This window comes from Pelobates fuscus, chromosome 13 (assembly GCF_036172605.1).
Source record: "Pelobates fuscus isolate aPelFus1 chromosome 13, aPelFus1.pri, whole genome shotgun sequence".
NCBI lineage: Eukaryota > Metazoa > Chordata > Amphibia > Anura > Pelobatidae > Pelobates > Pelobates fuscus.
The window spans coordinates 3,045,490-3,189,668 of record NC_086329.1 but is presented as its reverse complement, the minus strand read 5'-3'; the positions used below and the strand labels follow the sequence as shown (position 1 = coordinate 3,189,668).

Sequence of the window (144,179 nt, the reverse complement as noted above, 5' to 3'; positions counted from 1 at the left end):
CGATCATTGCATTCATTTAAATCCTTAATGATTAACTCTTTAACCTCCATCAGCCAGGTTTAGGTTAGGAAGAGGTTTTCATCCTGTCTGTGTGTTGCATGTTTTGTGTTCCATGTGGCGGTATCACGGACTGTGTCCAGGGTTGATATGATCCACGTCGGGGAGTGGGGGCATGTATTGTTTAATATTAAAGGCCGTGGTCCCGGCCGTGCATGCTCAGACTATTATTATTATAATAGAGATTTATGTGGACATTTCACTATGGTGTCAGTGTAACATTTATAGCATAGTCACATTGATCACAATCATTTTATGAAAAATGAACCCTGAGATTGAGCATATCTGTTTTCAGTAGTCTTTTTCGATGGTGTTAGGGCTATTTCTTTATCCCAGAGGGTTTTACGGCTGCAGCTTCCATAGCCAAGACCTCTGATCCACTAGCCTCAGTAGAGCCCGGATTGCTGATTCAGACACACGGGGTGAGGTTAGAATCAACCCTAGTTTATTTTAGTTCTGTTGGTGTATTTATTAGCTATGGTCTATAAGCTGTACTGTTTGCCCTAAGACAGATACAGAGAATTAGAGCAATTTACTGACACTAGGTCAGGTGATGTACAGTTGCAAGAAAAAGTATGTGAACCCTTTGGAATGATATGGATTTCTGCACAAATTGGTCATAAAATGTGATCTGATCATCATCAAAGTCACAACAATAGACAACCACAGTCTGCTTAAACTAATAACACACAAAGAATGAAATGTTGACATGTTTTTATTGAACACACCATGTAAACATTCACAGTGCAGGTGGAAAAAGTATGTGAACCCTTGGATTTAATAACTGGTTGAACCTCCTTTGGCAGCAATAACTTCAACCAAACGTTTCCTGTAGTTGCAGATCAGACGTGCACAACGGTCAGGAGTAATTCTTGACCATTCCTCTTTACAGAACTGTTTCAGTTCAGCAATATTCTTGGGATGTCTGGTGTGAATCGCTTTCTTGAGGTCATGCCACAGCATCTCAATTGGGTTGAGGTCAGGATTCTGACTGGGCCACTTCAGAATGCGTATTTTCTTCTGTTTAAGCCATTCTGTTGTTGATTTACTTCTATGCTTTGGGTCATTGTCCTGTTGCAACACCCATCTTCTGTTGAGCTTCAGCTGGTAGACAGATGGCCTTAAGTTCTCCTGCAAAATGTCTTGATAAACTTGGGAATTCATTTTTCCTTCGATGATAGCAGCAAAGCAGCCCCAAACCACAGTTGGGATGAGGTTTTGATGTGCCTCTTTTTCACCACACATAGTGTTGTGTGTTTCTTCCAAACAACTCAACTTTGGTTTCATCTGTCCACAGAATATTTTGCCAGTACTGCTGTGGAACATCCAGGTGCTCTTGTGCAAACTGTAAACGTGCAGCAATGTTTTGTTTAGACAGCAGTGGCTTCCTCTGTGGTATCCTCCCATGAAATCCATTCTTGTTAAGTGTTTAACTTATTGTAGATTCGCTAACAGGGATGTTAGCATTTGCCAGTGACTTTTGTAAGTCTTTAGCTGACACTCTAGGATTCTTCTTCAGCTCATTGAGCAGTCTGCACTGTGCTCTTGCTGTAGTCTTTACAGGATGGCCACTCCTAGGGAGAGTAGTAGCAGTGCTGAACTTTCTCCATTTATAGACAATTTGTCTTACCGGGGACTGATGAACAGCAAGGCTTTTGGAGATACTTTTATAACCCTTTCCAGCTTTATGCAAGTCAACAATTCTTAATCGTAGGTCTTCTGAGAGCTCTTTTGTGCGAGGCATCATTCACATCAGGCAATGCTTCTTGTGAAAAGCAAACCCAGAACTGGTGTGTGTTTTTTATAGGGCAGGGCAGCTGTAACCAACACCTCCAATCTCATCTCATTGATTGGACTCCAGTTGGCTGACATCTCACTCCAATTAGCTCTTGGAGATGTCATTAGTCTAGGGGTTCACATACTTTTTCCACCTGCACTGTGAATGTTTACATGGTGTGCTCAATAAAAACATGGCAACATTTCATTCTTTGTGTGTTATTAGTTTAAGCAGACTGTGGTTGTCTATTGTTGTGACTTTGATGATGATCAGATCACATTTTATGACCAATTTGTGCAGAAATCCATATCATTCCAAAGGGTTCACATACTTTTTCTTGCAACAGTATACATAACCTTTACTATGATTGGGTTGGAACTCAACTGTAAATATGGTGCAGACATTGAGGTCACCCTCTGATATATAACCTCCAAAGCATGATCAAAAAACAAACATTTTCTATGGTGACGTCGCCATGTCCTCCCGTGGTCACCTCCGGGGGTGTGACACGTCAATCTAAATTGGTGAGCACCACACCGAACCGGATATAAATACCTGTATGTTTTTATTTTCAAACCAGGGCCTCCGAAGGGACAGTTAGGTCCAGAGCGCATGACCAGTGGACCTCCGGACCTTTTCCTTTCCTGTACACAGAACCTGTGGTGAGACCCAACCATTATTTCTCATGAAATACACGTCTCCTCTAACACAGTACTTTGTGGACTATACTACAAGTTTTTTTTCCTTTTTCAATTGTTTTGTTCTGACCTTTTTTTGATACACATTACCGGCTGAGTATATGTTTTGCACATGTCTAAATGCAGTCCATAAGGAGGTTGTTGTGTAATGTGTATATATTATATGCAGTTTTTTTTTTTTGCACAGTAGATCATTTGTACGGGTATTTTTATCTTTGTAAATGGTGGCATAAACCTAGTTTTGAATTGATAAATGTGTGATGCCTACTACCATCTCTTTTAATATAGGAGTGTGTCTTTTTCATTAACTTTATCAGTATTTTTCCGATTAATTAAACCCTGCAAAGCACGCCAAACTCGTCAGTGTCCCAAAAGTGTCCACACCAACATTAGGGACCCTCACAACGGCCCCTGTTGCAAACTGTCTCCGTTCGCGGGGTCCCTGTGTGGGAACCAGGCAAGGGAAGCATCTCCTTTCGGGATACGAATTAATTACTTCCCTTGCGGTTTCACACTTATGTTGCGAGTGTGAACGTTCTAATTGATTGGCGCGAACATTCTAATGGGGCACTGGGGAGGTCCTCGTTTGGGAAACAAACAAGTCAGGAAACAATCAACGAACCGTACGAATGGCAGCCAGCTGGAGGAGTGCTCATTAATTGTTTCCCTTGCGGTTTGACACTATGTCACGAGGTGTGAAGGTTCTAAGCCAACATTCTTAATGGGGTATCGGGGTGGTCCCCTTTCGGGAGGCGTATTAATTTACTTTGTGGAAGCACTCCCGAATGGGGACTTTGGCCTAAAACGTAAAATTCACTTTAATTCACAATTTAAAGCTAAACTTGTTAAAGCAAATGTCAAATGGTTGTAATTGTTGTAATTACATTAAACACCTTAAGAACCAATAACGTATTATTTGTGTGTCACAGCCTGTCTGTGTGTCTGCTGGTGACAGAATACCAAACTTCTAATGGCTACTTACTGACTGCAGAATATACCACGTCACAAAACATACAAAACATGGTTAATAAAATAAATCTCGATACGAGAATAAAATGTTATTTAATTACACATTAGTGTGTTTATAGTGATTGTTAAACATATCATACAGACACAAAATATCCCAGAATTGATCATACTCAGTGTTAGGGACATTATATGTACATAATGCTGTCACCATTTATCGGGCCCCGACCTGGGCTATTTATTACGAAGCTCGGCTAGTCAGTGTTAGGGACATTATATGTACATAATGCCGTCACCATTTATCGGGCCCCGACCTGGGCTATTTATTACGAAGCTCGGCTAGTCAGTGTTAGGGACATTATATGTACATAATGCCGTCACCATTTATCGGGCCCCGACCTGGGCTATTTATTACGAAGCTCGGCTAGTCAGTGTTAGGGACATTATATGTTCATAATGCTGTCACCATTTATCGAGCCCCGACCTGGGCTATTTATTACGAAGCTCGGCTAGTCAGTGTTAGGGACATTATATGTACATAATGCCGTCACCATTTATCGGGCCCCGACCTGGGCTATTTATTACGAAGCACGGCTAGTCAGTGTTAGGGACATTATATGTTCATAATGCTGTCACCATTTATCGGGCCCCGACCTGGGCTATTTATTACGAAGCTCGGCTAGTCAGTGTTAGGGACATTATATGTTCATAATGCTGTCACCATTTATCGAGCCCCAACCTGGGCTATTTATTACGAAGCTCGGCTAGTCAGTGTTAGAGACATTATATGTACATAATGCCGTCACCATTTATCGAGCCCCGACCTGGGCTATTTATTACGAAGCTCGGCTAGTCAGTGTTAGAGACATTATATGTACATAATGCCGTCACCATTTATTGAGCCCCAACCTGGGCTATTTATTACGAAGCTCGGCTAGTCAGTGTTAGGGACATTATATGTACATAATGCCGTCACCATTTATTGAGCCCCAACCTGGGCTATTTATTACGAAGCTCGGCTAGTCAGTGTTAGGGACATTATATGTACATAATGCCGTCACCATTTATTGAGTCCCAACCTGGGCTATTTATTACGAAGCTCGGCTAGTCAGTGTTAGGGACATTATATGTACATAATGCCGTCACCATTTATCGGGCCCCGACCTGGGCTATTTATTACGAAGCTCGGCTAGTCAGTGTTAGGGACATTATATGTACATAATGCTGTCACCATTTATCGAGCCCCAACCTGGGCTATTTATTACGAAGCTCGGCTAGTCAGTGTTAGGGACATTATATGTACATAATGCTGTCACCATTTATCGGGCCCCGACCTGGGCTATTTATTACGAAGCACGGCTAGTCAGTGTTAGGGACATTATATGTACATAATGCCGTCACCATTTATTGGCCCCGACCTGGGCTATTTATTACGAAGCTCGGCTAGTCAGTGTTAGGGACATTATATGTACATAATGCCATCACCATTTATCGGGCCCCGACCTGGGCTATTTATTATGAAGCTCGGCTAGTCAGTGTTAGGGACATTATATGTACATAATGCCATCACCATTTATCGGGCCCCAACCTGGGCTATTTATTACGAAGCTCGGCTAGTCAGTGTTAGAGACATTATATGTACATAATGCCGTCACCATTTATCGAGCCCCAACCTGGGCTATTTATTACGAAGCTCGGCTAGTCAGTGTTAGAGACATTATATGTACATAATGCTGTCACCATTTATCGGGCCCCGACCTGGGCTATTTATTACGAAGCTTGGCTAGTCAGTGTTAGGGACATTATATGTACATAATGCTGTCACCATTTATCGAGCCCCGACCTGGGCTATTTATTACGAAGCTCGGCTAGTCAGTGTTAGGGACTGTGACGAACCCTGCTACATAGACCTGTATTGCTGGTTCGTCTGTTTGCATTGGATTCGTGGATTTCCTGTCCGTATGCTTTTGTTCGTACGTTTCCTAAAGTACCGATTGAAACTACCGAACATCGGCCACCCAGGAGAGGAGTGTGCGGCTCATTAACACCTTGACCACAAATTAGAACGTTGTGGTTAACCGCAAACACCTCTCCATTCCATTCGTACGGGTGGTCGTCGTTCGTATGCCGAACACGAGGCGGCGGCCATTTTGGACACGAGGCGAATCAGCGGTGTTCGGTGCAAAACCCATGGATCTAAAAATGGACTCTTTATCTACCGAACACCGCTGGAGACGGCCGTCTCCCCTTCTATTCCCTTGGAGGCATACGAACACTGGTCCGTTCGGGAGTTTCTTTCATTCGTATGGACTTACCCAGATAGCCGGCCCATGGAGTCATTCGTATACCGAAGGACTTATGAGAGACTTTGACTCCATGGCGATTGGACTGTGTACATCGGACCTGAGCGCTATTCGGTAGGAATATGCCCTCAGATCCAGGCTATCTGGGGATACGTTGCACGAATACTATATATTCGGTACTTCTGATTTTATGTATTTTATTGCATTTCTTGTATTTGATTTTAAAATGGCGATGGTTCCTATCCTCGGAGTTAATTAGGTTTCTCCCTAATTATCTCCGGGATAGGAAAAGATGTATTATGGGTAAAATGGGAAGGGCTTGTGTTATAGCCACTGTGATTGGCTACTGTCTAAAATGTTTTCCAGTCTTCCACCAGGTCCCCTAGGGGAGTGTCTACCTGGTGGAGACCTGCATAAATACTGGGCAGGTAGCCCCCATTAAACACATTACTGCTTGACCTTCAAAACGGAGCTTTGTCTCGTTTGTGGAGGGATTGACTATTGGGACAGCGCTTTCGTTTATTTCTAGCTGTGGAAGGATTTCGGATGGATTGCTGATCGGGAGTTACCGCATTCGTATGCTCCGTTCGGGAGTTTTATGATCGGTTATACTGAAATTGCATTTCTGGAGAAAGGGGATTATCGACTAAACGGCGGCTTCATTCCCCAGGCGGTGAGTGTCGTAACAATTGGTGGCAAGCGACGGCATGAATCCCACCGCCCTGAAGGCCAGCTACACACCCCGGATTGGAAATGCAATATGAGGAATTAAGGCGTGCTACCCTTAAAGACATTTTGGAGCGCAGAGGACGATCAGCGAGCAATCTCAAGAAAAGAGAGATTATTGCTATATTGGTAGAGATGGATACAGCACAGGGAATGGAGATAGCTAATGTGCCTGGCCTGCTGGATTTAACACCCGAGGAGATAGCGTTTAACTGGGCAGTCCAGATAAGGCTGGCACACTTTGGCCCCAACCCTGCAGCGGATATTGTGGTGCAAGTACAAGCCGCAGTGACAGCACAACAGGCGCTCCAGAGGAGAGGAGCTGCAGCAGCAGAGGTGCACCATAATAATAATGGAAAGAAAAAGGTACCATTTGCTGCTTTTAGAAGTTTTATTGAGACTGAAGGAGAGATAGACGGGTTCCTGGCGGACTTTGAACGACAGTGTGCTTTACACCAGGTGCCCACAGAAGAATGGGTTCCTATCCTCTCTGGGAAATTATCCGGCCGGGCCAGTGAAGCTTTTCGGGCCATCCCAGAGGAGGAACTCACTAGCTACCGGGCAGTAAAAGATGCCCTTTTGGCCCGGTACGCTGTTACGCCTGAGGCGTACCGGAGGCGATTCCGGGACACTAACAAACAGGCTGGTGATTCCTATGTGGAATGGGCATGCCGGGTACACCGCACGGCAGCCCACTGGATGACAGGGTGCCAAGCGGTAACTGGGGAAGAGGTGCTGCAAGTGTTCCTGCTAGAACACTGCTTTGACAGGTTACCTGCAGGAGTTTGTGAGTGGGTCAGGGACCGTAAACCCGCTACCTTTCATGAAGCTGCTCATCTGGCTGACGAATACACTGATGCACGTAAGCTAGATCAGACAGCAGCCAAGGTCCCTGCCCGAGTGGAGTACAAACCGGCAGCACCTCCAACCACCAATGTATATCACCCCCCAGCACAACGTACCCCCACTATGCCGCCAGCAACCAACTATGGGCAGTCAGCCCGATTCAACAACCGGGGTTACTCGAACCAGATCCAGTGCTATGGATGCAAGCAGATGGGGCATAAAAGACCAGAATGCCCCTTAAACAATGCCAGCCAAGCACAGTCCTGGAGAAAACCAGCCGGCGGAGCCCAGCAGCCACCTCAGCCTTCTGCTCACTGCCTTGAGCAGGAGGAGTTTTGGGGTATCCTACACGAAGCAGACCCAGTACAAGCAGCTCAGCAGGACGACCGCCAACACCACAGGCAGAACGTTAAGCTGAATGGGAAAGTGGTCACTGGTCTGAGGGACACCGGAGCTACTATGACCCTGCTCCAAAAGAACCTGGTTTCGGAACAACAACATACTGGGGATACTGTAGCAGTAAGGGTGGCAGAAGGCGCCGTGTTCCGCCTGCCTGTTGCCCGGGTTCATTTGGACTGGGGAGTGGGAGCCGGACATGTGAATGTGGGGGTTATGAAGGACTTGCCTGCTGATGTTTTGCTGGGAAATGATTTGGCCCCTCTGATTTCTGCCTATGCTGCTATGGGACCTGCCGAAGCCAACCCAGTGACTACCCGTGCTCAGACCCATGCTGCTGGAACCGGCCCACCTGCTGCTGAGACCCAGGTAAGAACCGATTCCCCGACTGACACCCCAGGGCAGACTTTAGCTAGTTGGGATTCCCCAGAGGAGTTCGGGAGGGAAACCCAGACAGATCCATCTCTCCAGAGATATAGGGGCAGAGCAGATACTGGAGAAGAAGGAGCAGAGGGGGGAGCGGTATGAGTGGGTGGGGGACAGGTTATATCGGATCCCTAAGCCGTCCCAGAAAAGTGTTGCCCCTCCGCCGAATCGACAGTTGGTAGTGCCCGCAAAATACCGGCGGGAGATTCTGCGGATAGGGCATGATGTTCCGCTAGCCGGACATCTAGGGTCCCGCCGCACAGGCCATAGGATTATGCAGATTTTTTTTTGGCCAGGGATTAACCAGGCTGTGCGGATATATTGTAGCACGTGTGACACTTGTCAACGGGTAGGGAAGCGGGGGGACCACCCAAAAGTTAGGCTTATGTCCATGCCTATTATTGGGGAGCCCTTTGCCCGCATAGCCGTTGATATTGTGGGTCCACTGGCCAGGGCTAGTCCATCTGGTAAGAAATACATTCTCACCGTGGTGGACTATGCCACTCGCTACCCAGAGGCAGTAGCGCTGTCTAACATAGAGGCAGAGACAGTTGCTGATGCCCTGGTTAGAATTTTTACCAGGGTTGGGTTCCCTAAAGAGATCCTCTCTGACCAGGGAACCCAATTTACCGCTGTGCTCACCCAGCAGCTGTGGAGGGTATGCGGCATTAAACCGATACTTAGTTCCCCATACCATCCACAGACTAACGGTCTCTGCGAGCGATTTAATGGCACCCTCAAACAGATGCTGAGGACCTTTTCTGACACTTGCCGAGACTGGGAGCGATTCCTGCCTCATCTGTTGTTTGCCTACAGAGAGGTGCCCCAGGAATCTACTGGGTTCTCCCCCTTTGAGCTGCTTTATGGGAGAAGGGTCCGCGGACCCCTAGATCTCATTAGAGGCCACTGGGAGGGGGAGACGGAGCAGGAAGGGACCCCCATAGTACCGTATGTTCTGGAACTTCGGGACCGCATGGAGAAACTGTCTCTGATGGTAAGAGAGAACCTCCAGGCGGCCCAGGGGAGACAGAGGGAATGGTACGATCGGGGTGCCCGGCAGCGAGTCTTCCAGGTTGGGCAGAAGGTGCTAGTGCTCAAACCTGTGAAGGCGAACAAGATGCAGGCATCTTGGCAGGGCCCGTATAAGGTGTTAGCTCAGGTGTGTGATACTACCTACCTTATAGCCAGCTGTTCAGATGACAGGATCCAGCGATCCTTTCATGTGAACATGCTAAAGGAGTATCAGGAACGACCCGAGAATGTAGCTGCAGTATGTGCCCCGGCTGCAGACGATACCGAAAGTTTACCCTTACCCGACTTATTAGCAAAAGGTTCCCAGACGGATCTGACTGACCTCGTACAGCTAGGGGACAGGCTAAGCCCCGCGGAGAAAGGACAGGCGAAACAGCTTCTGTGGGAGAAGCAGGCGACATTCTCCCAAGAGCCCGGCTACACTACCCTAGCTGTACATAAGGTAGAGACCCCTGGACAGAACCCCTTACGACAGCCCCCTTACCGTATCCCTGAAGCAGTCCGAGAAGGAATGCGGAAGGAGATAGAAGAGATGACCCAGCTTGGGGTCATCGAGCACTCCGATAGCCCTTGGGCCTCCCCTGTAGTCCTGGTACCTAAGAAAGATGGGACCACCCGGTTCTGTGTGGACTACAGGAGGCTCAACGAGCGGACCACCACTGACGCCTACCCGATGCCCCGGGTAGACGAATTGTTAGACCGCATTGCCAGGGGACGCTATCTGACCACCATAGACCTGTGTAAGGGCTACTGGCAGATTCCCCTGGCCAAGGACGCTATCCCCAAGTCGGCCTTCGTCACCCCATTTGGCTTATACCAATTTAAGGTTATGCCATTTGGGATGAAGAATGCCCCAGCTACCTTCCAACGTATGGTGGACAGGCTCCTTGATGGATTCCAGGAATTTGCTTGTGCATACCTGGATGATATTGCGATCTACAGTGGGTCCTGGGAGGAACACCTGGTGCATGTAGGGGTAGTACTGGATAAAATTCGGGCCGCTGGCCTGACATTGAAGCCAGAGAAGTGTCATCTAGGCATGGCTGAGGTACAATACTTGGGTCACAGAGTGGGGTGTGGGAGCCAGAGACCAGAGCCAGCCAAGATAGAGGCAGTAGCGAACTGGCCCACACCTATCACTAAGACCCAGGTATTGGCCTTCCTAGGGACAGCAGGGTATTACAGACGCTTTGTCCCCGACTACAGCTCTATAGCTAAACCCCTGACGGACCTGACTAAGAAAAACCTCCCTAAGCAGGTCCTGTGGTCTCCAGCTTGTGAAGCTGCGTTTTAAGCACTTAAGCAGGCTCTCGTGAATGCCCCTGTCCTGGCTGCCCCAGTTCCTAACAAATGTTTTCTCGTCCATACAGATGCTTCCATGTATGGACTGGGGGCTGTGCTAAGCCAGGTCGGGGAAGATGGAGGAGAACACCCTGTCGCATACCTCAGTCGAAAGCTGTTACCCCGAGAAGTGAGTTATGCGGCAGTGGAGAAAGAATGTTTGGCCCTGGTCTGGGCATTGAAAAAATTGAGTCCCTATTTGTATGGACAGGAATTTTCCCTTATCACGGACCACAATCCCCTTGTCTGGCTTAACCGGGTCTCAGGAGACAATGGTAGACTGCTGCGGTGGAGTTTAGCATTACAACCATATAACTTCACCATCAGCTACCGACCCGGTAAGCAGAATGGGAATGCAGACGGATTATCACGGCAAACCGACGTTCTTGCTACCTCCTAGTCCGGTCATCCCCAAGTTGACCCGCTAAAGGGCCAAGCCGGGTCTGCCGGAGTGTTCCACAAGGGGGGAGCCGTGTGACGAACCCTGCTACATAGACCTGTATTGCTGGTTCGTCTGTTTGCATTGGATTCGTGGATTTCCTGTCCGTATGCTTTTGTTCGTACGTTTCCTAAAGTACCGATTGAAACTACTACTAACATCGGCCACCCAGGAGAGGAGTGTGCGGCTCATTAACACCTTGACCACAAATTAGAACATTGTGGTTAACCGCAAACACCTCTCCATTCCATTCGTACGGGTGGTCGTCGTTCGTATGCCGAACACGAGGCGGCGGCCATTTTGGACACGAGGCGAATCAGCGGTGTTCGGTGCAAAACCCATGGATCTAAAAACTGACTCTTTATCTACCGAACACCGCTGGAGACGGCCGTCTCCCCTTCTATTCCTTTGGAGGCATACGAACACTGGTCCGTTCGGGAGTTTCTTTCATTCGTATGGACTTACCCAGATAGCCGGCCCATGGAGTCATTCGTATACCGAAGGACTTATGAGAGACTTTGACTCCATGGCGATTGGACTGTGTACATCGGACCTGAGCGCTATTCGGTAGGAATATGCCCTCAGATCCAGGCTATCTGGGGATACGTTGCACGAATACTATATATTCGGTACTTCTGATTTTATGTATTTTATTGCATTTCTTGTATTTGATTTTAAAATGGCGATGGTTCCTATCCTCGGAGTTAATTAGGTTTCTCCCTAATTATCTCCGGGATAGGAAAAGATGTATTATGGGTAAAATGGGAAGGGCTTGTGTTATAGCCACTGTGATTGGCTACTGTCTAAAATGTTTTCCAGTCTTCCACCAGGTCCCCTAGGGGAGTGTCTACCTGGTGGAGACCTGCATAAATACTGGGCAGGTAGCCCCCATTAAACACATTACTGCTTGACCTTCAAAACGGAGCTTTGTCTCGTTTGTGGAGGGATTGACTATTGGGACAGCGCTTTCGTTTATTTCTAGCTGTGGAAGGATTTCGGATGGATTGCTGATCGGGAGTTACCGCATTCGTATGCTCCGTTCGGGAGTTTTATGATCGGTTATACTGAAATTGCATTTCTGGAGAAAGGGGATTATCGACTAAACGGCGGCTTCATTCCCCAGGCGGTGAGTGTCGTAACAGGGACATTATATGTACATAATGCCGTCACCATTTATCGAGCCCCAACCTGGGCTATTTATTACGAAGCTCGGCTAGTCAGTGTTAGAGACATTATATGTACATAATGCCGTCACCATTTATCGGGCCCCGACCTGGGCTATTTATTACGAAGCTCGGCTAGTCAGTGTTAGGGACATTATATGTACATAATGCCGTCACCATTTATCGAGCCCCGACCTGGGCTATTTATTACGAAGCTCGGCTAGTCAGTGTTAGGGACATTATATGTACATAATGCCGTCACCATTTATCGGGCCCCGACCTGGGCTATTTATTACGAAGCACGGCTAGTCAGTGTTAGGGACATTATATGTACATAATGCTGTCACCATTTATCGGGCCCCAACCTGGGCTATTTATTACGAAGCTCGGCTAGTCAGTGTTAGGGACATTATATGTACATAATGCCGTCACCATTTATCGAGCCCCAACCTGGGCTATTTATTACGAAGCTCGGCTAGTCAGTGTTAGGGACATTATATGTACATAATGCCGTCACCATTTATCGAGCCCCAACCTGGGCTATTTATTACGAAGCACGGCTAGTCAGTGTTAGGGACATTATATGTACATAATGCCGTCACCATTTATCGGGCCCCGACCTGGGCTATTTATTACGAAGCTCGGCTAGTCAGTGTTAGGGACATTATATGTACATAATACTGTCACCATTTATCGGGCCCCGACCTGGGCTATTTATTACGAAGCTCGGCTAGTCAGTGTTAGGGACATTATATGTACATAATGCCGTCACCATTTATCGGGCCCCGACCTGGGCTATTTATTACGAAGCTCGGCTAGTCAGTGTTAGAGACATTATATGTACATAATGCCGTCACCATTTATCGGGCCCCGACCTGGGCTATTTATTATGAAGCACGGCTAGTCAGTGTTAGAGACATTATATGTACATAATGCCGTCACCATTTATCGGGCCCCGACCTGGGCTATTTATTACGAAGCTCGGCTAGTCAGTGTTAGGGACATTATATGTACATAATACTGTCACCATTTATCGGGCCCCGACCTGGGCTATTTATTACGAAGCTCGGCTAGTCAGTGTTAGGGACATTATATGTACATAATGCCGTCACCATTTATCGGGCCCCGACCTGGGCTATTTATTACGAAGCTCGGCTAGTCAGTGTTAGAGACATTATATGTACATAATGCCGTCACCATATATCGGGCCCCAACCTGGGCTATTTATTACGAAGCATGGCTAGTCAGTGTTAGGGACATTATATGTACATAATGCCGTCACCATTTATCGGGCCCCGACCTGGGCTATTTATTACGAAGCACGGCTAGTCAGTGTTAGGGACATTATATGTACATAATGCTGTCACCATTTATTGAGCCCCGACCTGGGCTATTTATTACGAAGCTCGGCTAGTCAGTGTTAGGGACATTATATGTACATAATGCTGTCACCATTTATCGGGCCCCGACCTGGGCTATTTATTACGAAGCTCGGCTAGTCAGTGTTAGGGACATTATATGTACATAATGCCGTCACCATTTATCGGGCCCCGACCTGGGCTATTTATTACGAAGCACGGCTAGTCAGTGTTAGGGACATTATATGTACATAATACTGTCACCATTTATCGGGCCCCGACCTGGGCTATTTATTACGAAGCTCGGCTAGTCAGTGTTAGGGACATTATATGTACATAATGCCGTCACCATTTATCGGGCCCCGACCTGGGCTATTTATTACGAAGCACGGCTAGTCAGTGTTAGAGACATTATATGTACATAATGCCGTCACCATTTATCGGACCCCAACCTGGGCTATTTATTACGAAGCTCGGCTAGTCAGTGTTAGGGACATTATATGTACATAATGCCGTCACCATTTATCGGGCCCCGACCTGGGCTATTTATTACGAAGCACGGCTAGTCAGTGTTAGAGACATTATATGTACATAATGCCGTCACCATTTATCGGGCCCCGACCTGGGCTATTTATTACGAAGCTCGGCTAGTCAGTGTTAGGGACATTATATGTACATAATTCCATCACCATTTATCGAGCCCCGACCTGGGCTATTTATTACGAAGCTCGGCTAGTCAGTGTTAGGGACATTATATGTACATAATGCCGTCACCATTTATCGGACCCCAACCCGGGCTATTTATTACGAAGCACGGCTAGTCAGTGTTAGGGACATTATATGTACATAATGCCGTCACCATTTATCGGGCCCCGACCTGGGCTATTTATTACGAAGCTCGGCTAGTCAGTGTTAGAGACATTATATGTACATAATGCCGTCACCATTTATCGGGCCCCGACCTGGGCTATTTATTACGAAGCTCGGCTAGTCAGTGTTAGGGACATTATATGTACATAATGCCGTCACCATTTATCGGGCCCCAACCTGGGCTATTTATTACGAAGCACGGCTAGTCAGTGTTAGAGACATTATATGTACATAATGCCGTCACCATTTATCGGACCCCAACCTGGGCTATTTATTACGAAGCTCGGCTAGTCAGTGTTAGGGACATTATATGTACATAATGCCGTCACCATTTATCGGGCCCCGACCTGGGCTATTTATTACGAAGCACGGCTAGTCAGTGTTAGAGACATTATATGTACATAATGCCGTCACCATTTATCGGGCCCCGACCTGGGCTATTTATTACGAAGCTCGGCTAGTCAGTGTTAGGGACATTATATGTACATAATTCCATCACCATTTATCGAGCCCCGACCTGGGCTATTTATTACGAAGCTCGGCTAGTCAGTGTTAGGGACATTATATGTACATAATTCCATCACCATTTATCGAGCCCCGACCTGGGCTATTTATTACGAAGCTCGGCTAGTCAGTGTTAGGGACATTATATGTACATAATGCCGTCACCATTTATCGGACCCCAACCCGGGCTATTTATTACGAAGCTCGGCTAGTCAGTGTTAGGGACATTATATGTACATAATGCCGTCACCATTTATCGGGCCCCGACCTGGGCTATGTATTACGAAGCTCGGCTAGTCAGTGTTAGAACCCCTCGCTCTGTCAGTGCAGCCTCAGGATGTAGAAATCACAATGTGAATGGGAGGCTGGAGAAGAAAATTTCTTTATTGTGAGATTGCATGCCCTGGAAAAGCAATTTCCAAAAACATTGAAATAAAAATATCAATTTGAAATGAAGAGTCCTTTTGATAAACGAAACTAATCGGAATAAATCCTTTGTATCAAGGAATAAGCAGATTGTGTCCGTCCTCTTTGTTGCTGATCTCTTGAGCTTTCCTGGACCTAATTAGTATTCGATCTCATAGAATTCTGTCTTATCCCCAGAGGCTAGAAACAAAATACACGTCTTTCGGTAAAACGGAACAACACGGAGAATAATTCATCATAGAGAGTGGAGCCTATAGGATAATTGAGAGACACACTAATGGTAGTACCAAAAATACGGGGGATAACCCCTAAGTTGTTAACTAGGAATGAGAAAGGAAAAGAAAAGAAAAAGAAAAAAACAAAATCTACCAACAGACGTGTCTCTAACTAAGAGAGTTTTGAATTAGTGCTGGAGTTATTATTATTATTATTTTTATTATTATGTTATTATTTATATAGCGATAGAAAAGTGCTGGTGCGCAGATCTCATCAAGGAATCACCCCTGGTGCATAATCCACAAACATTTAAAGGATAACAATATTCTATCACTCCTGTGTGTATAGGGAGTAAATAAAATCAATTAGAATGTGATATATCACAAACTGCAATGTGGTTACAATGTAACAATGCTTAATGCTTAATTCATACAAGCTCATAGACAGTACCCAAAAAGGAGACAAGAAAGGTATACACTGCACTGCTAGTGCAATATGGTTAAAACGTTTTAAAAAATTACAAATAAATAAAAACTCTTCTGAATGTTTCCCTCACAAGTCAGGAGTGGTAAAAGCCCCACTCCAAGCCAAACGCCCTCGGAGGATCAGCCCTTGGAGCTCGTGGGATCCAAATCACACTCTTAGGTAAGTTAACAACTTTTATTGTGAATCCATAAAAACCATATGTAAAAATGTCTGAGCGTCCAAAATCACCAGTCCTTAACGTCTGCAGGGTGTTTGGTAAGAGAATCACCTCTTCCACTCTGTAGCTGGCTGGTCTCGTCGATCTGGATGCAACCAAAGTACTTCTGCGTTCCTGGGTCACGTGACGCGTTTCGCCCCTTCCCTAGGGGCTTCCTCAAACGTGTATGATATGTCCCATTCCTGTGTGTCTTTATATATGCCGAGGTATAGCCGTGATCCAATCGGCTATTCTTAGTATTAATGATCAGTCCATATGAAAGTCTTATGGCTATTTCACATATACTTAATATATATATATAAAACGGTTTTGTTAAAAACCACAGCAGTCATATTTAAAGTGCATATAAATATTCAGAAGAGAAAGATAATGAGTAAAACTATACCAAATATATTAAATGGCAATAAAAAGATATCTGTATAGCATGTCTACACCATAGATGTGTGGAGAGATCTTAAAAAAAGGGGGGGGGGGGGTGGGGGGGAGATCGTCTAAACCAAATTTCTACCATACAAGTACACATATAATCCCCAAAATATCAAATTTATAAAATAGAAAATGTTAAAATAAGGTGGGGAAGTATAAAAGATTATTATCTCCATGTCTATATAGAAAAACATATAAAAAAAGCATAAAAATACAAAAAATACGGGAATGTAGAAATATGAAAAGAGTGAAAACCCCTCTAATTACATACTTTTACCATACCGTGGGAATCTGTAGATAAAAACAGGTGTCCAATTTTTAAGTCGCCCGATTGGCTTTCACAAATGTAAAACGTGCTACGCCTGTAGAAACACGCAGCATTCTTTGGTCAGTGCCGTTTCCACAGAGTGTTAAGCAGCGGAAACCAGACTGAAGTGGGTCGAGCACAGAAATGGACTCGAGGAAGTCTGTCAATCAAAAAAAAAAAAAAAGAAAGAGTGTGGTTATGAGGGTATTGAAGTAATTAACTTTCGCAGAGGAAAGAGCCAAGCTATATGAGCTCAGCATAAATTTATAATGGAGAAAGTCAGACGCACAGTGAGACTTTCTCCGACAGCGTTCAGCAGTTCTGGATAATATGGCATCCTATGACTGGACGCTCAGTCCTTGTCACCATCCTGTAATAAACTTGTAGCAGCAGTGGTTGGCTTAGTGTCAGAGAAGGCTTTTTAAGGGGTGCCCACGAAGGCACATTAGACTCTCACCGTAATAGAAGCCAGTTTAGCAGCACCTCTCTTCTCCCTCTCTTCTCCCTCTCTTCTCCCTCTCTTCTCCCTTCCTCTTTGCTCTGTGACTACAGTGAAACTGTGTCCGTTTTATTATATTAGTTTGTTCATTATTATTTTGGTAATATTCACTGTTACTTTATTGCCACACTACCCAGTACTAGATTATACAGGAAGGACTGTACGTCTAGTTTGATTTTGATTTCATATCGGATTTATTTTTAGATTTTAATGATATTAAAAGTTAAGTTTTAACTCCAGCACTAATTCAAAACTCTCTTAGTTAGACACCCATCAGAGAACTCTTCTTATCGGTGGATTATTTGCTACAGGACTTCTGTCTAATCAATAATACAAAATAATCTGAAGTAAATCATTTGTTACCGCGGTGCAGTTTTGGAATAGATACATTTCCTGTGATTTAATGCTGGGGAGTCGTAAGATTCATGTCATTCCGTTCATGTATGTTTAATGTAGAAAGATACTAAATCCCCCCCAAACACCGCCTAAATACCTCGACTTGTTTAGATATCTGCCTGGCCTTATGTTATCTGGTAAAAAGAAAGATTATGAAAATAGACGTTATATTCCCAAACGCATGAGGTTTGGTAAAGGGAAAAATATAGCATATTGCGCCTCGTATTTTAAATTCAAGGGTTTTTTTTTAAAATAGAGTTTAGCTTCTGATTTAAAAAAATGGTTATGTTTTATTTTGATTAATAATAAATTGTGTTTTTTTTATACCTGAGCGTTTACAATTGAATACTTTTTCGCTGGATTTAGGCCCAGAGGGGTTTAGCGCTGTGAGTGCCAAGAATGTTGTACATGAGATTTTTGCTTCCTGACCATTTACATATCGCTAAAAGTATTCACGGAACGGCGTGCTGACAGAGACGATGATTCTTCTACGAATTTTAAAGAATGAGTCAGAGAAAATAAACGTAAGAACAAAATAAATGTACTGAGCAGTGAAATGAAACGGTGAGTATCTTAGCTGTTAGAAATCGATGGAGCAGAAATGAAATGCTGTTTCGAATGATCTGCGACAACACTAAGGATAATGGATTAAAAAAAACCTACTTTTTAAAATACTGTATTTTCGAGTGAAAATAATGTAGTTTCGAGCTGAACAAATACTAGATGAGATTAGTAAAATATATAAAAAAAACAAAATAAATGTAAAACACAAATACTCTGCGGTCCTTTCTACAAAAAATATAATCTGAAAAAATAAATGATTTAATCCTTTCCATTAATGCCATTGAGAAATGGTAATAAACGGCTTCAGCTGAGAATGTTTTATTTAAAACAATTCTTTCAACTAATTCTCTTGGGAAGCTATAGAGCGAGCTATCTTTTATTGACCTTTAACCTCTGATTTTAAAGTGGCTCTGCCCCCCGCCCCCTGAAAATATAATATGGAGACAGCATCGTTATGAAATGCTCATATACACTGTGAGGTAATGTCACTGACATTCCAACTCAATAAAAATATATCAAATAACAATTATCTTATGTATTACACGGACGACTGACAAAGCCTGCACTAGGGAGAGCTGCCTTCTGACAAAACTTGTCATAGAAACATAGAAACATAGAATGTAACCGATAAAGAACACAGAGCTGGTATGGAATGTAACATAGAAACATAGAATGTGACGGCAGATAAGAACCATTCGGCCCATCTAGTCTGCCCAATTTTCTAAATACTTTCATTAATCTCTGGCCTTATCTTATAGTTAGGATAGCCTTATACCTATCCCATGCATGCTTAAACTCCTTTACTGTGTTAACCTCTACCACTTCAGCTGGAAGGCTATTCCATGCATCCACTACCCTCTCAGTAAAGTAATACTTCCTGATATTATTTTTAACCTAAAATAGGCTGTCTTTATGGCTGATCCTGTGGTCTGGATCCAGCATAGCTATCAATGTTGTGCGCAAGTCCTGTGCTGACATCATCTCATGGCAGATGAAGCACCAAGAGGGGCGGCCATGAGAGACAAGTTCAGGTTAGTAACAACTACCTTTCCCTGCACCCCAGGGCTACCAGATGCAAGCAGAGCAGACCCCAGAAGGTACAGATATTGTATTTCCTTGTTTGGTGCCATTAACGATCGCCCTCGCTGACTTTGGGGTAGCTTGATAAATTCCATTGCAGATGGTGGTGGCAGGTGTGGGGGATAATGTCAATATATTACAATGGTTTCAGCATCATTCTAAGATTAATGCCAATCTCCCATCCTTTAATGCCACGGACTGTGCTCTGTGATTCTCGGAATGTCTAATGTTATCTGAATGAGGCTGGATCCAACTACTGGCATGACAGATGAGATCCCTGTCTTAATGTGTCTCATTCTGTGAACAGGCCTCGCGGTCAAATAAATATCCTAAAGCGTTAACAGTAATTTAAAGTGTGATCCCTTGAAAATGCATGTGCGTCACTTAGTCTATAAGAAACCTCCATTCTTACTTCTTGTAAATGTATAAACTCTAAAATATTCTCTATAGCGCTCAGGCAATCTGATCGGTAATAATTAATGATTAATATCCCAATACTTAGCAAGACAATAAATGCTGAATGATTTTATGGGCGTGAGATCTGCATCTCAGCCATCTAAAAAGTTAATCAATTTAGCAATAAAAGTAAAAACACAGAAACCACACAGATTGAATACGAATACAACACGAATAGTCACTATTTTAATATATCAATTTGTACAAAGTTTTGATGAATCGATAATCAATACATTTGTTTATAAGAAGGCATTTTTTGTAATAATGAAGCATGATTCCTGAATTACAGAGTTTAAGTAGATCCCGCGTTCTGAATGTTTTGACGTATTATTTTCTAGAGATCGCTGGAGATATCTAACTGTTGTTTCTAACCAACAGGAACGTGATTTAAAAAAAAAAAATCATTATTTTTGTAGAGCATAGGTAAGTTAACAGACTTACATTGACATTTTGAAATGCATAAAGACCGTGAGGTTAAAAGCTAGATTGTCGGAAAATGTCAGATATACAGCACCTCTTTTTTTTTTTTTTAAAGTAACAGTAAAAATAACGATGAAAAATATACACCATGCGTAGGGCTGGTATGGAAAGAGGTCATAATAAAGCGATTACATTTCATAGGCACTGATATAGCTTGAGTATATGTCATAAAAGGTTGAAGTGTCCAGTAGTAGTCTGGCACCTTCTCATTTGGCATGGTTGCATGTTTCGGCAGGCATTTGGGGTATTCTGTGCAGTGTTGCAGGAGCTCAGCAGTATGGCACCTGCTCCGTTCCACGGTCCAGCTCCGTCCCCAGGAACATGACTTTTTAAATACATTATTTTTATATTTACAAACTGACAAGCCATAACCTGTGGGGTTTGTCTCCCTTTAACTATCCAAGTGTGATATTTCTCACCCAGTAGGAAAGAATGAGCTCAGCTGGTTAATAGTACCTGCTCAAACCTCAAGGTTGTAGGTTAGATTCCTGGCAGGATCACGTCAGCCTATTATCCTTTTCAGATCAATTAAACAAGGGAAAAAATAGTATTTATTTATCAGCTATCAACGCAGTTTATGCACTTACAGAAAATTATTCAAATTACAATTTTTGGGAATAAAACACTATATAATGTGTATAATTACTGGTATACGCCTGTCTCAGGCCAACATAAGCCTTAAAGCCTTATATTACCGGGAAGATTTAGCAATAAATTAATTGTTTAGCGCGTGCCTTTTTTTTAATACGCTGAAAACATAACATGATTGTTTTAATGTCACCATGATAATGTTTCAGACGTTACGGATTTCGTAAAATATCACAGTAATATAACTAATCAATCATTTATCCCTTTCAATAAGGCAGCTTAACGTTGACATCTTCATCGGATCTCGTGCCCCAGCTGGAATTGTGTCTCCTCTCACTAGGAGAACGTTAAACATGCGTTTTAAGCTAACGCCGTCTGTTTATATGTTGCCTCCTGCCCGCAAAACATCAGCATGGACTAAAATCTTCCATTCATAAACATTTGCACCTGACGGCACTTCACCTGAACAACATGTTCTGCAAGTAAATCTGGGCACGTCGTTACAATAAAATCACAAGTGCTGGTAGTGGGTAGGATTTGTTCAGGTAAATCAATGTTGTATTTATATATTATCCAGTCTGAGCTGAACACTTTGGTATAAGGCCGGATACCCCATGAATTCTCTTCCAATAGAGATTTACAATCTAAATTTAGCACAAAATCTCTTCTGAAGGGCACTAGATGTGCGAGTTATTTAAACCCGAAGCACAGTTAATTTGTAAAGTAATACTTTCATACTGTGTTTCATTTATTCAACCTTTAAGTCTTCCATTCGAACCACACGCAGCTACCAGGGACATTATCTAAACTATGAATTTTAACAAAATTAAATTAGGAGAAATTTGAGAAATTATAGAACTCTGCAACGCCTTGTTGAACGCCATGCTGTGAGAACGACTCGCTGGCTGATCTCTCCAGTCAGCGTGGAAGCAATGTCTGGACTCCATGTGAATAGCTAGTGGAGGGATTTTTAGGATCAAGTCCCATGACTGGTGCCAGATCAACCACTAATGGTTGGTAAGTCAGCGTTCCCTAAACAATGTTCTCCGTAATGGCCAAGCAGCAAACAGTGAATGTATTGACGTTCTGATGTCAGGCTGTCATTGCGCAGTACTGACATCATCGCATCGCTACATTTGTGTCATTGCAAGACTGTGTAACACAAAGGTTGGGGGAAGCTGGAACTTGGAGACGAGGAACAAATTTGAGAGACATGAGAAGATCCATAGGATTGGCAGCTTTGTTTAGTGGATCTCATCTCATTCCTCTACGCAAACCAATGGTTTTGTCAGAAAACGCAATGGAACAGAACTGCAAAATCAAAAATCAATTACTTCTGTTGTGTCTAAGGACTGGGGTGGGGACCACTGGCATGTAAGGGGTGGCTGAACCATTGACATAAGGATGAGAGATAGATCGGTAATGGGACACATTGCCCCACAGCTGAGAGATTTATGAGTAGCGGGACACATTGAATGAGAGATAGATGGATAACGGGAAACATTGAATGAGAGATAGATGGGTAACGGGACACATTGACTGAGAGATAGATGGGTAGCGTGACACATTGAATGAGGGATAGATGGATAACGAGAAACATTGAATGAGAGATAGATGGGTAACGGGACACATTGAATGAGAGATAGATGGGTAACGGGACACATTGAATGAGGGATAGATGGGTAACGGGACACATTGAATGAGGGATAGATGGGTAATGGGACACATTGACTGAGAGATAGATTGGTAGCGTGACACATTGAATGAGGGATAGATGGGTAACGGGACACATTAGCTGAGAGATAGATGGGTAATGACACATTGAATGAGAGATAGATGGATAGCGTGACACATTGAATGAGGGATAGATGGCTAACGGGACACATTGCCGCACAGCTGAGAGATAGATGGGTAACAGGACACATTGCCACACGGCTGAGAGATAGATGGGTAACGGGACACATTGCCACACGGCTGAGAGATAGATGGGTAACGGGACACATTGGCTGAGAGATAGATCGGTAACGAGACACATTGGCTGAGAGATAGATGGGTAACGAAACACATTGGCTGAGAGATAGATGGGTAACGAGACACATTGGCTGAGAGATAGATGGGTAACGAGACACGTTGGCTGAGAGATAGATGGGTAACGAGACACATTGGCTGAGAGATAGATGGGTATCAGAACACTTTGGCTGAGAGATAGATGGGTAACGAGACACATTGGCTGAGAGATAGATGGGTAACGAGACACATTGGCTGAGAGATAGATGGGTATCAGAACACATTGGCTGAGAGATAGATGGGTAACGAGACACATTGGCTGAGAGATAGATGGGTAACGAGACACATTGGCTGAGAGATAGATGGGTAACGAGACACATTGGCTGAGAGATAGATGGGTAACGAGACACATTGGCTGAGAGATAGATGGGTAATGTGACACATTGGCTGAGAGATAGATGGGTAACGAGACACATTCTCTGAGAGATAGATGGGTAACGAGACACATTCTCTGAGAGATAGATGGGGACACATTGGCTGAGAGATAGATGGGGACACATTGGCTGAGAGATAGATGGGTAATGGGACACATTGGCTGAGAGAGAGATCGGTAACGAGACACGTTGGCTGAGAGATAGATGGGTAATGGGATACATTGGCTGAGAGATAGATGGGTAATGGGACACCTTGACTGAGAGATAGATGGGTAACGGGACACATTGCCTCACGGCTGAGAGATAGATGGGTAACGAGACACATTGGCTGAGAGATAGATGGGTAACGAGACACATTGGCTGAGAGATAGATGGGTAACGAGACACATTGGCTGAGAGATAGATGGGTAACGAGACACATTCTCTGAGAGATAGATGGGTAATGAGACACATTCTCTGAGAGATAGATGGGGACACATTGGCTGAGAGATAGATGGGGACACATTGGCTGAGAGATAGATGGGTAATGGGACACATTGGCTGAGAGAGAGATCGGTAACGAGACACGTTGGCTGAGAGATAGATGGGTAATGGGATACATTGGCTGAGAGATAGATGGGTAATGGGACACCTTGACTGAGAGATAGATGGGTAACGGGACACATTGCCTCACGGCTGAGAGATAGATGGGTAACGAGACACATTGGCTGAGAGATAGATGGGTAATGGGACACATTGGCTAAGAGATAGATGGGTAACGAGACACATTGGCTGAGAGATAGATGGGTAACGAGACACATTCTCTGAGAGATAGATGGGTAATGGGACACATTGGCTGAGAGATAGATCGGTAACGAGACACATTGGCTGAGAGATAGATGGGTAACGAGACACGTTGGCTGAGAGATAGATGGGTAATGGGACACCTTGACTGAGAGATAGATGGGTAACGGTACACATTGCCACATGGCTGAGAGATAGATGGGTAACAGGACACATTCTCTGAGAGATAGATGGGTAATGGGACACATTGGCTAAGAGATAGATGGGTAACGGGACGCGTTCGGGACTGAAATATAAAGATTCCACAACAGCGATACATAGTGTTTTACATTAAAATCACCTTTAACATGTGCAATGAAGTGAACTATGTTGCCTTTGGTGACAAACCTTTGAGGAGACCATGTGACTGAGTTCATCTGATACGACATTTAACCATGTGGCTTATTGTTATCTAGTAATTTATTCTATTGTTTGAGCATATAAAAGGTGCATTTAATGTGTGCTACGCCATGTTTGGTTTCTCTGTTTTTGCTTGGCCCCTTCTCTTTATCCTATTTTGGATTACCCAACGTAACACAGGACGGGTGCGACTCAAGATATTAAAACCATTTTGCCAATTAATATCACGATTATTGTTTGATAGGATTCTGCATAATGAGTTCATTTCGAGATCACAGAATTACATTTTCTCTCTTAGATGTGAGCTAAGTCATTTCGTATCGGCAACCACACTAAAAGTGAGATACAGTTTCAGGGTTTTTCCAGGAAGAAAACATTAAGAATTCTCTAGAATTCACATATGAGCTGTCAGAATATAATCATTGCTTATTTTGATTGTCAAATGCAAATATCTGTCCACTGTGAGAATGTGTGTCTGTGTGTATACTATATATATGTGTCTGTATTTATAGAATGTATTCCTGGCTGTCTATGTATGTATACTATAATATACTATATATATGTGTCTGTATTTAACATAGAAACATAGAAACATAGAAACATAGAATGTGACGGCAGATAAGAACCATTCGGCCCATCTAGTCTGCCCAGTTTTCTAAATACTTTCATTAGCCCCTGGCCTTATCTTATAGTTAGGATAGCCTTATGCCTATCCCACACATGCTTAAACTCCCTCACTGTGTTAACCTCTATCACTTCAGCTGGAAGGCTATTCCATGCATCCACTACCCTCCCAGTAAAGTAATAATACTTCCTGATATTATTTTTAAACCTTTGTCCCTCTAATTTTAGACTATGTCCTCTGGTTGTGGTAGTTTTTCTTCTTTTAAATATAGTCTCCTCCGTTACTGTGTTGATTCCCTTTATGTATTTAAATGTTTCTATCATATCCCCCCTGTCTCGTCTTTCCACCAAGCTATACATATTAAGATCCTTTAACCTTTCCTGGTAAGTTTTATAGAATGTATTCCTGGCTGTCTATGTATGTATACTATAATATACTATATATGGCTCTGCTTATTGTACAATTCGCTTTATTTTAACAGAATGTTTGTCACCACTAAAATGACCAAGTATTTCCCTGTGAAATATCGCCCCGTGTCGCAGTGCTCGTTCTCCTGTACAAACATTGGACAACGAACAACAATACAAATTATAAAATGTAAAATACTCAACACAAACATCGATTCCCTGCCATATCCACGCACACAAAACCAACAAAATGTAACTTGAGAAGAAAGGTTTTTACTTTTATAACAGATATAACTCTATATATTTCATAACAGGTATTCGGCGGCGTGAGGAAGGCGAGGAAGGTAGATATACCACCACATCGTTTACCTATTACCTGCACCAAGCATTTAGAATCCAGTCTAGCCGCCCATAACACCAGTGCAAGAGGGGTGCGATATTTTACTCGACTAACTAGGTTGGTTCCTATTAGTGAGATTTCCTTTTCGTAGTAGTTAATAGAGAGGCTATCTTGATCTTTCAGCCTGAATTGCTGAAATGTTTTTAGAAATGTGCTGTCTTCTTCTGGTCAGTTGAATTCCAGAACAATTAGAGCCCCGAAGTTAAACAGTTTTCTCTGTATACGTGTATTTTGGACAGCGTAGAAGGAGCAGAGATACGTTTCTCCTGGGCTGATACAATGTCTCTGGTCTTGAATTTCACAGGAATATTGATAGAGCCACAAGAACACATGAAGAGGCACAAACTTACTATTTCACGATTTAATCTGCGATGAGCTTTGTGCTTTTATTCTTCAGTTTATGAAGAACTCCTTATTCTGTAAAAATATACATTTATATCTGTAAAAACCAGGGTCTAATTGAAGGAAAATCTGCCCTGCAGAGTTATCTTGTCTGAAAGGACCACCGGAACATCAGCCAATGTGGAACAGGTGTTGAGTCTGGAATTCTTGCTAGACATCATGCCAGCTCGTTTCTTGTGGTAGAAGTAGTTTCTCAGGTGGAAGCGGAACTTGTCGTGGAGCGAAGCATAGATGAAAGGGTTATAGCATGCAGAGCTCATGGCAAATAGGTGGCATGTCACCTGGATGACATTGATATAGTATTTATCCAGAATGGTAAAATCTTCATCAACATCACGGATTAGATTGACCACCTGAAGAGGAAGCCAGCAGATGGCAAAAGCCATGACCGAGATTATGAGCATGCGGAACGTTTTCTGCTTTTTCTTAAACCATTTGTCTTGGTTGTGAGACGCCGCGCCAGGAACGTTTCTTTTCCTCAGGTGGAAAGCGATGGCACAGTAAGATATGGTGACCGCAGATAGTGGGAGCATATAGGACAAGAGGAGCATGGTGCAAGAGTACAACAGCCGCTCCTTCTCATGGTGCGTCCAAAATTCCTCACAAACAACCATATCGTGGCCAATTTTCTTGAGATCAAGATAATGAGTGCGGATGGACGTTGGCATAGAGACTCCGATGGACACCAGCCAGATCACCATGACAATATAGACACACGATTTACAGTCTATTCTTCTTCTGATTGGGTAGACAACTACGACATATCGATCTACTGCAATAGCGGTCAACGACAGGACGGAAACAAAGACAGTAGCCGCCTGCATTAATGTGACAAAATGGCACATGAATTTCCCAAAAAGCCAGCCACGGACCTCAAATGCATAGGAAGCAGTTAGTGGGACACAAAATATGCACATCACCAAATCAGCAGCAGCTAGGTTCCCAATCAGGAAATTCGTGGTGTTGTGAAGCTTTTTAGTAAATGCAATAAGTAAGATTAGGACAGAGTTGCCCAGACAGGCCACAGTCACCAGTAGTGCGTAGAGAGGGATGAAGAGGGGCTTCAGAAGAAATAGAAGGTCCAGACCAGAAAATACGTGGGTGGCATTCGTTACAGACTCGTTAAATGTGTTCTCTGACATCATGGTGACTCCAGTTTCCACAGTGTCTCATCTCTGAAACAAAAACAGTAGATTTGAGAATTACGGAAAGCTGTCTTAAAATGTATGAAATTTCTATTTTTTTTAAATTTATTAAAAAGTTATGCAACATTATTCTGTTATATTTTACTAAATCATCTTAACATATTAAACAACTTCAGAGCCAAAATTCACGGTGCAAAGTTTAACCCCTTAAGGACACATGGCATGTGTGACATGTCATGATTCCCTTTTATTACAGAAGTTTGGTCCTTAAGGGGTTAAAACAACAAATTTATTCCACAATGGGCAATTTCAAAAATATCCCAAACTCTCCAAAATGCGAAAAAATATCATCAAAAAATGTCAGTAGGTTTTTGCGTTTGACTCCCTGGAGCTTATCTAGTGATTGTTAACGCATTAATAGGCAATATAAACATTTATTATTGTGAGACGAGCTGTGGATTTGCCTGATATTATTCTGTTTGTTCTCGAACTTCTCCTGTTGTTATTCTTCTATAAAGGTGATTGCTACATCCATTAGTTATAGCCATCATAATGTTCCCAGAGAGCACTCAATAAATGTTAATTAAACATCCAACACGTTTGTGTAAATAAAATAAAATCAGACTCGGTTAATTTGTTATGAAGGAAATCATTTTAGGCACATGGCCAGTCATACAGCGTGAATGTTAGTTACAACGCTGAACGTTAATTACGCCATTCACAATAGTATCAGATTGGAGTGCAGAACCATCGCATTGTATTTCCTTTGTTATCCGGAAATTAAAATACAAACAGAACTTCCATTTAGCTGACCTCTTTCACTTCCAGAGTTCCAATAAAAATGGCAGAGATAGCAGAAGCCCAATACAATAGAATCATTTCCTTTAAATGAAGCCAGATCTGACAGTTATACACAACACTCCGTTTTATTAAGAGCAAGAAAATGGACGTTTTTGAAAAATACTCTTCCTGGCAAATGAAATGATGTAACTTCTTTTAAGAATATTCTACAAAAAAGTAATTAATCGTGACTGATTGTTCCTTGGAAGAACACGCTCAATGCGTACGATAACTCGTTTTTAAACATTAAAGCATTATCTAAGTCACGTTCTGGGGTTTACAGTTTAAGAGCCAAAACATTATGTGTCTTTAAAGTGAAATTATATATCTTGGCTCCTTTTATAGCGTCTTTCATTCTGCATGGACTGGCGCCTAGCGATGCTTTTCAGCAGGAAATTGGGAAATATTGAAAATTCTGTAAGAATAACCAGGAACATTATCTATGGAAGCAAATGAGAAAAGGACACCGGACAGATGATATCGGAGGAATTATACAATGGCCCTGCTCAAACATATGTTTACCACTTATGTGATGGCCCGTCTGGCACCCCAACTGGGTGCCTCCGCCAATCAATGCTTGCTAGCTGACGCTGAGGACCATAAGCACCGCACCGGACACCATCAGCACCGTAGGCCCCTAGCTGACACAGCTTGGCTGGGGTCTCTCTGTCCTCCATCCACCTTAGACCTAAGACAAGGATCCAACTTCCAGTGGGTGGACCTCTCCTCCTCCAGAGAGTACAGCAGTTCTGGCTGTGTAGCTCTTAAAAGAGCGAGTGATTATAGCCAGTATAGTAATACAAAGAGCAATGCCAGGAGCAGGGATTATAGCTGGTATATATAGCAGTTCCCTACAACAAGAGACAAAACTCAGTGTTGAGGGTAAAAAGTAAGACTGGTTTAATGGTAGCCACACTGGCCTTTTATGCAAGTCCCCATGCAAGGGTTACACCCACATGGACCTTGTTGGGGACTGTGATACAAACTTACAAACCAATAAAGACAGAGTTACAATGTAAGACACTCCCACACACAGCACACAATCCCTCCCCTCTGCCTGGGAGATAATTGGCTCAGTAACTGTACTAATTCCAATCCAATTATCTCCAAGCACAGAAAAAACACACTTTTTTTTTTTTAAACACCCCAAAAGTACCCTAAAAATACATAAATCCCCTGATAGCCCTGATCTGGGTAACCAACATATTCAAAAATCACCCAGATCAGTTCAGGGGTTCAGGAATTTCCTGGAAGTATTTTTGACCAGCCGTGCACATGGTCCCATGCCCAAAACAGGTCCAGGGAATTAGGGCTAACGGTCGGTCTCTCTGTCTGGAGTACAAAAGTACATAAATCACATGAACAGGGCCTTTTCAAGTGCATTGGGCAAGGTATATTGCAGGGACCATACTCCTGAGGCAAGAGGCGGGCCAGCAGGCCCCTCCAAGAACCTGTCACGAGGTTCAGTTCGTCACAACTTATATTTAACAAATTACATTTATTTAAAATTAAAAATGAAATCTTAAAAATCCGCTCTGTTGTAATTAGCTCTACCCTAGTAAATGGCTCCTCCATCTTGGATCCCTGTCAGTCACGGATATAAGCTCTAAGCTCCCTTCTCTTCCTGATGTAGAAAAAACAAACCCAATTCAGCATTGCGATCTTCCAACAACCTGCGTCAAACATCTTCCTGGAGGCGGAGATAATCAATGGCCAATGGGAACACAGTAACAGAAACAAACTCTCTATCTCTCCTCCTACAAAGCAATGTGTGCCATGCGTGTGCCAGGAAGCAGCTGGACTGTGACGGCATGCCGAAATCTTTAATAAACGAAACTTACCATCAAATGAAAACAAGTTGGAAGTGATTTATTTGTCCTTTTTAATGGAATAAAATAAGAGAGGATTACGTTTTTTTCTCCTCACACCTGAGATCAGAACAATTGAGCCACTTCTAGAATTGTGATTATTTGGCATTTAATCTCATCTGATTAGGATTTTGCAAGTTTTGCCAAAGGCAGGATTTATTCAGTTACAGAATGAAAACATAATGACTTTATCGAACATAAACGGTTCACTCAACACGTGGATTCTACATACTGACACATGTCTGACAAGCGCTGTCACCGGGTTAACCGTTTACGGACTCATTTACTAAACCTGCTCTAGGATTGAGATCCAGAACAATTAACAGATTGTCTGAAATTAAGGTAATTTAAACCTGAAATCATTTAGGTTCGGCACACAGAATCCGTTATTAGTTCTGATATTGTATGTCCTGCTTTGAGAAAGTTCCGTCCTTTCTAAATACTGAATTGAAACTGAATTAAGTAATCCTCAAATAATATTGAAATTATTCACTACCCAGAATATTGGGAAGGTTGAGCATTAATGCGTTTGTAGGTTTTCTTTGCAAAATGTCAAATATAATAAAGTGGAGGATGAAATGTTAAAGACTAACGTGGAGAGCGTTTATTCTCTAAGTATGCTTTTTTACACTTGAACAAGGTGTTATTAAGTCCATTATCTGCCTGTCTCGCAGTTTGACAGCTCCTACTCTGGGTCACTGTCTCTTTTCTCATCTGGTGTTACTGTATTATTTCCATTAGACGTCTCAACCTCCAAATCCTTCCACTTGGCAAGCATCCACTCACCGTCTTCTAACACAAAGTGCGCTAAACTCATGTTCATGATTTGCCCAATGATTACATTGACTCACTCGCGCCCTCATTAACCCTTACATTTCATAACGAATGCTACCAGGTGTGACTTCATTACCAGCCGCGGTTCATGCACCACACTGCTTTGTCAATCGATAGAGCAGCCTTCTAATAAATTAGAACTAGATTATAAATATTGTTCCATACAACAATCTCCATAACGTTCTTCTAACAAATAATAAATGATAAAGAACATTATTTAGAATCGGACATAGCTCCCGGCTATCAGGACCTCGCTCCCACACTCACCTACCTTGCAGACGTGGCTGAAAGGCTAAATTCCCTAATGAGAGAAGTGACCAACCTGATTACAAGCAGTCCAAAAATTTAAAACATAAACACGGATACCTCTGCCTGCTGTAGCTGCCAACCTAGTATCCCTTGCAGAAGGAAGGCACTTGAACCACAGATCCCCATGCCTAAAAATTTTACAGGTGATCGTTTGAAGTACCCATCCTTTATCATGTCCTGTTGCTGTTCGATTTACAACCACGCACGTACCACTCTGATTCCGTCAAAGTACGTACTTTGATATCCCTCTTTTCTGGTCCTCCGCAAGAATGGGCCCATGAATTGCTACGGGATAATGATTCTACTGTTCAACACTGGGACTCCTTTATAGCACTTATGTCCTTCATGTACGACATCCCCAACAGGCAAGATACTGCCCAAACAGTCATCAGAGCCCTGCAACAAGGACGCCCAACAGTAGACGAGTACATAACCGATTTGAAACGTTATGTTAAAGATACCCAGTGGACTGAAATCGGACTTATCAACTAGTTGGGCCTCTCAGATCCTCTTAAGGACGATTTCGCTCAATTTTGTGTTCCTGATTCACTGGAAAATTGTATGCAACAAGCAATCCAGCTGGACAGGCGTTTACGTGAGAGGCGTCATGAGAAAGCAAACTCTCTCTCTCTCTCTCTACCTGTAAGGGCACTTGCTCCTCCTCTCAGGTCCCAGTCCCTTTTTATCCACCTGTGACAGAGAAACCAATACAAATGGGACTGGCTCAAGGTCGTCTACCCTCTACTTCGAATACAACAACTCCTCCCTTATCAATCTCCCTCTCCTTACAGTGGAGCACGACAAAACATAAATGCCAGGCATTAATCGACTCAAGAGCAAGTGGATGCTTCCTTGATTCCTCCTTGGCTGCTACCTTACAAATCCCAGTGATCAATAAGGACATTCAATTAAAAATACAAGTGGTAGATGGGTCCTTTCTAAAATCAGGTCCCTTACTGAAAGAAACCAAACCTATTGTTGTCTCTATATGGGAAACATCAAGAATACATTGTATTTGATCTCATCCCCTCACCTCTATTCCCGGTAATTCTCAGAATTCCCTGGTTACGCAAGCAAGATCCAACTATCAAGTGGGCCTTAGGGAGCTTATTCTTCTCCTCCACTCTCTGCCTCCATAAAAAAATAAACTCACCACAGACTACATACACTCCATCCTGGATATTGATATGAAGAAAGGCCGAGGTGTATCACGATGACGCTGATGTTTTCGACAAAATAGGGGTTGATACTTTACCTCCAAGAAGGGAATACAATTGCCTCATTGACTTCTTACCTGGGACTCCCATACCATTTGGTAGAATATAAATAACTTCTCATCTCAAAGAGTACATCAACGAAAATTTGGCAAAAGGATTTATCCGACCTTCCACTTCCCCAGCAGGGGCCGGAATCTTTTTGTGGGGAAAAGCGCGGCCAGTTTAATCACCCACGCCAACCACTCACATTCATGGGAACAGCACCTCTGTTCGCATAAATGCCACTTAACCGATGCAGAAGGAAGAACTCCATGTGTACGAACACCACCTCTGTTCATGCGAATGCTACTTACATATACTGCAGCCAGAACTTCGTTCGTATGGACGCCGGCTCCCGAACACAGCAAGAACAGAAGTCTGTTCTGGAGAACTCCACTGCTTCCACGTGCGACCACACAGAAAGTAAAACTTCAGGAGAATCAAAGGGCACGCGCACCGACACAGAGCCTATTAAAGGTAAAGGAGGTGGAGACCAGGGAACCTAAATTAACAAGACCATCCACTTCTCCTATTTAAGTCACACACACCCTTCACTCTTCGCTCAGTTGTACTGTGCTCCTGATTGTGTAAAGACCTTCAGAGACTCTCCTGTTGTATCCTGATCCTATTCCTGATTTTGACCCTTGCCTGTATCATCGCTTCTGAACCTGTGCCACCTGTCCTGACCTTTGGCTTCCCCGACTATTCTCTTAGTCTGATCATTTGGTACAACGAACTTGCTTCATTGCCTTCAGCATCTATCTGCATCCTGGGCTCCATCCACTAAACTGTGTTAACCACAAATTGATTGTTAGTTCAGGTGTTTTCTCTGTGTGGCCTCCATTCGTATAACCGAACGCACGTGTTCAAACAATTGGCGGCCATTTTGTCTCCCAAACGCGGGCATCGGTACCTGGTTGTCGATAGCCTGGAACTATGTCTCGGATACGTGAACCCGTAAACACCCAGGAAACTGGTACCTCTGCCCATCCAACTTCATGAACAGTTATGAGAACGGCGTTCGGGAGGCATGAACTATCGAACAGGGGGAGCATTCGTACCCTAACAGCCAGGGGATTGATTCATCAGGATTCGTGTGAGAACCCCCGAAAGATGCCTTCTTTTCTCTTGAACTGTTTTGGGGCATCACCTCGTGGACGACCAAAGGGTGCTCTTAGATCCAAGCTATTCGGTGATATGACTTTCATGGGGTGTCAAAGTAATTAAAATGCATTTTTTGAGTGTTTTAGAATATTGTATGTCTTTCTGTACCTGAGAGATAATTGAGTTATAGCTTTTTCTCCCGCAATTCTCTCTCAGGCACAGAGGATTCTGGGAAGAAAAGCCCTGTATTATTGTATGGGAGACCCCATGTAGGGGTCTGTGCATAAAAGCTGTGGGTGGCCAAAATAAACTCAGTCGACTCCCAGAACTGTGTGTTTTCTAGTTGCTGGGGGAAAGGGTCTTGGATTATTATACAGCTTCTTTCAGCTTCGAGAACGGTATAACGGAGCTACCTATGCTGAGTATTGGAGTATCACCAAAACATCCCTATATCCCTGTGACCAGGTAAAACAAATGTGCAAAAACCGTGTTAAATATTTGCCGATCTTTAGCCAATAATGTTTTTACATCTTATTATTATAAGTGACAAGCAATGATTTTTTTTCCCCCCAATTTAAATTCTTTTGACTAATCTTTTTGGTAACGATTCACAGGGAAATGGAATTGGCAGAATAGAAAGCAGAGCATTTTGCAGTCTTTAAATGTTAATAATAACGAGTAATAATTAAGGATTTATTTTTATACCAAGCTTTGCGATGAGAATCCCACGAGAGATACCGGGATAAATGCGTCATACATTAAACACAGCTGTTCTGCACTTCTTAAGCTGTACCTAAGAACAAACACATTCGTGTGTTTCTCCTGCAAGGAATAATTAGATTGTTTGAATAAATTGTCTAATGGGGATCACAGGGGGTGGGGGCTATCAGAGAGCGGGGGGTTCAATTAGACTGTACACCCAGTGCTTAAACAGACAACGAATAAATACTGTGAGTGTTACATTTCTACGCTACCTGCTAACATTTTATCCTCCCATGATAGCCATACAGGGCTTAATTTAAATGAATTTATTCAAAGCTGTCCTCAGAGACCATGATACACACTGACACAGAGCAGAATAGAGACTGTTCCCCCTACATAGGGTCACTTGGCAGATATGGATTGACACCTGTCCTAAGGATCCCTGATACACACTGACACAGAGCAGAATAGGGACTGTTCCCCCTACATAGGGTCACTTGGCAGATATAGATTGACACCTGTCCTCTGAGATCATGATACCCACTGACACAGAGCCGAATAGAGACTGTTCCCCCTACATAGGGTCACTTGGCAGGTATGGATTGACACCTGTCCTCAGAGACCATGATACACACTGACACAGAGCAGAATAGAGACTGTCCCCCTTACATAGGGTCATTTGGCAGATATGGATTGACACCTGTCCTAAGGATCCCTGATACACACTGACACAGAGCAGAATAGGGACTGTTCCCCCTACATAGAGTCACTTGGCAGATATGGATTGACACCTGTCCTCAGATCCCCTGATACACACTGACACAGAGCAGAATAGGGACTGTTCCCCCTACTTAGGGTCACTTGGCAGATATGGATTGACACCTGTCCTCAGAGACCTAATTGTGTAATAATGGTAATACTATTACCTATTATATAATATTGGCAGGGGCAAGGAAATTCCCTCTAAATAGATGGGTATAGGCAGAGAGTATGGAGACCGGAGTGATAAAGTGTCAATAAGGTGATATACAGTTAAATGTATCACAATCAAGCGCCTCACTGGCATGTTGTTTCGATGCTGGATATCAGAAAAGTGCGCCATGGCCGTGTAGGAACGCCTGAAATGGCCACACACCTTCCTGGCCTGCTTCAGGACGTCCTGTAAGCCTGGGTACTTAAGCACAAAGCGTTGTACGATCAGATTACACACATGTGCCATGCATGGCACGTGTCAACTTGCCCAAATTCAATGCCGCCAACAAATTTCTTCCGTTGTCACAAACCACTTTGACGATCTCCAGTTGGTGCGGAGTCAGCCACTGATCCACCTGTGCGTTCAGGGCGGACAGGAGTGCTGGTCCGGTGTGACTCTCTGCTTTCAGGCAAGTCAACCCCAAGACGGCGTGACACTGCCGTATCCGGGATGTGGAATAGTACCTGGGGAGCTGGGGGGGTGCCGTTGATGTGGAGCAAGACGCAGCAGCATAAGAGGACTCAGCCGAGGAGGATGGAGTAGGATGAGTAGAGGAGGTGACAGGACGGCCTGCCTACAAGTCGTGGCGGTGTCACCAACTCCTCTGCAGAGCCACGCATTCCATGCTTGGCAGCCGTCACCAGGTTTACCCTATGCGCAGTGTAGGTGATATGCCTGCCCTGACCATGCTTTGCAGACCAGGTATCAGTGGTCAGATGGACCCTTGCCCCAACACTGTGTGCCAGACATGCCATTACTTCCTTTTGCACAATCGAGTACAGGTTGGGGATTGCCTTTTGTGCAAAGAAATTTCGGCCGGGTACCTTCCAATGCGGTGTCCCAATAGCTACAAATTTTCTGAATGCCTCAGACTCCACCAGCTTGTATGGTAAAAGCTGGTAGGCTAAGTGTTCAGTCAAGCCAGCTGTCAGATGCCGGGCAAGGGGGTGACTTTGTGAAATTGGCTTCTTACGCTCAGACATGTCCTTGACAGACACCTGACTGTGGGCAGATGAGCAGGAACTGCTCAAGGCGAGAGACGGAGTGGCGGATGGTTGAGAGGGGGCAAGGAGGACAGCAGTGGTTGATGTTGCTGAAGATGCTGGACCAGGAGGAGGATGGCGGCTTTGAGTTTGTGTGCTACTTGTACTCATGTGTTGATCCCATAGGCGTTTGTGATGTGCGATCATGTGCCTTCGCAAAGCAGTTGTACCTAGGTGGGTGTTGGACTTCCCACGACTCAGTTTCTTTTGGCACAGGTTGCAAATGGCATCGCTGTTGTCAGAGGCAGACACACAAAAAAATGCCACACTGCTGAGCTCTGCAATGACGGCATTCTGGTGGTGGCAACAGCATGCGTTGATTGGCGTGCTGTCTGTCTGACCCCGGGTGCCGATGCATGCTGTCTGACTGTGCCACTAGCTCCTTACGACGACCTCCCCCTGCTTCCAACTCGTCTCCTCCTCCTCCTCTCTGTCTCCCCATCCAAACTTTCCCCCTGTTCTTCTTCTGTTCTAGCGGGCACCCACGTGACATCCACGGACACATCGTCATCATCAACCGCTTCACTTGTATCTGACAGCTCAGCAAAGGAAGCAGCAGCGGGTACAACATCATCATCATCACACCATACGTCCATGTGTGTAATGCTGCCTGACTAAGACATATCCCTGTTATCTACATCCTCTGGCAATAATGGTTGCGCATCACTCATTTCTTCCAACTGATGTGTAAATAACTCCTCTGACATAACAAGTGAAGCGGCTGTGGTGCTAGTGTTGGTGGTGGCGGCAGGCGGGTGAGTGGTAACTTGAGAGGTGCCCGAAGCTAAGCTGGAGGAGGATGGTGCGTCAAGGTTCCGAGTAGAAGATTGGGTGTCCTGTGTTAGCCAGTCAACTATGTCTTCAGAACTTTTCCAGTTCAGGCTACGTGGCCTCTGAACATTGGGCATTATTCTAGGGCCAAAGGGAATCACAGCACCACGACCACGACGTCCCCTGCGTGCAAGCTACTGTGACAACAGATATGAGTGGCACTGTGCACTGGCAGAAGTTGGCAGAGTAGACGCTGTAGGCCTGACACACACGCTTGCAGACAACTAACTGCTATTCAATCTATTACAGTAAAAAAAAAATATTTTTTTTAAATGTACACTACTGTTACACCAGATATGAGTTGCACTAGTGTGACACTGTGCCCTGGCAGGCCCTGAAACGCACACTCGTGATGGAAACTGACTGCTATTATATTACTGTAACGGATCACCTGGCACCCCGACTGGGTACCTCCGTTGAAAGATGCTCCTAGCGCTTCCAGAGGACTCCAAGCACTCCACCAGACACCATAAGCACCGCAGGCTGCAGCTATCTCCCTTCAGAACGAAGCAGGAACAAGCTCTTACAAGAGCTCAGTGATTATAGCAAGGGAATATGCCTAGCATAGCAATCCCTTGTAGCAGATTCCCCCAATAAGAGACAGGACTCAAGTTGAGGGTAAAAATAGAAATCTCTGGCTGCTAGCTTGCAGCCCTTTTTATTAGGTGCTCCCATGAAGGGGAGGGACACACACAGTAACGTACATTAACCAATCACACAATAGTTACATCCCACACATAGCCCTCCCCTCTACCTGTAAACTAATTATCTGTACACACAGGAAAATACAATTATCATAGGTAGGGAAAATACAGTTTTTACACAACATTCATAACTCCCAAAATATACATCACATTCGCATAAAAATACATATTCACAATCAATCCATTCGGGAGAACAACATACTCAAAAATCATACGAATTGGACCAGGGGTTCAAAAGTTAGTACAAATGTGCATTTGACCTTCTGGAAGCATGGTTTTTCCAGCTCAACTAGTTCCCCAGAATCCTCTATCCTGGAGACAATGGAGAAGCTGATTTAATTATATCCAGGGACAAACACAGCCTCCATTAAGCACATGTTACCAGTAACCACCAAAAGACATAAAAATACATAACTCCTGTTATACTAAACAGAACCCCCACATTCAACCCATCCCCAGATGGCTTGGATCTGAGCGCTCAACATATCCAAACAGCGCTCAGATGCCACAAACACAGTTCAAACGCCATGGGGTTTAAGTTTCGTATGGGCTGATGAGAGGGCCCATAATCCTGGGGCAGCCCAATAACCCACAGTATGCCCAAATACCGTGCATAAAGGGCCAAATCGCCCAGGGACCGTAGTCACAGGGTAAGAGGCGGGCAAGCAGCACCCTCCAAAACACAGTGGCGAAGTGGCTTTCACTACATATCTTCCCATTCGGGGGTAGACTAACCAGGTACCTGACCTTCTGCCGGTCAGTACCTAGATTAGTCGGGTAGCCCACCCATAAAACAAAATTAGCAGAGTAGCCCACCCACAAAACAAATTTAGCAGTGTAGCCCCCCCACAATAAAGAATTCACAGAATGGCCCACCCACGGTACATAGTTCACAGAGGGTCTAAGCCACAAAACAAATTTAGCAGTGTAGCCCCCCCCCACAATAAAGAATTCACAGAATAGCCCCCCCACAATAAGTCATACTGGCCTGTAGGTCCCAAGTTGTGGGGTGAAACTGTGGCACCCTCGGCCTTGCTGGGCAAATGGCTGTGAGTACTTGGGGGCCAGATGCCTGATGTGCTCTGCTCCGGGGCCAGATCTGGGGTAGTCTCAGGGTAAGGAAAAAAGGAAGGACAGAGGCCAGCGGCGCTCTGCCCAGTTGCCAGCTCTTCCGCTGGGGCAGCCTGTAGAAAGTCAGGCTCAGGGGAAGGAAACAAGGGAGGACAGAGGCCAGCGGCGCTCTGCCCAGTTGCCAGCTCTTCTGCTGGGGGGTCAGGGAACAAAGGAGTTGACTGTGGAGGAGAAATATCACTTACCTCCCCCTGGTACTCCAGCTGCTGCTGGGGGGGGAGGTCGATGCTCTCCACTTTCTGTAACTCCAGCTCTAGTTGGGGATCTGGGCTGGTTGCCCAGCATCCCTGTAGGGCCGGTGGAGAGATCTCGGTCCCATCTCCACCTGCCTGCAGGGGGTCCTCCCAGGACCAGTCTATGAGGTCCTCTACCTCGGGTACCTCTGGTTGCTGTTGGGGAGGGAGACAGGTTGTCTCTTCCTCCAATAACACATTCTGCCGCTGGGGAGTGAGACCGACTGTCTCCCCTCCCTGTAAAACATACTGCCGCTGGGGATCTGGGCCGGGTGCCCAGCATACCTGTAGGGCCGGTAGAGAGACCTCGGTCCCATCTCCACCGGCCACCTCGGTTTCTTCCTCGTCCCACTCTACCTGTGGCTGGAGTTTCTCCCAACGTGCCCACTGACCTTCCCTCAACGCCCTGTGTTGTAGGTTCCGGGTCACCATGTCCCACACGAACCGCACGTATTTCTCCTCTGGATTGGGTCCGTAAAACTTCAGGTGCAACCCTACCATCATGCCAAACTCTAGTACGGAGTAGCTATACGCCATGCTTGCTGTAGCCACTGCTGGTTCCATTATGTTGCTGAAGATAGGGACGCTGCACAACTCCACACGTTACCGGTGTCTCTGAGCTGCTTCTCCTCGCACTAGGACGCCATCCCACCGCTGCCACCAATGTAACGGATCACCTGGCACCCCGACTGGGTACCTCCGTTGAAAGATGCTCCTAGCGCTTCCAGAGGACTCCAAGCACTCCACCAGACACCATAAGCACCGCAGGCTGCAGCTATCTCCCTTCAGAACGAAGCAGGAACAAGCTCTTACAAGAGCTCAGTGATTATAGTAAGGGAATATGCCTAGCATAGCAATCCCTTGTAGCAGATTCCCCCAATAAGAGACAGGACTCAAGTTGAGGGTAAAAATAGAACTCTCTGGCTGCTAGCTTGCAGCCCTTTTTATTAGGTGCTCCCATGTAGGGGAGGGACACACACAGTAACGTACATTAACCAATCACACAATAGTTACATCCCACACATAGCCCTCCCCTCTACCTGTAAACTAATTATCTGTACACACAGGAAAATACAATTATCATAGGTAGGGAAAATACAGTTTTTACACAACATTCATAACTCCCAAAATATACATCACATTCGCATAAAAATACATATTCACAATCAATCCATTCGGGGGAACAACATACTCAAAAATCATACGAATTGGACCAGGGGTTCAAAAGTTAGTACAAATGTGCATTTGCCCTTCCGGAAGCATGGTTTTTCCAGCTCAACTAGTTCCCCAGAATCCTCTATCCTGGAGACAATGGAGAAGCTGATTTAATTATATCCAGGGACAAACACAGCCTCCATTAAGCACATGTTACCAGCAACCACCAAAAGACATAAAAATACATAACTCCTGTTATACTAAACAGAACCCCCACCTTCAACCCAGCCCCAGATGGCTTGGATCTGAGCGCTCAACATATCCAAACAGCGCTCAGATGCCACAAACAGAGTTCAAACGCCATGGGGTTTAAGTTTCGTATGGGCTGATGAGAGGGCCCATAATCCTGGGGCAGCCCAATAACCCACAGTATGCCCAAATACCGTGCATAAAGGGCCAAATCGCCCAGGGACCGTAGTCACAGGGTAAGAGGCGGGCAAGCAGCCCCCTCCAAAACACAGTGGCGAAGTGGCTTTCGCTACAATTACAGTCCAAAAAGTTTTGTTTTTTTTAAATGCAAGCTATTGGGACACCAGTGAGTGAGTGGTGGCACTGGGCAGGCGCTGAAACGCACACTCGTGAAGGAAACTGACTGCTATTATATTACAGTCCAAAAAGTAGTTTTTTTGGTAAATGCAAGCTATTGTGACACCAGATATGAGTGGTGGCACTGGCCAAGTGGGCACAGTATACGCTGTGAGCCTGACACACACGCTGGCAGACAACTAACTGCTATTCAATCTATTACAGTCAAAATATATATATATTTTTTTAAATGTACACTACTGTTACACCAGATATGAGTTGCACTGGTGTGACACTGTGCCCTGGCAGGCCCTGAAACGCACACGTTTGAAGGAAACTGACACCTGTTATATTACAGTCAAAAAAGTTTTTGTTTTTTTTAAATGCAAGCTATTGGGACACCAGATATGAGTGAGTGGTGGCACTGGGCAGGCCCTGAAACGCACACTAGTGAAGGAAACTGACTGCTATTATATTACAGTCAAAACTGTTTTGTTTTTTTAAATGCAAGCTATTGTCCAGCCCCATAATGCGTTGCGCCAGCATAGTGTGCAGATACAGAGTTAGAAAAGAGAACTTAAAATTAAAAATTATTACTCCAACGTAAAAAAAAGCACTTTTAGCACAATTATGAGCACACACTTTTTAAATCAAAATAAAGTTTTTTCTGGATGTGGAACATGTTTGGCATGCAGGAGCACTAAAAGTAAGAAAAGACACCTAACTAACCTGAAAGAGCATATTAATAAGGATTTTAATATTAGGGATCAATTAACATGTTTCTCAAAGGGAGTGATCTATGTATTAAAATGTCCCTGTGATTTACTATATATAGGGAGAACTATAAGATGCCTGCACACAAGAATCTCAGAACATATACGAAATATCAAAAACGGAATAGAAACACATAGTGTGTCCAATCACTTTATGAGAGATCAACCAAAAAATCCCGATAATTTGTTTTTCTGTCCGCTGAAAAGAGTTAAAAGAGATTGGAGGGGGGGGGGGCGATTTTAACCAAAAAATAGGGAAAGAAGAGATGCAATTTATATATAATTTTAATACTCTTGCACCCCACGGTCTAAATTCTGATTTTGAGGTGTGTCACTTTTTTTAGATGCATGAAAAAATGTGTTTTCTATTGCATGCTGCTATAAGCCTTTCCATAATGTAAGGGTCCTCCAAAATGAATATTAGTAAGATGACTTTATTGCTCTTTTTAAAAAAAGCCAGTAGGAAGATTTGATTATCATTTACCATTAAGGTTTGTTATATAACTCGAGACACCTCATTTTTATATTCATTTTATTCCTATTGGCTGCATAGTGTTAATATATTGATTTTGCATATTCTACTGGCTATTTCTTATATATTTTAAGGCCATCCACTCTCTTTGTACTCCGGTGAAATAGAAAAGGAGTGCCCTTTTTGGAGATATATTATTAATGCAAACTGTTTGTTTATTTGAGGCTACAAAGAGACTATTTTCTTCATACTATAAAAAGAGACTGGTTTGCATATGGTGAAATGCACGAAGTGCTGTGAACGATCGGCATCTGAGGCCAGGAAGTGATGTAGAGGACGAAGTGGAACGCAACAATGCGTTCCAAACGAAAGAAATCCTGAACCCGGAAGTGATTTGGAACGCATAGTGCGTTCCACAACGGAACCCGGAAGTAAAAGAACGAAATTTGAGAAAAAGCCGCCAGAGAGGAGATTTGACTTTATTACCGATTGATAAAGCCCCACACAGGGGCGAAACGCGTTTCGGACTACCTATTAGCCATTTAGTTACACTTTTATTTAGCAGTTTTTAGCTAAAAGTTTTGCATCATTTTATATGTTACTTTTAAACACCTAGTGTTTTTATATTTTATTTTTAAAAGCATTTTCCCAATAAATTCGTTGGCTATTTATGCCATGGATGAGCCAACTTTAGTACTGTGTTTTTGTAAGGCTGGGGAACCAACAGCTGCTTAATGATATCTGAATCCTTCTTTTCTTCGCAGTAAATTAGATCATTTTGTTCTTCAAAATAGGGGAACGGCAGTGCTTCTCCTGGCTGATTAGCAACCCCATTTACAACTTTAATATTATTTCTAGCTGTCACTAAAGTGGGATCTTCCCACTGAGTACTTTTAAAATTACTATTAATACTGGTTTAGGGCAGTATCTTTTACTTTTTATTATTTGTCTGTCACAGTGGTCAAAAACCACGTCAATATTTGTAAAAGGAAACACATCATCATTGGCAGATTTACTAATTTCTGATGAGCTTTGGTCTATCTTTTGTACAGCTGCCCATAATTCTAGAAAATGAGGAAAGTCTCTGCCGATCACTACCTCATGGGCTAATCTAGGTACTACACCCACTCGGTACTTTAAATCCCCATACTGGGTTCCAATATTTACTTCCGCAGTGGGGTATTCCTTTTTATCACCATGAACACATATAATGCCTATTTTCTGAACATGATCAAGGTTTACACAAGGTATTATAGACTCTGCTACCAACGTAACCATACTACCTGAATCAAGTAATGCTTTAGACATATTTCCATTCACAGTTACACAGCATTATGAGGGTTATTATCATAGTCATTGTTAACAGCACCATAACAGTTGAACAAAAATGAATGTGCTCCCTCATCTTTGTCCATATTGCATTCCATAGGTTCATCCTTCAATGGACAGTCCTTGGCCAAACATTTCACAGTATAATCTGACCACCAATTAGTTCCTCTCCCAGGCCTATTAGACCTGGATGCCCCCCTGGTTCCTGCTGTATTGCCCCTGGTGTTTTGTGTATAGAGCTGCAGCTCTTCAGCTCCCCTTAAACCTTGAACAGTCTTACCAGGTCTTGCAGAATCTTGGGGCTTAGGGTTGCGAGGGTTTTCCTGTGAAGTAGGACGTAGCAGTTCTCCTGCAGCCACATATCTTTCCACCAAGGCAATCAGCTGGTCTGCTGTTTGGGGATCACTTTGGCTGACCCAGCGATTCAGGGCAGCAGGTAAACCACGCAAAAAACGGTCCATTGCTAAGGTTTCTACAATGTGGCTAGGTGAATGGATTTCAGGTTGTAGCCATTTCCGTGCGAGGTGTATAAGGTCAAACATTTGGGAACGCGCGGCTTAGTCAGAAGAATATGATCATGAGTGGAACCTTTGGGCACGTGCCAAGATTTCAGCTTTCAATTTACTGTAGTTACTTGCATCCGCTTCTGGTGGTTCTAGATCATAGTATGCCTTCTGCGGCTCTCCACTTAGGAACGGTGGCAGTATGCTTGCCCACTCATCAGCCGACCATCCCTCCCTCTCAACAGTGCACTCAAATGCCAGAAGGTACGCCTCAACATCATCTGATGCAGTCATTTTCTGAAGGTAGTGGCTCGCCCGAATCACCTTTGGCCCCTGGTATCTTCCATCAGGGTCTCCATTTAGCTTTTCAGAGATAGCTTGGATTTCCTGTTGTAGTCCCTGGGTGGCATCTCAGCTTGTGTCACAGCAATCTGTTTCACCAAAGACTCAGTGCACTCCCTCTGTGTTTTGGCCAGGATTTTAGCACACTCTGCCTGGGCCAGCACCAGCTGCTGCAGGGCTGCACTGTTGGCTGCCCACATCCTCCACCATATGTAACAAACCACCTCTAATACAGGTAGGATTTTGTCACTGATCTTACAGTAACCACAGCCTTCTAGGGTATACAAAGTCCAGGACACATCCAGCTCAGTTTTCCTTTTTATTTGATAGGAAAAACAGGTGCTTTAAATAATAATAAACAAAACAAAATTCATTGCTCTTACTTGAGCTCTTACTAGACAGAAATCACTATCTGTAATTGGGTGGCTTTCCCACTTACCAATTTCCAAGAAAACAAAATAGATTTGCAATAAATACAATTGTTGTTCTCTCTCCTAGCTGGCTTTTTCTCCCTCACCCTGCAGCAGGCTGATCTTTTCTTTTAAAAGCCTGCCTGCTAATTGACCAGCTACAGGTGAGTGCCAATTAGTTCCCATCTCTGGAACGCTTAAGTTAAATCCAAATTCTGGTCAGTTACACAGCAACTAGTGCTGTTGGAGCACTGGCCCACCCTGCTCTCCAAATGCTCCGCCCCAGGGACCCTTACCATGTTTTGCAGAGTATCAGCAATGTATATTGCAAACTTAACATCTCTCCCTCGGACATTTAACTGAAAAATCTCTGGCTGCTGTTGAGCAAAACAGGCGTGATATATCGTCCTTCTACCACTAGTCCACATTTTCGCTCACAATTTGTTCTGTGGTTTACTTTCAGGTCCAGGGGGGAGTGCCCCTTGCATGGGGACTTGCATATAAGGCCAGTTGTGGCTCCTATTAAACGAGTTCTTGCTTAACCTCAACACAGAGTCTCATCTCATGTGTGGGAGAAACAGCTGAATCTACCCTGGAGATTGCTATATTAATATACTCCTCTGGGTTATAATCACTTGCTCTTGTAAGAGCAGCCTGATATGCTCTATGGAGTAGGAGAGGTCTGCCCACTGGAAGCTGGATCCTCGTCTTGGGTCCAGGGTGGGTGGAGGACGGCGAGACCCCAGCCAAGTTGTAACGCTGGAAGTGGGGACTACGGTGCTGATGGTGTCTGGCGCAGTGCTTGTGGTACTAGGTAACCACTAAGGAAGCATCGATTGGTGGAGGCACCTAGTCGGGGTGCCAGGCGGTCTGCCACTGTTGGTAGAGGTAACCTGCCCAATCTACCATGTAATGACGATGGTCAATATAGGTAACCTATCCAATCTACACTATAATGAAGATGGTCGGTTAAGGTAACCGGTCCAATATACCATGTAATGAAGAGGGTCGGTATAGGTAACTGGTCCAATCTACCATGTAATAAAGAGGGTCGATATAGGTAACCGGTCCAATCTACCATGTAATGAAGATGGTCGGTATAGGTAACCTGTCCAATCTAACATGTAATGAAGATGGTCGGTGTAGGTAACTGGTCCAATCTACCATGTAATGAAGATGGTCGGTATAGGTAACTGGTCCAATCTACCATGTAATGAAGATGGTCGGTATAGGTAACCTGTCCAATCTAACATGTAATTATGATGGTCAGCATCCGGTCCAGATGACCATGTATCCGCTTATTGCATAACTATTTTCTAGACACATGAGCATAATGTTAGATTGAGTTACAATTAATGACTTTCCAGCCATAGATCACCCCAATATAATCCCGTATAATAAGCTCATCCACAGGTAGTGAATACATTGCCTACAGTATACCGTACATGTACCTAGAGTTAGGGTGGGTTCTACAGAAAACCAACACTTGTTTATCTATCCTAAGAGAAGATACAGTTTGATTATACGGCATAACTTTTGATCTTGTAGAAATACATACATTAAATACATTATTCTTGAAGCTGAAGTCAGACGTGATTTGTTCCCACTTTAGATATGGATATTGAAAGGTTACTGTATCTGTATCTGAATCTCAGTGTGACTGAGAGCATGCCATCGAGATCAGAGGTATCTGATTATCACAGAACACTGGATCCAGTGGACAAGGTCCTATATCAATTATTCCCTGTAATTTGCAGTAAATATAGAAAGAGTGTGAAAAATGAAATGTTGGAGGACTTGATACATTTCCTCAGAGGTCTAGAAAAGATCATCGGAATAGTTTCACAACTCATGTCCCTGGATTCGAGGAACAGAATATCTGTCACTTTAGGGACTTAACAGATAACAATCTCTCGTCTCCTTGGGACATCTTCTTAAATGCCTAATCCATTCGTGTTATCCAAGACAGATCGTATTATTCATCAGTAACGCTTGCCAATTAACGGTGGCAAGCCTGACCCATGTCCATGCACTTGACAATAATTATTATATTGTATGCTTGTATTGTACAGGCGGGCTGCTCGAACAAGATGCAATCTATTTATGGTGATCAATAGACTCAGGTCGCCCCCACCGATTCCATGCAAATGATTGAAATAAATCATTTGGTGACCTTTCTGGATTGGACAGAATATTGGATATGATTTTGGAGAATGTGAAGTGACTGACTGTGAAAGCAGCCAAGGTGGCAAGGTAAGTCATTTGCAGTAGGTATTCAGACCCTGCATAAGACCTGTTACATTTCCAGGGATATTTACCTGTATAACGCCCAGACTCACTGGCAGACAGAGATACGTTATCCGAGTGTTAAATAAATGTGAGCAGATTACCATCAAACAATATTCATTACATAAACATTTTATACAATTCCCTCTCACTATGATCAATGCCATTATTAATAATAATAACATACACCCTGCTTAACATGTTCTACAAACAATTACATAACAGAAAGACACTGTATCAAACAAAAGATAAAATAGTTACAAATTAAGCTGTCATTGTACCCAGTATAGAATGCAGATTGTACAGCACAGAGTACAGATAGAAAGTTCTACTTACAGTGTGCAATGTGTACAGCTGGCTGGATGGTTTGCTGATTAACCCTTGGAGAGCCTTTCTTCACAGACACAATGTCACAATGAACAAACCATGCCACAGACACAGACTGGCATTTCTTACTGCAAACTCTGCCTTTTTCCAGGGCTGGGGGAGGACTGGTTAAACCTATCACAGCTCCTCACTAAACACAGTCGTTACTCATATGTAATTTATGTTCCTGCCACTAGGGGTCGCTCTCACGAGGTACCAGCATTGGGATTCAGGGAGCTGTCCAGATGGGGTCAGTGCTGAAATTGATGGCATTGATGCATCATACCTGTATATAAGTCACCATTTACCCCTTCATAGCCAATTGATAGGCAAATCACATTAATAACAAACACTGGACATTATTGTCCTTTAACCCCTTAATGACACAACTTCTGGAATAAAAGGGAATCATGACGGAATATATCCGTCGTCTGTCCTTAAGGGGTTAAGGGGTTAAGGAGGAAGATCTCACATGTTTGCTTTTAGTTAACAGATGACATATAGATCTGCACGATTTATTCAGGGAGTGGAATTTAATAACATGGAATAAAGAAGGGTCCTAACCAGCAAAGCTTGCAATCAAACACTGTGTGGTTACATTATCCAATAACATCCATTAATATTGTTTTAGTTTATAATATATTCACTTGTTAACCCTTCGTAGGCTGCCCTGTCTCTGGCTTTTGATATGATTGATTATATTGTTATTACATTGTGTTAAGTGATTATTTGTTAATGGAGGGGTTTCCCTGTGTTAGGCTCTCCTGTAATAAAGATCGGTTTTCCCAATACATGTAATGTGCAATTATGTGATTGGCTATGATGTTGACTGGCATGTTTGCCCTGGAGGAAGGGCGATAGGTGGGTGAGAGTAATATTATATAAACGGAGCCTGAATTATCTGACAGACATGCTGAATTATTCAACTCCACATGCTGGCCCTTTAATTATAGACCCCCTTAACAGAGGCCGCATCAATGTATATATAAAATGTGTTTTCAATTCAAATCTACAGTTTGCTTTTTAATTTCTATTGGTTTGTTTTGCTGTGTTTTTTCATGAGAAAAATTACATGAAAAAATGTTTTATTTGTGTATAAGTGGAGTAGAATTTTTTCCATAAATATTATGGTTAATGCTAATTAATAAGTGGTTAATTCGACCATTTTAATCATTTTACAGCTTTTTCCTGTCCATTGGAAGTTGATAATGTATTGCCATTGCCTGATGTCTCTGTCCTTCAAGCCTACGAGCTCTAAATAATACTATAGGGAACAATTTGAATCTGAATACTTTTAATGAAGAAAGATAAAGGAATTTGCAGTTCCACTAAAAAGTTATGAATGTTGGTAAATGATATGAGGACATTCTGCAAACCTGTTTGAAATATATTTAATGAACTTTACATATCTGGACATTATAAGTTTTGCTTTAGTTGAAATAAATTTTATTTTAAATGTCTTTCAGACACAGGATGTAGCTAGTATTACGGACTAGGGATGTGCATGGGAAAAATATTCGGTTCAGCATTCCGAAATTCGACACTTCGGAATTTCTGCACTTCAGGACTTGGGGTAAGTGTAGGGTTAGGGTAGGGTTAAGTTAGGGGTAGTGTTAGGCCAGGGTAGGGTAAAGGGTAGGGTTAGGATAGGGTTTAGGGTAAGGTTAGGGTAGGGCTAGTAGTAGGGTTAGGGTTATGGTAGAGTTAGGGGTAGGGTTGTGTTAGGACCAGGGTTAGGGTTAGGAGTATGGTTATGGTAGGGTTAGGGGTAAGGTTAGGGTTAGCATAGCGTGAGGGGTAGGGTAGGGTTAGGGGACCCTACCATATCCCTACCCCTACCTGTACTCCAGCCACTAACCCTAACCCTACCCGAACCCCTAACCCAACCCCTAATCCCAACCCTCTCCTGTTTTGCCACTTTTCAGAAATCCAAAGCAATTCGGAACTTCGGATATTCGGCAATTCGGTTCAGTTCGGGATTCCAATATTCATCACTTCGGAAATTCGGCACTTCGGACATTTGGAAGCATCAGAATTTCCGTTTGCATTCGGAACGAAACTAATTGCACATGTCTTTTACAGACTTCCATTGTACACCAAGGATCACCACATATGGTTCTTATAGCAACAATGAGGGTGATGCTCCAAGGCTTATTCCGCTACATTTTTGGCTGCAAGACACTCTGATTCGATTATTAGAACACTGGTGTGTGACAAAGAAACATCTCAAGAAAATATCCTACACTGTTCATTGACAGGACTCTACAAAGAATGCAATGTCATCATCTGAGACTGGAGCAAAAAAGATTTCACCTACAGCAACAGAAATAGTTTTACAGTATTATATGGAATTCACCAAAGATAGGTTCTGTATTGTTGAACTCAATTAATGCCTTTTAAAGGCATTGTGAGAAAGGCATTATAATAGCTGGCTTGATAACTGAAATACAGAAGGGAAGTTTTATCCTTTTTAAGGTATAATTAGACATTTCTATATGGGGATTTCTCCCCTACTTTTGGGGCGACATTCATCATTACAACAGCAGGTCAATGTAAATTTGTAAAAGGTAACAGTGTTAATTACTAAATTGTGAAAAATATTAGGCCACAATACCCAAATTGTAAAGTATTCCCCCAAATATTTTGAGCTATTTTGGCTTTGAAATGAATTTTGAATTAGGTGTGGAGAGCCATAGAGAAATTGTTTCGATTTTATGTAACCTACACGGAAACGCCACATTACAAAGCACTCTGTTTGTGCGGATCGCGGGAGTTATTTTCCCTTCGGGTTATACGAGTGCAATTCACTCTGAGTTGAATGAGGAATTTAGAGAAATGATGGCTGCTCCACAGGTCACAATATATGGAGAGAGATAAGAGAAAGGCTTTGTTCTACCATGGTTCATGTTCCACAGAAATCCATCTGATGTATTCCATTCTCTACATAGATCGCCACATTCAGCAAATTGTGCTTTCATACCTTTTACCTCCATCAGTTTCAAACAAATGGCATGCGCATGGGGTCACAGTCATCAATGCAAGGAAAATGGGCGCAAAATTAAATCCTTCCCTTTTCCCCAAAACATTCAAAGCTCTTGAAATAGTTCCATTGTAACATTGGCCACTACTTTACATAATAGAGAAACTCATTTATAGACGAGAAGTCCTCTTTAGAATCCCATCTACATTTTTATGCTCGAGAGAGGACGTGTGTATTTAAGCAATCTGAATTAACAAACAGAAGGAGTCTGGTCATAACCATCTACCATGGAATTAATCTCTCCACTTCGATTCTCCGTCTCCTAGAGAAATAGGAGATTGTGTTTTGTGGAACGAGTTCATATTTGCTTGATGGAAATATATCTAAGCAGTGAATCACCATATGATGAACACATTTTTTTTTTTGTGTACACAGCCCTTCAATGTAATCCCAGCCTCTCTTATAGAAGGAAGTGGAAGAATGATATTTATCTCATCAAAGCATTAACGATCACTAATTTACTGAACACGTAATAAATCATACATTGGAAATCTGATTAGCAGCTGTGCAAGTAGCTGAAGAATATTTGCATATAAATATTTAAAATATTTGCCTTTAGCGTAATAAATAATTTGCGCTAACAGGTTTGGGGTGAGAGATCTTCTCTCTACCATGCGGACAGGAGTTGGAACGCACTTATCATTACGCTCACCTACCTGAGCACTATAGACGATCTCTCCCAGCTCTAAACACACACAACAATGCAGAAAATCAGCATCCGTGGAACCAGAACGTTAGGACTGGAATGAAACTTTTGGGCAGGCGCCAGAGAGAATTGTGCTGCGCTGGGTGTGCACTAGTCGCAATGGGTGTGATAAAAAGCCCACTCTTTGCTCCCTCCCCCCTATCATTTTCTTGTTATGCTCGATTCTTGTGTTTTCAAAGCGTTCAAAATCAACAGTTTCAGTTATTTTCTTTTAGAGTGCAAACTAACTCAAAAATTGGGGAGGGGGGAGTAATGGACATTCAGCAAAGAAGTCAAACGAGAAAAGAGAAAACAGAAGGTGGTGGTCAGTTGTTGGAGACTTTGTTTAGATCGTTCAGGTGGCTCAGAGCGCATGCACACAGACCCATAGACTGCGAACGTGTACGTGCTGTGTGAACATTTCCCCCTAGCGTTAATATCATTTCTGATACATAATGGAGGCAACATTCATTTACCACCAATAAGAGATTTACTGAGTTGTATGTCTGGGTGAAAGTCACATTCTATCTATGTGATAAGCAATATGGCGGGAGACTAATACGCTTCCTGTTTTACATCCAGAAGAACCACAAGTCCACCATGATTTCCTGGCCATAATAAGCATTGATATATATTTAACGTCTGATTTAAAATCATTTCTCCCAGGACTTTGTTTAGGAATATCTCAATTACAGATAAAATATAAACCACATGCAATACAAAACACACTGTAATCGATAGCGCAATAATAGGCGATCTTAATCTCCTTCAATGTCAATATTTAAATGGACATAAGTGAATAGGTAAAAAAAATGAATATACCCCAAAAATATAATATTCTGATAGATCTGAAAGATAAAATGCTCACAATAGGGCAATAAATGGAATATGACTTCTATAGCATCCCACCCCTATGAGTGTCACTGGCTCAGGTATAACAGCCAGGGTGGGATGAAGATATTCTGGCACTTCCACTCGCAGTATTCTTCAATCTTCCCAAAATGACAAGGGAATAACAGGCACCAAATTAGAATAAAAGTCCCAAATGTATTGAATAACACAAACAGTATCCTTACATATAATTCAGTCTCTCTTGGACACAGCACAACACGTTTCGGCTTTAGCAAGCCTTCATCAGGTGCATGAGTCACCTCATGCTGGTGAAATAACGGACTCACACAGTTTGTCCTGCACTGGCATAAAAGACTAGCGACTGGGCAGCTATTACCATTACAATATAGGGCACAGCCTGCCATCAGAAATGTTGGGGCCCCTAACACAGCTTAAGCTCTGGGCCCCCGGGGAGCCAACCTCCAAGCCCACCCTCAGGGTCTACTTACAAGTCCGCCCACAAGGATGCAGCGTGTGTAAAGTGGACATGGTGTGTGTTAATGCATGTGCAGTGGATGCATTGGGTGTGTGTAGTGGATGCAGTGTGTGTATATTGTGTGTGTGTGTATATATATATATATATATATATACACACACACACACTACGTGTTTGAATGTAAGCATGTTTTATGTGTAGTGCATACACTTCCACACACACACTGATATACATACACACAGATACACACACTCACACACAGGTACACATACAGTTACACACAGTGACACACCAATACACACTCAGGCACACATATACATGGAAACTCAGACACACTGACACATAGTTACACACACAGAAAAACACACATATGCCCACACAGATACACACACTGACACACAAATACACACACATTGACACAAAAGGACACACAGATACACAAACTGACACACAGATATACATACATACTAACACACAGACACACATACTGACAGACTTACACACACATACTGACACACACACACACACACACTGAAACACCCACACACATTAAAACATACACACAAACTGACACACAGACATACATACTGACACACATACACACATACTGACATACAGACGTACAGACACACACACTGTCACACAGAAGCACATACAGTTACACAGACTAACACACTGATACACATGCGGACACACAGATACACAGACACTCAGAAACATGTTATACACATAGATACACATATAAAGATACATACACAGACATTCTGAAACACAGAGACACAAACTGACCCTCAGATACACATGCAGTTACACAGACTGACACAATAATACACATGCGGACACACAGATACACAGACACTCAGACATGTACTGACACACAGACACACATACTGACAAACATACATACATACTGACAAAAAGACACACATACCGATACACAGACATATACACTGACACACAGACACATAGACACACACACAGTGGCACACAGATACTGGCATACTGATACACAGACATACATACACACAGACACACATACTGACACACAGATATAAATACAGACACACAAATATAAATACTGACACACAGACATACATACATACTGATACACAAACATATACACAGAAACACATACTGACACGCAGACATACACACTGACACTCAGATACACATTGACACCGCATACACACACACAAAAAGGGATACAGATACAGGCAATGACACACATATGCACACACAGTGACACAAAAGGACACACAGATACACACACACACACACACACACACACAGATAGACAGGTCAGAGTACCAGTCTCTCTCCCTATATAACACAATACAGGTCAGAGTACCAATCTCTCTCCCTATATAACACAATACAGGTCAGAGTACCAGTCTCTCTCCCTATATAACACAATACAGGTCACCGTACCAGTCTCTATCTCTATATAACACAATACAGGTCAGAGTACCAGTCTCTATCTCTATATAACACAATACAGGTCACAGTACCAGTCTCTATCTCTATATAACACAATACAGGTCAGAGTACCAGTCTCTCTCCCTATATAACACAATACAGGTCAGAGTACCAGTCTCTCTCCCTATATAACACAATACAGGTCAGAGTACCAGTCTCTATCTCTATATAACACAATACAGGTCACAGTACCAGTCTCTATCTCTATATAACACAATACAGGTCACAGTACCAGTCTCTCTCTCTATATAACACAATACAGGTCAGAGTACCAGTCTCTATCTCTATATAACACAATACAGGTCACAGTACCAGTCTCTCTCCCTATATAACACAATACAGGTCAGAGTACCAATCTCTCTCCCTATATAACACAATACAGGTCACAGTACCAATCTCTCTCCCTATATAACACAATACAGGTCACAGTACCAGTCTCTATCTCTATATAACACAATACAGGTCACAGTACCAGTCTCTCTCCCTATATAACACAATACAGGTCAGAGTACCAGTCTCTATCTCTATATAACACAATACAGGTCACAGTACCAGTCTCTCTCTCTATATAACACAATACAGGTCAGAGTACCAGTCTCTATCTCTATATAACACAATACAGGTCAGAGTACCAATCTCTCTCCCTATATAACACAATACAGGTCACAGTACCAGTCTCTATCTCTATATAACACAATACAGGTCACAGTACCAGTCTCTCTCCCTATATAACACAATACAGGTCACAGTACCAGTCTCTCTCCCTATATAACACAATACAGGTCACAGTACCAGTCTCTATCTCTATATAACACAATACAGGTCAGAGTACCAGTCTCTATCTCTATATAACACAATACAGGTCAGAGTACCAATCTCTCTCCCTATATAACACAATACAGGTCACAGTACCAGTCTCTATCTCTATATAACACAATACAGGTCACAGTACCAGTCTCTCTCCCTATATAACACAATACAGGTCAGAGTACCAGTCTCTATCTCTATATAACACAATACAGGTCACAGTACCAGTCTCTCTCTCTATATAACACAATACAGGTCAGAGTACCAGTCTCTCTCTCTATATAACACAATACAGGTCAGAGTACCAGTCTCTATCTCTATATAACACAATACAGGTCAGAGTACCAATCTCTCTCCCTATATAACACAATACAGGTCAGAGTACCAGTCTCTATCTCTATATAACACAATACAGGTCAGAGTACCAGTCTCTCTCTATATAACACAATACAGGTCAGAGTACCAGTCTCTATCTCTATATAACACAATACAGGTCACAGTACCAGTCTCTCTCCCTATATAACACAATACAGGTCACAGTACCAGTCTCTCTCCCTATATAACACAATACAGGTCACAGTACCAGTCTCTCTCTATATAACACAATACAGGTCAGAGTACCAGTCTCTCTCTATATAACACAATACAGGTCAGAGTACCAGTCTCTCTCTATATAACACAATACAGGTCACAGTACCAGTCTCTCTCCCTATATAACACAATACAGGTCACAGTACCAGTCTCTCTCCCTATATAACACAATACAGGTCACAGTACCAGTCTCTCTGCCTATATAACACAATACAGGTCACAGTACCAGTCTCTCTCTATATAACACAATACAGGTCAGAGTACCAGTCTCTATCTCTATATAACACAATACAGGTCAGAGTACCAGTCTCTATCTCTATATAACACAATACAGGTCACAGTACCAGTCTCTCTCCCTATATAACACAATACAGGTCAGAGTACCAGTCTCTATCTCTATATAACACAATACAGGTCACAGTACCAGTCTCTCTCCCTATATAACACAATACAGATCACAGTACCAGTCTCTATCTCTATATAACACAATACAGGTCACAGTACCAGTCTCTCTCTCTATATAACACAATACAGGTCAGAGTACCAGTCTCTATCTCTATATAACACAATACAGGTCAGAGCACCAATCTCTCTCCCTATATAACACAATACAGGTCAGAGTACCATTCTCTATCTCTATATAACACAATACAGGTCACAGTATCAGTCTCTCTCCCTATATAACACAATACAGGTCACAGTATCAGTCTCTCTCCCTATATAACACAATACAGGTCAGAGTACCAGTCTCCCTCCCTATATAACACAATACAGGTCACAGTACCAGTCTCTCTCCCTATATAACACAATGCAGGTCACAGTACCAATCTCTCTCCCTATATAACACAATACAGGTCACAGTACCAGTCTCTCTCCCTATATAACACAATACAGATCAGAGTACCATTCTCTATCTCTATATAACACAATACAGGTCAGAGTACCAGTCTCTCTTCCTATATAACACAATACAGGTCACAGTACCAATCTCTCTCCCTATATAACACAATACAGGTCACAGTACCAGTCTCTCTCTATATAACACAATACAGGTCAGAGTACCAGTCTCTATCTCTATATAACACAATACAGGTCACAGTACCAGTCTCTATCTCTATATAACACAATACAGGTCAGAGTACCAGTCTCTCTCTATATAACACAATACAGGTCGGAGTACCAGTCTCTCTCTATATAACACAATACAGGTCAGAGTACCAGTCTCTATCTCTATATAACACAATACAGGTCACAGTACCAGTCTCTCTCTCTATATAACACAATACAGGTCAGAGTACCAGTCTCTCTCTATATAACACAATACAGGTCAGAGTACCAGTCTCTCTCTATATAACACAATACAGGTCAGAGTACCAGTCTCTCTCTCTACATAACACAATATATCTGTATGGAAAAACAATGATTGACACATGCTATGACTATATACGTGCCTTATCAGAATAAAAATGGATAATTTTTCAGATCTGATAGTTCCGGCATATTAGAATCTCTTCACATCCAACCCTGACACAGGATTAGCACCAATCACAGCGATTGCAGTCATTAACGCAGAGTGGAGATAAGTATTGTAAGGACAGGTTATTTGGAATTGTTAAATGCTCCAACTGGTTTAATGTGTAATCTTCCATCTATAAAGAACTTTCAACTATGAAGACATTTATTTATTTATTTTTTTTAAACGGCCCCCAACTAAAATATTAAAACAACAAAGCTACGGAATTAGAAAATAAACTAGTTTTATCTCGTTACTGAGGGAGAAAAAGAGAAAACGCAATATAATAACACCACAAACACAAATAAGGTCTGAAGATGGCGGTAATGATGGCAATGAGAAGGCAGCAAGGAATTCTGGGAAAACCATAATGCCCCCCCCACTAAGGCAGTAAAAGAGACCCCGAACCCCGTGGCGGCAGCACCTGGCGCATTGTCAGGATTGGAGTGTTAGATCACAACTAACTGCGTCCAGGTCTCCGCCAGGTCTGAATATGGTGATGGATCCTGCTGACGCTGGCTGCCATCTTTGTCTGTCCCACTGCACATCTATCATTCTCCATTCAGTCTTACTAGACATGGCATCTACGTCGAGCTCTGTCTCTGTTGGTATCTCCCCAACATCCTTCAAACCTTACGTTTATTAATATCCTCTTAAAACGCCCTCTTTCAACCTAACCCCAGTCTAACTGCCATCCCATAATGTTCATGGACATAACGTTGTCTGACCCTCTTCTGTTTGGTCTTTACTGTAACCAGGAAAAAGAGAGGTCCAGGCTCCGCAATGCACATTTATTGGAACCAAGCACACAGCAACGTTTCGACCCTACAATGGGTCTTCGTCAAGTTCACTGTAACCAGGAAAAAGAGAGGTCTAGACTCCGCAACGCACATTTATTGGAACCAAGTACACAGCAACGTTTCAACCCTACAATGGGTCTTCGTCAAGCTCACTGTAACCAATGACTTATTTCTTGCTATTTCTTTATTTTACTTTTAGCTTTGCCACTTGCCTTTTTCCCCTTATCCCATCATAACGAGGGAGGCTGGTCCACAGGGGTGGGAAATATTCCCTAGTTTTTGTTGCAATAAAATAGAAAAAAAAAGAAAGAAATCAAGATGTCAGATCGATGACGTCCTAAGAGATAGGTTCATGTTTTGTTCCATCTTGTAGGATTGTCATTGGGTAAGAACATCAGTGGGCGGAGCCAGGCTTTTTTAAAGTGGTTATTGATATCCATAGGTTTATAGTGTTGAACCAGGTTTGACCTCCCATGGTGCCAAGGGTTGAGTAATTGAGGTTAATTTTACATCAAAGATCACTTCAGCTCATTAAACGGGTCTGGGTGCAGTGTCCCAGGTCCCTTAACCCTGCAGTGGTAATTATCGCAGGTTTTAATAAACTGCAAAAATTATCTTCCAGGATTAACCCCACATCTAGTGGCTGTCTGCCAGAGAGACTTCTGGGTCGTTAGGCGATGCTATGCATGGGGACGTCCGGCGGAGCCTGAGCCAGCAATGAGGGAACCAAGTAAGTGACAGAAGGGGATTTTAACCCCATCTGCACCGAGGGGGGTTGGCAGCGACAGAAGGGGCACACTAGGGAGCTATAGTGCCAGGAAAGCAACTTTGTTTTCCTGGCACTATAGTTTCCCATTAAGTTGGAAGAGTCGAACAAGCCAGGTGGCAGGGTCAAATAATATGGGTGGAGTCTAATGCACCACCAGCGTTAAACTTCACCAACCACCACTGGCTATAACCACCACTGCTTTCCTCGTGCCGATTGGACCTCCATCCAAGTTCTCCTTTTTTTTCTATGAAATTACTTGTAGTCCGTTTCATTGGGGAAACCATGTTCACACTGAAACCTACGACTGAAAATAACCAATTTACAATATCTATATATTGTGTATTGGAAGAATTAACTCAACCAGAGATTGTGGAGAATCGGTCAAAGATTTGCAAATTAACTGAACTGGGAATTAGCAGCGATGGAGGTGGTGTCCAACCCTGATATTCTGGATAAAATGTTCAATCCCTAGTCAGCATTTTAGTAAAAATAACCATTTGTGTGTTAATCGGGAGGAATTAAAGATCAAAGTTATAAAAGTGTCAGTTTTACTTATCTGGATGGGCGGCAGCTATTAAGTGGTTAAGAGCAGGGGGGAGGGCAATGTATCCCTGGGTATCACAGGATGTTGGGTATTTGATACTAATCTACATAGAGTGTATGGACTCAGAGTCTCCTGTATAAAATGCTCTTTGTGTTGGTGTATACCGTGTGCATATACTTACCGTGAGATCAATCCATTTGTGCTTCTCTTTATGATCTGAGAGAGGAGAAGATTAAAGGCCACTCTGTAACATCAGAGACCGAAAAGAAAGATCAGATTTAAAGTGTTTTATTAGGACAGCGATATGCCAGCGCATGCAGTGGGTAACCCAGCCTGGGACATTCACAAATAATGGCTGTATACGGACTGAGTGCGGGATCACAGAACCTCCAGGTTCAATCTAGATCCAGGCACGCAGCTTTAATTAAATAGAAAGCAGGGAATACAGTTATAGCGAATGTGTGTCTATCCACAGGGGGTCACAAACCTGAAGGCACTTTAGAGGATTGCAAACCCCTTTAGTGAGACTCACCGTGAACTGGAGAGTCCGACTTGAAAAACGACTTGACTTTGCAAGACTCAAATAGGGGGATGACCTGCGACCTTTGTCATTTGTTGTTGCCATGGCAATCTCTGGTTTGTGATAATTGTAAATGTATTTTTCTACTAAAAGGTCAGATCAGCCAGGGTGTGAGTTATAATCCACTGCTCCCCATAAAGAATAAATAGTTGAGCAGCTTTAGTTCCATCTTAAGGCTAAAGCATGCATTGCCAATCCCAAGAAATATTGAGCCATTATTAATCCTACATAAGTGGTAGAATAATTAGTCGGATATAGAGAGTTCCTGATGGGGTGAGATATTCGTTCATTGTCATGCAGTTGCTATGGAATTAAAAAACACTTAGTTTAGCGGTTTAGCTATCGGCAGTTTAGCAAATCGTTATTTGATTGCTCTAAACTAGTCGTCATAGAGAGGCCATCGCTCCTTAACACCAGGAGGCGCACAATGAAATGATTGAGTTCGCTGACACATGGAGAAATACTTAATTTCTTGCTTAACCCCTTAAGGACCAAACTTCTGGAATAAAAGGGAATCATGACATGTCACACATGTCATGTGTCCTTAAGGGGTTAAAATAAAAAATATATTGCTGGCTTTTTACAAAGCAAAGAGCTTTGTGAACAGATTTTTCTGATCAGAGTGTGAAGAGCCCCAAACCCCATGAAATCCATAATAGGCCACAGATCTGACATTAATAGTTAGTAACCGGGTAATGATTTAACCTGTTCTTATAGGGGAGGAACACTTTGTATACAGAGTACAAGTAAAGACAAGGATCCAGGATTGATTTTATGGAATTTCTACCAAGTACAATAAGAATGAATTTAAGGGACACTATAGTCACCTGAACAACTACAGCTTATTATATAGTATACAGCTTATTATATAGTATACAGCTTATTATATAGTATACAGCTTATTGGTTTTGTTCTGGTGAGTATGACCAGTTTCTTCAGCTTGTTTGCAGTAATCACGGTTTGTTTCAGAGAAAATGCAGGGTTTACATTACAGCCTAGGGATACCTCCACTGGTCACTCCTAAGATGGCTGCTAGAGGTGCTTCCTGGGGCAGTGCTGCACAGTGTGATAGACAATCAGTGTCTCCACCCTCTGCATGCAGACACTAAACTTTCCTCATAGAGATGCATTGAGATAATGTAACTATATGAGGAGATGCTGATTGGCCAGGGTTGTGTTTGGCTTGTGCTGGCTCTGCCTCATTGACAGTCTCAGCCAATCCTATGGGAAAGCATTGTGATTGGATCAGACGACCACTTCTGATGATGTCAGCCATGCTGGCAGAGCCAGCAGCAGCAGACTGGAGTAAAAGTAAGATTTTACTATATTTAGGGAGAAAGGGTTGGGGGGGGGGGGGGGGGGAGGGGGCTGGATGGTGGTTTTAACATTATAGGGTCAGGAATACATGACCCTATAGTGTTTCTTTAAATAATAATATTTATAATAAAATCTCTCTTTTCAGCAAATCTTTGGACTAAAATTATCTTTAAGCAGGAAGTGACTGAGATACCTCAGTCAATCCCCACTCTCCCACAAAGTGCTGCGGGAACCAGAGAGACAATGATTGGACGCCTGAAAATCAATGTAGATAAATGCAAAGAAACATGTAATCTTAATAGCATTGCAGTAAGGAGAGAGAGAAACAAGGTTCTGTGTCTCCTCCCCGTCGTTTGCATTGTGTGCCATGGCTGTGCCAGAGCTAAACTGAATTGTGTCAAATGCTTGATATATAAAACAAATTTACAGGGAAACAGAACATCACATAAAAATAAGGTTAATGAGAGTTAGAGGTGAATTTCAGTATTTTATTGAGAGAAGCGGCAGTTCTCCTTTAATGCATTATACGACTAAAGTACTAAGATATGCAGTAATAAAGGGTTAGAGGAAACAAAAACACGAGTGCGGCCGTGCAGGCATCGCAAGTCAAACACAGATACCCCCCAATACATCCTGCAGGGAAGCGCTTTTCATTCACTGTCCTTATTACGCAGATGTGATACAGAAAATCTAGGTTCAATGCCCAGCTGATCGGACGCAGTTATTGTGCTTATTGAGATTTATTTTAAAAGGTTTTTGTTCACAGAGAGAATTAGAGTAATACAGTTACACATCCTTAATAGACACGGCTGCCAAACGGACCTTTTAACCTAGAGAAATCTTTCACCTTCACACTGATGAGCAGTTTAACCATTAATTTGCTGAATGTAAAGCGATCGCAGTATGAAAACTACACTTAGCAGCACCTTTCCTGTAGTGTCCATCAGCCCAAATAAATGACGTATCTAGAAAACAGTGCTGGACATCAAAGTGACAACACTTGTAACTACAGCGAGGACCTGTGAATTCTCTCTCTGTATAAACACTCAAATCTCACACTGAAGGTTATTCACTAAATCGTGAAATGTCAGGAATCGACTCGTTTCAGATTATTTTGGAGCTGTCACTAACATTGTACTTTAGAAGAAAACCTGCCAACGGCACTTAAATCAAGTCAGTGAAACGGAGAGTAATCAACGCTCTTTATAACTCCACTTTAATCAGGTTGCGAAGAACCGGGGAGAATTGACAAGAACCAATTATTTTGTATCAGAGAGACTGAACGGCAGTTTTTTGCAGTGTTTCCTGTGCTGACATCCCAATGGGGACCATTTCTTACTGGAAGATTTAGAATGCTCTGAGCTCTGTGAAGCTACATTCATGTGCACAATATTCATTATAATTAATAGATAATTGTGTTCTATTCGTACAGTATATAGTCTGTGCAGCACAAAATGAATAGAACAGGTTCAGGGTTTGTTCTAACTCACTACTTCATTGCCTTTTGTTTTATAAACAGAGCGACATTTGGGTACAATGACTTCACGGCAGAATTTGGGGAGACAGGTACCCAGAATGAACACACAGAGTATTCACTACAGGGAGAATTGTAAGGAATTTCAAGCCAAAATAAACTAATCACAAGCATAGCGGATTGGAAGAATTGGCCCGTACTATTTTGGGGACTCTTCCTCTTGGATATATATTTTTTTTACCACTTTTCAGAGCAGACATTTTCATAAATCTCCCCCAGAGGTGAAAATCTAAAGGAATGTTTATTTACTGGAAACATTTTACGTGCATCCCCTCTCTATCTATTCTATATAAAAACTGACAGCTTGCTACACACAGGTTAAACAAAACGTGCCAAAAGAGGACATTAAGAAAAAGAGCAGACGTAAGGAACAGAGCATTAAACCTGGTCAATGCCCACCAGTATTGATTGCCTTGTTCTGGAATCTGGACAGTTGAATGGACATTCCACTTCCAAAATATAAATCACTGTTTAGTTGATGTATCCTTAAAGAAAAGCATGCCTTTTATCATTGGAGTTATATCTATAAACATCTTGCAATAGCTGCAGATCTCTTTTCTGCAGCCTTTGCAAGCCCTCCCCTTCTAACCCCGCCCAGACTTTCTGAGGCCGTCCAATCAAAGACTCCCTAATGAAGCTCAATGAGAAGTATTTGCAAGGCAGGTGCTCTTGGCAATTGCTGCCTCTTGAGTTTACTTCCATTGAGCTAAACAATACAGGAAGTAACAGGACCGACTGTCTAATTGACAGCAGGGGGGAGGGGGGGGGGGGGTGGTGGTGGTGTAACAAGGTTAATTTATAAAAGGGCAAATTTCTATTGAAATCTGCACTTTTTATAATATGAAACCAAGATTGGGTGTGGAATGTCTGCAAATTATAGCGAGTCAGCAATCTGTGTACAGCAAGGAAGTGCATGTCCCTGGATTCCAAAGCAAATATTTTAAAATAATTATGAAATCTAAGGCAAATGAGTTCATCTTTTTTATATTAGTGTCTCTGGCTCAATTGGACGGAATCGAGGACTTGGCATTATATACCATGGTTATGTACATGTTCATATCTGTGAGAAAGATCACAAGAAACAAGCTTATAGAAAGAATGGGTTTTATCATTGAAAATAATGAAAAATAAACAAAAAGAAGATTTTTATTAAGAAAGGAAACCTGGCACGGATTTCATGTTAAATTGAATTTCATTTAGACATATTCAATTTTCTCTCCTGAAAATACCCTACATTTCACTGGGATTACCGGTATTTATAAGGTAAAGACAATAGAAAATGTTCGAATGCTTACTGCACCATAACCACATCACTGCAGTGAAGTTATTATAACTGAAGTGGTTATGGTAAGCCAAGTGTCCTCGTACAATTTCAGAAAATTGAAAAGTATGGGTGTCTTCTTATCTTTGTTATATTGGATTGGTTATTTTTGCATATTTTTTTAAGATGCTTGAAATACGAAATGGTAATTTGCAACCTGCAGAGCCACCTTTAAAGTCATACACTGGCAACCGGACTCCACCCGTGCAAATAAATAAATACCATAGTTAAATTCCTTCATATGTGTGCTGGGAAAAAAATATCTAAGAGTTAGACCACCTCAGCCAGCATCTCAGGCCACAGAGATTGCCAGATACCACATGATTTTCTTGTAAAATAACTGATTAATATTGTAATTATCTGAAAACAGCCATTATTAAACCCCCCAGTGGAAGTGTGGATAATGACATTGTGGCAGCAAAGACCGTCATCTCCTGCCTTTAACATGACCAAGGAAGGGTGTACAGGACGAGGCCTGGGAAGAGATCACATCTCTGATCTAAACCAAGATAATGAAAACCCCTGTCCTAGCAAGGCCTTTGATAACTACAGCTTGTTACTCTGTACACGGCTCTCTCTGTTCGTCTGAGCCTTCCTTGTTTTCAGCTGTTGACGGAGATGTAGCTGGGATGAGAAGCTGCAACTCCTCTGCGTTAATGGCGACTTTCTCTGGCTGCAGCCAACGCTTCAAATGTTCCAGGGTGCTGGAAAGGTGAGAATTGAAACAGGGAAATCAATAGTTGTAGGCAGCTAAGAATACAGACAAATTAAGACAACTTAAAAGTGTGTCAAGAACTAAACCAACAACCCCCCTCTCCCAAAAAAGAACCTGACAGTACTCCGTATTCGCGTACGGATTTAATTCTCTGCAAAACAGGCAAGGAGGAGACTTTTGGAGAACTGACAGCGGCCGCAAGTCCACCACAATTTCATGTAAATTCACGTTTAGGATTCTTAACTGAGAATTAATTTGAAAAGGCAAAACTGAGTTTAAATAACTAATCTGGTAAAATTCACCAACTCCGCGATATTCGCAGTGACGATATTTTTGCACCAGTTTTGCCACTTGGAATTTATTTGTGAAAAAGTTAGAGATTAGTGAAAAATAACCTGTTTGAATTCACTATGAATACGGACAATTAACAGCGCAGTGAAAGCCGTCATCGGAGGGTCTGTCATTGGGCGTTTGTAACAGTTTAATATTACCGGTATGTACTCTGTATGTACCTGCCTTGTATGTCGGTGCTATGTTAATATAGTGCACAGTTTGAATAGGAAATTACAAAAAAAAGCCATGTTTTCCATTTATTTCCTAATTTTTGATGTTAAAGGAATATTTAACACATTTTAAAGAAAATTCTCAATAGAATAATATGGAGACCAGGCAAATACTATTCTCATCTGATAATCTTATTGAATCTCTCCGCCTTTTGCCCTGGATTCCTCCAAACGTGCCCCCTGTTATACTCTGTATTACACCCTGCTGCCGCAATACGCTCTCCTCCACCCACTGTACGCAATATTTCTCAGGACGCCCTGCCATCCATCTGACTGCACACTGAATACATTTGTAGTTCAGTAAATTCGGAGTACCACACGTTCACTAGAATTATTATTGTTGAAATGAAGAATATCCCCGACACGTTTAACGCGGCCTTTAGCAGGACGTGTAACAAGTAATGTCTGGGCATTTCACATAAGGAAAGTGCAGAAGATCGGACTTCGATCGAACTGTGTATCTGGTATCTGACAGATATAGCGATGGTTTACAAAAACTCACCCAATCTGACGTTATTGGAAGATAACATTTTCTGACACTTAGTCTGCTCACTGAGGGTTCATTGCTCAGTGTTTATAGTACCTGTCATCCACGTCGTTATCTCCTATGTAGGCCTCAGACTGAAAGGATTCCTGCAGGCACCTATCCCAACATTCCTGCTTAGCTTGGCTCAGCGACCGCAGCATGTCCTTAGAGGTAACTTCACGGGACAGTCCCTTAACTTTCTGTAGCCGACGTTCTGAATAAAGAGAAGAGTTAAAAGAGAAAGCATCCAATAAAACTTGTTCTGTAGATAAGTGCATGTTTTTTGCATATTTTCTGATTCAGTAAGCGACTTGTCAATTTAAAATTGCGAGTGACCAAAAATAATTAATACTCTTTCTAATCGTAGGCGTGAGCAGCGTATTGTGTGATAGTGAGCCCAGCGTATTGTGTGATAGTGCGCCCAGCGTATTGTGTGATAGTGTGCCCAGCGTATTGTGTGATAGTGTGCGCAGCGTATTGTGCGATAGTGTGCACAGTGTATTGTGTGATAGTGAGCCCAGCGTATTGTGTTATAGTGAGCCCAGCGTATTGTGTTATAGTGAGCCCAGCGTATTGTGTTATAGTGAGCCCAGCGTATTGTGTGATAGTGAGCCCAGCGTATTGTGTGATAGTGAGCCCAGCGTATTGTGCGATAGTGAGCCCAGCGTATTGTGCGATAGTGAGCCCAGCGTATTGTGCGATAGTGAGCCCAGCGTATTGTGCGATAGTGAGCCCAGCGTATTGTGCGATAGTGAGCCCAGCGTATTGTGCGATAGTGAGCCCAGCGTATTGTGCGATAGTGAGCCCAGCGTATTGTGCGATAGTGAGCCCAGCGTATTGTGCGATAGTGAGCCCAGCGTATTGTGCGATAGTGAGCCCAGCGTATTGTGCGATAGTGAGCCCAGCGTATTGTGCGATAGTGAGCCCAGCGTATTGTGCGATAGTGAGCCCAGCGTATTGTGCGATAGTGAGCCCAGCGTATTGTGTGATAGTGAGCCCAGCGTATTGTGCGATAGTGCGCCCAGCGTATTGTGTGATAGTGTGCCCAGCGTATTGTGTGATAGTGAGCCCAACGTATTGTGTGATAGTGTGCCCAGCGTACTGTGTGATAGTGTGCACAGTGTATTGTGTTATAGTGTGCGCACAGGGAAATGTAACATACAAAGAGGCTTAATATCAATAGATTGCATAGTAATATATACATTAGTATCTGTGTGTACGACTGATCTAAAAAGACAACAAGGTGAAAATAACCATTACATCGGCATGTAATGTCTATGGTGCCTAGACTGGACACTTAATTAATAAATAAATCGTATTGCAAGTGGATAAATGGCGTGACGAATGGTTTAAGAATGTATTGCAGCTAGCAGTGTGCTATATCATTGCTGTAAGTACATATCCCACATAGAGAATGATGTGTGCTTGCAGTCTGTCAGCTCCCATACTCATTGTGACAGGCTCTATGCCAGCACTGCTACCTCTCCAGTGGTTTTTAAGTAACATATTGTCTCTGTGTGAATGAGAAATTATTAATTGAAGCCAGCAGTTACAGTGTAATCCCAAAACAGGAACAATAATAGAAATATTGTAGCACAGCATCAGATGATTGTTGTTACTGACCTAACGATGCCAAGTAAACCTCGGAATCCTGCAGAGGGGCCCACGGCTGGGGGTTAAGGAGGGGTTCGCTGGGTTCACCGTTACTGAACGCCCTTTGATGGGCGCCACTTTCAGGGGGGGAGCATTGAAACGAGTCTGCGAATGCGTGCAATGCCAGCTGGGCATCGGTTGGGCACGGGCAAATCTCAGCCCACAAGTCATGGCTGGAAACCTTTCCAACGTCTATACTTTCGATCATTCTCATTGATGCACGGAACCCTGCAGGGAGAAAACAACAGGTCAGGTGAGACCATTAACAACATGGAGCTTCACAAATAATAAAGCAAGTGAGTGATGGTGCTGCAGTATGTGCAATGCGAGGCAGCCACAAGCACTGCGTGCCAGAAATCGGACACAGACAGCTGGAAACACATCCACATTTAATAATGGGAGTGGTTATGGTGACAGGTTACACAGTATGTTATAATAATAATAATAATAATAATAATAATAATAATAATGGCAGTGGTTATGGTGACAGGTTACACAGTATGTAATAATAATAATAATGGCAGGGGTTATGGTGACAGGTTACACAGTATGTAATAATAATAATAATAATAATAATGGCAGTGGTTATGGTGACAGGTTACACAGTATGTAATAATAATAATAATAATGGCAGTGGTTATGGTGACAGGTTACACAGTATGTAATAATAATAATAATAATAATGGCAGTGGTTATGGTGACAGGTTACACAGTATGTAATAATAATAATAATAATAATGGCAGTGGTTATGGTGACAGGTTACACAGTATGTAATAATAATAATAATAATAATGGCAGTGGTTATGGTGACAGGTTACAAAGTATGTAATAATAATAATAATACTGGCAGTGGTTATGGTGACAGGTTACACAATATGTAATAATAATAATAATAATAATAATGGCAGTGGTTATGGTGACAGGTTACACAATATGTAATAATAATAATAATAATAATAATAATGGCAGTGGTTATGGTGACAGGTTACACAGTATGTAATAATAATAATAATGGCAGTGGTTATGGTGACAGGTTACACAGTATGTAATAATAATAATAATAATGGCAGTGGTTATGGTGACAGGTTACACAGTATGTAATAATAATAATAATAATAATAATGGCAGTGGTTATGGTGACAGGTTACACAGTATGTAATAATAATAATAATAATAATGGCAGTGGTTATGGTGACAGGTTACACAGTATATAATAATAATAATAATAATAATGGCAGTGGTTATGGTGACAGGTTACACAGTATGTAATAATAATAATAATGGCAGTGGTTATGGTGACAGGTTACACAGTATGTAATAATAATAATAATGGCAGTAGTTATGGTTACACAGTATGTAATAATAATAATAATAATAATAATAATAATAATGGCAGTGGTTATGGTGACAGGTTACACAGTATGTAATAATAATAATAATAATGGCAGTGGTTATGGTGACAGGTTACACAGTATGTAATAATAATAATAATAATAATGGCAGTGGTTATGGTGACAGGTTACACAGTATGTAATAATAATAATAATAATAATAATAATGGCAGTGGTTATGGTGACAGGTTACACAGTATGTAATAATAATAATAATAATAATAATGGCAGTGGTTATGGTGACAGGTTGCACAGTATGTAATAATAATAATAATGGCAGTGGTTATGGTGACAGGTTACACAGTATGTAATAATAATAATAATAATAATAATAATAATAATAATAATGGCAGTGGTTATGGTGACAGGTTACACAGTATGTAATAATAATAATAATAATAATAATAATGGCAGTGGTTATGGTGACAGGTTGCACAGTATGTAATAATAATAATGGCAGTGGTTATGGTGACAGGTTACACAGTATGTAATAATAATAATAATAATGGCAGTGGTTATGGTGACAGGTTACACAGTATGTAATAATAATAATAATAATAATAATAATGGCAGTGGTTATGGTGACAGGTTACACAGTATGTAATAATAATAATAATAATAATAATAATGGCAGTGGTTATGGTGACAGGTTACACAGTATGTAATAATAATAATAATATTAATAATGGCAGTGGTTATGGTGACAGGTTACACAGTATGTAATAATAATAATAATGGCAGTGGTTATGGTGACAGGTTGCACAGTATGTAATAATAATGGCAGTGGTTATGGTGACAGGTTACACAGTATGTAGTAATAATAATAATAATAATGACAGTGGTTATGGTGACAGGTTACACAGTATGTAATAATAATAATAATAATAATGGCAGTGGTTATGGTGACAGGTTACACAGTATGTAGTAATAATAATAATGGCAGTGGTTATGGTGACAGGTTGCACAGTATGTAATAATAATAATGGCAGTGGTTATGGTGACAGGTTACACAGTATGTAATAATAATAATAATAATAATGACAGTGGTTATGGTGACAGGTTACACAGTATGTAATAATAATAATAATAATAATAATGGCAGTGGTTATGGTGACAGGTTACACAGTATGTAATAATAATAATAATAATGGCAGTGGTTATGGTGACAGGTTACACAGTATGTAATAATAATAATAATGGCAGTGGTTATGGTGACAGGTTACACAGTATGTAATAATATTAATAATAATGGCAGTGGTTATGGTGACAGGTTACACAGTATGTAATAATATTAATAATAATGGCAGTGGTTATGGTGACAGGTTACACAGTATGTAATAATAATAATAATGGCAGTGGTTATGGTGACAGGTTACACAGTATGTAATAATAATAATAATGGCAGTGGTTATGGTGACAGGTTACACAGTATGTAGTAATAATAATAATAATAATGGCAGTGGTTATGGTGACAGGTTACACAGTATGTAATAATAATAATGGCAGTGGTTATGGTGACAGGTTACACAGTATGTAATAATAATAATAATAATTATAATGGCAGTGGTTATGGTGACAGGTTACACAGTATGTAATAATAATAATAATAATAATAATAATAATAATAATGGCAGTGGTTATGGTGACAGGTTACACAGTATGTAATAATAATAATAATAATAATAATGGCAGTGGTTATGGTGACAGGTTACACAGTATGTAGTAATAATAATAATAATAATAATAATGGCAGTGGTTATAGTGACAGGTTGCACAGTATGTAATAATAATAATGGCAGTGGTTACGGTGACAGGTTACACAGTATGTAGTAATAATAATAATAATAATAATGACAGTGGTTATGGTGACAGGTTACACAGTATGTAATAATAATAATAATAATAATGGCAGTGGTTATGGTGACAGGTTACACAGTATGTAATAATAATAATAATAATGGCAGTGGTTATGGTGACAGGTTACACAGTATGTAATAATAATAATAATAATGGCAGTGGTTATGGTGAAAGGTTACACAGTATGTAATAATAATAATAATAATAATAATAATGGCAGTGGTTATGGTGACAGGTTACACAGTATGTAATAATAATAATAATAATGGCAGTGGATATGGTGACAGGTTACACAGTATGTAATAATAATAATAATAATAATAATGGCAGTGGTTATGGTGACAGGTTACACAGTATGTAATAATAATAATAATAATAATACTGGCAGTGGTTATTGTGACAGGTTACACAGTATGTAATAATAATAATAATAATAATGGCAGTGGATATGGTGACAGGTTACACAGTATGTAATAATAATAATAATAATAATAATACTGGCAGTGGTTATTGTGACAGGTTACACAGTATGTAATAATAATAATAATAATACTGGCAGTGGTTATGGTGACAGGTTACACAGTATGTAATAATAATAATAATAATAATAATACTGGCAGTGGTTATGGTGACAGGTTACACAGTATGTAATAATAATAATAATAATAATAATACTGGCAGTGGTTATTGTGACAGGTTACACAGTATGTAATAATAATAATGGCAGTGGTTATGGTGACAGGTTACACAGTATGTAATAATAATAATAATAATAATAATAATACTGGCAGTGGTTATTGTGACAGGTTACACAGTATGTAATAATAATAATGGCAGTGGTTATGGTGACAGGTTACACAGTATGTAATAATAATAATAATAATAATAATAATACTGGCAGTGGTTATTGTGACAGGTTACACAGTATGTAATAATAATAATAATAATGGCAGTGGTTATTGTGACAGGTTACACAGTATGTAATAATAATAATAATAATGGCAGTGGTTATGGTGACAGGTTACACAGTATGTAATAATAATAATAATAATAATAATAATAATGGCAGTGGTTATGGTGACAGGTTACACAGTATGTAATAATAATAATAATACTGAATGGCAGTGGTTATGGTGACAGGTTACACAGTATGTAATAATAATAATAATAATGGCAGTGGTTATGGTGACAGGTTACACAGTATGTAATAATAATAATAATAATAATAATGGCAGTGGTTATGGTGACAGGTTACACAGTATGTAGTAATAATAATAATAATAATAATACTGGCAGTGGTTATGGTGACAGGTTACACAGTATGTAATAATAATAATAATAATGGCAGTGGTTATGGTGACAGGTTACACAGTATGTAATAATAATAATAATAATAATGGCAGTGGTTATTGTGACAGGTTACACAGTATGTAATAATAATAATAATAATAATAATAATGGCAGTGGTTATGGTGACAGGTTACACAGTATGTAATAATAATAATAATAATAATAATGGCAGTGGTTATGGTGACAGGTTACACAGTATGTAATAATAATAATACTGGCAGTGGTTATGGTGACAGGTTACACAGTATGTAGTAATAATAATAATAATGGCAGTGGTTATGGTGACAGGTTACACAGTATGTAGTAATAATAATAATAATAATAATAATGGCAGTGGTTATGGTGACAGGTTACACAGTATGTAATAATAATAATAATAATAATGGCAGTGGTTATGGTGACAGGTTACACAGTATGTAATAATAATAATAATAATAATAATAATAATAATAATAATGGCAGTGGTTATGGTGACAGGTTACACAGTATGTAGTAATAATAATAATGGCAGTGGTTATGGTGACAGGTTGCACAGTATGTAATAATAATAATGGCAGTGGTTATGGTGACAGGTTACACAGTATGTAATAATAATAATAATAATAATGACAGTGGTTATGGTGACAGGTTACACAGTATGTAATAATAATAATAATAATAATAATAATAATGACAGTGGTTATGGTGACAGGTTACACAGTATGTAATAATAATAATAATAATGGCAGTGGTTATGGTGACAGGTTACACAGTATGTAATAATAATAATAATAATGGCAGTGGTTATGGTGACAGGTTACACAGTATGTAATAATAATAATAATAATAATAATGGCAGTGGTTATGGTGACAGGTTACACAGTATGTAATAATAATAATAATAATGGCAGTGGTTATGGTGACAGGTTACACAGTATGTAATAATAATAATAATGGCAGTGGTTATGGTGACAGGTTACACAGTATGTAGTAATAATAATAATAATAATGGCAGTGGTTATGGTGACAGGTTACACAGTATGTAGTAATAATAATAATAATAATGGCAGTGGTTATGGTGACAGGTTACACAGTATGTAATAATAATAATGGCAGTGGTTATGGTGACAGGTTACACAGTATGTAATAATAATAATAATTATAATGGCAGTGGTTATGGTGACAGGTTACACAGTATGTAGTAATAATAATAATAATAATAATAATGGCAGTGGTTATAGTGACAGGTTGCACAGTATGTAATAATAATAATGGCAGTGGTTATGGTGACAGGTTACACAGTATGTAGTAATAATAATAATAATAATAATAATGACAGTGGTTATGGTGACAGGTTACACAGTATGTAATAATAATAATAATAATAATAATAATAATAATGGCAGTGGTTATCGTGACAGGTTACACAGTATGTAATAATAATAATAATAATGGCAGTGGTTATGGTGACAGGTTACACAGTATGTAATAATAATAATAATAATGGCAGTGGTTATGGTGAAAGGTTACACAGTATGTAATAATAATAATAATAATAATGGCAGTGGTTATGGTGACAGGTTACACAGTATGTAATAATAATAATAATAATAATGGCAGTGGATATGGTGACAGGTTACACAGTATGTAATAATAATAATAATAATAATAATAATAATAATAATAATGGCAGTGGTTATGGTGACAGGTTACACAGTATGTAATAATAATAATAATAATAATACTGGCAGTGGTTATTGTGACAGGTTACACAGTATGTAATAATAATACTAATAATAATAATAATACTGGCAGTGGTTATGGTGACAGGTTACACAGTATGTAATAATAATAATAATAATAATAATAATAATAATAATAATAATACTGGCAGTGGTTATGGTGACAGGTTACACAGTATGTAATAATAATAATAATAATAATAATACTGGCAGTGGTTATTGTGACAGGTTACACAGTATGTAATAATAATACTGGCAGTGGTTATGGTGACAGGTTACACAGTATGTAATAATAATAATGGCAGTGGTAATTGTGACAGGTTACACAGTATGTAATAATAATAATAATAATGGCAGTGGTTATTGTGACAGGTTACACAGTATGTAATAATAATAATAATAATAATAATGGCAGTGGTTATGGTGACAGGTTACACAGTATGTAATAATAATAATAATACTGGCAGTGGTTATGGTGACAGGTTACACAGTATGTAATAATAATAATAATAATGGCAGTGGTTATGGTGACAGGTTACACAGTATGTAATAATAATAATAATAATAATAATGGCAGTGGTTATGGTGACAGGTTACACAGTATGTAATAATAATAATAATAATAATGGCAGTGGTTATGGTGACAGGTTACACAGTATGTAATAATAATAATAATAATAATGGCAGTGGTTATGGTGACAGGTTACACAGTATGTAATAATAATAATAATAATAATAATGGCAGTGGTTATTGTGACAGGTTACACAGTATGTAATAATAATAATAATAATAATACTGGCAGTGGTTATGGTGACAGGTTACACAGTATGTAATAATAATAATAATAATAATACTGGCAGTGGTTATTGTGACAGGTTACACAGTATGTAATAATAATAATAATAATAATGGCAGTGGTTATGGTGACAGGTTACACAGTATGTAATAATAATAATAATGGCAGTGGTTATGGTGACAGGTTACACAGTATGTAATAATAATAATAATAATGGCAGTGGTTATGGTGACAGGTTACACAGTATGTAATAATAATAATAATAATGGCAGTGGTTATGGTGACAGGTTACACAGTATGTAATAATAATAATAATACTGGCAGTGGTTATGGTGACAGGTTACACAGTATGTAATAATAATAATAATAATAATAATAATAATAATAATGGCAGTGGTTATGGTGACAGGTTACACAGTATGTAATAATAATAATAATAATAATACTGGCAGTGGTTATGGTGACAGGTTACACAGTATGTAATAATAATAATGGCAGTGGTTATGGTGACAGGTTACACAGTATGTAATAATAATAATAATGGCAGTGGTTATGGTGACAGGTTACACAGTATGTAATAATAATAATAATGGCAGTGGTTATGGTGACAGGTTACACAGTATGTAATAATAATAATAATAATAATAATGGCAGTGGTTATGGTGACAGGTTACACAGTATGTAATAATAATAATAATAATAATAATGGCAGTGGTTATGGTGACAGGTTACACAGTATGTAATAATAATAATAATAATAATAATAATGGCAGTGGTTATTGTGACAGGTTACACAGTATGTAATAATAATAATAATAATGGCAGTGGTTATTGTGACAGGTTACACAGTATGTAATAATAATAATAATGGCAGTGGTTATGGTGACAGGTTACACAGTATGTAATAATAATAATAATAATAATAATAATGGCAGTGGTTATGGTGACAGGTTACACAGTATGTAATAATAATAATAATAATGGCAGTGGTTATGGTGACAGGTTACACAGTATGTAATAATAATAATAATGGCAGTGGTTATGGTGACAGGTTACACAGTATGTAATAATAATAATAATGGCAGTGGTTATGGTGACAGGTTACACAGTATGTAATAATAATAATAATAATGGCAGTGGTTATGGTGACAGGTTACACAGTATGTAATAATAATAATAATGGCAGTGGTTATGGTGACAGGTTACACAGTATGTAATAATAATAATAATGGCAGTGGTTATGGTGACAGGTTACACAGTATGTAATAATAATAATAATAATAATAATAATGGCAGTGGTTATGGTGACAGGTTACACAGTATGTAATAATAATAATAATAATGGCAGTGGTTATGGTGACAGGTTACACAGTATGTAATAATAATAATGGCAGTGGTTATGGTGACAGGTTACACAGTATGTAATAATAATAATAATAATAATAATAATAATAATAATGGCAGTGGTTATGGTGACATGTTACACAGTATGTAATAATAATAATAATAATAATAATGGCAGTGGTTATGGTGACAGGTTACACAGTATGTAATAATAATAATAATAATAATGGCAGTGGTTATTGTGACAGGTTACACAGTATGTAATAATAATAATAATAATGGCAGTGGTTATGGTGACAGGTTACACAGTATGTAATAATAATAATAATAATAATAATAATGGCAGTGGTTATGGTGACAGGTTACACAGTATGTAATAATAATAATAATAATGGCAGTGGTTATGGTGACAGGTTACACAGTATGTAATAATAATAATAATGGCAGTGGTTATGGTGACAGGTTACACAGTATGTAATAATAATAATAATGGCAGTGGTTATGGTGACAGGTTACACAGTATGTAATAATAATAATAATGGCAGTGGTTATGGTGACAGGTTACACAGTATGTAATAATAATAATAATGGCAGTGGTTATGGTGACAGGTTACACAGTATGTAATAATAATAATAATAATAATAATGGCAGTGGTTATGGTGACAGGTTGCACAGTATGTAATAATAATAATAATAATGGCAGTGGTTATGGTGACAGGTTACACAGTATGTAATAATAATAATAATAATGGCAGTGGTTATGGTGACAGGTTACACAGTATGTAATAATAATAATAATGGCAGTGGTTATGGTGACAGGTTACACAGTATGTAATAATAATAATAATGGCAGTGGTTATGGTGACAGGTTACACAGTATGTAGTAATAATAATAATAATAATGGCAGTGGTTATGGTGACAGGTTACACAGTATGTAATAATAATAATAATAATGGCAGTGGTTATGGTGACAGGTTACACAGTATGTAATAATAATAATAATAATGGCAGTGGTTATGGTGACAGGTTACACAGTATGTAATAATAATAATAATGGCAGTGGTTATGGTGACAGGTTACACAGTATGTAATAATAATAATAATGGCAGTGGTTATGGTGACAGGTTACACAGTATGTAATAATAATAATAATAATAATAATGGCAGTGGTTATGGTGACAGGTTACACAGTATGTAATAATAATAATAATAATAATGGCAGTGGTTATGGTGACAGGTTACACAGTATGTAATAATAATAATAATAATGGCAGTGGTTATGGTGACAGGTTACACAGTATGTAATAATAATAATAATGGCAGTGGTTATGGTGACAGGTTACACAGTATGTAATAATAATAATAATAATGGCAGTGGTTATGGTGACAGGTTACACAGTATGTAATAATAATAATAATGGCAGTGGTTATGGTGACAGGTTACACAGTATGTAATAATAATAATAATGGCAGTGGTTATGGTGACAGGTTACACAGTATGTAATAATAATAATAATGGCAGTGGTTATGGTGACAGGTTACACAGTATGTAATAATAATAATAATGGCAGTGGTTATGGTGACAGGTTACACAGTATGTAATAATAATAATAATAATGGCAGTGGTTATGGTGACAGGTTGCACAGTATGTAATAATAATAATAATAATGGCAGTGGTTATGGTGACAGGTTACACAGTATGTAATAATAATAATAATAATGGCAGTGGTTATGGTGACAGGTTACACAGTATGTAATAATAATAATAATGGCAGTGGTTATGGTGACAGGTTACACAGTATGTAATAATAATAATAATGGCAGTGGTTATGGTGACAGGTTACACAGTATGTAGTAATAATAATAATAATAATGGCAGTGGTTATGGTGACAGGTTACACAGTATGTAATAATAATAATAATAATGGCAGTGGTTATGGTGACAGGTTACACAGTATGTAATAATAATAATAATAATGGCAGTGGTTATGGTGACAGGTTACACAGTATGTAATAATAATAATAATGGCAGTGGTTATGGTGACAGGTTACACAGTATGTAATAATAATAATAATGGCAGTGGTTATGGTGACAGGTTACACAGTATGTAATAATAATAATAATAATAATAATGGCAGTGGTTATGGTGACAGGTTACACAGTATGTAATAATAATAATAATAATAATGGCAGTGGTTATGGTGACAGGTTACACAGTATGTAATAATAATAATAATAATGGCAGTGGTTATGGTGACAGGTTACACAGTATGTAATAATAATAATAATGGCAGTGGTTATGGTGACAGGTTACACAGTATGTAATAATAATAATAATGGCAGTGGTTATGGTGACAGGTTACACAGTATGTAATAATAATAATAATAATGGCAGTGGTTATGGTGACAAGTTACACAGTATGTAATAATAATAATAATAATGGCAGTGGTTATGGTGACAGGTTACACAGTATGTAATAATAATAATAATAATAATAATGGCAGTGGTTATGGTGACAGGTTACACAGTATGTAATAATAATAATAATAATGGCAGTGGTTATGGTGACAGGTTACACAGTATGTAATAATAATAATAATAATAATGGCAGTGGTTATGGTGACAGGTTACACAGTATGTAATAATAATAATAATAATACTGGCAGTGGTTATGGTGACAGGTTACACAGTATGTAATAATAATAATAATAATAATGGCAGTGGTTATGGTGACAGGTTACACAGTATGTAATAATAATAATAATAATAATGGCAGTGGTTATGGTGACAGGTTACACAGTATGTAATAATAATAATAATAATACTGGCAGTGGTTATGGTGACAGGTTACACAGTATGTAATAATAATAATAATACTGGCAGTGGTTATGGTGCCCGGTGGGCGTGGCTGTCAGTCTGTGGGACCCGAATTACCTGAGACAATCAGTGGGTGCATTAACCAAGAAGGGCATCACATCTCCCAGCAGCGGAAACCCTCCGTCACTTCCGCCCTGCAATAGGTGTTATTTCAACGTCACTTCCGCCCTGCAGTAGGTGAACAAAAAATCGTCACTTCCGCCCTGCAGTAGGTGTTATTCCAACGTCACTTCCGCCCTGCAGTAGGTGTTATTTCAACGTCACTTCCGCCCTGCAGTAGGTGAAGAAAATCATAACTTCCGCCCTGCAGTAGGTGGAATTCAACGTCACTTCTGCCCTGCAGTAGATTCAACTGTTTCGTCACTTCCGCCCTGCTGTGGGCGGTACCTTTTAATGTAGCCAATCGCAGATTCCTTGCTTTGCGCTGATTGGTTTACAGGCAATAGCCTCCCTGCTGCAGTGACGTACGGCTGTCGCGAAAACCAATGTGTGCAGGTGGGTGAGTGCTGTCATAGCAGCAACTGGAGAGCCAGGGGTTAATAATATTAATGGTAATAATAATATAATACAGGGAGCCAGGGGTTAATAATATTAATGGTAATAATAATATAATACAGGGAGCCAGGGGTTAATAATAATAAGATAATTCAGGGAGCCAGGGGTTAATAATAATCATAATAATAATAATACACAGAGCCAGGGGTTAATAATAATAATAATATAATACAGGGAGCCAGGGGTTAATAATAATATAATACAGGGAGCCAGGGGTTAATAATAATATAATACACGGAGCCAGGGGTTAATAATAATATAATACAGGGAGCCAGGGGTTAATAATAATAATAATATAATACACAGAGCCAGGGGTTAATAATAATAATATAATACAGGGAGCCAGGGGTTAATAATAATATAATACACAGAGCCAGGGGTTAATAATAATATAATACAGGGAGCCAGGGGTTAATAATAATATAATACACAGAGCCAGGGGTTAATAATAATATAATTCACAGAGCCAGGGGTTAATAATAATGATAATATAATACACAGAGCCAGGGGTTAATAATAATAATAATATAATACACAGAGCCAGGGGTTAATAATAATAATAATAATAATAATAATAATATAATACACAGAGCCAGGGGTTAATAATAATAATAATAATACACAGAGCCAGGGGTTAATAATAATAATAATAATACACAGAGCCAGGGGTTAATAATAATATAATACACAGAGCCAGGGGTTAATAATAATAATAATAATAATACACAGAGCCAGGGGTTAATAATAATAATAATAATAATACACAGAGCCAGGGGTTAATAATAATATAATACTGGGAGCCAGGGGTTAATAATAATAATATAATACACAGAGCCAGGGGTTAATAATAATATAATACACAGAGCCAGGGGTTAATAATAATATAATACACAGAGCCAGGGGTTAATAATAATAATATAATACACAGAGCCAGGGGTTAATAATAATATAATACAGGGAGCCAGGGGTTAATAATAATAATAATATAATTCACAGAGCCAGGGGTTAATAATAATAATAATACACAGAGCCAGGGGTTAATAATAATACACAGAGCCAGGGGTTAATAATAATATAATACACAGAGCCAGGGGTTAATAATAATACACAGAGCCAGAGGTTAATAATAATATAATACTGGGAGCCAGGGGTTAATAATAATAATATAATACGGGGAGCCAGGGGTTAATAATAATATAATACACAGAGCCAGGGGTTAATAATAATAATAATAATATAATACACAGAGCCAGGGGTTAATAATAATATAATACACAGAGCCAGGGGTTAATAATAATATAATACACAGAGCCAGGGGTTAATAATAATAATAATAATAATAATATAATACTGGGAGCCAGGGGTTAATAATAATATAATACTGGGAGCCAGGGGTTAATAATAATATAATATAATACACAGAGCCAGGGGTTAATAATAATATAATACACAGAGCCAGGGGTTAATAATAATAATATAATACACAGAGCCAGGGGTTAATAATAATAATATAATACAGGGAGCCAGGGGTTAATAATAATAATATAATACACAGAGCCAGGGGTTAATAATAATATAATACAGGGAGCCAGGGGTTAATAATAATAATAATAATATAATACACAGAGCCAGGGGTTAATAATAATAATAATAATATAATACACAGAGCCAGGGGTTAATAATAATATAATACAGGGAGCCAGGGGTTAATAATAATAATAATATAATACACAGAGCCAGGCGTTAATTATAATAATAATAATAATATAATTCACAGAGCCAGGGGTTAATAATAATAATAATATAATACACAGAGCCAGGCGTTAATAATAATAATAATATAATACACAGAGCCAGGCGTTAATAATAATAATAAAATACAATACACAGAGCCAGGGGTTAATAATAATAATAATATAATACACAGAGCCAGGGGTTAATAATAATATCATACAGGGAGCCAGGGGTTAATAATAATATAACACACAGTGCCAGGGGTTAATAATAATAATATAATACAGGGAGCCAGGGGTTAATAATAATATAATACAGGGAGCTAGGGGTTAATAATAATATAATGCAGGAAGTCAGGGGTTAATAATAATATAATACAGGGAGCCAGGGGTTAATAATAATATAATACAGGGAGCCAGGGGTTAATAATAATATAATACAGGAAGTCAGGGGTTAATAATAATATAATACAGGGAGCCAGGGGTTAATAATAATATAATACAGGGAGCCAGGGGTTAATAATAATATAATACAGGAAGTCAGGGGTTAATACTAATATAATACAGGGAGCCAGGGGTTAATACTAATATAATACAGGGAGCCAGGGGTTAATAATATAATACAGGGAGCCAGGGGTTAATAATATTATAATACAGGAAGTCAGGGGTTAATAATAATATAATACAGGGAGCCAGGGGTTAATAATAATATAATACAGGAAGTCAGGGGTTAATACTAATATAATACAGGGAGCCAGGGGTTAATACTAATATAATACAGGGAGCCAGGGGTTAATACTAATATAATACAAGGAGCCAGGGGTTAATAATATAATACAGGGAGCCAGGGGTTAATAATATTATAATACAGGAAGTCAGGGGTTAATAATAATATAATACAGGGAGCCAGGGGTTAATAATAATATAATACAGGGAGCCAGGGGTTAATAATAATATAATACAGGGAGCCAGGGGTTAATAATAATATCATACAGGGAGCCAGGGGTTTATAATAATAATAATAATATAATACAGGGAGCCAGGGGTTAATAATAATAATATAATACAGGGAACCAGGGGTTAAAAATAATAATACAGAGAGCCAGGGGTTAATAATAATAATATAATACACAGAGCCAGGGGTTAATAATAATAATAATATAATACACAGAGCCAGGGGTTAATAATAATAATAATAATATAATACACAGAGCCAGGGGTTAATAATATAATACACAGAGCCAGGCGTTAATAATAATACTAATACACAGAGCCAGGCGTTTAATAATAATAATAATAATAATAAAAAAATACAATACACAGAGCCAGGGGTTAATAATAATAATATAATACACAGAGCCAGGCGTTAATAATAATACTAATACACAGAGCCAGGCGTTTAATAATAATAATAATAATAATAATAAAAAAATACAATACACAGAGCCAGGGGTTAATAATAATAATATAATACACAGAGCCAGGCGTTAATAATAATACTAATACACAGAGCCAGGCGTTTAATAATAATAATAAAAAAATACAATACACAGAGCCAGGGGTTAATAATAATAATATAATACACAGAGCCAGGCGTTAATAATAATAATAATAATATAATACACAGAGCCAGGGGTTAATAATAATATAATACACAGAGCCAGGGGTTAATAATAATAATAATATAATACACAGAGCCAGGGGTTAATAATAATATAATACAGGAAGTCAGGGGTTAATAATAATATAATACAGGGAGCCAGGGGTTAATAATAATATAATACAGGAAGTCAGGGGTTAATAATAAAATAATACAGGGAGCCAGGGGTTAATACTAATATAATACAGGGAGCCAGGGGTTAATACTAATATAATACAAGGAGCCAGGGGTTAATAATATAATACAGGGAGCCAGGGGTTAATAATATTATAATACAGGAAGTCAGGGGTTAATAATAATATAATACAGGGAGCCAGGGGTTAATAATGATATCATACAGAGAGCCAGGGGTTAATAATAATAATAATAATAATAAAATATAATACAGGGAGCCAGGGGTTAATAATAATATAATGCAGGGAGCCAGGGGTTAATAATAATATAATACAGGAAGTCAGGGGTTAATAATAATATAATACAGGGAGCCAGGGGTTAATAATAATATAATACAGGAAGTCAGGGGTTAATACTAATATAATACAGGGAGCCAGGGGTTAATACTAATATAATACAGGAAGTCATGGGTTAATACTAATATAATACAAGGAGCCAGGGGTTAATAATATAATACAGGGAGCCAGGGGTTAATAATATTATAATACAGGAAGTCAGGGGTTAATAATAATATAATACAAGGAGCCAGGGGTTAATAATAATATAATACAGGGAGCCAGGGGTTAATAATAATATAATACAGGAAGTCAGGGGTTAATACTAATATAATACAAGGAGCCAGGGGTTAATAATAATATAATACAGGGAGCCATGGGTTAATAATAATATAATACAGGAAGTCAGGGGTTAATACTAATATAATACAAGGAGCCAGGGGTTAATAATAATAATAATAATATAATACAGGGAGCCAGGGTTTAATAATAATATAATACAGGGAGCCAGGGGTTAATATTAATATAATACAGGGAGCCAGGGGTTAATAATAATAATAATAAAATACAGGGAGCCAGGGGTTAATAATAAAATACAGGGAACCAGGGGTTAATAATAATAATATCATACAGGGAGCCAGGGGTTAATAATAAAAGTATAATACAGGGAGCCAGGGGTTAATAATAATAATAATAATAATAATATAATACACAGAGCCAGGGGTTAATAATATAATACAGGGAGCTAGGGGTTAAAATTAATAATATCATACAGGGAGCCAGGGGTTAATAATAATAATATAATACAGGGAGCCAGGGGTTAATAATAATATAATACAGGGAGCCAGGGGATAATAATATAATACAGGGAACCAGGGGTTAATAATAATAATATAATACAGGGAGCCAGGGGTTAATAATATAATTCAGGGAGCATGGGGTTAATAATAATAATACTATCATACAGGGAGCCAGGGGTTAATTTTAATAATATAATATAATACAGGGAGCCAGGGGTTAATAATAATAATAATAATACAGGGAGCCAGGGGTTAATAATAATAATAATACACAGAGCCAGGGGTTAATAATAATAATAATATAATACAGGGAGCCAGGGGTTAATAATAATAATAATAGTAATATAATACGGGGAGCCAGGGGTTAATAATAATAATAATATAATACACAGAGCCAGGGGTTAATAATAATAATATAATACAGGGGTTAATAATAACTATTTTGGGCATGGGACCATGCCTGCGGTCGGTAAAATAAATGAATTCCAGATAATTCCTGAACCCCTGAACTGATCTGGGTGATTTCGGATATGTTGGTCACCCAGATCAGGGCTATCAGGGGATGTGACATTTTGTTTTTGAGGTTTTGTAGAAATGTGTGTTTTGTGTTTGGAGATTATTGAGTTTAGTTCAGTGCTTGATTCAATTATCTCCCAGGTACAGAGGGGGGATTCATCTATTATGTGTGGCAGTGTCCTGGACATGAGAGCCAATGTAATTGTGTATTTGTTTCTGCTGTGGTTTACTCTCAGGTCCAGACGGTAGTACTCCTTGCATTGGAACTTGCATAAAAGGCCAGTTGTCGCTACCATTAAATGAGTTCCTGCTTGCCCTCAACATAGAGCCTCGTCTCATGTGTGGGGAAAACGGCTGTATCTACCCTGGGGATTGCTATATCACTATACTCCTCTGGGATTATAATCACTTGCTCTTTCAAGAGCATATTGCTACCTCTTGGAGGTGAGGTCTACCCACTGGAAGCTGGATCCTGGTCCTGGGTCCAGGGTGAGTGGAGGACCGCGAGACCTAGCCAAGCTGTAACGCTGGAAGTGGGGACTGCGGTGCTGATGGTGTCTGGTGGAGTGCTTGGAAGTACTCGGAGGTACTAGGAAGCAGTGATTGGTGGAGGCACCCATTCGGGGTGCCAGGCGCACAAATAACAACTGCATTAACTCCTTAAAGTGGACACTATATAATATGGGTTCATATTCGCAGGTCACTTAACCCAGGGTTAACTCCACCTCTAATGGCTGTCTACCAGACCGCCACTAGAGGGACTTCCATGTCGTTGGGTGAGTTATGGTCCAGCGTCACCCAAAATCCTATAGTAAAGCATTGTATAATTTCCTATGGAGAAATCCTAATGCTAGCGCAGCCGTTGCGTCACCCGGCAGGGCAGGAGTGAAGGTGGACCCAAGCCAGCGCTGTGAGACATCGGTGCTGGACCCAGATAAGTGACAGAAGGGAAAGATTATGTTCCTGGGACTATAGTTTCCCTTAAATCTCTTAAGGATGGAGGCAATTGTCCATGTTCTGATCAAAACCTTTAATTTGCGCTATATGTCTGTTCAACCGTAATTCACTTTTAATATTAAGTGCATTCACCTTTATTATATATCATTTTGTTCAGGAGAACCAGGGCTTTCATTTCACAGCAAATATTTATATACCGTATATACTCGAGTATAAGCCGAGTTTTTCAGCACATTTTTTGTGCTGAAAACCCCCAACTCGGCTTATACTCGAGTCAATTGTCTGTATTATGGCAATTTATATTGCCATGACTGGGGGCTGTGGGGGCTGGCAGCGAGCGCTAACTTCTCTTGCAGCTCCTGTTAGCTCCCTCCTCCTCCGCGCCGGTCCGGTCAGCACCTCTGTCAGCTCCCAGTGTAAGTCTCGCGAGAGCCGCAGGGTCATAGTGCGGCTCTCGCGAGACTTACAGTGTGAGCTGACAGAGGTGCTGACCGGACCGGCGCGGAGGAAAAGGGAGCTGACAGGAGCTGCAATAGAGGTAAGCGCTCTCTGCCAGCTTCCCCCCCACTGGACTGCCAATGCCACTGGACCACCAGGGAGTGAGAGCCCCCTCCCTGCCATGTATCAAGCAGGGAGGGGGGGGACGAAAAAAAAAAAAAACATAAAAAATAATAAAAAAAATAATAATATAAAAAAAAAAAATAATAAAAAAATTAATATAACACAAAAAATATTACAATTATAATAATTAAAAAAATAATAATAAAAATGCCCAACCCCCAACAAGGCTCTGCATCACACACACACCTATACACACACTGCATTCATACACACACACACTGCACTCATACACACACACTGCATTCATACACACACACTGCATTCATACACACACACTGCATTCATACACACACACTGCATTCATACACACACACTGCATTCATACACACGCACTGCACTCATACACACGCACTGCACTCATACACACGCACTGCACTCATACACACGCACTGCATTCATACACACGCACTGCATTCATACACACGCACTGCACTCATACACACGCACTGCACTCATACACACACACTGCATTCATACACACACACTGCATTCATACACACACACTGCATTCATACACACACACTGCACTCATACACACGCACTGCACTCATACACACACACTGCATTCATACACACACTGCATTCATACACACACTGCATTCATACACACACTGCATTCATACACACACTGCATTCATACACACACACTGCATTCATACACACACACTGCACTCATACACACACACACTGCACTCATACACACACACACTGCACTCACACACACACACACACACTGCACTCACACACACACACACTGCACTCACACACACACACTGCATTCATACACACACACTGCACTCATACACACACTGCATTCATACACACACACTGCATTCATACACACACACTGCACTCATACACAGCATTCTCATACACACACACTGCATTCTCATACACACACACTGCATTCTCATACACACACACTGCATTCTCATACACACACACTGCATTCATTATATACACACACTGTAAATAAATATTCAATTAATATAATTTTTTTAGGATCTAATTTTATTTAGAAATTTACCAGTAGCTGCTGCATTTCCCACCCTAGTCCTATACTCGAGTCGTTTCCCAGTTTTTGGGGGTAAAATTAGGGGCCTCGGCTTATATTCGGGTCGGCTTATGCTCGAGTATATACGGTATTCCACGTAATCGAATATTAATAAAATCTAAAAAAAAGTGTGAGAAATTAAGAAATGTATACTTGAATACTGTTCGCTTTTACTGCAATACAATAGACATATTTGCTACAAACACCCTGACTTAGGGCTGTATTAGGGCAATTCTAGGCATTAGGTGTGTATTTTTTTTTCTTTTTCGTATTTTCATTTAAATTGTGATGCTTTTCTTGCAATAATTGTGATGTGAATATGCGCCACTGACAGAGGTATTAATAGTAGGTGGGCCTTGGGAGCTTTCAATAAGTGCGTTAGTAAGATCAATGAATCGTAAGGCAGCATCAAGCGATCACTTTATTCCTTTTGAGTAAGGGAGTCCAGCAATAGTTGTGGGCTGTCTCAGGAATGTGATCACTATTGGAGCCATGCAATCACATGCCTATCACTATCAGGCAGCTTCGGATGTTCTGGATCATTGCTTGAAGCCTTGCGAGTCAATGAGGGTTTCCAATCTCGATGATTGACTACCAAAGTGACTATAGTACCTCGATGTCCTTGTGCATGCAGAAATTGGCTAGCTGGGCTAAGGGATGTGGCTGAATATTTCTCTGGCATGCACCGATAGTTTGTTAGTGGGTAGTAGACGCCAACCATTGGATGTCCTTTGTCTATCTGCCAGCGCCCTGGTGTCTAACAGACGAGAACTATACAAGCGAAGATACCTGCGGAGTTAGAAGCAGACATAGGGGGCATGAGTATGTTGTACCAGAGAAATATCGACTAATTACTACTTCTAATGTTTACAAAGCATCCTCAGGATAGGCAGTATTGTTATTGCTGAACGTTGTTATAGCTCTAATTATGAAATGTATGGAGCCCAAGGCAGGTGACATTTTTGTAGCTGTGTTTTATTTAAAGGTTGCACGGTGTTAAAGTAATTAGTGAACATGGTAAACGATGTTCAGCAGATTGAGAGAGTCCATTAAGAGACTAAATGTATGACTGTTTTTGGGTTGTTTGTGGGCAGATTTCCCGTGGGCCATTTCAGAATAATTTCAGATAAAAGACATTATCCTTTAAAGCCTTCTAGAGCAGATGTTTGTTAGAGCGAGAGAATCCAGATAGGTCCTCCAATTGCTGTGAACTACGTAATCATTTTATTGTGTCTCATAGATTTTAATTGTCCTCCCTAGGGCTTGGTCATTGAACCATTCGTATAAATGTGTAGTGTCTTCCAGAAGACATTCTAAGCTAAAATGGATTTATATAAGGAAAACCTTTAAAGGACAACTCAAAACTATTTTAATATAATAATCCGTTCATCAAGTTTTGAAAATTATTAGATTCTGTGCTAAATTAAATATATGTAAAAAAAAACACTCCTCTCCTCAACCTTTAGTATTTTACAGAATCCGTCAGCCATATACGTGACCACCTTGGGTCAGACAGTTAGTCTCTATAGTTAGTCTCTATGGTCTTCCCAGCAAATTGCACAACAATTACTTACCATTGTCACTGGTTTGCTTTGATTGCATAAAAACCATTAGCGTTTGTTACAGGTTTGCTTTGATTGGATGATAACCATTAGTGGTTGGTTAGATTGAATGATAACCATTAGCGGTTGTTACAGGTTTGGTTTGATTGGATGATAACCATTAGCGGTTGTTACAGGTTTGATGGTATGATAACCATTAGCGGTTGTTACAGGTTTGCTTTGATTGGATGATAACCATTAGCGGTTGTGAAGGAATACCCCTTCACCGTTCGGCTAATTGCCATCACTGTTTGGCTATTTGCACTTCCTGCTACTAACTTCCCTCTGTTATTCGTTTCCTTTTCATAGCCATTCGTTAACTTGTTAGTTTTGCCGAACGTAGACCACCCAGGGACCAATTAAAACATGGAACACTGTGTAGCAATACAAAAAAACGCAGACTAATTGAATGCTCCTAGGTGACCGCCATTTCGTGCATACAAATACACGTGGTGAGAACAATGGGTGGCGGCCATCTTGTCTCCTGAACGCTGCCAGCGGGACTTGGTCGTCGAGTGCCTGGAACTATTTTCGGCAACGCACTTGCACGAACCACGGTCTAGGTGGAACTCCCCTACGTTCTATTTCCCAGCGCTTTAGACGAACGAAATTCGGGAGTTTGAAACAGATGAACGCAAGGAGCATTCTACACCAAGCATGTCAAACTCGCGGGCCACATGCGGCCCACACGGACCATCTTTGCGGCCCGGCGAGCCGCTAGTGCATGCTCAGTGTTACAGCAGAGTAGGCACCTGCTTTCCCCATATTGTAGGTGCCTACTCTGCTAACATTTACCCGATCGGAAGAGGAGGGCCAGAGAGGGAGCTCAGTGTTCCTGCTCCTCACTGCTCCCTCGCGCGTGCCATCTGTAGTGAAGCTGGGCACTGGAATATGACGTCATATTCCGGTACCCGGCATCACTAAGCTGCGCGCGGGAGCAGTGAGGAGCAGATAGAAGGACCACAGAGCAATAAAGTTAAGTATGTGTGTGCAAGAATGTGTCTGTCAGTGTGTGTTTGTGTGTGTGTGTCTGTCAGGGAGTTTGTGTGCTTGTGTGTGTGTCTGCCAGTGAGTGTTTGTGTGTGTATGTTTGTGTCTGTGGGTGAGTGTGTGTGTTTGTGAGTGTGTGTGTCTGTCGGTGAGTGTGTGTCTGTGTGTGTGTTTGTGTCTGTCAGTAAGTAAGTGTGTCTGTCAGGGAGTGTGTGTGTGTGTCTGTCTGTGAGTATGTGTGTGTGTCAGTGGGAGGATCAGATTTGGCACAGGGTGGCTGGGGGGACTGGGATTTAGTAGAGGGGGGGACTGGGATTTAGTAGAGGGGGGTGCTGTGGTTTAGTAGAGGGGGGTTATACTGTATTTTTTTTTTGCGGCCAACATAAACTTAAACCTTGTTTATGTGGCCCGTGCCAGACTTTGAGTTTGACATGCTTGTTCTACATGAACCATCTCTATTTTACCTATTGCGGTTTTCGTATGACTCTTCATGAACGCAGACCGGCTCTTGCTACAAAACCTCTGGAACTGTTTCTCGGATTCACCATCGTGGCAGACCGGTCAACTTTCTCCACGGTTCCGTTCGTAAACTACCGAACGGATTTGGCTGAAATTTTTATATGTTTCTCCCACAGAGATCAGCTACCCAGGGATATGACTTTTGGGGGGGTTTTATGCAGTTTTGAGGTATTTCCGAAAATCTTGATATTGTTAACTTTTTCTGATCAGCAGATAATTGAGTTTAGTAAAAACTCAATTATCTCGCTGGCTCAGAGGAGGAGTTATGTACTGTATTAATTGAATGCCTGTTTTCCCATTAAACCAGTCTTGTCCCAGCATTAAGCTTTGGCTCATGTGTGGATTATTATGCGAAACCAGCGATATTGGAACCTTTGGATTATTGGCGTGATTATTTTATGGAATAAGGGAATGCAAGACGGTGATAGCTATTCAGACCGTCACAGCGATTGTTACAGGTTTGGTTTTATTGGATGCTAACCATTAGCGGTTGTTACAGGTTTGGTTTGATTGGATGCTAACCATTAGCGGTTGTTACAGGTTTGGTTTGATTGGCTGCTAACCATTAGCGGTTGTTACAGGTTTGGTTTGATTGGCTGCTAACCATTAGCGGTTGTTACAGGTTTGGTTTGATTGGATGATAACCATTAGCGGTTGTTACAGGTTTGGTTTGATTGGATGATAACCATTAGCAGTTGTTACAGGGTTGGTTTTATTGGATGATAACCATTAGCGGCTGTTACAGGTTTGGTTTGATTGGCTGCTAACCATTAGCGGTTGTTACAGGGTTGGTTTGATTGGATGATAACCATTAGCGGTTGTTACAGGTTTGGTTGGATTGGAGGATAACCTTTAGCGGTTGTTACAGGTTTGGTTTGATTGGATGATAACCAGTTGTGGTTGTTACAGGTTTGGTTTGATTGGATGATAACCAGTAGCGGTTGTTGCAGGTTTAGGTTGATTGGATGATAACCATTAGCGGTTGTTACAGGTTTGGTTTGATTGGATGATCACCAGTAGCGGTTGTTGCAGGTTCGGTTTGATTGGATGATAACCATTAGCGGTTGTTACAGGTTTGGTTTGATTGGATGATAACCATTAGCAGTTGTAACAGGTTTAGTTTGATTGGATGATCACCATTAGCGGTTGTTACAGGTTTGGTTTGATTGGATGATAACCATTAGCGGTTGTTACAGGTTTAGTTTGATTGGATGATCACCATTAGCGGTTGTTACAGGTTTGGTTTGATTGGATGATAACCATTAGTGGTTGTTGCAGGTTCGGTTTGATTGGATGATAACCATTAGCGGTTGTTACAGGTTTGGTTTGATTGGATGATAACCATTAGCAGTTGTTACAGGTTTGGTTTGATTGGCTGCTAACCATTAGCGGTTGTTACAGGTTTGGTTTGATTGGCTGCTAACCATTAGCGGTTGTTACAGGTTTGGTTTGATTGGATGATAACCATTAGCGGTTGTTACAGGTTTGGTTTGATTGGATGATAACCATTAGCGGTTGTTACAGGGTTGGTTTGATTGGATGATAACCATTAGCGGTTGTTACAGGTTTGGTTGGATTGGAGGATAACCTTTAGCGGTTGTTACAGGTTTGGTTTGATTGGATGATAACCAGTTGTGGTTGTTACAGGTTTGGTTTGATTGGATGATAACCAGTAGCGGTTGTTGCAGGTTCGGTTTGATTGGATGATAACCATTAGCGGTTGTTACAGGTTTGCTTTGATTGGATGATAACCATTAGCGGTTGTTACAGGTTTGGTTTGATTGGCTGCTAACCATTAGCGGTTGTTGCAGGTTCGGTTTGATTGGATGATAACCATTAGCAGTTGTAACAGGTTTAGTTTGATTGGATGATCACCATTAGCGGTTGTTACAGGTTTGGTTTGATTGGATGATAACCATTAGTGGTTGTTGCAGGTTCGGTTTGATTGGATGATAACCATTAGCGGTTGTTACAGGTTTGGTTTGATTGGATGATAACCATAAGCAGTTGTTACAGGTTTGGTTGTAGTAGATGATAACCATTAGCAGTTTGTTCAGGTTTGATTGGATTATAACCACTAGCGTTTGATACATTTGAGGTGAGTCTTTGGAAGCAGTTTTAGTAAGTATCACAGTTATCAAGTTAATCTCCCATGTTAAAATTAGTGTAGGAAACAGATATTGGGGTACTGTGACATAATTAGTGTCAGACCCACCGATATTGGGTACTGTGACATAATTAGTGTCAGACCCACCGATATTGGGGTACTGTGACGCAATTAGTGTCAGACCCACCGATTTTGGGTACTGTGACATCATTGGTGTAGGATCCACCAATATTGGGGTACTGTGACGTTATTAGTATAGGACCCACCAATATTGGGGTACTGTGACGTAATTAGTGTAGGACCCACCGATATTTGGGTACTGTGACGTAATTAGTGTAGGACCCACCGATATTTGGGTACTGTGACGTAATTAGTGTAGGACCCACTGATATTGGGTTACTATGAAGTAGTGGTGGGTTTAATACAATATGGCCATTTGGTGGGACTGAATCCCCGTATTTGATTGGGGGTAGCGGATTTTAAGTACCGTATATACTCGAGTATAAGCCGACCCGAATATAAGCCGAGGCCCCTAATTTTATCCCAAAAAACTGGGAAAACTTATTGACTCGAGTATAAGACTAGGGTGGGAAATGCAGCAGCTACTGGTAAATTTCTAAATAAAATTAGGTCCTAAAAAAAATATATTAATTGAATATTTATTTACAGTGTGTGTATAATGAATGCAGTGTGTGCGTATGTGTGTGTGTATGAGTGCAGCGTGTGTGTATGAGTGCAGTGTGTGTATGAGTTCAGTGTGTGTGTGTGCATGAATGCAGTGTGTGTGTGCATGAATGCAGTGTGTGAATGCAGTGTGTGCAGGGCCGGTGCAAGGATATTTGCCGCCGTAGGCAAAAAAAAATTTTCCGCCCCCTCCCCCCCCCCATATGTCCTGACTTCCCCTCCTCCTCCCTCAGTGGTCCTTACCTCCCCACCCCCGTGTTCCTTCACTCCCCCCCCCCAGTGGTCCTGACTCACCCCTCCCCTAGTGGTCCTTACCCTCCCCTCCCCTAGTGGTCCTTACTTCCCCCTCCCCTCCCATAGTGGTCCTTATCCCACCCCCTCCCTCTCATAGTGGTCCTTATCCCCCTTCTCCCTCCCATAGTGTTCCTTATCCCCCCCATCCCTCCCATAGTGGTCCATATACCCCCCCCCCCTCCCTCCCATAATGGTCCTTATACCCCCCCTCCCTCCCATAGTGGTCCTTATCCCACCCCCTCCCATAGTGGTCCTTATCCCACCCCCTCCCTCCCATAGTGGTCCTTATCCCCCCCTCCCTCCCATAGTGGTCCTTATCCCCCCCTCCCTCCCATAGTGGTCCTTATCCCCCCCTCCCTCCCATAGTGGTCCTTATCCCCCCCTCCCTCCCATAGTGGTCCTTATCCCCCCCTCCCTCCCATAGTGGTCCTTATACCCCCCCTCCCTCCCATAGTGGTCCTTATACCCCCCCTCCCTCCCATAGTGGTCCTTATCCCCCCCTCCCTCCCATAGTGGTCCTTAACCCACCCCCTCCCTCCCATAGTGGTCCTTATACCCCCCCCCTCCCATAGTGGTCCTTATACCCCCTTTTTTTATTATTTTATTTATATATTTTTTTTTCGTCCCCCCTCCCTGCTTGATATATGGCAGGGAGGGGGGCTCTCCTTCCCTGGTGGTCCAGCATTGGTAGTTCAGTGGGGGGAGAGGGGTGCTGGCAGAGCTGTACTTACCTTTCCTGCAGCTCCTGTCAGCTCTCTCCTCCTCCGCGCCGTCCGGTCAGCTCCTCTATCAGCTCACACTGTAAGTCTCGCGAGAGCCGCGGCTCTCGCGAGACTTACACTGGGAGCTGACCGAGGTGCTGAACGGACGGCGCGGAGGAGGAGAGAGCTGACAGGAGCTGCAGGAAAGGTAAGTACAGCTCTGCCAGCACCCCTCTCCCCCCAGTCTGTATTATGGCAATGCAAATTGCCATAATACAGACTCTGACTCGAGTATAAGCCGAGTTGGGGTTTTTCAGCCCAAAACATGGGCTGAAAAACTCGGCTTATACTCGAGTATATACGGTAGTCTTGTAAAATGTAATACTGTATCTGTTATTTACCTATCTAGTGTGTGTGCTGTTCATGTATCATGATGAGGATGTTAAAATATGTAAATTTGCATTTAAATAGGGTTCACTTTGTCTAAAATAAACCCCAAACAGGTAAAATGTTTGTTCCTGTGCAAGGTGAGTGTTGAAATGAATAGGAACCAATCTAATGGTCTGGGCAGAGAGGTTCGAGCAGTCCTTATGAAGACGGTTTGCCGTGTGTTCAGTAACCTGATTCTGCTCTCTGTATGTGGTTTTCTGATTGACAGAGCAGCCTGGGGACATGATCTGTCTGGGACGGCTGGCCGCTATAACCTTACCATTTGGATTTCTTCTCAGTAGAGCTATGGCTTGGACTTCAAGTGGAAAAACGCATGTAGATCTTGTCAACAATCTTCGCAGTGAGTAAATTCCTTTATTTAATCCTTTCCTTCTGCATTCAGCGAACTGCGGCTGTCGTAATTACTGTAATCTGAAGTCTAACTGATTTTGTGTAGATAATGTTAGAGGTCCCTGATATAAAACAGAACGGGAGCTGGTAACGACCCATCTAATTGCTCTTCACAATGTGCCAGCTCCCCTTACAGGGAGATGAAATGCTCAGCTTTGGGTTTATTGATCAATTATCACTTTGTTTAATAACTATAGACACTCAGATTACAGCTAGCCCACAGTCTGAGGAATGATATGGTTTTAGTGAAATTAAAAATGACCAGTAATGTTTACTTGATGTCACAAGTCTCTGCTGACTGTTTTTTTTTTTTAAAACAATTTTTCTCTCCTAGAGAATGGAGTGATCAGACGCCAACGTGTGTACGATGTTATGATGGCCACGGACAGAGCGCGTTATGTCCAGCATTTTCCATACATGGACTCACCGCAGAGTATAGGTAAGAATCACCAAATATAGAAAACAGGAAAATTCCCCTTAGTCCTAGATCAACAACGACGTTAGATCTATGGCTAGGGAAATGGGTCAGAATGGGTGGTACCAGCTCCACCAGATATGGGCATGAACCCTTTATTGTAAAGATAATGAAAAACACGCACAATGCTAAGGTTGTTCCCCTATAGAAGGGAAACTACCAAGCAAGCTGGTAAGGTTATAAGTACAGCATTAATATTAAGCCTAATAAATCTTAGGATGTGGAATCCAGAAAGGCTAGGGTAGAAAAAAGATATACAGAGCAATGCTTAAATGCTATTGATATGGTGCCTAAAAAAGTATCCCTATATCAACAGAAATACACTGAAACTTTATTTGCCTATTATAAGATAAAAGGATACAGTAGCACCTGTGTATCAACAGAATAACTCTGTTTCCTACAGTTGCCTTTGATATCTATCCTTGGTACATAGTTAGAGCCTTCCTTCTGAGTGCTTTTACCAAGGAAGCTTTTGGCTGATAATACCCTAGACAGCACAGTCCCTTAAAGATCTCTCTGTAAAATCAATCAATTAGGCAATATAACAGCCCAGTATGAACATAGTATGGAGTCATAGGGGATGTTTAGCCAGTTCTTGTATAGAGAGATAGTATAGAGGGAGAAAATGTCTGATGACAAGAAGAACAGCAAGATCAGGGTGTGTGGTTATAAGATAAAATCTAATGTGACGAAAACCTGTCACTGTTCAATTGCTATTCCCTCACTTCTGCTAATAGACACCTTTGTGGGTGTTCTAAGCTAAGTGGCTAAACTGAATGCGGTTATCCTATCTAGTAAGGTTGGACTCCAAAAGAAATAATAAGAGTAATGAGTGATTAACAAAAAATAATCATAACCGAAATGGTGAGAGGAGGGGTTCCTTAGTGCATATTGAGTGGTGCACTGTGATGTGCCAAAGTGCGGTGACTGGGAATCCCTCCGTGTGGCCCGACGCGCGTTTCAGAGTCTGAAACTCCTTCGTCAGGGAAGGAGTTTCAGACTCTGAAACGCGCGTCGGGCCACACGGAGGGATTCCCAGTCACCGCACTTCGGCACATCACATAAGTAAAATGTCACTTTGTAGATCACTTTAATAAATATGATCAAATAATGATGACTTGTAACTGCCACGTTTCAGAGCACGTTGATAAATACCTCTCATTTTTCTTTCTTATGTCTCTCTATACTGATACAATGATTGACAGGGAGCTGAGATGGGTAGAGCTTGCCTTAGTACAATAGTGTGAATTTCTACATTTAATTTTAGTTTTCAGACTCTTGTTAAATGTAGGGGATAATGAAAGAGCCTGACAAGCAACCGCATGGCTGGCGAATCCTCTTGGGAGTTGCAGATTTCCTAAACCTGTCTTAAAGCAGTATTTCAAAGCATTGCTCTGGCCAGATCTTTGGAGAAAGTCATGTTATATTAACAAGTTTGCTGTAATCTAGAACTTTCTTACGCACTAAATGTACATTTAACGTGTGTTTTTGTTGCCCTTTTAGGTTATAAGGCTACAATCAGTGCTCCCCACATGGTAGGTTTTATATTTAATGACTTGTTTTCGTTTTCTAAGCCTAAGATGCTGTTTATTTAATAAGCGTTCTGTTGTGAGCAGTGCAGTGTTTAACTATGAATTTGTTTCTAAGTGTCTGACCATTACTAATAAGCAGTGATTATTTTATTTAACGCTTTAAACCCTGGATTTCCTTGTCACTGTCTGTCAGCATGCGCACGCCCTGGAATTGCTGGAGGAGAAGCTGATTGAAGGTGCCAGGGCGCTGGATGTAGGCTCTGGCAGTGGATACCTCACGGCTTGCTTTGCCAGGATGGTGAGTGCCATGTGTGGAGGTTTATCCGGATGGAATCTCACTGATCTGTCTGTACAGATATTCTATTCTTCTCTCTGCAGGTGGGATCCACTGGAAAGGTTATTGGTGTTGATCATATTGATCACCTCATCAATACTGCCATTCAGAACGTTCAGCAGGATGACGCAGAATTGCTCAGCTCTGGACGAATCAAGTTTGTTGGTGAGGAATATTTCTGAGCGCAGGTTACCTGAATGATGGCGACTATGTTGTGATATCTTGCCCTCTGTTTTACAGTGGGGGACGGCAGACTGGGGCACCCTGAAGGTGGGCTGTATGACGCAATACATGTGGGGGCTGCAGCTGCAACTGTTCCACAAGAGGTGGGAGTGAAAGAAAGCATTTGTAATGTCTGTGTATAGACTGAATGCACCCGGAATATCAGACTGACTTCTACCAGCGATAGTAGCACCCCGTGCGCTCAACATACAAACACACTTTACAATCATGGGAAAAGAAAGGACGCCCTCTGAATTCTGTGGTTTTATATCTCAGGACTTAATAACAATCATCTGTTCCTTAGCAGCTCTTAAAACTGGATAAATACAACGTGAGATAAACAACAACAGATGATATTACAATATGTCATGATTTAACAAAAATAAAGCCAAAAAGAAGAAGCCATGTGTGAAAGTCTAACTACAACTTGGGATTTAATAGCTTGGAGAACCACCTTTAGCAGCAATAGCTTGCAGTAATATTTCTGTATGACTTTATCCGTCTCTCACCTCGTTGTGGAGGAATTTTGGTTCACTCTTCTTTACAACGTTGCTTCAGTTCATTGAGGTTTGTTGGCATTGAGGTTGAGGTCTGGACTTTGACTGGGCCTTTGCAACACCTTGATTCTTTTTATTTTCAGATATTCTGTTGCAGATTTGCTGCTTTACTTGGGATCATTACCTGTTACATGACCCAATTTCGGCCAAGCTTGAGCCGTTAGACAGATTGCCTCATATTTGACTCTAGAAGTCTTTGGTACACAGAGGAGTTCATGGTCGACTTACTGACTGCAAGGTTCCCAGGTCCTGTGGCTGCAAAACAAGCCTAAGTCATCACCTGTGACAAACTCACGTGAGTTTGCCACAAGCTCCTGTAGGAGCCTGCTTGCCAGCCTCCTGCCCACAGACTATGGGCCCTATATTATGCCCTGTAAAAGTCTTTGTTCGTGTATTTGGACTATATGGTTCGGGAACCAAACAGCCGCACGAACCGGAGACCACCCTGGAGCTTGTTAAGCCTAATTGCTACTTTGTAGCAATTTCCACAGCAGTGTTCTAAGTGTTCGTCTGGGTGGCCGCAATTCCTATGGACGACCACGAGGTGGCGGCCATCTTGTTCGCACGAACGCAGGCAGCGGTATTTGGCCGTCGAGTTCATGGAACTGAAAACGGACACAGAAACTCACGGACACCGCTGGACTTCCAGCATCACTTGCGTTTGGTTCTACAACACTTAGAAAGACACTGTTTGGTGGAAACATTCCCACGAACAAGGGGAACAAACTCCAAGGTAAGAATATTGACTATGTTTATTCGGTTTTAAACTACCGAACTAGACCGACCACTAGCCCTGATCTTGTGAAACTGAGATCATTCCTGGTGTCTTTCCTCCGTGGCATTGCTCCAGCAAACTACTAAACCTTCAGCTTCTACAGAGGTGGTCACTCTGGCTGATGATCAATTAATCCAGGGTATTTGATTAGCAGCACCTGTCTGCTGCTTAGCCTCTTACTTACTGTGCCAGCAGTAAGGGTGTACTTAGTTTCTCCATTTTAGCGTTATTCTTGTTCAATAAATCAGGACACTGTATAATATGTCGCGTGGTGTTCATCTGAGGTTATATTTACTTAATTTTAAGACTTGCTAAGGAACAGATGGTGGTTATTATGTACTGATAAAGAAAACAATATAATTCAAAGAGGTTGTACTTTCTTTTTCCCGTGATTGTATATTATTATGTTTTAAAACATTTCAGCACTGAATTCAACACGATAGGTTTAACTTACAGGAACAGCGGCTGGCGAGGGTCTTGCTCACAATGCTTACAGTCTAAAGAAATAGAGCTACGTGTTATGATAACAATGGTGGCCAAAGGATTCCAGAAATTCAAAAGAGAGAAAACAATCTGAAAGCTTAGCATTTTCTAACCTGTGTTCCTGCGAGCTGCGTGTTCGGCTAACGTGATTATATGAATTAAGCCATGTAAAAATGGGTATTGGCATCACACGATGTGTGGGTATATAGATAAAACACAGAGAATATAGGGGATTGTCCATGATACCGTGATTATATGAATTAAGCCATGTAAAAATGGGTATTGGCATCACACGATGTGTGGGTATATAGATAAAACACAGAGAATATAGGGGATTGTCCATGATACAGTGATTATATGAATTAAGCCATGTAAAAATGGGTATTGGCATCACACGATGTGTGGGTATATAGATAAAACACAGAGAATACAGGCGTATTGTCCATGATACCGTGATTATATTAATTAAGCCATGTAAAAATGGGTATTGGCATCACACGATGTGTGGGTATATAGATAAAACACAGAGAATACAGGCGTATTGTCCATGATACCGTGATTATATGAATTAAGCCATGTAAAAATGGGTATTGGCATCACACGATGTGTGGGTATATAGATAAAACACAGAGAATACAGGCGTATTGTCCATGATACCGTGATTATATTAATTAAGCCATGTAAAAATGGGTATTGGCATCACACGATGTGTGGGTATATAGATAAAACACAGAGAATACAGGCGTATTGTCCATGATACCGTGATTATATTAATTAAGCCATGTAAAAATGGGTATTGGCATCACACGATGTGTGGGTATATAGATAAAACACAGAGAAATACAGGCGTATTGTCCATGATACCGTGATTATATGAATTAAGCCATGTAAAAATGGGTATTGGCATCACACGATGTGTGGGTATATAGATAAAACACAGAGAAATACAGGCGTATTGTCCATGATACCGTGATTATATGAATTAAGCCATGTAAAAATGGGTATTGGCATCACACGATGTGTGGGTATATAGATAAAACACAGAGAATACAGGCGTATTGTCCAGGATACCGTGATTGTATTAATTAAGCCATGTAAAAATGGGTATTGGCATCACACGATGTGTGGGTATATAGATAAAACACAGAGAAATACAGGCGTATTGTCCATGATACCGTGATTATATTAATTAAGCCATGTAAAAATGGGTATTGGCATCACACGATGTGTGGGTATATAGATAAAACACAGAGAAATACAGGCGTATTGTCCATGATACCGTGATTATATTAATTAAGCCATGTAAAAATGGGTATTGGCATCACACGATGTGTGGGTATATAGATAAAACACAGAGAAATACAGGCGTATTGTCCAGGATACCGTGATTATATTAATTAAGCCATGTAAAAATGGGTATTGGCATCACACGATGTGTGGGTATATAGATAAAACACAGAGAATACAGGCGTATTGTCCAGGATACCGTGATTATATTAATTAAGCCATGTAAAAATGGGTATTGGCATCACACGATGTGTGGGTATATAGATAAAACACAGAGAAATACAGGCGTATTGTCCATGATACCATGATTATATTCACAGATATTCAACAAATATACTACATGCAATATATAAAGACAGTCTGCAATGATCGAGGGGCATTATTGTAATCACGTCACAGTGCCACATGGTGGCTAGAAGGGATATTGCAGGACATTATCTATTTTAAAGAAGGAAGAGGATTTTTTTTAATGTTAATATTTTTTTATTGGATTCAGGCAAGTAGTGCAAAAAAAACTATACCTAGCATACCCCACTACATGTTAAAGCGGCCCTGTCATGCCAAACTTACCTTTCCCAAAATCGATTCCTCTTCTCTCCCTCTGACAGGATTTGTTCATTTCTTCCTGTCTGCTCTAGTTTTCATTAAAACATAAGACAAAGTAGGGACTATTTCTCTTATGGAGGTTTCCTACGCCTGACCATCTCTGACCAGCGGAGGAGCAAAGTGTGCTTCTTTTCCGGTGCTCAGAGACATTTTTCCATAAGCCTTAGCTTTCTCCTCTGTTCCCGCGATGCTTCCTTTCACATTTCCCGAGCGTCCTGTTATTTTAGACAGAACGTCTGCAAAACTGCTGAATTGCGTACTAACAGAATGAGAACAGTTTCTCCATTCGTGTTAGGACGCAATTCGGGACTTTGTTCGTATCAGAATTTCAGTAGACTGAATGAAACTCCGATACGATTCTTGCAGCCGCTTAGTAAATAACGCCCTAATTCCCACGGTATTAGGGAGCTATCTACCAAAAGGCTGAAAGACCTAAATTGGTCTTTCAGCCAAATTTACTAATACTAAGTAAAGATTACTCATTATCAGTAAATTCAGGCCCTACTCGCTATACCGTGAGTTGGGGCATATCTATTAAACAGTGAGCAGAACTGTTACAAAAAAAACCTCTAGTATCCCCCCTCCCGAGCCTCCACTCGTGCCGTACGAGTGGGGGCTATTAAACTGAATGGGGGACCTATTGTCCCCCCCCCCCCGGCCCTAAATGAAAATATTAACCTCCCCCTCAGGTGACTAGGGGTCCCCAAGCCCCTAGTCACCCCACCCAAAAAAAATTAATAAACCCCTACATACCTAAAAATAGTGAGGGGGGGGAACAAGAGAACTAAATACCTGTAAAAACTAAATAAAACCTACCATTTGAGGTCTTCTTTTTTCTAAAATCTTCTTTCAGCCCCAAAAAAGGCCAAATAAAAGTCCATAATACCCGTCGCACTTTGAAAATTAAAAAAAAAAACAGAGCGCAAGTCTCTACATTTACCTGTCACAGCACTCTGGTTGGCTTGAAATCCAACCAATCAGAGTGCTTTGAGTAATCTTACACAGCATGGGAAAGTTCTTTGGAATTTTCCCATGCTGTGTAATTTGACTCATTACTCTCTGATTGGTTGATTGAAAGCAACCAATCAGTGTTGTTATGAGTCAAATTTGACATTTCATTGAGCGCATAATTGCTTACCAAACTGTATTACACTATATATTTGTTTTGTTCCTTATTTTTAGATTGCACAGCCATATCCCAAACGTTTTTGTTTGTTTTTTTGGTTTTATATATATATATATATATATATATTTTTGGTATATATATATATATATATATATATATATATATATATATATATATATATGCATTTATTTTATTTTAAAACATGTTTAACAATTTTTTTTACTACTTCCCACCAGCAGGGGGACTATCTGACATTTCAGACAGTCCCCCTGCTGGCAGATCCACAGCCAGCTATAGGGGGCCATGTGATCGCTCTTTGAGAGCGATCACATGGCCTCCGGGGGCCTCATTTGCCGAGGGAGGGCTGCCTGGGCTGTCAGGCAGCCCTCCAGAAGAGGATCGGGGCGGAGGTAAGTACCTCCGATCTCCTGGGGGCTTCAGTCGTTACGGCGTTCTATGCCGCCGCAACGGCTTTAAAGCCCATTTAATGCGGGACGGCATAGAACGCCGTGATATAGCGAGTAGGGGCAGATTATTTACTAATACTAAGTAATCTTTACTTAGTATTAGTAAATTTGTCTGGAAGACCAATTTAGGTCTTTCTGCTTTTTGGTAGATAGCTCCCTGATACCGTGGGAATTAGGGAGTTATCTACTAAGCGGCTGCAAGATGCAGCCGCAGCACGAATCATGTCGGAGTTTCATTCATTCTAATGAAATTCCGATACAAACAAAATACCGAATTGCGTCCTAACACGAATGGGGAAACTGTTCTCATTCTGTTAGGACGCAATTCGGTAGTTTGCCGGCATTCTGTCTAAAATAACAAGACTTCGGGAAATGTAAAAGGAGGCTTCGCAGGAACATGGAGGAAAGGTGAGAATTGTGGGAAAATTGCTCTGACCACCGGAAACGAAGCACACTTTGCTCCTCCGCTGGTTGTAGCTGGTCAAGCGTAGGAAACCTCCATAAGACCCTACTTTGTCTTATGTTTTAACCTCTCAAGGACACATGACATGTGTGACATGTCATGATTCCCTTTTATTCCAGAAGTTTGGTCCTTAAGGGGTTAAAGAAAACTAGAGCAGACCGGAAGAAATGAAGAACAGATCCTGAGAGAGGGAGAGAAGAGGAATCGATTGGGGAAAGGTAAGTTCGGCATGACAGTGCCGCTTTAAATACAGTGAGTCAGCAGACATGTACATCAGTCAGTTTTGATTTAAAGAAAGTCTTTTGGCTGTTTAGTCACATCTGCAGTATCTCGCAAAAGTGAGTACACCCCTCACATTTTTGTAAATATTTTATTATATCTTTTCATGTGACAACACTAAAGAAATGACACTCTGCTATAATGTAAAGTAGTAAGTGTACAGCCTGTATAACAGTGTGAATTAATCCGCTGTCCCCTCAAATTAACTCAACACACAGCCATTAATGTCTAAACCGTTGGCAACAAAAGTGAGTACACCCCTAAGTGGAAATATCAAAATTGGAAAAAAGAAGAAAGTGTCAATATTTTGTGTGGCCACCATTATTTTCCAGCACTGCCTTAACCCTCATGGGCATGGAGTTCATCAGAGCTTCACAGGTTGCCACTGGAGTCCTCCTCCATGACGACATCACGGAGCTGGTGGATGTTAGAGACCTTGCGCTCCCCCACCTTCCATTTGAGGATGCCCCACAGATGCTTAATAGGGTTTAGGTCTGGAGACATACTTGGCCAGTCCATCTCCTTTACCTTCAGCTTCTTTATCAAGGCAGTGGTCATCTTGGAGGTGTGTTTGGGGTTGTTATCATGTTGGAATACTGCCCTGCGGTCCAGCCTCCGAAGGGAGGGGGTCATGCGCTGATTCAGTATGTCACAGTACATGTTGTCATTCATGGTTCCCTCAATGAACTGTAGCTCCCCAGTGCCGGCAGCACTCATGCAGGCCCAGACCATGACACTCCCACCACCATGCTTGACTGTAGGCAAGACACACTTGTCTTTGTACTCCTCACCTGGTTGCCGCCACACACGCTTGACACCATCTGAACCAAATACGTTTATCTTCGTCTTATCTGGACCACAGGACATGGTTCCAGTAATCCATGTCCTTAGTCTGCTTGTCTTCAGAAAACTGTTTGCCGGCTTTCTTGTGCATCATCTTTTGAAGAGGCTTCCTTCTGGGACGACAGCCATGCAGACCAATTTGATGCAGTGTGCAACGTATGGTCTGAACACTGACAGGCTGACTCCTCACCCCTTTTACCTCTGCAGCAATGCTGGCAGCCCTCATACGTCTATTTCCCAAAGACAACCTCTGGATATGACAATCAGCACATGCTCTTAACTTCTTTGGTCGACCAGGGCGAGGCCTGTTCTGAGTGAAACCTGTCCTGTGAAACCGCTGTATGGTCTTGCCCACCATGCTGCAGCTCAGTTTCAGGGTCTTGGCAATCTTCTTATAGCCTAGGCCATCTTTATGTAGAACAACAGTTCATTTTTTTCAGAACCTCAGAGAGTTCTTTGCCATGAGATGCCATGTGGAACTTCTAGTGACCAGTATGAGAGCGATAACACCAAATTTAACACACCTACTCCCCCTTCACACCTGAGACCTTGTAACACTAACGAGTCACATGACACCAAGGAGGGAAAATGGCTAATTGGGCCCAATTTGGACATTTTCATTTAGGGGTATACTCATTTTTGTTGCCAACGGTTTAGACCAGCTTTCTCCAAACTCCGGCCCTCCAGATGTTGCTGAACTACAACTCCCACAATTCTCATCCTATCTATTTCATTCATCGAATCATGGGAGTTGTAGTTCAGCAACATCTGGAGGGCCGGAGTTTGGGGAAGCTTGGTTTAGACATTAATGGCTGTGTGTTGAGTTATTTTGAGGGGACAGCAAATTTCCACTGTTATACAGGCTGTACACTTACTACTTTACATTGTAGCAGAGTGTCATTTCTTTAGTGTTGTCACATGAAAAGATATAATAAAATATTTACTAAAATGACGTTCATTGTAGGACTCTTATCCTACTCCGCTTATCGCATCGGGTACCTGGGTGACCAGTATCTGAAAACGTCCGTGGGTGCCCCAGCTTGGTAAAAATGACTGATTTTGTTCAGATCAGGATGGCAGATGGGCTTGTGTGTGTTTTTCGGGGTCCAAGGTTGCCAACAAAAGTCCCCAAGTGTGGGCACGCTTATTAGACCCAAAGATGTTGGGAAGCTGCAGGCTTTGTACCAGGCACCATTAGGATGGCGTGGCTCAGTTATATACCACAGGAACTGCCTCCATGCTATGGCTGATTAAGTGGATGGTTCAGGCAGGGGAATTCATGTCATAAAGTGACCCTGTGTGAAGCATGTGTTTATTCCTGCGACACTCTCTGCCTCTTTATTATTAGAGTAATAATAAGGGGGTTACGAGATAAGTAGATTATCCCCCAACTGGCAGTTCTCCTGATCAGAGGATGGCACACAGCAGCTTGTATCAGTTTAGAGCCGTGTGCCGCACACACTCAGCTTGGCTGTGAGATGTGCCATAAAATGCTAAGCTATAAGTGTTTGCGGCCAGGGCTCCTTTACATGACGTTTGTTTGTCCCGGCAGTTATTAAAGCAGTTAAAGCCGGAGGGAAGATTGATCTTGCCAGTGGGACCTGAAGGTGGCAGCCAAGCTCTGGAGCAGTACGACAAGGCTGACGATGGGGAGATCACAAGGGCTCGCCTAATGGGTGTCATGTACGTCCCTCTGACAGACAGAAACAAGCAGTGGCCAAGGTGAGGACATTCAGTGCAGTGAGATGTACAATCGTAATGATAGAAAATAAAGATTATGGGGCGTTGTGCTTGTGCTTGGTACATTGCTTTTGCCAAAGATTTTTTGTTGTGGGTATACACAATCATAGGCAGGGGGTGCCATGGGTGTATAGATTACTATACCCAGTGTCACACACTGGAAAACACACCATAAGCAATTAATTCATAGGAGTGTGTATGTGACTGTTTACAGTTATAATCCAAATTATTCAACCCCCCAGTGAAAGTCAGGTTTATTGTCAACATTTAGAGACTTTCAGCTGTTTGCAATGAACAGATTAAACAAAATTAAGTGAAATTGCTCAACACAACGAATGCTTCAAGTGGTCTCCCCAAATTCAACTAAAAAAGCTACTTATAATGACGTCTCCAGTCTCAAAATTATTCAACCCCGTGAATAGAATCGCTCACAACAGCTCAAACATGCAAAACAGGCGTTGTCTCAAGCACAAATGATAGAACTACTCAAGGGTTTCATTTGTTGCACCAGGTGTGCTTGAGCTGGAATACTTGAAATACCTGAACTGGCTAGGGGTTTGTTGAATGTCACGATTGACTGCATGTTAGAAATATTGCTAAGTCAAAAGAATGGTAGACAGTACAGAGAAGAGATCATCACCCTATCAATGGCTGCAGCCAGCTTTCTGAGAAGGCAGGTTGTGAAAAACCCTCGAGTGACTACAAAAGGCTTGAAGCAAGACTTAGTGGCAACAGGCACTGAGGTTTCAGTGAGCACAGTAAGTGTATACTAAACACAGCAGGTTTCCCTACCAGAACTTCAAGACTAAACTACTACAAACTGAACAAAAACCAAACATAAGTTAGCTCAAATATGCTTAAGATCATCTAAATAAGCTACAGAAGAAACAAAAACGGAACTTTTCGGCCCAATGGATCAGCAGTATGTCCGGAGGAAGAATTAAGTATATGCTGAAAAAAAACACTTTGCCTACAGTTAAGCATGGTGGTGGCTCTGTGATGCTCTGGGGCTGATTTGCATCCTCTGGCACTGGAAACCTGCAGCGTGCGGAAAGCAAGAAGGATTCATTGAAGTAGGAAATCCTAGGAGAAAACGTCATGTCGTCTGAGCTTGGTTATCATTGGACCTTTCAACAAGACAATGATCCTAAACATACCTTAAATTCCACCAAAGCTTGGTTGTGGAACATTCTACAGTGGCCATCAGTCACCTGACATGAACCCCTTAGAAAATCTCCGGTGGGATTTGAAGAAGGTGGTTGCAGAATGCAAACCCAAGAATATTACTGAACTGGAGGCCATTGCTTAATATTTCCCAGGAACACTGCCAGATGCTGGTGTCTGGCCATGCATCGTTTGCAGCAGGTCATTACAGTAAAAGGGTGCTCTAACAGTACTAAAGACGCTTGCCATGAAGGGTTTTTTTATAATTTTGAGACTGAAAAAGTCAAAAGTTGCACTTTCAGTTGAATTTGGGGGAAAGCACTTTAAACATTCGTTGTGTTGAGCTATTTCAATTACTTTTGTTTGATTTGTTTATTGCAAACAGCTGAAAGTCACTAAATGTTTACAATAAACCTGACTTTCAATGAGTTGAATAATTTTGATTACAACTGTATGTAGAATAATATTAGTGTACATGTTCCGTGTTTTTCTATATGTAGTGCAGGTCTAAACTCTATATTTCACACATTCCTGCTGTTTCTTTTATATATTGTATAGAATGTTATGTCTATACATGTTCCTGTCTCTTCCTTTATATTGTGTCTATACATGTTCCTGTCTCTTCCTTTATATTGTGTCTATACATGTTCCAGTCTCTTCCTTTATATTGTGTCTATACATGTTCCAGTCTCTTCCTTTATATTGTGTCTATACATGTTCCAGTCTCTTCCTTTATATTGTCTATACATGTTCCTGTCTCTTCCTTTATATTGTGTCTATACATGTTCCAGTCTCTTCCTTTATATTATGTCTATACATGTTCCAGTCTCTTCCTTTATATTGTGTCTATACATGTTCCAGTCTCTTCCTTTATATTGTGTCTATACATGTTCCAGTCTCTTCCTTTATATTATGTCTATACATGTTCCAGTCTCTTCCTTTATATTGTGTCTATACATGTTCCAGTCTCTTCCTTTATATTATGTCTATACATGTTCCAGTCTCTTCCTTTATATTGTGTCTATACATGTTCCAGTCTCTTCCTTTATATTATGTCTATACCCGTTCCTGTCTCTTCCTTTATATTGTGTCTATACATGTTCCTGTCTCTTCCTTTATATTGTGTCTATACATGTTCCTGTCTCTTCCTTTATATTGTGTCTATACATGTTCCTGTCTCTTCCTTTATATTGTGTCTATACATGTTCCAGTCTCTTCCTTTATATTGTGTCTATACATGTTCCAGTCTCTTCCTTTATATTGTGTCTATACATGTTCCAGTCTCTTCCTTTATATTGTCTATACATGTTCCTGTCTCTTCCTTTATATTGTGTCTATACATGTTCCAGTCTCTTCCTTTATATTATGTCTATACATGTTCCAGTCTCTTCCTTTATATTGTGTCTATACATGTTCCAGTCTCTTCCTTTATATTGTGTCTATACATGTTCCAGTCTCTTCCTTTATATTATGTCTATACATGTTCCAGTCTCTTCCTTTATATTGTGTCTATACATGTTCCAGTCTCTTCCTTTATATTATGTCTATACATGTTCCAGTCTCTTCCTTTATATTGTGTCTATACATGTTCCAGTCTCTTCCTTTATATTATGTCTATACCCGTTCCTGTCTCTTCCTTTATATTGTGTCTATACATGTTCCTGTCTCTTCCTTTATATTGTGTCTATACATGTTCCTTTCTCTTCCTTTATATTGTGTCTATACATGTTCCTGTCTCTTCCTTTATATTGTGTCTATACATGTTCCAGTCTCTTCCTTTATATTGTGTCTATACATGTTCCTGTCTCTTCCTTTATATTGTGTCTATACATGTTCCAGTCTCTTCCTTTATATTGTGTCTATACATGTTCCTGTCTCTTCCTTTATATTATGTCTATACCCGTTCCTGTCTCTTCCTTTATATTGTGTCTATACATGTTCCAGTCTCTTCCTTTATATTGTGTCTATACATGTTCCTGTCTCTTCCTTTTATATTGTGTCTATACATGTTCCTGTCTCTTCCTTTGTATTGTGTCTATACATGTTCCTGTCTCTTCCTTTATATTGTGTCTATACATGTTCCAGTCTCTTCCTTTATATTATGTCTATACCCGTTCCTGTCTCTTCCTTTATATTGTGTCTATACATGTTCCAGTCTCTTCCTTTATATTGTGTCTATACATGTTCCTGTCTCTTCCTTTATATTGTGTCTATACATGTTCCAGTCTCTTCCTTTATATTGTGTCTATACATGTTCCTGTCTCTTCCTTTATATTATGTCTATACCCGTTCCTGTCTCTTCCTTTATATTGTGTCTATACATGTTCCAGTCTCTTCCTTTATATTGTGTCTATACATGTTCCTGTCTCTTCCTTTTATATTGTGTCTATACATGTTCCTGTCTCTTCCTTTGTATTGTGTCTATACATGTTCCTGTCTCTTCCTTTATATTGTGTCTATACATGTTCCAGTCTCTTCCTTTATATTATGTCTATACCCGTTCCTGTCTCTTCCTTTATATTGTGTCTATACATGTTCCTGTCTCTTCCTTTATATTGTGTCTATACATGTTCCTGTCTCTTCCTTTATATTGTGTCTATACATGTTCCAGTCTCTTCCTTTATATTGTGTCTATACATGTTCCAGTCTCTTCCTTTATATTGTGTCTATACATGTTCCAGACTCTTCCTTTATATTATGTGTCTATACATGTTCCTGTCTCTTCCTTTATATTGTGTCTATACATGTTCCAGTCTCTTCCTTTATATTGTGTCTATACATGTTCCAGACTCTTCCTTTATATTGTGTCTATACATGTTCCTGTCTCTTCCTTTATATTGTGTCTATACATGTTCCAGTCTCTTCCTTTATATTGTGTCTATACATGTTCCAGTCTCTTCCTTTATATTGTGTCTATACATGTTCCAGACTCTTCCTTTATATTATGTGTCTATACATGTTCCAGTCTCTTCCTTTATATTGTGTCTATACATGTTCCTGTCTCTTCCTTTATATTGTGTCTATACATGTTCCAGACTCTTCCTTTATATTATGTGTCTATACATGTTCCTGTCTCTTCCTTTATATTGTGTCTATACATGTTCCAGTCTCTTCCTTTATATTGTGTCTATACATGTTCCAGACTCTTCCTTTATATTATGTGTCTATACATGTTCCTGTCTCTTCCTTTATATTGTGTCTATACATGTTCCAGTCTCTTCCTTTATATTGTGTCTATACATGTTCCAGACTCTTCCTTTATATTATGTGTCTATACATGTTCCTGTCTCTTCCTTTATATTGTGTCTATACATGTTCCAGTCTCTTCCTTTATATTATGTCTATACATGTTCCAGTCTCTTCCTTTATATTGTGTCTATACATGTTCCAGTCTCTTCCTTTATATTGTGTCTATATCCGTTCCTGTCTCTTCCTTTATATTGTGTCTATACATGTTCCAGTCTCTTCCTTTATATTGTGTCTATACATGTTCCTGTCTCTTCCTTTATATTGTGTCTATACATGTTCCAGTCTCTTCCTTTATATTGTGTCTATACATGTTCCAGACTCTTCCTTTATATTATGTGTCTATACATGTTCCAGTCTCTTCCTTTATATTATGTCTATACATGTTCCAGTCTCTTCCTTTATATTGTGTCTATACATGTTCCTGTCTCTTCCTTTATATTGTGTCTATACATGTTCCAGACTCTTCCTTTATATTATGTCTATACCCGTTCCTGTCTCTTCCTTTATATTGTGTCTATACATGTTCCAGACTCTTCCTTTATATTGTGTCTATACATGTTCCTGTCTCTTCCTTTATATTGTGTCTATACATGTTCCAGTCTCTTCCTTTATATTGTGTCTATACATGTTCCAGACTCTTCCTTTATATTATGTGTCTATACATGTTCCTGTCTCTTCCTTTATATTGTGTCTATACATGTTCCTGTCTCTTCCTTTATATTGTGTCTATACCCGTTCCAGACTCTTCCTTTATATTGTGTCTATACATGTTCCTGTCTCTTCCTTTATATTGTGTCTATACATGTTCCTGTCTCTTCCTTTATATTATGTCTATACCCGTTCCTGTCTCTTCCTTTATATTGTGTCTATACATGTTCCAGTCTCTTCCTTTATATTGTGTCTATACATGTTCCTGTCTCTTCCTTTATATTATGTCTATACCCGTTCCTGTCTCTTCCTTTATATTGTGTCTATACATGTTCCAGTCTCTTCCTTTATATTGTGTCTATACATGTTCCTGTCTCTTCCTTTTATATTGTGTCTATACATGTTCCTGTCTCTTCCTTTATATTGTGTCTATACATGTTCCTGTCTCTTCCTTTATATTGTGTCTATACATGTTCCTGTCTCTTCCTTTATATTGTGTCTATACATGTTCCTGTCTCTTCCTTTATATTGTGTCTATACATGTTCCTGTGTTCACGTTATAGTTTGTGTATTCTACATGTTCTAGTAATATTTCCTTTGTATAGTGTTTTTCTAAACCTACTCTGGCGTTTTATTTCAGGGATGAGCTGTGAGACACAGAAAGGATTGTACCGGTTGTACAAGATCGCAGTTTTGTTTGGTCGGAGTAGAGGCAGAAGGTGTTGCTGTAGGAAGCGGCTGTTCTAGTCTCCTAGAGGCGTGAAGGTTCAGAGATGGTGCTCACATTAATCTAGAAAATAGGTAAATGGTCACAGAGCTCAGTTGCCGGAGGACTGACTAGGAAGGGAACATGTCATGCTTAAAGAGGTTTTCAACCATCCTTTCACAAAATATTAAAATAGAATTTAAGAGAATTAAATACATGCTTACTTGTCATTTTCTTTATAAATGGGAGAATTATTGTGGAATAAATATTTTTACTATATGAACAAAATGTAAACACTGTAAAGATCTCTCTCTCTCTATATATATATATATATGTATAATGTGTATGTAATAAAACTGTTCAGCAATGCTTTTTCAATGTAACAGTGCTTAGTGTGGAATATTATGCTTTGCTTTTTTATTTTTACCTCCAAAAGTTTCATAGGAGTTTTCCAATATATCGGTATTACATGAGTAACGTTGGCGATATATCTATAAAACAAGACTAATGTTGGCAGAATATCTTTACAACAGAAGTAATGTCGGTGGTATGTCTTTAGTACGAGGAGTAATGTTGGCGGTGTATCTATATAACGAGAGCAACGTTGGCGGTATATCTATATAACGAGCAACGTTGGCGGTATATGTATATAACGAGAGTAACGGCGGTATATCTATAAAACGAGAGTAACGTTGGCAGTATATCTAGAATAAGAGTAACGTTGGTGGTATATCTATAGAACGAGAGTAACGTTGGTGGTATATCTATAGAACGAGAGTAATGGCGGTATATCTATAGAACGAGAGTAACGGCGGTATATCTATAGAACGAGAGTAACGTTGGCAGCATATCTAGAATGAGAGTAACGTTGGCAGTATATCTAGAACAAGAGTAACGTTGGTGGTATATCTATAGAACGAGAGTAACGTCGGCGGTATATCTATAGAACGAGAGTAACGTTGGCAGTATATCTAGAACAAGAGTAACGTTGGTGGTATATCTATAGAACGAGAGTAACGGCGGTATATCTATAGAACAAGAGTAACGTTGGCAGTATATCTAGAACAAGAGTAACGGTGGTATATCTATAGAACGAGAGTAACGTTGGTGGTATATCTATAGAACGAGAGTAACGTTGGTGGTATATCTATGGAACGAGAGTAACGTTGGTGGTATATCTATGGAACGAGAGTAACGTTGGTGGTATATCTATGGAACGAGAGTAACGTTGGTGGTATATCTATAGAACGAGAGTAACGTTGGTGGTATATCTATAGAACGAGAGTAACGGCGGTATATCTATAGAACGAGAGTAACGTTGGCAGTATATCTAGAACAAGAGTAACGTTGGTGGTATATCTAGAACGAGAGTAACGTTGGTGGTATATCTATAGAACGAGAGTAACGTTGGTGGTATATCTATAGAACGAGAGTAACGTTGGTGGTATATCTATAGAACGAGAGTAACGGCGGTATATCTATAGAACGAGAGTAACGTTGGCAGTATATCTAGAACAAGAGTAACGTTGGTGGTATATCTATAGAACGAGAGTAACGTTGGCGGTATATCTATAGAACAAGAGTAACGGCGGTATATCTATAGAACGAGAGTAACGTTGGCAGTATATCTAGAACAAGAGTAACGTTGGTGGTATATCTATAGAACGAGAGTAACGTTGGTGGTATATCTATAGAACGAGAGTAACGGCGGTATATCTATAGAACGAGAGTAACGTTGGCAGTATATCTAGAACAAGAGTAACGTTGGTGGTATATCTATAGAACGAGAGTAACGTTGGTGGTATAGCTATAGAACGAGAGTAACGGCGGTATATCTATAGAACGAGAGTAACGTTGGCAGTATATCTAGAACAAGAGTAACGTTGGTGGTATATCTATAGAACGAGAGTAACGGCGGTATATCTATAGAACGAGAGTAACGGCGGTATATCTATAGAACGAGAGTAACGTTGGCAGTATATCTAGAACGAGAGTAACGTTGGTGGTATATCTATAGAACGAGAGTAACGTCGGCGGTATATCTAGAACAAGAGTAACGTTGGCGGTATAGCTATAGAACGAGAGTAACGTTGGCAGTATATCTATAGAACGAGAGTAACGTTGGCAGTATATCTAGAACAAGAGTAACGTTGGCAGTATATCTAGAACAAGAGTAACGGTGGTATATCTATAGAACGAGAGTAACGTTGGTGGTATATCTATAGAACGAGAGTAACGTTGGTGGTATATCTATAGAACGAGAGTAACGTTGGTGGTATATCTATGGAACGAGAGTAACGTTGGTGGTATATGTAAAAACTGGTTTGGAATCGTCACAGTTAAATCTTCTTAATTACTTCTTGTCTTCAGTTGATTGATATATATATATACGTCTTTTGTGTATATAGTCTTGGGCCAAATGCTCGCCACAATAATATATGTCTATATTATTGAAAAGTACTAATACGCAATCTGACTTACGGTTTCTTCAGGTTTATTCTTAGTTACTGATACATAATAAAACAACAAAGGATGTTACAGGATAATGGATGTTCAACAGCAGATGGTAATTGCTGGACTCCTGACGTCCTTACATCTTTACATCGAGAGAGAACCAGAGAGAGCTCAGAGAGCCAAGAGCGAAGAAAGCGAGACCTCGTGTCCCTCTGTTACTATATAGAAGTGCCCATACTGACGTCAGAGCATACTCTTGCCATATAAGGAAATTCTCCATATAAAGACCACCCCAAATCTCTTATACAGCAAATTCCAGAGACCTCATGGTACAGAATAGGAAACACCATCTGTTCTGTTTACCCCATTAGACAGCCACACCTTAATATGTATTTGAATAGGAATATACAGAATATGCAATATTCTACAGTATATCTATAGAACGAGAGTAACGTTGGTGGTATATCTATAGAACGAGAGTAACGGCGGTATATCTATAGAACGAGAGTAACGTTGGCAGTATATCTAGAACAAGAGTAACGTTGGTGGTATATCTATAGAACGAGAGTAACGTTGGTGGTATATCTATAGAACGAGAGTAACGGCGGTATATCTATAGAACGAGAGTAACGTTGGCAGTATATCTAGAACAAGAGTAACGTTGGTGGTATATCTATAGAACGAGAGTAACGTTGGTGGTATATCTATAGAACGAGAGTAACGGCGGTATATCTATAGAACGAGAGTAACGTTGGCAGTATATCTAGAACAAGAGTAACCTTGGTGGTATATCTATAGAACGAGAGTAACGTTGGTGGTATATCTATAGAACGAGAGTAACGGCGGTATATCTATAGAACGAGAGTAACGGCGGTATATCTATAGAACGAGAGTAACGTTGGCAGTATATCTAGAACAAGAGTAACGTTGGTGGTATATCTATAGAACGAGAGTAACGTTGGTGGTATATCTATAGAACGAGAGTAACGTTGGCAGTATATCTAGAAGAGAGTAACGTTGGTGGTATATCTATAGAACGAGAGTAACGTTGGCAGTATATCTATAGAACGAGAGTAACGTTGGCAGTATATCTATAGAACGAGAGTAACGTTGGCAGTATCTGTAGAACGAGAGTAACGTTGGTGGTATATCTATAGAACGAGAGTAACGTTGGCAGTATATCTATAGAACGAAAGTAAAGTTGGCAGTATATCTAGAACCAGAGTAACGTTGGCGGTATATCTATAGAACAAGAGTAACGTTGGCAGTATATCTAGAACGAGAGTAACGTTGGCGGTATATCTATAGAACGAGAGTAACGTTGGCAGTATATCTAGAACGAGAGTAACGTTGGTGGTATATCTATAGAACGAGAGTAACGTTGGCGGTATATCTATAGAACGAGAGTAACGTTGGCAGTATATCTATAGAACGAGAGTAAAGTTGGCAGTATATCTAGAACCAGAGTAACGTTGGCGGTATATCTATAGAACAAGAGTAACGTTGGCAGTATATCTAGAACGAGAGTAACGTTGGCGGTATATCTATAGAACGAGAGTAACGTTGGCAGTATATCTAGAACGAGAGTAACGTTGGTGGTATATCTATAGAACGAGCAACGTTGGCAGTATATCTATATAATGAGAGTAATGTTGATGGTATATCTATATAACGAGCAACGCTGGCAGTATATCTATAACGAGATTAACGTTGGCAGTATATCTATAACGAGAGTAACGTTGGCAGTATAATCTATAAAACGAGAGTAATGTTTGTGTTATATCTAGTAATAATTTTATACAGCATAAAATAGCATTTCTTTCACATTCCATGCCTTGTGTGTACTCTATTGATCTCGTGAACCGTGTGTCATCAAACATTAAACCATCACTCCCGGGTTACATTGGACTCTGCTTATCAAGGCCTTCGAGGACACGTCATACTAGCAACCTCTGCAGGTATGGTCTATATACAGGGGAGCACTTCCTAACTTCAGGGCTCTGTATGACAAAAACAGCCGTACCTACCTATTGGTTGGAACAGGCTCATCATTGTAATGGAGATCAGTACTCAGTAGCCTGAGTATCTGTTAATATACTTTCTTTTTCAGCAGGACACCTTCAGTGACTGTAGCAGCTCACTCAAATATCAGTCGAGACTTGATGAAGGATGAAAACAAAGACACTTTATTAGGTTGTACACACACACCCTTATATACAGACTCCTGGAAGGGGGTCTTTAATAGAGATCCTGATATAGATTAATTTAGAAATAAACAAATATGTTTAAATGTCTATCTGTTCCTGTCCAAATCTGAGATGATTAAATTGCGTATACGCAGAAGTAAGTTCACACTGACACATGGAGTTCAGGTTAAAAGCACTTCAGAAAATTTAATGGCATCTGGTTAGAAAACGGGTATGCAGACCCTTTTAAAGGCAAAATGACATCATCATTGAATATCAGATAATAACAAATAAACATCATTAATTGGATTAAATGTTAAGTGGCTATATCAGTGTCCACCCATCAATATTATTAATTGGCTCAGGGATTTGAGTGACTAGCTAGGTGTCCTCCCACCGGGAGGTGGTATTGTTCTGGACACGGGTGTGGACAGATGGCTCAAGCGCCATCTCTCCCAGCATGAGGTTTACTCGGTGGGAAGGGGGGATTGAGCGTCATTTTGGGCAGTTAGTGATGTGAGACTCGTGGTCAGGTGCAAGGTTCTTTTTATGAATAGAACATTTCATTAGTACAGTGTTCTCATGGCCTTGGCTTTGGCCTTGGTTATACTTTGTTGCATGTCACAGGAGATTCAATAATTCCGGAGTCAGCTATGTCTTTTTAGAAAATACAGTCTCTATTCATTATACTAAATGCTGTTAGGAAATTCTGTCATGTAATGTAGACAAAATGGAGGGTCTGTCATAATGTGAGGTTATGTGAGATTAAAATGGAGTTAGTACAATAATTCAATACAGGTGCAATAAAGATTTTTAAATAATTCTACATCAGTCCCCCCTATGAAATGTTAGATTCTAAAAAAGATAAACTTTATTGGTTAGTTCCAGAAGACAGGTTAGCCCAAAGGCACAAAACCCTATGAAGTAACGGTTCTTAAAGTCTTCTTAGTTCTTCAGAGGGACATCATAAATAGACGAGCTTACATTACCATATGGACCTGTGTTATCTGGAGTATAGGCACAACAAGTCATGGTGACAGGTAAACATTGTTGGTTGCGATAGATATAATAAATGCAAATCAAAATATTATTATTATTGGCAGTGACGGTTGGGAAAATGGACTCAAACTTTCCTTTTACTGCAAAATCATCTGGTACCCCCCTTGGCAAACCTATGGCATCAATATATATATGTGTCAAACTTTCCCTTTAGAGGGGTGCTCCTTTTTATGTTCTGAAGCATGAATGTGGTGTGTCAAGAGTACCTTGTCATGTATTATGTGTATGGACATAATAACCTTGGCTAGGGCACATTTGCTTATGCATTGTAGTAGTAAACCTGTCCCACGCTACATCAGCGTAGGTGGATTCGGATCATTTAGTCAATATTAATATCACCACAAACTCAGGATGGGCAAATAATCCTGAGGAAGCTTGGCGTTTGGATCTTTTTAGCTTCACGAGGTCTCCTTTTGGGGTCCTCGGCTTTCCATCGATGGCAGGTGGTCAGGCATTATTATGGCCATCAAACACCTACTTGTTGGTATCTTTTTATTTATTTTTTTAACAAGTCATTTTTCCTTTAGAGTCAAAAGTGTGTCAAAATCAACAAATGTTACTTCTCATGTTGCAGAGAGAGAGAGTCTTGAATCTGGAACAATGAATCCACTGAGTGATCTCTGCAACTTTCACAATGCACTATTGGGTATATGGTCTTGGTTGTCACATTGATGACCGCTAGGCTTCTGGCCATCCTGACAAAATGTCCATTATAACTAGTGCATATTTGACCCAGCAGCTCTTTGGCACCTGGATATAGTCACTTGGATTCTTGAAAGGGATAGTGAGAGTTAGCTAGGTGCTTAGGATTCTCCTTCTCTTCTGCCTGAGCTGTCCTTGGCACAAATGACACAGGATCGGCAGTAACTGATGATTAGAGGAGTAATTCTAGGTGCTTTAGAGTATTTAGAGATCAAAGAGTTCATGAGGGTCTTGGATAGGTATAAAGTTCCATGGGCTCACTGCCCAGTACATGTTTTTGGGTAAACAGAGCTTGAGAGCGTTGGAGTACAGCCCGTCTTCAAGGGTTGCCCCTTTCTGTTTTTCCAGCTTTGTATTTCTTCAGGGTCATTCTTTCAGAAGCTTGAGATCTGCGGGTAGGGCCTACATGGTGAGTATAGAAGTTTCTTAAGCAGACACCCTTCTGTCCACTTCCCTTGGTGCACTTGTGGCTTGGTTGGCAGCTTTTGGTCAGCTGAGTGGTGCTTCTTATCTTCCAGATTGATCCAAAATAATGTGCTGCACCCAGGGCATATCTTGAGTGTAGGTATTGGCATGTCTTCCTTCAGGCATTTTGTATGCCACTGAGAAGGCTGTCAATTCAGCGTCTTGAGCAGATGTGGGTGAGGAAAGTGAAGATGCTTGATGTACCTGAACTTCTGTAGCAACAGCAAATCCAGTATGGTACCTTTCCTCTTTATCCGCAAACAGAGTGGAGTCAGGATCTGGTAAAGCTACTGCATGCTCTGTTGAAAGGTGTCTTGTTTCTTCTTTCATCTGTTCTAAGCAACCATGAGGAGCAGTAGAAGAGGTTTCCTCACCTATTTCTGTGTGAGATTGGGGGGTATTTGTCTTTCTATTTACAGTTCTCTTGCTGACCCCCCTCTGTAGAGAGTTGTAAATTGATTGTTCATGTTTTGTTCTAATGAGTCAGGTTCCTTTCATGAGATTTCTGGGGACTTAGTGAAGAAAAAACATGAGGGACAGCCACCTCCCTTACAGGTGTCTTACTTCCATGGGAATCTGGGTCAGGACCGCACTATTTCCTTGAGAGTGCCCAAAACCGTTCTTTCATGATGAAGTGCACCTCCACCAGTCTGAATAATTTTTCGTTAGTGTGGTATTCCCCCCTGGGAAGTGGCGGAAGAGTGGCCAGAGCAACTTTTCTTCAAAATATAATGTCAGGTAGAGGCAGAGTTGTCTATGAGCGGAGGAAATTGGTAAGGAATAAGAAGGGAGGAAGCATATAAAGGATATAGATATGGTAGTGGGGGGATGGAAGAATGAGTAGTGGATAGAGCGAGAGGGGAAGAAGGTGGAGTAGGAGGAGGAGGAGAAGGTGGAGTAGAGGGAGGAGTAGAAAGAGGAGAGAGGAGTAAGAGCAGGAAGAAGGAGTAGGAGGAGGAGAAGGAGGAATAGAGGAGAAGTAGGAGGAGAGAGGAGAAGGTGGAGTAGAAGGAGAAAGTGGAGTAGAGGGAGGAGGAGGAGAAGGAGAAGGAGGAATAGAGGGAGGAGTAGGAAGAGGAGGGAGGAGTAAGAGCAGGAGGAAGGAGTAGGAGGAGTAGAGGAGAAGTAGGAGGAAAGAGAAGGTGGAGTAGAGGGAGGAGTAGGAGGAGGAGTAGGTGGAGTAGAGGGAGGAGTAGGAGGAGAAAGTGGGAGGAATAGAGGGAGGAGTAGGAGGAGGAGTAGGTGGAGTAGAGGGAGGAGTAGGAGGAGAAAGTGGGAGGAATAGAGGGAGGAGTAGGAAGAGGAGAGAGGAGAAGGTGGAGTAGAGGGAGGAGTAGGAGGAGAAAGTGGAGAAGTAGGAGGAGAGAGGAGAAGGTGGAGTAGAGGGAGGAGTAGGAGGAGAAAGTGGAGAAGTAGGAGGAGAAGGTGGAGTAAAGGGAGGAGTAGGAGGAGGAGGGAGGAGTAAGAGCAGGAGGAAGGAGTAGGAGGAGTAGAGGAGAAGTAGGAGGAAAGAGGAGAAGGTGGAGTAGAGGGAGGAGTAGGAGGAGGAGTAGAGGAGAAGTAGGAGGAGTAGGAGGAGAAAGTGGAAGACTGTAGGTGAAGGGGAGGGATCGGTGGAAGGAGTAAGCGGGGGTGGGCAGGTAAGGGAGCAGACAGGTGATGTAGCAATGGAGGATACATCAGAAATCAAGACTAGGTAGAAATGCAATGGAGGCTGCGAATAGCCCATGTACAACAACTATTAACTGGCCCTATGCTTTCCCTAGAGAAAAATAATAAAAGGCTAACATGCTCATCTTGTCTGCACAGGCCTCGAACGTTTCACTCCGTGGGTGTCCCGCAGTGGCTAGCCCACCACATCTCCCACACCAGACTTGTGCCCGTGGAGACAGACGCTATCTCTGACTCTCGTTCTTTATTTTGTTAATTTATATCTAACATCTCAAAATGTAATTCCTACTTATATCACAAATATACATCATCACAATTTTATGTCTCGCAAATGGGATAAGATTTATTCTACTCTTCACTGATAATGTATTTTTAAAACATACAAAATAGACAAATAACATTGTCTTCTGCAAAATAAATGGAAAAGATAATGGAGATTTTGTTAAGCATTGTTAAACAGCTATACATTAATTCACATTTCTTGTTCTCCAGTTTCTGGCTGTTAATGACAATGTACAATGTAATAGAGCAGCAGGAAATGCTAGCAGAATGCTTGGTTGCATAGGGAGAGGTATTAGCAGTAGGAAGAGGGAAATGCTCATGCCATTGTACAGAACACTGGTGAGACCTCACTTAGAGTACTGGATACAGTACTGGAGACCATATCTTCAGAAGGATATGGATACCTTAGAGAGAGTTCAAAGAAGGGCTACTAAACTGGTTCATGGATTGCAGGATAAAATTCACCAGGAAAGGTTAAAGGATCTTAACAGGTATAGCTTGTTGAAAAGACGAGACAGGGGAAATATGATAAAAGCATTTTAAGTACATAAAGGGAAACAACACAGTAAAAGTGGAGACTATATTTAAAAGAAGGAAAACTACCATAACAAGAGGACATAGTCTCAAAAATAGAGGGACAAAGGTTTAAAAATAATATCAGGAAGTATTACATTACTGAGAGGGTAGTGGATGCATGGAATAGCCTTCCAACTGTAGTGGTAGAGGTTAACTCAGTAGAAGTGTTTAAGCATGCGTGGGATAGGCATAAGGCTAAGCACTTGCTGCTAGTAACAGATCTAGAATCAATACACTATAATGCCCAAAAGTCTCAATTCCTATGCATATGCAATAATAAAATATCTGGGCTTACAACAAAAATTATGTTAGTCAGTCTTTTAATCTTGGAGGCAAACATTAACCAGTAAAAAAAAACAGATTGGAACACACTCCCACCTTATTCATTTGTTAATAGTTATGCTTAGAATGTTAACTGGTTCCTTTTCAATTAGATCAAAACATTTTGAAACCAATCCTTAATTGTATTACCATTTGTTCAAGAAATCTTGGTTTATTAGAACTTTCTTTTAGTAAATGTTCTTTAAGATAACCCTTCTTCCAGCATGTTATCAATCTTTGTATACAAAGGTCAAACACACTTGTTACTTACACGTGAATCGATAGACATATATATTCATTCTACATATTAACCATCACTTGTCACAGACACTTTCCTGATATAGGGAAACTAATAGCAGGATTATTTTAGTAATTGTAACTTTTTTGTTCATAATATGTGGGAATTAAGGAAGACAGCATGTCTTTAAGATAGGATGAGCATGACACAATACATGGGCGGTTATGACCTCACTGATATGGTAAGGGCAGAGTGAGGGCAGGAGGAGGCGTGGGTACTAAGGACAACCTTCTTTTGTTCTAGGGGCCATCTTCTTTTAGGGCATTTCAGCTTGCAGTAGCTTAATAAAAATAAATCAGAGAAGCAACATTCTGTTAGGCAAAATGAAATACTAAACTATGGACAGACTTGACGGATTAAATAAGACAAATGAAAACATTATACATTTAACAGCCCGTGAAGCTTTGGGATAACATGGTGCAAAAATAAACTCACGGGATGCAACTAACCTCCCCCATCATTCACCAGCTATTAATCACTCAACACGTCCAAATACATATACTACGCCACGGAACCTGCTGGCGTCTCACAAATGGCAACAACAACAACAACACACAAACCCTAGAAACCTCCTATACGACACATCACTCCTATGTAAGTAGCAAAATACACAATTAGAATATTTTCTAGCAAAAATTCCATTGCTAAGTCTTATCAGTAGTTCTGAATAACTCCCTTCCCCCCCGAACCTCCGTCTCACAGAAGGCAAGGAGAGAGAGGCGGGGGAAGTGGGAGTGAGACTGCCAGCAGAATCTCTTTAACCATGTCAATGCTGTACAGTAACAAGACAGAAGGATAGCCACGTTACAGTTATTGCAAAAGCAAAGAGACACAAAAACACAACATTTAGTAATACTCTCAGTGAAACTCAATACAAAACCGCCACCCTCTACCAGGGTAATGGCTAACACAAAATACAAAAACCCCACAGCATTTAAGATTGGATGGGGATGGTGACCGTGGTCAGTTACATTTCGGTCATTACTGACGGGATGATGGGAGTGGTCACCTCCTGGACGCCATGACAGGGCTCTGGCTGGGAGAGCTTCCCAGTAACACAATTATTATAATATACATACATTCTTAACCCTTTGTGATCTAGTTCTTCCTCAACCCAACCTTCCTGCTGAATAGCTCTTGCTACTCTGTCAGTAATCTACGCCAGCTTTCTGGCTGCAATCTACCACATGAAGGCACAGCAATTTTACACACTTTAGCAATCTCTATCTTCAACTAGATCACACGCGCTAGCCAGCCCTTATTGGGCTTTTCTAATCCCTGTTCCCCTCCCCCTATAAAAGGCGTCCCAGATATAGAGGAGAAAGGTTTTAAACAGAGTGTCTACAATGGTGGACTGCCACTCGAGAGGGGTGGGTCCCCCCAAGTGCGTCTTCCCAAAACGTAGACTAGTCACTAATTGGAGCGAGGTGAGAAGTGTGTGACCAATCACTTCTCTCACAATAGAAATAGGAGAGGATAGTGTACATAGCTCAGGAAGTATAGAAAAGGTAAAAAAGGTAAAGTGGAATTTTAGAGAGACACAGGAGTTTGAATGACTCCCAATTTAAACAAAAACAATACAATTGAAATACAGTGCATGCATCACAGTTCAAATAAAATCAACAGTAATCCCTTTCCTTTACTCGTGTGACCAAAGTCACCTCCCTCAACCTCGTAGTGTCCCCGGTCGGAGAATGACTTCCTCAAGTCTCACTACCAGCGGCCAAGGATAACAGCTAACACCGGTCCGAAATCCATATGCCTCCCTCGTTACAGCAGTCCACTAGGAGTGGCCACCTCTATCCTCACCCTCGTAGTGCCCCTATGAACCCACTCATAAGTCCCACTACCCCGTGGTGATGGAGACAGCAATGCCTGCCCGAATTCACGCACCACAAATAAAAATTGGAATGACTCCAGCTCAGCGCTCAAAGCTGGAGGGTACCACCTCTCTGCAAGCAGAGCTATGTGCACAATGAGGCTAGCTAGGCTATCAAAGTGACACCAGAAGGATCCCCAGGAAACTGAGTCTACACAATCTCCACAGATCCAACACAACTCTTTTTCCATACAGCCACAGCCACGAGGCTCCTAAAAGAGGTAAACAGGCAAAGAAGACCCCCAGGAAAACTTCCACAGGTCCACCCCCCTTTTTCCCTACAGCCACAGCCACGTGGCTCCTAAAAGGAGTAAACAGGCAACAGAGGACTCCAGGCAAATCCCCCGGGTCCACCCCCCTTTATCCCAAAAGGGGTAAACAGACAAACATAGGACCCCCAGGCAAACTACCACAGGTCCACCCCCCTTTTATCCCAAAAAGGGGAAACAAACAAGCACTCAACCCGGGCACTTAAACTAAAACAGGCCAATTCAAACACACCCAGGCAACAGATAGACTAAATGCAGGTAAACAAGTGAGTAACAAGACACCGGGCAAGATATTACCGGTCTTTGATGTCCTCCCGGGAAGCAGTCACAGACACGTGGACGGGTCAATCAAAGGGGCCGGAACATACCGGTTAGGCTCTGCAGAAGTCTCTACCGTGTAATCGGAGGTGATCAGTCTCCCTTTCCTTCCCCCAGGATTCCCCCGTCCAACAGCATCTTCCTTAGGACGGCTTACCGGCCAGAGGCCATAGCCCGATGCCCCACGTTCTGGGCACCAAATTGATATAGATTAATTTAGAAATAAACAAATATGTTTAAATGTCTATCTGTTCCTGTCCAAATCTGAGATGATTAAATTGCGTATACGCAGAAGTAAGTTCACACTGACACACGGAGTTCAGGTTAAAAGCACTTCAGAAAATTTAATGGCATCTGGTTAGAAAACGGGTATGCAGACCCTTTTAAAGGCAAAATGACATCATCATTGAATATCAGATAATAACAAATAAACATCATTAATTGGATCAAATGTTAAGTGGCTATATCAGTGTCCACCCATCAATATTATTAATTGGCTCGGGGGTTTGAGTGACTAGCTAGGTGTCCTCCCACCGGGAGGTGGTATTGTTCTGGACACGGGTGGGGACAGAAGGCTCAAGCGCCATCTCTCCCAGCATGAGGCTTACTCGGTGGGAAGGGGGGCTTGAGCGTCATTTTGGGCAGTTAGTGATGTCAGACTCGTGGTCAGGTGCAAGGTTCTTTTTATGAATAGAACATTTCATTAGTACAGTGTTCTCATGGCCTTGGCTCTGGCCTTGGTTATACTTTGTTGCATGTCACAGGAGATTCAATAATTCCGGAGTCAGCTATGTCTTTATAGAAAATACAGTCTCTATTCATTATACTAAATGCTGTTAGGAAATTCTGTCATGTAATGTAGACAAAATGGAGGGTCTGTCATAATGTGAGGTTATGTGAGATTAAAATGGAGTTAGTACAATAATTCAATACAGGTGCAATAAAGATTTTTAAATAATTCTACATCAATCCCACCCAGGCTTATGTGTGTTCAGGAGATGATCAGACCAAGTACCCCTAATCAAATCAACCTCCAGACACAAATATATCTCCAAAACTACATGAAAAACAGTAATAACACCCACACAGTTGGTATTCCCGGATAGCGTGTCTCTGAGCACCCTATCTGGCCCATGTCTGTGGTAGAAACGCCACCTGTATAAGTATTGACTGGCTACGGCTGAGCTTCAATCCAAGATAGAATAGCACGTGGCTAGCCTGAGTTACCGCTTTCTCAGAGCATGGTTTGATATATTTAAGTGACTGGGTGGTCAGATTTCAGGGCACTTGGGCTGGAAGTGTCTGCAGAGAGTAAGTAGCCATAGATGGGTGATTAATAGTCATTTATGTTGATTTTATTCAGTTTCTTCACAATCCTATTGTCTGGTAACGTCCCACACCCCCAATAAATGACTGGATCCACCTTGACAACTTTGAAGGATTTTGCAGAGCTTAGTGTGATTTGTAGCAGCTGAAGGATGGAGCTCGAGGGTAATGCCATGTATGTAATCTGGGGTTCTGTTGAAAAAAAGGGGAAAACCTGATTGCAGGGCTAAATATGGTGACATTTCTCAATAACAGACTCATTATGGTCCTTCACTGCCTTTCCACTTAGACGATGAGATGTCTCCCAGACATTATGATTACATAGCACCTCACATCCAGTTATATCTACACTAATCCAGAGCATGGCATTAATAATATCCAGTCGACTAATGGTGATTCATGACAAATCATTTATATAGATTCAGATAGACTGAAAATATCAAAGTATAGCAGTAGAAAGTACATTGTTATGGGAAATAATCAGTTCCCTGTGTAGCAGATAATACACCTCTTCTTCACGTAATCCGGAGAATCAGGAGATCGAGATCCTCATTCCCAGTTTAGTTTGATTAAAGTAGTGGTTGATAATAATGGGTCTGATTTATACTAAGCTAATTTGAGGAAAAAAGTGATTCTGCTCTCTGGAAACAGGATTCAATGCAGATGTGGGCTTCGGACCATAAATTCACTCCAATATAGTCAGTCGGACTACTTTAGTCTGAATTTTGCCACCCAGTTTACAATTCAACTCTTCTGGCCTAAAACGTATCGTTCTCGTGCCAGTTCCTCACAATTCCATGTTTGGTAAATCTCTGCTAAATATGTTCCAGCTGTACCGTTTTCAGGAATGCCTCTCATTGGACTCTGAAATGCAGGATGAGCCAATTCAAGCATAGTCTCCAGATCCACTCTTAAGGTCTACTTCAACACAGGCAATATTTTTGGTTGGAATAACCCTTGCTGGCATGGATCCTTTCTCTTTTAATAAAATATAGAATACTCACCTGCGTTCCTGTTGAAGTTCTCCTTCCATGACATCATTCTCCCTTGCCGCAGCGGTTGGGATTAACTGGAGGCAGGGTGGCATGGGCTGGCACAGGGTGAGGGAGGCTGTACCGCCATTTGAGAACATTTTATACAAGCAGATGGAGGACGCCTTTTATGCACAGATTTAACATTAGCTGCCTTGAATTACTGGACATAACCAGCTAAATGTAGTGGTTACGGTGCCAGTGGTCCACTTAACTGTTATGGGCGTTTGCAGTCCTTCCAGTCTGCAATGACATTCTAAAATGGCAAACTTAAACATAATATATATTGTCTACAAATATGGACATTGAGCATCCCCTGCCTCCCCCCTGGAGCTCCATGTAACATCATCCTCAGCCAGCCCCAGGCTCTTCATGTAACATCATCCTCAGCCAGCCCCTGCTCCCCCCCCCCCCTGGAGCTCCATGTAACATCACTCTCAGCCAGCCCCTGCTCCCCCCCTGGAGCTCCATGTACCATCATCCTCAGCCAGCCCCTGCTCCCCCCCCCCCCTGGAGCTCCATGTAACATCACTCTCAGCCAGCCCCTGCTCCCCCCCCCTGGAGCTCCATGTAACATCACTCTCAGCCAGCCCCTGCTCCCCCCCTGGAGCTCCATGTAACATCATCCTCAGCCAGCCCCTGCTCCCCCTGGCACTCCATGTACCATCATCCTCAGCCAGCCCCGGCTCCCCCTGAAGCTCTATGTAACATCACCCTCAGCCAGCCCCTGCTCCCCCCTGGAGCTCCATGTAACATCATGCTCAGCCAGCCCCTGCTCCCCCTGGCACTCCATGTACCATCATCCTCAGCCAGCCCCTGCTCCCCCTGGCACTCCATGTACCATCATCCTCAGCCAGCCCCTGCTCCCCCTGAAGCTCCATGTACCATCATCCTCAGCCAGCCCCTGCTCCCCCTGGCACTCCATGTACCATCATCCTCAGCCAGCCCCTGCTCCCCCTGAAGCTCCATGTACCATCATCCTCAGCCAGCCCCTGCTCCCCCTGAAGCTCTATGTAACATCACCCTCAGCCAGCCCCTGCTCCCTCCCTGGCGCTCCATGTAACATCATGCTCAGCCAGCCCCTGCTCCCCCTGGAGCTCCATGTAACATCACCCTCAGCCAGCCCCTGCTCCCCCTGGCACTCCATGTACCATCATCCTCAGCCAGCCCCTGCTCCCCCTGAAGCTCCATGTACCATCATCCTCAGCCAGCCCCTGCTCCCCTTGAAGCTCTATGTAACATCACCCTCAGCCAGCCCCTGCTCCCTCCCTGGCGCTCCATGTACCATCATCCTCAGCCAGCCCCTGCTCCCCCTGGCACTCCATGTACCATCATCCTCAGCCAGCCCCTGCTCCCCCTGAAGCTCCATGTACCATCATCCTCAGCCAGCCCCTGCTCCCCCTGAAGCTCTATGTAACATCACCCTCAGCCAGCCCCTGCTCCCTTCCTGGCGCTCCATGTACCATCATCTTCAGCCAGCCCCTGCTCCCCCTGGAGCTCCATGTAACATCATCCTCAGCCAGCCCCTCCCTTCTCTATTAATACACCCATAGACCTAGAATTCGTAGTGACGTCATTTAGAGGCGCCGTCGCGCTCGCCCTGCACGTGTTGCTGTGGGATGCCCGCTGGTAGCTGTAGGGGAGCTCTGTTATCAGTCTGGGGAAGCAGGAAGGGAGCTCTTTTACCGGGTTGGGGGAGTAGGAAGGGAGCTCTGTTACCGGGCTGGGGGAGCAGGAAGGGAGCTCTGTCACTGATCTGGGGAAGCAGGAAGGGAGCTCTGTTATCAGTCTGGGGGAGCAGAAAGGGAGCTCTGTTATCAGTCTGGGGGAGTAGGAAGGGAGCTCTGTTATCAGTCTGGGGAAGCAGGAAGGGAGCTCTTTTACCGGGTTGGGGGAGTAGGAAGGGAGCTCTGTTACCGGGCTGGGGGAGCAGGAAGGGAGCTCTGTCACTGATCTGGGGAAGCAGGAAGGGAGCTCTGTTATCAGTCTGGGGGAGCAGAAAGGGAGCTCTGTTATCAGTCTGGGGGAGTAGGAAGGGAGCTCTGTTATCAGTCTGGGGGAGTAGGAAGGGAGCTCTGTCACTGAGCTGGGGGAGCAGGAAGGGAGCTCTGTCACTGATCTGGGGGAGTAGGTCTATGGCCGAAGTGATGTCGGAGCTCCCTGGGAAGAGGAAGGAGCCGGCGGATAGGGTCCCCCAGGGCCCAGGGAAGCGGAGGAGGAAGGCTCGGGGAGCTGGCGAGCGCTGTGTGCCGCCCCCAGTGAAGCGCAGAGCCGGGGTTAGTTTTGGTGATGATCACTTCGCGGAGGCCGAATCATACCTGGAGGGTGGCCTGCGCAAAGTCCGTCCCTATTACTTCGACTTTGAGACCTACTGCAAGGGCCGGTGGGTAGGTAGGACACTGCTGGATGTGTTCAGCACCGAGTTCCGAGCCGAGCCCCTGGAATACTACCAGCAGGCAGCCCAGGCTGGGAGACTCCGTCTCAACGAGGAGACCATTCGGGACCTGAACATTGTGCTCAAGGTGAGCTGCCATCCTCACTTTGGCCAGGGGCATTCATACCCTAAACAACCGTGTCAGCCCGTTCCCTGCCGGCAACCGTGTCAGCCCGTTCCCTGCCGGCAACCGTGTCAGCCCGTTCCCTGCCGGCAACCGTGTCAGCCCGTTCCCTGCCGGCAACCGTGTCAGCCCGTTCCCTGCCGGCAACCGTGTCAGCCCGTTCCCTGCCGGCAACCGTGTCAGCCCGTTCCCTGCCGGCAACCGTGTCAGCCCGTTCCCTGCCGGCAACCGTGTCAGCCCGTTCCCTGCCGGCAACCGTGTCAGCCCGTTCCCTGCCGGCAACCGTGTCAGCCCGTTCCCTGCCGGCAACCGTGTCAGCCCGTTCCCTGCCGGCAACCGTGTCAGCCCGTACCCTGCCGGCAACCGTGTCAGCCCGTACCCTGCCGGCAACCGTGTCAGCCCGTACCCTGCCGGCAACCGTGTCAGCCCGTACCCTGCCGGCAACCGTGTCAGCCCGTACCCTGCCGGCAACCGTGTCAGACCCGTACCCCGCCCGCAGCTTGGGTCAGACCCGTACCCCGCCCGCAGCTTGGGTCAGACCCGTACCCCGCCCGCAGCTTGGGTCAGACCCGTACCCCGCCCGCAGCTTGGGTCAGACCCGTACCCCGCCCGCAGCTTGGGTCAGACCCGTACACCGCCCGCAACTCAGGGGGGGAGGGCGGAACACTCTCTTTATAATTATAATAAAGTATTTAACCAGGAAAGGTTCATTCAGATTACTCTGGTTTCCAAGTACGTCCTCGGGATGTTACTATCCTGCCAATGTTGAGGTCACTCTGGCACAGTGCTCTGCTAATATTTGCAATACTGTCACTGTATTAAATGCGGTGACAATGGCACCATGCACATCTGCCTCTGGGTAATACATGTATTTCTTGCACATTAAAATGGACCTGTCACTATTGGGAGGGGTTTGCATATTAAGCAGAGACCCCAGAAGGAGACATCTCCGGTTAGTGACCGTGGGTTTCAGTCAGAGCTAGCGTTTACTCACCTGAAGTTGTCACGTACAGGTGCGGCCATCTTTATCCTGAGGACCTTCTTCAGCTCTGCAGACAGTGTCCCTATCCCACAACAGTCGTTTGTGATTGCTCTGTCTTTTGTCAACTTCAGGCTTGTCCATAAGACAAAGTAGTCCTTACTTTCTTATAAAATGTTTAGAATTCCCGCGCAGTCAGCATTCGTTTATATCTTTAATGAAATACTAAGAACCTCTACCTACTGTGATCTGTTTGTGTTGCAGAATAATGATTTTCTCAGGAACACAGTGCATCGCCACGAACCACCTGTAACAGCACAGCCTCTGCGTATTCTGGCTGAGGATGATGAGATGATAGTGGTGGACAAACCGTCTTCGCTACCAGTCCATCCCTGCGGTCGCTTCCGCCACAACACAGTTATTTTTATTCTGGGAAAAGAGCACAACCTCAAAGAACTCCACACCATCCATCGCTTAGACCGCATGACGTCTGGTGTGCTCATGTTTGCCAAGACCTTAGAAGTGTCCAAGAAGATTGATGAGCAAGTCCGAGAACGCCAGGTGAGGTGGCCAGTGTGGTGACATATTTTACTTGCCGAGACCCATTGGCATTGTAAGAATTCCCAAAGAGCTGTCGATCTATATCACAAAAGGATCCACAAGCACGCAGGACCAGGTTGTTGTTTATGTAAATGGCAGTAGTAGTAGTTTGCCTTTGTGGCCATCTTGGCGAAATATTCACCTGTGGTGTCATGGGATTTTCCTTTACTGGCCATATTGTCCAGCTTTACTTTTCTTATAAGCCAACCACAAACCTATTGCATTACTATTTGCAGAGCACGCACATAGCTTATTATTTGAAACTCACAATATGAGAAGCTGGAATGGGTTAAACCATTTTCTTAGCAAGTTAAAGGAAAACTGTTGTCATGTTTTATTGTTAATAATACATTGCACAAGTATTCTAGCCTCCGTGTTTGTTTGTTTGTAATGCAGACACATCAGTAAATATCTCTTTAGTGTATCTCTTGTTTATTGCTGCATGGGCTTTGGTTGGGTAAACACCACTTCTACTTCGAGAGCTTGTGTGCGTTCTTAATAACAAACCATGACGACGGTTTTCTTTTAAATGAAAGGGACACTATAGGTGTCTCAATAAGGAGGTCTGTGTGCAGTGCCGTAGCGTTTTGCTCCTGGAATGTAAAATCGCATAATTTTGGAGATATGACAACTGTGATAAACATATAGAAACATTGAATGTGACGGCGGATCAGAACCATTCGGCCCATCTAGTCTGCCCAATTTTCTAAATACTTTCATTAGTCCCTGGCCTTATCTTATAGTTAGGATAGCCTTATGCCTATCCCACGCATGCTTAAACTCCTTTACTGTGTTAACCTCTACCACTTCAGCTGGAAGGCTATTCCATGCATCCACTACCCTCTCAGTAAAGTAATACTTCCTGATATTATTTTTAAACCTTTGTCCCTCTAATTTAAGACTATTTCCTCTTGTTGTGTCACACAAATATTATGACTAAGCATATATGTCCTCTTGCGTAAGACTACTTAATTTTCATATGATAGTGAGCCAATCTGTCACCACTTGTAGTGAGGTCACAGGACAATATAGCGACACACTTGCGTTCTATGTCTGTCTGCATACCATCATGGAAAGGTCTTGTTGTATAATGGAGTGTTGCTGTCAGTGAGATCTATTGGGGTTTTGTGTGTTTATAAATAGTGAGTTTGTTTGTGTTATTTACTAACTCACACCTATAAAGCACTGAACAACTCTAGCCCCTCTTATATCTCCTCACAGATCCATAGGTATGTCCCTTCTCGGTCTCTCCGTTCTGCCCTTGACCACCTCCTGTCCGTTGTCCGCACTCGTACGGCCAACTCGCGCTTGCAGGACTTCTCGCGGGCGGCTCCCTTCCTATGGAATAGCCTGCCTACCGCCATCAGACTCTCCCCTAGTCTTGCATCTTTTAAGAAGTGCCTTAAAACCCATCTCTTTAGGAAAGCATATGGCCTCCAAGACTAACCCTTACCTCACATACCTGTCTCTTGCCCTCTCCTAAAGGGCAGTCCACCTTATTTGATTGCAAATTCCTGTCCTAATGTGTTTTACACCCACCTCCTATAGAATGTAAGCTCGATCGAGCAGGGTCCTCTTCAACCTATTGTTCCTGTAAGTTTATTTGTAATTGTCCTATCTATAGTTAAATCCCTTCTCATAATATTGTAAAGCGCTACGGAATCTGTTGGCGCTATATAAATTGCAATAATAATAATAATAATAATAATACTTGGATGTCACTGTGTGTTATGTGCTTTGTTGTACATAGTGAGTCTGTTTGTGTCATTTACTTGTATGTCACTGTGTGTTAAGTGCTTTGTTGTACATAGTGAGTTAAATTGTGTCATTTACTTGTATGTCACTGTGTGTTATGTGCTTTGTTGTACATAGTGAGTCTGTGTCATTTACTTGTATGTCACTGTGTGTTATGCGCTTTGTTGTACATAGTGAGTTAGTTTGTGTCATTTACTTGTATGTCACTGTGTGTTATGTGCTTTGTTGTACATAGTGAGTTAGTTTGTGTCATTTACTTGTATGTCACTGTGTGTTATGTGCTTTGTTGTACACAGTGAGTCTGTTTGTGTCATTTACTTGTATGTCACTGTGTGTTATGTGCTTTGTTGTACATAGTGAGTTAAATTGTGTCATTTACTTGTATGTCACTGTGTGTTATGTGCTTTGTTGTACATAGTGAGTTTGTGTCATTTACTTGTATGTCACTGTGTGTTATGTGCTTTGTTGTACATAGTGAGTCTGTTTGTGTCATTTACTTGTATGTCACTGTGTGTTATGTGCTTTGTTGTACATAGTGAGTTAGTTTGTGTCATTTACTTGTATGTCACTGTGTGTTATGTGCTTTGTTGTACACAGTGAGTTTGTCATTTACTTGTATGTCACTGTGTGTTATGTGCTTTGTTGTACATAGTGAGTTAGTTTGTGTCATTTACTTGTATATTGCTGAGTTTTTGCCTCTGAAAGAATACTAATAAGTAGACGGACCAGAGTGATTTTATTTCATTAGTGGTATTTTAATACCACAGCAATGTTTGCTTGGCGGGGCTAAACACACCTCTAGTGACTGTTATACTGACAACCACTGAATGGTGTTTCTGGAGTGCGGACAGAGTCAGATTGTGTTCTTTAAAGGACCACTATAGTGCCAGGAAAACAAACTCGTTTTCCTGGCACTATAGGGTCTTTAGGTCCCCCCCACCCTCAGTGTCCCACTCCCGCTGGGCTGAAGGGGTTAAACACTTACCTTTCTCTAGTGCCAGGGAACTCTCCTCACTCTACCGACATCCACGCCGGATGCGCATGCGCGGCAAGAGCCGCGCGCGCATTCAAACACTCCATAGCAAAGCATTTCTCAATGCTTTCCTATAGACGTCAAGTGTCTCCTCACTGTGATTTTCACAGTGAGAAGTGCGGAGGCGCCTTTAGCGGCTGTCAGAGAGACAGCCACTAGAGGCTGGATTAACCCTAATGTGTAACGGACCCATAGCAGTGTAACGGACCGTTTCAGCATAAAAGGGAATAAAATCCGTTTAGGCGATAATCCCCTTTTTACAGAAAGGCACAGCTACTGCAGAACATCAAAACTCACGAATTGGCTATAGGCGAATGCATCAAACTCCCGAACTGTATACCAGGGAATAAGAGCACTCCAAGCTGGAACCTCACGAATAGCTGCTAGCAGACGAATAGGAAAAGCATACATCAGCTTACACTCCTAGCAATCAATCTCCAACAGCATAGAGTGAATCCCCCCAAGAACGAGACAAGGCTCCGTGTTGAGGGTCAAGCAGTGGCCTGAGGTGCTGGGGCACCCAGCCTGGTTTTTATTACATGAGTACACATACAGGCCACACCCAGGGGGAGGCATAAAATAACCAATAGTATCACGGGTGCAACCCACACATCCCCTCCCCTTAGTGTGACACATAATCCCATTATACATACAGTAAAAATACAGTTTCCACACATACTCTGTAACTTTAAAACCATACATCACATTCACATAAAAATACCTCAATACCTCAATCAATCCATTCAGGGGAACAACATATTAAAAAATGGCATGAATCAGACCAGGGGTTCAAAAGTTAGTAAAAGTATCTTTTGTTCCCCCTGGCTGGCAGAAAAAACATCCCCACAATGCATCCTGGTTTCCTCCCTTCTGCCCTGGAGATAATTGGAGAAGTAATCCAATTATCCAGGACTAGAGGCAGACTCCATTAACCACATGGTTGCAAAACGACATAAAACACTTTAAAATACATAAAGTCACATTTTACACATAACACACAGACATTTCACATATCCCCAGATAGCTCAGGTATGAGTGCACATTATTAGGTGAATGGCACTCAGACCAACCGAATACAGTTTAATCGCCATAGAGCCAAAGTCTTTAATCACACGAATAGGCTCCATGGCATAGCTATCTGGGTTACCACAGCTCACACAGGGCAAGTACCAAATGACCCCACTGTATTTAAAGGGCCAGAATGAGTGACATACACTCTGGTATGGCCGAATACTGTTTTTAAAGGGCCCAATCTCCCAGGGCCATAGTCCAAAGGCAGCAGGCGGGCAGCCAGGCTTCTCCAATGCAATGTGGCGAGATTGCTCTCGTCACGAGCAGTTTGTCTGAAACTATGTTTACAGCTGTAGGTTAAAACTAGAGGGACCTGGCACCCAGACCACTTCATTGAGCTGAAGTGGTCTGGGTATCTATAGTGGTCCTTTGACCCCTTAGGGACCAAACTTCTGGAATAAAAGGGATTCATGACATGTCACACATTTCATGTGTCCTTAAGGGGTTAAAGAGACACTATAGTCACCAAAACCACTTTAGCTTAATGCAGGAGTACTGGTGTAAAAAGCATGCTCCTGAAGTTGCTCAAGTCTCTGCTATTTAGGAGTAAAAATCACCTTTGTTTCTGTTTATGCAGCCCTAGTCACCTCCCCTGGCTGTGACTGAAACAGCTTGTTTGAGAATAGAAAAATGGGTTCATTTTCAATCAGATGTTAACTTGCTTTAGAAGTTTTTTACCTCCAGGTCTGTAATTTGAATTTTAGCCACACTCGGGAGGCCCATGCAGGGTCTAGCAAGCTATTGATAGTGGGAGATAAGAAAATCTAAATTAAACAGAATTAGCAATAAAGGAAGTGTAAACATTAGATGACTCTTTACAGGAAGTATTTAGGACGGCTGTGCAAGTCACATGCAGGGAGGTGTGACTAGGGCTAAGCAAACAGTGATTTAACTCCTTAATGGCAGATAATTGAACAGTGAGATTGCAGGGGCATGATCTATACTCAAATGATTACTAAACAGTTTCCCCCCTTACTGGTGGATTTTAGTGATTACGATGCTTTGAATATAATGGCCCAGGCTAGCTTCAGACCCATAGTGATCTCGTGGAGAATGCATATCAAGCTTCAGTAGAGAAATCTAGTAACAGAATGATCAATGTTTTACGTTGTGTAATAACCAGGAATCTAGAACCTTGGAGATAGATCTTAGCAGCAGGAGAAGAGGTGGGTATTAATAGCTTCACAAGAAATCCGATATATAATTTATCTTTATTTATTACTATTCTATAATATACAAGATATGCTGTATACTGTCACACTTGTATGTCTCAATTAGAGACTAAAATAATATGCTACATAGGTTGTTTTTTTTATAAAATTCAAATAAACAAATAATGTTGAATGTTTAATTAAATGTAGTAAACTTTAGAAATGTAGAAGAGAAATTTGATAAAGTTCGACCACTTTAATTTTCGTAACATTCAGCTCATTGTGTTCTCTTTGCTCGTAGCTGGAGAAGGAGTATGTGTGCAGAGTGTGTGGACAGTTTCCGGAAGAAGAGTTGACGTGTGAGGAACCCATCCTGGTTGTCTCCTACAAGATTGGCGTATGTCGTGTGGATTCAAAAGGCAAATCTTGCAAAACCGTCTTTCAGAGACTTGGTTATAATGGCAAATCCAGCGTGGTAAAGTGCTTTCCGCACACTGGCCGAACACACCAAATCAGGGTCCACTTGCAGTATCTTGGACATCCTATTGTCAATGATCCAGTATATAACGCGGAATCGTGGGGGCCGACCCGTGGTAAAGATGGTATAGTCAATAAAAGTGATGAGGAGCTCCTCCGGTCACTGGTGGAAGAACATAAATCTAAGCAGAGTATTGACGTTTTGGATATAACAGAAGACGATCTCCAACTAGCTTTCCAAAACAAAACTGTGGAGGGCTCGTTGTCATCTGCAGACGATGGATCAAGGGAAGAGTTCCAGACTGTGAGTAACTCTACAGACACAGAGGCTCCAGCTTCATCTCAAACAGTGGCCACCCCAAGCATAATTACAGAATTAGATAGTGGACATTTTACCTGTAATAATGGCAAAGCAAACCAACTAGGATTAAGAGACCCATTGTGTGGCGAGTGCAAGCTTGTAAGACCAGACCCTTCTCCCAAAGATCTAGTTATGTATCTTCATGCTTTGCGATACAAGGGAAGCGACTTTGACTTTTCCACTGAAATGCCAGACTGGGCACACGAGGACTGGCAGATTGACTGATATGTGGTACCTGCAACCGTCACAAGTTCCGTTTTTCATTTGACCTTACAACAGAATATGTCCTTATCCAGCGAGAGACTAGTAGTTCCATAGAAATCTCTATTTAAAGTGAGATTGTGTGTAATTTCTTACTAATATTTTATTAAATCTTTGTAAATCCGTGTTTTAACATTAGATAGTGTTATTTTCTCTTTTATACAAATGTTTTCTTAAATGAACAAAACGGGCACAAATTGGCACTTTTTTTTTTTAAACATTCTGTGTTTATTGGGTTTTCACAGTAAAAAGGGCATACATTACAGAGACATTTGTTACGCATGGTTTGACAGTGCATATACAGATACAAGGACAGCTCCACCGAACCTGTCGTTTTATTGCTATGTTCGTTCGTCATCAGGTTTGTGCTGTCATGCATTGAGTTGCGTCTTGGAGGGTTGTGTGCTGTACTCAGTGGGGGTGTTACTCGCTCTCCATCTTTTGGTCGTTTATTGGCACCATTTTTAAAGTTCCAAGAGATTTTTACTTGCATGGGAAAAGGAAGTCTTTGGGGGTCTGATCCTATCTCCTAAATTTCTGCCTAGCAAGATATTAAAGGGACATTGTAGACAATCTAACCATTTCATATAATTGAAGTGGTTATGGTCCTGCAATCTCTTGGCACTGTCCCTCCATTCAGTGTTAAACCATTCCATCTCATTGAAGTGGTTATAGTGCCTGGAGTCCCCTGGCGCTGTCCCTCCATTCAGTGTTAAACCATTCCATCTCATTGAAGTGGTTATAGTGCATGGAGTCCCCTGGCACTGTCCCTTCATTCAGTGTTAAACCATTCCATCTCATTGAAGTGGTTATAGTGCATGGAGTCCCCTGGCACTGTCCCTCCATTGAGTATTGAACCATTCTGGAGCAGTTCAACACTGAATTAGGGTCCCTGGCCTTCCACAGCTCCGCCCCCACTGGAGATGTGGCTAAGGCAGAGATTACACACTTCCTCATAGCCATACCAATTCATACCAGCAATGGGTGTCTGTGATGGGCTGAATGTGGTCAGCTGACACTCTCAGCAAATTACAGCCGTCCAATGCTTCATTCGTCCTACCAGCATAGAGGGGATGGGTTACTGGAACTATTATTAGGCATTAAAAACAGTTTAAAGCGTCTTCGTCCCCTCCAATTATATATAATTTATAATATGAGGTTTAATGACATGATATATATTATTTTGAGGTAGATATATAATAATTATATTAATTATGAGGTAGATATAATTATAATATCAAACTTGTCTTGTTACAATTACATGTTTGTTAGTCCACCCATTGTAAAGCGCTACGGAATTTGTTGGGGTTGTATAAATATAATAATATACCTGTATATATCATATGAGGTTTGATAACATTAAATATATATATATATTCTATGAGGTAGATATAATATAAGGTATCATTTCATGATAACTGGGAAGGCGGAGCCTGGAGTTGTGGGAGGGGTTGATCCGGCCTATAAAAACCCTGAGCTTGGGCTGACGTCGACTGGTCACTTCCGGTTTCGTCAAGAAGAATTCCTTTGTGGCTCTACCAGACCTAGCTACAGCCAGGATAACGGCCAGGCGCTCCAGCAGGCCCTTACACCACGCTTCACCGACGCCATCTCCAAACCGCGGGAACACGATCGCTCCCAGCACCGCTGAACTTCTGGGGCACATTCCCGAACTTCCGGGTTGGCTACCAGGCACTCGGTTAACAGTGAGTACATACGAACGCAGTTAAACTACAGAACGGGGGCGCATGCGCACAAACCCGATTACACTTGCACATAAACGAATTAGATAACGTACCAACAGACACGAACGCGGGGAAAACGAACCGCTATTTTCCTAATACGTAGTTGTTCGCAGAGTGAAACCCATACGCTACTCTCACCTCGTAACGAAATGCAAGATAACATTATATGTTTTATGAGATATAGAATTAAAATATATATAGTATGAGGTATAAATACCATTAGATGAGATATAGAATAATATATATATAGTATGAGGTATAATAACATTATATGAGATATAGAATTATAATATATATAGTATGAGGTATAAATACCATTAGATGAGATATAGAATAATATATATAGTATGAGGTATAATAACATACATTATGTGAGATCTATAATGAGGTATAATAACATTATATATTATGAGATATAGAATATATATATATATATATATATAGTTTGAGGTATAATAACATTATATATTATGAGATATAGAATTATAGTATATAGTATGAGATATAATAACATTATATATTATGAGGTATAATAACATCTTATATGAGATATAGAATAATATATATAGTATGAGGTATAATAACATTATATGAGATATAGAATTATAATATATTTGTGTTAGGTGCTTATGATAGTACAGTGTGAAATACCATAGATAAATGTAGGATAATAAAAAGAGCAAGTCGGTTGTGGTGAGCCGGAACCGATGATGAGGTAGGCCTGAGAAAGAAGAGGGCAAAATTGAAATAAACAAATTAATTTACAGACAACCAATACATTTTATCAACCAGACAGGTTTTTGAAAGCATCCCTTAATTCTTGTACTGGGTTAGGGAGTGCTTGATGAAACGCCTGAAATTTAAAGCGAGACAAATTGTCAGCAGCTGTGTTACATACACCTGGAACATGGAAACAACATAGGAAAAAATTATGACAAGCTGCCAACCAAGTGAGTTTCCTCCGAAATCTCATGATCGTAAGGGATTTGGAACGACCTTTGTTGATGATGTGACAGGTTGCCTGGTTATCTGAGTAGCAACGAACTGGCATGTTTGCCCATAAATGACCCCATGCTACGGCAGCCGCCACGATGGGATAGATCTCAAAAAGAGCTGAGGTAGTGGAAAAACCTTCCAAATCCTGAACTGCTGAAGGCCAGCTGCCCCAAAGCCATTCATTCCCAAAAATTTCTGCAAAACCAGTGATAGATGCCGCATCTGACCAAGTGGTGGGAGATGAGTCAGTCAATTGAGGGAGGAACATACTTTTACCATTCCAAGTGGATAAAAATCTCTTCCACATGTTTAGATCTGCCGTATCTAAGGACAACCTGTGCGTGTCATGTAGGAAAAGTGGACAAAGATGCAATAGTCGTGATATAAAGAAGCGGCCTTGAGGTATGATGCGCTTAGCAAAATTTAGTGATCCCAGCAGAGACTGTAGCTCTTTGCGGTTGCAAGTACCGAGCTGAAGGTAGCTGTTTATGTAAGTGAGAATATTCTCTATCTTATCGTGTGGTAGGCTCGCTTGCATTGTGGCGGAGTCTAATTGGATATCCAGAAAAGTGATAACCGTGTCTGGCCCCTCTGTTTTCTTAGGGGAGATAGGTACACCTAGTTGCTCAAATAGCTTAGTGGTAGCTTTGAGAATAGTAGGAGGGGAAGTATTCTCCTCGACCAGTAGGAAATCGTCCAGGTAATGTAATACCATAGGGCATCTGGCTATGTTCAATAGTAACCAGCATAATGCTTTGGCAAATGTGTCAAAAATAGCTGGGCTACTTTTGGACCCAAAGGTAGTTCCCAGACCACTTGATGCCATGCAGGTGCCACAGTGTGGGGTGGATTGGTAGTAATTTAAAGGCGTTGGTAATGTCGGTCTTACTGAGCCAGGCTCCAACCCCTGCTTGTATGATAGCGGTAATGGCGTGATCAATGGTGGTGTATTGCAGGGAGAATTCCTCAGAGGGGATGAGGGATTAAAACTGGGGTTGGCCGATGAGTGGGGTGCCGATAAGTCAATGATGAGTCTCTGTTTTTGGGAAGATTTCCCTGTGACAATACCAATGGGGTTAGTGCGCCATTCTGTGAATGGGGGAGTTTTGAAAGGCCCCAATACAAAGCCTTCAGCCACTTCTTGAGCTATGAGGGTGTCAACCGCTGTGGAGTTGTGTTGGGGGATTGTAGATTAGGGCATTCTAGAGTTCCGACTGGTAAGTGTAGGATACCTGTATGGAAGCCTTCTGTTAAACCAGAGATAAGAAAGTCTATTAGGTGTCTAGATGGGTGCTGAGACATAAATGCAGTGAATACTGGCATATTAATGGACGTTAGGTAAGGCTTGGAATACATTTTATTTGGACACATGGTCTTTGCATGTGCCCTAAAACATTTTGAACAGACATGCAATAATCTACATCCACTGTAATTACAAGACCCAACATTAAAATTATTACATATCTGGGACTTGCCCAGAAACTTGATTGGGCGTCCCAGTTTGTCTCGTGACAACTTCTCTGGAACCCCAGAGGAACTAGCTCCTTGCGTGGAGGCATGTTGTCCGCCGTGTTGGGACAAAAGTTTGTAGTATGGGCTGTGGAGGAGCAGTATGCACAAGCCGGTGTTCTTAGACCTGCAAAAAATGACGGTATCAATCCTTCCCCAGTTGGATCGTGTTCCGTACTGGGAGAAGGCTCCAGACACTTCTGCAGAAAAAGACCTATGGTAGTCATAGAAGGCTGAACCACCATATTTGTTGCCCAGGTCTACCAGCTTGTGCTATCCTCTCTTCTGTTGGGATAGACTGCACAGATGACATCCCTGTAAATACCAAAAGCTAGTACCTCCCCTGGCTATGATTGACAGAGCCTGCATGAAAAAAAAAAAAATGGTTTCACTTTCAAACAGATGTAATTTACCTTAAATAATTGTATCTCAATCTCTAAATTGAACTTTAATCACATACAGGAGGCTCTTGCAGGATCTAGTAAGCTATTAACATAGCAGGGGATAAGAAAATCTTAATTAAACAGAACTTGCAATAAAGAAAGCCTAAATAGGGCTCTCTTTACAGGAAGTGTTTATGGAAGGCTGTGCAAGTCACATGCAGGGAGGTGTGACTAGGGTTCATAAACAAAGGGATTTAACTCCTAAATGGCAGAGGATTGAGCAGCGAGGCTGCAGGGGCATGTTCTATACACCAAAACTGCTTCATTAAGCTAAAGTTGTTAAGGTGACTATAGTGTCCCTTTTAATTGTAATGAAATGGAAAACTCCAGTAAGCGTGGGAGTCCAATGGTCTATACAGAAATGTTAGCTGGTTTCATACCCTTGATGTAATAAGTGATACCTTAAAAATAGCATGAAAATGGTCTGTCTATTTAACCCCTTAAGACCGGAGGGCGTACTATTACGTCCTTTTAAAAGCGGCTCTAAACGCCGCAGGACGTAATAGTACGCCCTCCGTTTTTTTGTAACTTACCCGGTCGCCGGCGATCCCACGCCGGCGATCGCGGTTGGGGGGACTCCCAGGGAGCCCCCCGCGGCACGTCTGCTCTCTTCAGCCCCCCCCGCGGGCCATGTGAGAGTGAGGTCCTTGCGAGGACCTCACAATCACATGGCCGGGATAGCTGGCTGCAGCAATGCCAGCAGGGGGACTAACTGTAATGACAGTTAGTCCCCCTGCTGGCTGGAAATAAAATTAGAATTAATTAAAATAAGTGTAAAAAAATATATATATACTTAGATCATATATAAATATATATTATATATATATGATATATATATACACATACACTGTCTAGGTGTATTTTAATATATATATATATATATATATATATATATATATATTATCAAATTACACGTAGGCTGATACTGATTAAATATATATATAATTATTGTTATATATATATATATATATTTATATATAATATAAAAAAAATGTAAATACGTAAAAAAAATTATTAAAAATAAAATATTAAAATATATAGATGTGTTTTATTTCGTTCTAACGGTATTGTGATATTAATATATATATATATTTATATCAAAATACACGTAGAACGAAATAATATATATCTATATACATAAATATATACGTATATATCACTATATATATACCTATATATAAATAAAAATATTTTAAAAAAAATTATGTATCTATACACATATGTATATGTATATATATATATATATATTTTTATGTAATAATTTTACATAATTAGGTATCCTAATTAATTACAATTAGCGGGACCTGCCTGACAACCCATGCCGAAAGTATAGGGAATTTAATTTGCTAGCACTATATTTAACCCTATAACTTTCCAAGACACCATAAAACCTGTACATGGGGGGTACTGTTTTACTCGGGAGACTTCGCTGAACACAAATATTAGTGTTTTAAAACAGTAAAATGTATTACAACGATGATATCGCCAGTAAAAGTTATGTTTTTGCATTTTTCACGCACAAACAGCACTTACACGGACGATATTATTGCTGCAATACTTTTTACTGTTTTGAAACACAAATATTTGTGTTCAGCGAAGTCTCCCGAGTACAACAGGTTTTATGGTGTTTTCAAAAATTACAAATGCCAGGTTTTGTTTACATTTTGTTTCGTTCACAACTTGTACATTTGGCTGCGGTGTTAAGGGGTTAACCAAGCAACTTTTTAACCAAATGTAAATACATGAAATGATGAAATGTAACTCATGAAAAAGATCTATGTGAATACATAGCAGAATAACCGAATCTTAGTATGAAGGGAAACAGAAGTTAGCATGAATAGCTTAACCGTATGCATTTTAATGAGAACAGCAATCGTGCATAGAATATCCTATGAATAAGTGCCGACCAGAAAACACAAACCGAAATGACAATCGTTTAAATGAAGCAAGGGAAAAACAGTTTGTGCGAATTGATCGCTTCTCTAATACGCATGATTTAGCCGAAACAATTTGTAAGAAATGAAGTCGCGAAAAAGGCTTTGAAATGCGACTGTGCAGGGAAAACCGTAAAGCGAGGACCCGTGCGCCGTGGGAACCGATCCTGGCGTGACTTACGGTTTAGGAGTCCCTGGGACGCGATCTACGACGAAGACCCGGGTAAGAAGCTGGACGGACGGAAAAGGCCTGCAAGAGGATTCCTGGACACCGCTTGCTGCAGCCCCTCCCATTATATATTATATGAGATATAGAATAATATATATAGTATGAGGTATAATAACATTATATGAGGTATAGAATAATATATATAGTATGAGGTATAATAACATTATATGAGATATAGAATAATATATATAGTATGAGGTATAACAACATTATATGAGATATAGAATAATATATATAGTATGAGGTATAATAACATTATATGAGGTATAGAATAATATATATAGTATGAGGTATAATAACATTATATGAGATATAGAATAATATATATAGTATGAGGTATAACAACATTATATGAGGTATAGAATAATATATATAGTATGAGGTATAATAACATTATATGAGATA

The 144,179-nt window shown here is 41.3% G+C and overlaps 4 protein-coding genes across 5 annotated transcripts; 2 read left to right on the top strand and 2 right to left on the bottom strand.

The window, feature by feature from the left end:
- Nucleotides 1-26,553: 26,553 nt before the first annotated feature.
- Nucleotides 26,554-27,645, bottom strand: LOC134583167 (prolactin-releasing peptide receptor-like). Its single transcript, XM_063439993.1, has one exon. It carries the CDS (start codon nt 27,643-27,645, stop codon nt 26,554-26,556), a length of 1,092 nt encoding a protein of 363 aa, XP_063296063.1.
- A 36,119-nt stretch (nt 27,646-63,764) lies between these two features.
- On the bottom strand, nt 63,765-78,951 carry CCDC32 (coiled-coil domain containing 32). The gene is made up of 4 exons (XM_063439789.1): nt 78,856-78,951; nt 67,426-67,683; nt 65,860-66,016; nt 63,765-64,702 (listed from the first exon to the last, which is right to left on the bottom strand). Exons 1-4 carry the CDS (start codon nt 78,875-78,877, stop codon nt 64,555-64,557), a joined length of 585 nt encoding a protein of 194 aa, XP_063295859.1. The 5' UTR covers nt 78,878-78,951; the 3' UTR covers nt 63,765-64,554.
- A 307-nt stretch (nt 78,952-79,258) lies between these two features.
- On the top strand, nt 79,259-112,048 carry LOC134582566 (protein-L-isoaspartate(D-aspartate) O-methyltransferase-like). 2 transcript variants are annotated; one of them, XM_063439243.1, is made up of 9 exons: nt 79,259-79,293; nt 94,698-94,829; nt 95,214-95,318; nt 96,858-96,889; nt 97,080-97,184; nt 97,265-97,385; nt 97,461-97,546; nt 105,881-106,050; nt 111,770-112,048. In XM_063439243.1, exons 1-9 carry the CDS (start codon nt 79,284-79,286, stop codon nt 111,780-111,782), a joined length of 774 nt encoding a protein of 257 aa, XP_063295313.1. In that variant the 5' UTR covers nt 79,259-79,283; the 3' UTR covers nt 111,783-112,048. The 2 variants fall into 2 exon arrangements, with proteins under 2 accessions (XP_063295313.1, XP_063295314.1); XM_063439244.1 differs by having other exon boundaries at nt 79,274-79,293; nt 94,703-94,829.
- A 9,943-nt stretch (nt 112,049-121,991) lies between these two features.
- On the top strand, nt 121,992-137,039 carry RPUSD2 (RNA pseudouridine synthase domain containing 2). The gene is made up of 5 exons (XM_063439992.1): nt 121,992-122,030; nt 128,573-128,657; nt 128,725-129,194; nt 130,474-130,770; nt 136,121-137,039. Exons 1-5 carry the CDS (start codon nt 121,992-121,994, stop codon nt 136,880-136,882), a joined length of 1,653 nt encoding a protein of 550 aa, XP_063296062.1. The 3' UTR covers nt 136,883-137,039.
- The last annotated feature ends 7,140 nt before the right edge of the window (nt 137,040-144,179 follow it).

Bases quoted from the DNA above. Each gene is read 5' to 3' on its own strand.
- CCDC32 (XM_063439789.1), bottom strand. From the start codon at position 78,877: ATGCACCCACTGATTGTCTCAG. The intron at 66,017-67,425 runs GTCAGTAACAAC...CTCTTTATTCAG, and splicing joins GGTTTACTTGGCATCGTTAG to AACGTCGGCTACAGAAAGTT. The intron at 64,703-65,859 runs GTACTATAAACA...TCACCTTTCCAG, and splicing joins GATAACGACGTGGATGACAG to CACCCTGGAACATTTGAAGC.
- LOC134582566 (XM_063439243.1), top strand. The intron at 95,319-96,857 runs GTAAGAATCACC...TTGCCCTTTTAG, and splicing joins GGACTCACCGCAGAGTATAG to GTTATAAGGCTACAATCAGT. The intron at 97,185-97,264 runs GTGAGTGCCATG...TTCTCTCTGCAG, and splicing joins CGGCTTGCTTTGCCAGGATG to GTGGGATCCACTGGAAAGGT.
- RPUSD2 (XM_063439992.1), top strand. From the start codon at position 121,992: ATGACACAATACATGGGCGGTTATGACCTCACTGATATG. The intron at 129,195-130,473 runs GTGAGCTGCCAT...TTTGTGTTGCAG, and splicing joins ACCTGAACATTGTGCTCAAG to AATAATGATTTTCTCAGGAA. The intron at 130,771-136,120 runs GTGAGGTGGCCA...CTTTGCTCGTAG, and splicing joins AGCAAGTCCGAGAACGCCAG to CTGGAGAAGGAGTATGTGTG.
- LOC134583167 (XM_063439993.1), bottom strand. From the start codon at position 27,645: ATGATGTCAGAGAACACATTTAACGAGTCTGTAACGAATGCCACCCAC.